The sequence below is a fragment of the Macrotis lagotis genome, chromosome 1 (genome assembly GCF_037893015.1).
Source record: "Macrotis lagotis isolate mMagLag1 chromosome 1, bilby.v1.9.chrom.fasta, whole genome shotgun sequence".
Lineage (NCBI taxonomy): Eukaryota > Metazoa > Chordata > Mammalia > Peramelemorphia > Peramelidae > Macrotis > Macrotis lagotis.
In genome coordinates, this window is record NC_133658.1 from 914,381,804 (window position 1) to 914,499,854 (window position 118,051).

Sequence of the window (118,051 nt, forward strand, 5' to 3'; positions counted from 1 at the left end):
CCCATGGCAAGTACTTAATGCTTACTAATTGGCTGTAAGAAACAACATGATGGTCCATCCCATCTCTACTACAGATAAGGAGATGTGGCAAAAAAGCTGGTAAATTACAACTAGTATTTCTGACAAAAGACTCATTTCTAAAATACAGAGAACGGAGTCAAATTTTCAAAAAAACAAGCCATTCCCCAATTGACAAACAGTGAAAGGATATGCAAAGGCAATTTACAACTGAGGAAATCAAAGTGATCCATAGTCACGAAAAATTGCTCTAAATCATTACTTATTAGAGGAATGCAAATTAAAGCATCTCCGAGGAACTACCTCACACTGGCCAATATGACCAGAAAGTGAAGTACAATGTCATATTTGTGTAATCCTTGTATAGAAGGGCTCCTTGACACCTTTCTGGGCCCAGAGAAACTCCTCAGAAATATAACTTGGGCTAGGTGCCTTTGGGCCTGAAAATGATCTGACAGGACCCAAATGCTTGACCCTGGGGGTCACATACACCATAGATGTGTCTGAGATTCACAAAGAGCCCTTGGTAACCTAATTATCTTGCTGTATCTGTAAAATTGCTGCTTCCTCCCAGGACTGCATCCCCTTCCCCCAGAGGTAGTTGGCACCATAAGATAGTAAATTTTCACTCCCTCAAACCTGTGGGAAGTCCATGAATATGCAACTCCCTCCATTTCAGGAAACCTGTGCAGACATAACACAAAAGACCCTGGCACTTTCCCACTGTGTAGTCCACTGTCTATACTGAACCATGTGTTCACATGTTTGTAGTAGTATAACAGAATATATCTAACTGCTGTCTTTTCTTCTGGATCCTGCTTGCTTTCAGTACCCCACCCCCCTCAAAACACTATAAAAACCCTATCCCCTAAACACTCAGGGACTGTCTTACTTGGGTACTCTTCATCCCCAGGCAGTCCCCCGAAAATAAAGATCTCCAAACTTTTCAACTGGTCTCCCTCTCGCTCTTTAGGTTCAGCAAAAGGACAATGATCCATGTTGGAAGGGTTGTGGGAAATCTGGGACACTTACATCATTGATGGAGCTGTGAACTCATCCCAGGTTTCTGAAGAGAAATTTGGAATTACACCCAAAGGGCAACAAAAATGAGCATACCTTTTGATCCAGCAATACCACTACTGGGTCTATACCTTGAAGAGATGATGATAAAGGGTAAAAACATCACTTGTACAAAAATATTATACCAGCCTTGTTTGTGGTGGCAAAGATTTGGAAATTGTCCTTCAATTGGGGAATGGCTTAGCAAACTGTGGTATATGTACGTCATGGAACACTATTGTTCTATTAGAAACCAGGAGGGATGGGAATTCAGGGAAGCCTGGAAGGATTTGCATGAACTGATGCAGAGAGAGATGAACAGAACCAGAAGAACACTGTACACCCTAACAGCAACATGAGGGTGATGATCAACCCAGATGGACTTGCTCCTTCCATCAGTGCAACAACCAGGGACAGTCTGAGGCTGTCTGCAATGGAGAATACCATCTGCATCCTGATAAAGAGCTGTGGAGTTTGAACAAAGACTAAAGACTATTACCTTTAATTTTTTTTAAAAAAAATGTAATTTTGCTATCTCTTCCATTGCTTGATTTTTTTCTTAGATATTATTCCATCGTATTCAGCTCTTATCTATGCCCTCTTGTCTACTGTATATTCTAATTGCCCTACTAGTTAGTTCTTAGAAGTTACAAGTGTCTTCTTCCCATTAATTTTATTAAATCCCTTATGGTTTCCTTTTCCTATTTACCTTTTATGCTTCTCTTGAGTCTTGTATATGAAAGTAAAATTTTATTGACAGCTCTGGAGGATTTTCACCAGAAATGCTTAAAAGTCCTCTACGTCATTAAATATCCATTTTCCTCCTGAAGGATTATTTCTCAGTTTTGCCTGCATAGATGATTCTTGTTTATAATTCTAACTCCTTTGTCCTCCAGAATTTGACATTCCAAATCCTTCAGTTCTTTATTATAGAAGTTGCTAAATCATATGTTATGCTGACTCTATAATATTTCAGTTTCTTTCTGGCTGCTTACAATATTTTCTCCTTGGCCTGGGATCTCTGGAATTTGGCTATATTTCTGAGAGTTTTCATTTTGGGGTATCTTCCAGGAAATTATCAGTGAATTTCTTCTGTTTTTATTTTAATCTCTGGTTCTACAATATCAGAGCTGTTTTTCTTGATAAGTTCTTGAAAGATGGTGTCTAGGCTCTTTTTTTTTCTTGTTGTCTTCACTAGCCCAGTAATTTTTTTCTAAAGATTTTATTTATTTTGAGTTTTACAATTTTTCCCCTAATCTTACTTCCCTCCCTCCACCCCCCACAGAAGGCAATTTGCCAGACTTCTCATTGTTTCCATTAGTACGGTAATTTTTAAGTTATCTCTTCTTGCTCTATTTTTCAGGTCAGTTTCTTCCTTTGAAATATTTCATATTTTCTCCTATTTTTTCATTCTTTTGTTTTTTTTTTCTTCTTGTTGTTTTTGGTATCTCATTAACTGGCATTTATCCAATTCTAATTTTTATATAACTTTTCTTTAGTGAGTTTTTGCACCTTTTACCATTTGGCAATCCTCCTTTTAAAGGAAGTCTCAATGGATTTTTGTTCTCTTACCATTTGACCTAATCTGATTTTTAAGATGTTATTTTCCTTAGTATTTTTGTTGCCTTCTTTGCCAAGCTTTTTTCCATCATATTCTTGTATCACTGTCATTTCATTTTCCCTATTTTTCCTTTACCTCTCTTACATGATTTTTTAAAACTCTTCTCGAAGTCTTTCAGGAATTCTTTTGGGGTCTGAGAGCAATTAATATTTTTCTTTGAGTGTTGTGACTTTGTTGAAATCTTGAGCTTATGTTTTGATCTTCCTTGTCACCATTTTCTATGGTCAGGTTGTTTTTTTTTTTTATCATGTGCATGTTTTACTGCCCTATCTCTTGATTTTTAACTTTATTCTAAAGTTGGGCTCTCCTTTTGAGATGGAGGTGGGCAATGACCCAAGCTTAAGGCTTTTATTGGGGGGGGGGGGGTTGGAGCAGCCATTTTCAGAGCTAATTCTGGGGTGGAGGGTAGGGCTGTAAGTTTTCAATTCTTCCAAGTTGGCATGATAATTGTGTTTCCTATTCTATTGGCTTGTGCTCCTGTCTGTGAGTGACCTCAAGCACTGTTTCCCATCCTGAAACTCCTCCCTCTACTGTAGTCACAAAGCCCTGGTAGGTTATTGGCCCTCCCTATTCTGGGACTGCCACCCAGGACTGCCACCTGAATCTGAACATGGACAATGTAGCAGAATCCTGTCCCAAGTGCCAACAAAGGGTGCCCTGTAATCCTTTGACCAGTTGGATGAACCCTTACTTTCTGTGGGCCAGGAGCTCCTGAAGCCACTTCTGCAGTTGCCCCCCACAGTCTGCCCTGGTCAGCACTCTCATCCTGTTGTCACAAACCATTCTGCCAACTTCTAGGTTGTCTTGGGCTGGAATATCGTTTCACCCCATACTTTTGTTGGTTCTGCCACTGCAGGATTTTAAAGTTGTTTGAAGCAGAATTGGGGGGAACTTGGGAGAATCCACGATTTTGCTATGTTGGCTTCATCCCCTCACTCTCCCAACAATTTTCTGAAACACAACTCAGTTATTCCCTAATTCGTGACTATGTACTTTAAGAATTTTTCTGGGATTTAAATTCCATTATGAATATTGAGATGGACCATTCACTCTGGCATAGTCCCTAAACTCTCATTCAAAAAACGTATTCATGTAGGGATGACTCAAAATTTGTTTTTTAAGTATCAAAATACCTCTCTTAAAACTCTGTAATAAGAACTCCCTCCATTTTATTCACTTTCAAGAGTAAACTGACATAATTTAGCTCAAGAAAAAAAGCATTTACAGATATGATATAGAATGAATAGTAATAACCAAACATTCTCCCCATAAAACTGGAGTGTACTATCCCACAAAAATATACAGCATGAGAAGAAAAAGCGTACAAACTAGAGATGGACACAGAGAGAACATACTTACTAAAATTATTTACATCTCCAGAGACCTAAAATCTTTTCTCCTGTCTATGTCCTGCTCTCCTTGGTGGCGGTGTCTCTTCTGGGCAAGTTGCTATTGGGCCTCTCTAGGCCTACTTCTCTTTACAACTCATTCTGGAAGACACGTAAGGTAGAAAAAGAATTGCTTCTCATGGCTTGGTCCTTCCACCATAGCTGGCCATCTTGATTTGCAGCATTGTTCTCTCAAATGATTTCCAAGAAGGTCAGCCTGCTTCTCTACATTGTGTGACTGAGTCTCTTAGTCAATCATTAGCTGCTTTTCCTATGGAGTCAATAGCTTCATCCAATGATCACATCCTATGATCCTACTCTAGAAGGATCTTCCCGAGAAAAGTAAAGATGTTGAATTCTTTTTTTTTCCTTTTTGCAAGGCAATGGGGTTAAGTGACTTGCCCAAGGTCACACAGCAAGGCAATTATTGAGTGTGAGGCTGGATTTGAACTCGGGTCCTTCTGACTCCAGGACTGGTTCTTTATCCAACTGGGCCATCTAGCCTCCCCTGTCTAATACTTTACACAGGCCAAGAAAAGCCTGAAAGGTACAACTGTACCCTGTGAAGTTCACTCAGGGTATGAGCAGCCTTAGGTTCTGTATTCTCTACAATCTGTCAGTGGGCTACTTCACACTTTGAACCCTTTTCTGGATTACCCTAAAGGATCATTTAAGGTCTGAAAAGGAGCAAAGATGGAAGGGGCATTGCCTCCTAGAAACCTCTGATCAGTTGGAAAACCAAAAATCATTCCCATACAGTCCCCAGTAGAGAATACAATCTCATTATACTACTATCTCCTGCCTGAGGTGCAGTGTCTATGAAACAGGTATGTACATATGTATGTGTTAGACATAGATAGCCACACTCAGATATATATACACAGAGAAAAATACACATGTTTATATATGCATACACATATGTATATATTTTTATTGCCATTAGTTTATCCCCATTACAGTTAATTGTAATTTTGGGTGCTTCATATTTTTAGGAAACTTCCATTTATTTCTATTCATTTTAGTGTTTATAACAAGAGGTGTGCTCACACATCAAAATTTTAACTCTTTTTTTGGTTTTTGTTTTTTTGCAAGGCAATGGGGTTAAGTGGCTTGCCCAAGGCCACACAGCTAGGTAATTATTAAGTGTCTGAGGTTGGATTTGAACTCAGGTCCTCCTGACTCCAGGGCCGGTGCTCTATCCACTGCACCATTTAGCTGCCCATCTGCCTAGAACAAACAAGGGAATCTGGACAAGGTGTTACCTTAGGGGGAAACAGGTGTGGCGTTTTGGCAATACTGAATTTGAGTTGTTATACCGCATTTGATAGTTTGAGATGTTCAACAAGTGGTTGGTGATTGAAGACTGGTGGAATATATGAACTAAACTAGACACTGAAGAAAGCATCAAAACAATGATGGTTTTGGACAAATTCAAGAATATAAGGTACTGTGGGAAACTCCATTTATTCAATAAGAATTATGGAAGAAAACGTACTGCATAGGTTTAGACCAGCATTTGACACTCTTTAACACAAGGAATCCCAAAGGAATAAACCATAGAAATATAAAAAGGCACTCTATAAAATGTAAAGGGAAAAATAGTAGGCTAGAATTTCCACAAATTATGGCTAGGGAATGAAATTATAAGCATGGAATAAAGACCGTTCTAGAACAGCCCTTTGTATATGCAAAAGCAAATCAACAATAATAACAACAAAAAGATCAATACAGCTAGAATAAAAGCGGATTTGGTGTGGGGAAAATATTTGCACCAAATATCTCTGATAAAGGCTTGACTGGACTTCCATATCGCTAAAGATTTGACACAAGTTCAAAAGCTTAATAAATCATTCCTCACAGGATAGGAAGAGTTCTCAAAGGAAAAAATACTGAATTATCTAGAAGTAAAAACAAAGTTTAAAAATGAATAATAATCAGAAGGCAGCTAGGTGGTGCAGTGGATAGAGCACTGGCCCTGGAGTCGGGAGTCCTTGAGTTCAAATCTGGTCTCAGGCACTTAATAATGACCTAGCTGTGTGGCCCTGGGCAAGTCACTTAACCCCATCGCCTTGCAAAAAAAACCTTAATATAAAAAAAAATTAATAATCATCAGTGAAGTGGAAATTAGAACAATTTTTACACCCATAACAAAAGGAGAAAGACTCAAAATGGAAACTTCAATATTAAAGGGCAAGATAAAGTACATTAAATCTTTTTGTCATTAGACTAGAAAAGCTAATAATATATCTGTATATATCTATATAATATATCCATATATCTATATAATATATCTATAATATATACATATAGTATACCATCAGAAGGCTAGAAATTCAACTACTGGTCTTAAGACCAAGAAAGTCAAAGCTAGTAAAACACAAACTTCTTATGCACAAACATAGTCACAGCAGCATTATTTATAAAAGCAAGAACTTTAGCATAAATAAATATTGAATGTTGTCTAGCTGAAAATGTTCTGTTCACCCTAAACAAACAAAAAACCCAACAAAACCAAAAACTAGCCCTTATAGGTTTCTGCTAATCTAGTCCATAGATGTGAGAGCCCTAATGTTAGAAATCCTTTTTCTTGTACTGATTGATTTCGTTTTGTAGAAATTATTTTTATGTTACCTAAAATTTGGAACCCATAGATCCAAGGATATATATGCACAGTTTTCCCAAAGGTTCCCTGACATCTTCATGTCAGACACCAAACTAAACCAGACAGGAAAGTTAACTAAGAATTTTGACAGGAAGATTAGCCAAAACACTGTATAAACACGGATGAAAGAAAACCAGACCATGCAATATAAAAATACATAAAACACTAACTTGTCTGTAGATCTCTTACTTTGGAGCACAAAAGAGCCAGATTATAATTATATCACCACTTCCAGTTCCCAATTAGGCAAACTCACTGGTTTGTAGTTGAAAAGTTCATAGAGATGAGGACTTGTGAAGGTCAAACCAGCCAGTCTCATCCAAGCTTGCCAAAAATTATGACCTGAATTTTGTTTTTCTTTGGGAGAAGCAATTGAGGTTAAGTGACTTGTCCAGGGTCACCCAGCTAGTAAGGTTCTGAGGTTATATTTGAATTTGAGTCCCCTTGACTCCAGGGCCAGTATTCCATCCACTGAATCACCAAGCTGCCCTTTGAATTTTCTGATTAGTTTGACTGGCTAGTGCCTATAAGCAGATGAATCAGAGAACAGCTTCTGTTTCTCTGTCTCTGTCTCTATCTCTCTCTCTCTCACACACACACGCACACACCAATGCTCCCACCAGTAGTTGAGAAGAATGTGTGTCATCCACAATTTAGCTAATAACATTTATACATGACATGAAACAAAGAAAAGAAAGATGGCTATTCATTAATGTGCAGCTGGTGATACAAAGGAAAAACCATACTAGTTATAGAAAATGTAAATTGGGGAGAATGGCTGTCCTTGTTAGTAGAGCTGGTTTAACCAAATCAAAGGAAACTGTCAGACTAGATAGATAGACATTCCAACAAAGTAAAGACTGACAGATTGCTTTCTGTGGGGGGAGGGAAGTAAGATTGGGGGAAAAATTGTAAAACTCTTTAAAATAAAATAAAAATAAAATAAATCTTTAATAAAAATCTTTAGTAATAAAAAAGACATTCTAGAGACTGTTGAGTCTTTTATTTTTTGCAATTAAATCTTTTTGTAACAATCACAATAAAATATAACATTAAACAGAACCACCTATCACAGCAGGTCCTTCAGTCGTGCAAGGTTTCTATATAGAAAAATGGTCAGTACAGAACAAAATGGAATCAGTTATATTCTCCAAAAACTTCACTTCCAGCAGTTCTCTAATGGTAATTAAAGGGTGATTGGTGCTTTCTTTCTCACATTTATTACACTTATAGACCTTCTCTACAATAATTTTCTAGTATTCTCTAAGATGAGCACCTGGCTGGAAGAGTGTTCCATATATTCATTATACTCATAAGATTTCTCTAAGTTTAAAAATAATACTTTGTCATAATCATTACTTTTATAAATCTTCCCAAGAAAAACATTTGATACTTAGGAAGGGATGTGCTATAGCCAAAAGCTTTCTAACGTTATTAACAATTCCTTCTACAACAAACTATCTGGGGTGGGGGGGGGCAAGAAGTCATTCACTTTATCAAAAATGATGTAAATTTCTCTTCATTGTGCTTTCTCTGGTGGGAAGTGAGCTGTGTTTGAAGAATGGAACCCTTTCCACATTCACCACATCTATAAGGTTTCTCTCTGATATGAATTTTCTGGTGGTAAATAATGGATGAATTGTGTCTAAAAGATTTCCCACATTCATTACATCCATAAGGTTTCTCTCCTGTATGAATTCTCTGGTGGGAAGTAAGGGATATCCTGGAGCTGAAAGCTTTCCCACATTCATTACATGGATAAGGTTTTTCTCCAGTATGAATTCTCTTGTGGACTGTAAGCTGTATGTTCTGATTGAAAGTTTTCCCACATGCATCACATTCATATGGTTTCTCTCCACTGTGAATTCGTTCATGGTAATTAAGCTTTGTGTTTGTTCTGAAGACCTTCGCACATTTGTAACATTTGTAAGGTTTCTCACCAGTATGAATTTTCTGGTGGTAATTCAAGGATGCCTTGCATCTAAAAGTTTTCCCACACACATGACGTTCATAAAGTTTCCTTGCTCTATGAATCCTCTGGTGGGAATTAAGCTGTTTTTGAAGACTGAAAGCTTTTCCACATTCATTACATTTCTGAGGCTTCTCTCCAGGATGAGTTTTGTGATGATATTGAAGGGATGAGCTGAAGCCAAAATTTCTGCCACATTCTTTACGTTCATAAGGTTTCATTCCGGGATAGATTTTCTGATGCTCAGGACGGTGTTTATCCTGGAAGAAGTCTTTTCCAAATTCATGATATCCAAGAGTTTGATTTATGGTATATGTCCTATGAGCCTTAAAAGGATGTGAAGTCATCTTGAAGGATTCCCTACCTTCATCCTCTTTAGAGGGTTGTTCAAACAGCGCAGTTCCATTCTCCCAATGTTGCGCATTGGTGAATCATCTCTCAAGTGTTGTTCTGGGATGATTTGTCCATAACAATTTCAAACTTTGAAAAATATATATTTTCTTGAGGTTCAGTTTTCCAATCTGAAATTAGCAAATTAAATATATTCATTTCCACATCTTTGGTAATGTCAGTTTATAAAGGACTAATATAAACTTTATATAGCAAAAATACTGTAAGCAGAGAGAAAGAATTCAAGGACTGAGGAGTCACAGTCAGGATCAGCCAGAATTTAGCAGCTTCCTTTATAAAAGAGTGGAGAACTTAGAATATGATATTCCAGAAGGCAAGCATATGGTCATACAGTCACCGATAACTTAATCCAGAAAAAAATTATATATTGTTATGGGGGGGGTGGATCTTTAATGCAAAGGAAGAGTTCTAAGCATTCCTAATGGAAAGACCAGAACTGTAATGAAATTTTGATATTCAAACTCAGGAGAGACTGAAACAAGGATAAATTGTTTACCCTCAAATATGGATCTATTATACATGTCCTCTTTGAATTCAATCATAGGATAAAAGAGGGGATTCAAATTGATAAGCCCTGGAAGCATTTCTATTATGTCTAGGTATTCTTAGTTGGTTGCATTCACCCCTAGTATTTTACAACTGGAGAGGAAGAAAGGGAGAAAAATGTGACACTCAAAATCTTACAAAAAGACGAATGCTGAAAATTTTCATTGTATGTAAATGGAAAAAAATAAAATAACATTCAAAAACAAAAGAAGAAATATACTTATTCTGTCTACTTCTGGCAGATAAACTAGCTCCAATTCATGGAAGGACCAGGAAGCCAAGTACAGTGTAGTAAGAATGACCTAGGCCTACACCTTCTTACTTGTTATAGTATCTGGTTTTTGGAGCTAATGTCAGTGCTTTCATCTGCTCAGAAGGAAATTCAGGAGTTGCTCTGCTTTCTTCAGCCTCTCGCACTCTGGTTTCTCTGCATATTTCATATTTCCTACAGTGTGTTAAATTACCCCTCTATTCCAGGATCTACTGAAAACATGGCCCTTCTTGTCAAAAACAATGCTTGAACCTCTTGTCCCCTTGATCCCATGCCGTCTACATCCCTGGCAGATTGCCCTCACATTCTTTGATTTGCCTTTTTTTTTTTTTTTTGCAAGGCAATGGGATTAAATGACTTGCCCAGTTCACAGAGCTAGGTAATTATTAAGTGTCTGAGGCCAGATTTGAACTTAGGTACTCCTGACTCCAGGGCCGGTGATCTATCCACTGCACCACCTAGCTGCCCCTGCCCTCACATTCTTAATTAATCTCTAATTTCTCTCTATTTAAATGCTTGGATCACCAAGTAGCATTCAGGTGGTAATGATGATGTTTGTCCTTCATTCTAAAGAGGACCATGACATCAGGGAGGTGATGCCATGACAAACATATGAATTGGATTTGAAGGGAAAGGGGGGCTGCCAAGTCACCAGCCTCACCTTCTCCTCCATCATCTGGGTCCATTGGCCAATAGGAATCAGAATGACTGGAGATGGCCCTGGATGCAGGGCAGTCAGGGTTGAGTGACTGGCCCAAGGTCACATGGGCTAGAAGAAGTGGAGTGTATGGGGCTGGATTCTAATTCCCATCCTCCTGACTCCAAGGCCAGGGCACTATCCACTGAGCCACCCAGCTGTCAGTGAATAGAGTCCCAAGCCTGCAGTCAGGAATATCTGAATTCAAATTCAGTTATGTGACCTTGGACAAGTCACTTAACCCATTTGCCTCAGATGCTCATCTATAAAATGGGGACACACTGGAGAAGGAAATGGCAAACCAGTCACTCTAGTACCTCTGCCAAGAACACCCCATGGACTGTCCATGGATCACAAAGAGTCGGACATGAATGGACTCCTTCCCTGATGCTCCCAAAGTCTCTCCCTCCCTACATGTCGTCCTACCAGCTCCTCCAGCATAAAGTCCCAGGACAAACTGCCCTTCCTCCTTGCTTCCACTTCCTCTCTTGATCACTTCTCAATCTTTTGCAATGTCTTTCATTCTCATCACTCAACTGAAAACACTCCTCAAAGTTGTGATGACTCTTCTCTTCTCTTGTTGGTGACCTCTGGGCCATGACAAAGCTGAGCGCCCTGATCTTGGGGATGGGGGGTGCTGCTTCTTGTGGATGTCCTCTTCCAGTCCTCAGGGTCAGCCCCCATCACCTTGATATAAGGTGAGGTCATTTAAGGTGAGGACCATCTTGCCCCCTTGACTTTACCTTGCATGTCACCAGGGCCATCAGTAACATCTTAGTCTGCCTGCCACTCCTCCCTTCTCCTAACATGTCCATTCCTAGGCTGCCAGTTCCATTGATTCTGCCTCCACAATATACTGCCCCACTCACCCTCCCTCTGCTCTATTAAGGTCCCCGTCGCTGCTTCCAGTGTCTCCCATCTCCAATCCAGTCAGGACCTTAGTTAACAAGCATTGGTTCAACTCCTATGTTCTAGGAACTGTGGGAAGCACCAGGGAAGCAAAAAGGAAAAACATAGTCCCTGCCCCCCCCCCAGGAGCTCCTGTTCCAAAGGAACAAATATGGATAAACCTGCTAAAGATATGAGACTAGGGAAGGACTAGAATGGGAACAAGGTGGGGTCAGGACAGCCTTCCAGTGACAGAGAAGGGTCTATGCAGCTCTCCAGGGGAGATTCTTCGGGCTGCAAAACCATCCCCTCCTCAGTCACTTCCAGGGCCTCCTGGTTACCTCTGGGCTCTGGATTTCAAGGTTCAACCCCTCATGAACTTGGATGACTGATGGAGCTGTTTGTAGCTGTATGACCCAGCTTCCTACGGTCACCTCTCTAAATAAATCCAGCACATATTACAGATGAGCAAACTGAGGCTCTAGGTCTTATAAGTAATAGTCACTGGAAATGCAATTTGATTGACTTGATTCTAGAACCTGCGGTCTTGCCATGGGCCCACAGTGCCCTTCTGTCCAACACAGACCCCTCAAGATGGTCTTTACTTCAAGTCTCCAGGCCATGGGTCACGCACCCCTGCCAGGCTTTTTACCAATGCTGTTCCCCTTCAGGAATTCCCCAGTCCAACCCAACTGGCCTTCCCGCCACACTTATCATTTCTAGGCTCTGGGTCCCCCCTTAGGTGGCTTCAAAGCTCTGCTAAATGTTCCCCACTCCCCAAAACCAGACCTTCTACTGATGTGCACAGAATTCAATAAACAAGACAGATGCTCCTGGAGGGCAGGGATACTTTTATTTAGGGTTCATAATTACAGTGTCTGCCATCTAGCCAATGCTTAGAAATATTGGTTGGCTAATTAGCTATATGCCCTCCTTGTATGGTCATTTTTCAAATTTCTTTTTTTTGGCTATCACCACGTTGCTATAATCATTATTTTGTTACATGTAGGGTGAGAAAGCAACAATAATTTCTCTTAACAATGCTGTCATAGAGTAATGCCCTTCAGAGAATACTAGGCCTGTATCAGATCACCTTGCCTCAGTAGTTAGAACTTCAGCTCTCTGTGCTAATTACAAATTTAGGAGAACAACAATGAGGAGACCATCCTCCCCGGAAGACACAAGGGAAGAAGTCAGGAAGAGACACAGAGATGAGCATCTTTGTAGATCCGTTTTCGGTAAAGATATTGTGCAAATCCTTGTGGCCAAAAAAGAGGTTGATGATTTTCCCACCTTTTTCAAATGGTGTGAAGAATCCACTCTCCTTCCCGGTTAGGTGTGACCATTTTTCGACACTCTCCAACTATAGGTTTTTTTGGTTGGTAAATCCCAGAGAATAAAACTTCACTTATAATCTATATTTTTCTGTTATGCTATTTTAACTTCATGTTTTTAAGGTTCTTACAATTTTAGGATTCATAGGTTTTGGTGTCATTGCTCAGATCTAGACATATATTTTGAAAGGAAAACAGATTTTTTCCTCCTGGCAACATCACAAGAGGCATCCCTAGGGGACCCTGACAGAATTTTTGAGTCTGCAATGGTCTTATCTGAAGGTGAGGGTTTTTTAATTTTTACTTTTCAACGCAATTGCTCCGAATTGTTGTTTTCTTTGAAACTGAAGTTCTCTGGAAGGTTACCTTTGGTTTTGGCAATTCTCACAGGTTGGTGAGAATTGTGTTGGTTTTAAGCAGCCAGGTGAGTGCTGAGAACTCTTAAGCGTGGCATTTCTTTGGTGAAGTGGCAAAGTGGTTATACCAATGGCCCCTTTGTGGTGAAGAATTTGTCCAGGATCCCTGTCTTATATCCAGTGTCTGTATTAAATGTTTTTTGACTAGTGTTGTGTCTTTTGATGTTTCGTTTTGTGTGTAGATTACTGTTTAATTAGTTATTGTATCTGTTCATGGGACAATCTAAATCTAGGATTAGAGATCCAATAGAAAGGACACCTGACTAAGTATTATGACTCTAATAACCTTGTGTTTTGTCAGCATTAGTATAAACTAACAAGTGATGATCCTAAAATATGTTGATTCAGATGGGGATCGGTTTTTTTTATTTTTATTTTTTAGTTTTTGCAAGGCAGTGGGATTAAGTGGCTTGCCCAAGGCCACACAGCTAGGTCATTATTAAGTGTCTGAGGCTGGAACTCCTGACCCCAGGGCCAGTGTTCTATCCACTGCACCACCTAGCCACCCCTCAAATGGGGGTCGTTTGAAAGAGCTAAATGAACTATCTTAAAACAAAATTAATTTTTAAAAACTAATGGGGGGGCGGCTAGGTGGCGCAGTGGATAGAGTACCGGCCTTGGAGTCAGGAGTACCTGAGTTCATATCCGGCCTCTGACACTTAATAATGACCTAGCCGTGTGGCCTTGGGCAAGCCACTTAACCCCATTGCCTTGAAAAATCTAAAAAAAAACAACCTAATAAGACTCCTAATAATGGGAATGTTTCTATCACTGGTTTGTGAGATGCTACAAAGAGAGCACAAAACAGGAATTTCTTCACTTAAAAAGGTTTTGGCTCTAAATGTTTTTTGGCCCTTCCCTCCGAGAAGCTAGTGGCTTACTCCTCCCACCTCAGCTTCAGACCCTCCCCTACTGAGCCACCACAGACTTTAAAACTTACTCTTCTCCCTTCTCCAAAAGCTCTGCTTATCTTCCCTTTTCAGCTTCTGTTCCCTCCCTTTATTCAGAGCTGTCTACTTCCTAAAGATGCTGGTTTGGGGGGATCCATTCTATCTGCAAACCTGGGCCACAATCTACGTCCCAGTAAAACCTCACTGTTATCTGCTTCCCTCTATCCTGATCTCCCTAGTCCTAAGGAAAATTCTGCCTCTTCTCCTGTTGAATGTCATCCTCACTCACCACCCAGTCTTCTTTCTCCTTTGCTTTCTTCTTTCCCTAATGCTTCTTCTAATTTTCCTCACTTTGACTTTTTCCTCTCCTTGTTCTAATCCCTCATTTTCTCCTCCCTCTGTTTCTCATTTTTATTTTAGTAGCATTCCCTCTTCTCTTTTGTCTCCAATTTCTTTCACTTCCTCTACTGTTTCATCTCCTGATCTTCCAAATATTCATCCCTCCATGACCTTTTCTATTTGTTCTCCAATTTCTTCCCTTTTCTCCAATTTCTTCCCCTTTCTCTATTTCATTTTCTTCTTACCCCCAGCATTAATCCCTCCATGACCTCTTCTCTTTGCTCATTTTCTTTTTCCCCTCCTCTACATTTTCATTTTCTTCTCCGCTTTCTAATATTTCTAGCTCATTTCCTCCTTATATTCCTGCTTTCTCTTCCATCTCACCCCAATTCTTCTCTTCTTTCCTCTCATTCATACCTATTCATCTCTTTTTTCCTACTCTCCTTTTTATCCAATTGTCCCATCCTCTTATTCTTCCATTCAGTCTCCTTTGTCTTCTCTTGACTGGAGAGATCCTATTTCTAATGAGGTTACCCATCTCCAGAAAAGATCCTAAATCCAGATCCTGTTGGGATATTTCCTTTTAAAGTAATTAATAGACCGAGCCCTCAGCATTCCAACTACAGATGGAGGATGGGTTACATTTGATATTAAACTTTATGCTGCCCCACGGCATAAATTCAAGCCATGGGACAGAGGTGAATTACAGGCTTTGAAAAAAAAAAAGATTGGGGCGGCTAGGTGGCGCAGTGGATAGAGTACCAGCCTTGGAGTCAGGAGGACCTGGGTTCAAATCCGGTCTCAGACACTTAATAATTACCTAGCTGTGTGGCCTTGGGCAAGCCACTTAACTCCATTGCCTTGAAAAATCTAAAAAAAAAAGATTTCCCTGACCCCTGTCAAGATCCAGCAGGCTTCAGTGATCAATTTAAAATTCCTCTGCAATCCTATTGCCCTAGGATCCCAGACACTTGTCCGTTAGCAAAGGCTTCAGTTGGTAAAAGGGAAGCTAAGAATTGGTTTAGCAAAGCAAAAATAAAAGCCCCTTTGAGGAATTTGGGGAGACAGTTTGGGTGGCTGATACAGATCAGCAATGGCATGTTATGGATGCAAGATCTCTAGGGAATGCTTTGATAGAGGGAGATATGGGCCACTTACTTTTCCCCAACCAAAATCAAAACTTATTCAAAGACAAGATGAAACAGTATTTCAGCTTTTTGATCATCTAGCAGAGGCTTCTGAGGCAAATTCTGGTAAAGCATGATGAGGAAGGAGGAGTACAGACTGTTTCTCTCTTATTTTGTGGACAATCTTCAAGCTTCTTTGTCATGGAATATTAAACCTACCCGACCAGTTCCCCAGCTCATGGCTGAACCAGCTGCTCAGCTAGCATAGGCCTCAGCAGCTCAGCTGGAGGAGGACCTCAGGGGAGAAGGGGGCTGAGGGCAGGGAAAGACAAGGGATGTATGAGGCAGCTCAAGTTGCTTCCAGCTGCTATCCAAAATCCAGCTGTTACCAGAAGCCAGTCTGAGAATCAAATAAATGGGGTTTGTCATTACTGTAAGGAACCAGGCCAGTGGAAGAAGCAGCACAAACTTTGGGAGAGTAACAAAAAGCAGGAATTAAAGAGCCCTTCCCCACAGCCCTAGGATGCTCCAAGGTAGCTTTGCAGGATCCAGTCTGTCTTTGTCCATCTCCCAACTAGGAAAGGGGCCCATGATAATACAGGGCAAGGCCATCTCTGCAATGGTGGACATGGGCTACCCTACCAGGTCTGGGTCCTGGTAAAATCCCCTTTTCTCTTCCTCGGAGATCAGAAGGCTTATCAGTGGTAGGGCTGTCTCACAAGCCTTTCTGCCCCTTGGGGCCAGGACCATTTTCAGCATCCCTTCCTTCTAGTTCCTAACGCCCCTTGTCACATTCTTGGTCGTGACACTGGATCCTTCTTACCTGCTGTTCTCAGAGCCAGCCCCACGGGTTGTCAGTTAGGGCACTGCTGCCCCCACCCCACCCCCTCCCAGCTCCTGTGGCAGCCCCGACTCTGCTGCCACAGCTGATGGGAGGGAGTCACTGGCTCCTGCCAGGGTCCCATCCTGTTTATGGGCCACAGATCATATGGACATTGAGTGAATTGCTACAGTCATCCCACTAAAGGTTCAGATTGATCCTTCTTCCTTTCCCACGCATTGCTCAGTATCCACTTCCTCCCGCTGCTGTTGAAGATACTAGACCTTTGATTCAAAGTTATTTATTAAAAGGATGAATTATCATGTGCACCTCCCCATGAAATACACCCCTTTTCCTGGTGAGAAAGGCTGGCGATAAGGACCGGGTCATGTATACGCTATACAGGTTGTTAGTGCCATCGTCCTGCCTCGCTCTCCTTGGTACCCAGCCCTCACACCCTGGTATCTCTCATTCCTCCTCCTGCTGTTCCTGTGTTTACTGTGGTTGATCCATGCAGGGTCTATTTCTCCCATTCCTGTTCATCCAAGTTGTCAAAACCTTTGTGCTTTTCTACAATACACATGGATAGTCTTATTGGGGTCTGGAGGATCTTCTTCAGAGTTGTGTGCAGTTTGACATGATAACCTCTCTTCCCTAGTCCTCCACCATGTCCAGGACATCTACTGTGTGGATGATCTATTACTCTACTCCTCTGATTTAACTTCAGGAGAGGAGGATGCTATAGAGCATCCCATATTCTTAGCTTTAAATGCTCATAAAGATTCTCAAGATAAACTGCACTTTTGTCAGGCCCTGTGGGTACCCAGGCTATTCTAACTGCCATGACACAAATCATTTCCAAGTAAACCGCCACCTGGACAATCTCAGGAGCTGGACATTCCGCCCGACACACCAAGGGCACCAGACACAGCTGTGTCTTATCACCTCCTCCCTAATGAACCCCCCATCCTGTAATGCAAGACGCCGCATGTACACACCACTTGCACCCCCAATTCCCTCATTATTCTTTGTTCTACCCCAGAAGACCTAACAGTATATATGTAATAGCTAAGCAGTAATAAAATTGAGCTGGAGGCATAAGGCAGTAGTGGCTTGACTCCTTATTCTCAGCTCCCCTCCTGGAGGGAGGTTACCACTGTGGGCCCCGAGGAAGGAAGCCACAACAAGGCCCCTGTGAAGTTTCTGGACCATCTCCCCCTTCATCCTTCCCAAATCAAGATAATCCATGATTTTCCCATTTCCCTCTTCAAAAAAACAGCTAAGAAGGGGCGGCTAGGTGGCACAGTGGATAGAGCACTGGCCCCTGGAGTCAGGAAGACCTGAGTTCAAATCCAACCTCAGACACTTAATAATGACCTAGCTGTGTGGCTTTGGGCAAGCCACTTAACCCCATTGCCTTGCAAAAACTAAAAAAAAAGACAGCTAAGTGCATTCCTGGGCCTTGCTGGGTTATGTAGGTCTTGGATATCCAGATTTTCTCTGCAATATCAAACTCCGGACTCTCTTTGCCCGTCTGAAGAACAGTGTGAAGCTATCAAGTCTATAAAAACATCTCTCCTTCCGTCTCCCACCCTAGGCCTTCCTAATTACTCTCTTTGCCATGGAAAAGGAAGGAAGTGCAGTAGGAGTTTTAGCACAGAAACACAGGAATAAGTACAGGCAGTGGGTACAACAGTAAAAAACTGGATGCAGTAGCTAGAGGTCTTGCCATCACTGTTATAGCTGAGACTCTTACCCACACACTGAGGACATCACACCGGATGACCCTTCCGGAAGCACCTTTGCATACCCTATTTCTGCCAGTGATTGGAGATCCACTGAGTTGGTAGCACAGCCTCACCCCTGCAAAAACCTAGCTTTCTGAAAATGTTCATGCTGACACTCTGTGTTTCAAGGTACAGTTGATTTTTGCAGTTTCCTTAGAGCTCCATTTTTTCAGGAACCATTGCAGAGTTTGTTACTTTGGTTTCCAACAACCCCCAGGGTGCTATCTTTTCAAAGGTCATCTGGGCCTCCTCTGCTCCCTTAGTTGATTTTTTAGTAAACTACACCTCTGGAATTCCAGTAGGGGACCTTGACCCAGGCCACTGCAATTATACAATCTGGGTTCATCCAGGGAAACTTTTTGCCAGTTGAGTGAAGACACTATCATTTTGGCCTCTGCTAGGATCTTAGGAACTGATAAGACCCAAGGAGATTCCCCTGCCTCTAATTTTTGTGGTCTGCCTGCTGGAGCTGGCTTCACCCCCAGGTACTATTTCTTTTACTTTTTCCCTCACCCTACCATCATCACTAGAGATGTTTTTCATGTGTGACCCATCTCTTTATCAAGCCCTTCCTCCTCGGTGGACAGGACTATGACTGCACCACTACTGTCCAGAGTGCCTAATCATCATTACTAGCCTTGAAATTCAGCCAGACCAGTGACACTGCAAGGCCTGGTGGCTGCAGAACCCTGCTCCTCAGTCATGCCAGTCCTCTGCCAATGTGCATTCCAATTGGTGGAATAGGGGATATAGGGGGCAGTGTCTTGGCTGCTACAGCTATGTAACAAGACGATCCAGTCTTATTACCTCTAATGAGGTTTACAGGGCTGTCTTAAGAGATAGACAACATGAATGACCAGTTGGCCTCTCCCTGGCTGGAGTGGTCTCACAAAGCTAGCAGGTTCTAGATGCAGTCCTAGCAACCAAAGGAAGGACCTGTGTTTTCCTCAATGAAGAATGATGTTTTTTATGTCACTAAGTCTCATCAAATGCATGACAGTAGAGACATGTTTTGATCTCATGCTGCTCAGCTGTGGGAGAAAGGTGCAGAGAAACCATGGTATGATATACTTAGCCCCTACCCTCAGGCATAGGCAGATCAATCAGATCTGTGCTTTTGTCTGCTTTGGGGATACTGGCTGCCCTCGCCCTTATCCTTTGTGGAGCAAGAATGAGGCTGGCTACTTAATAATTACCTAGCTGTGTGACCTTGGGCAACCCCATTTGCCTTGCAAAAACCTAAAAAAAAAAAAAGAATGAGGCTGGCTATTCCCAAAAAATGTTCTCTTGCCCTGGGGAATAAGATGATGACATCTGTGGTCATCTCCCTCAAATGGAAGAAGTGAGTGCCCCCTGGTAAAATGAGGAATATTTTAAAGAGCTTCCTTTCCTGCCCTCTGAAGAAAAATAAAGTGTCAATAGCTTCTCTTTCTTTTGGTCTGCAGGTGGCTTAATGGGCACCTTTTGATTCAAAAGGGAGGATTGGTAGATTTGGTATAAGATGTGGTATGATTTGCGGTATAATTTTGTAACAGTAGTTGTGTATTTTTAAAAAATGGTAGTAGTAACTATGATAGATAATATATTAATATACATATTATAGAAAAGATATGCATATAGATAATAGTAATATATTATATTATAGATAATATACTATTATCTATAACAACCTCTTTCTATAAGTTGGGGTTACTAAATATTTAGAAAAATTTTTACTATACTTAAATTTGTTTTTTGCAAGGCAAATGGGGTTAAGTGGCTAGCCCAAGGCCACACAGCTAGATAATTGTCTGAGGCTGGATTTGAACTCAGGTCCTCCTGACACCAGGGTCGGTGCTCTATTCACTGTGCCACCCAGCTGCCCCCCCAATTTTTTTATTACTCATCTTTTCCTCTCTCTCCATTTCTGAAATAGCTAGTTATTACCCTTGTGCATATTATTTGTTCTATCTGAAATTCAGAATATCTGTAGAAATATGTGTAAATGGTCTAAGAATCAGTTAAAGATGCTATTTTAAAAGGAATCTGGAAGCAGTGGTTTTTGTTTATGTTTTATTTGAACATAAACAATAAGGGAGCATATTAACAAAGAAAATTCTTTTACAAAATTTGTTTCTTTTTTTTCTACCATTTTATTCCTTTATTATCTTCTTGAAAACAATATTTCCAGAAGTTTAAAAAAACTTGGAAAAATACACATCTTTTAAATTATTATTTATATATCACGTGAACGCAAGTTCTAATATTATGAAAACTTGTCTATTTTAGAAACATAGTGCAGAGTCACAAAGTAATCCTTGATCCTTAGGTAGCAAACGGTAATATGTCCTCCCCTATGTTAAGTTTAACTATTCTGTTACTCATTATCCTGACATAAATAATAAATAAACTATTAGGCCAAAGATCTTGGAAGACTAAACACAATATGAATTCCATTATATGTTTGACCTTAGTTTCAAAACACACTGCATTTAATCCCTTTATAATTTAGCTTGTCATTCATATCACCATTCTTAACAAATGACATATCCAGATTAACTGTTACAGATCAGAGAATTGAAAAATAAAATTATTTACCCAAGTTGAATGTAAATTCACATTGAATCTAATTTCCTTCTCTTTCACTGACTTATGTCAGTGCTTTCTTAACAATGAAAATTCTACTTAATGAAACAAGGGAACCTGGATATAGGCTATTTTTCTGGAAATATTTCTTTTAAAAATTAAAAATTGACTAATTTTAATTCCTTTTAAGAAATCTAAGATTAAAAAATACCAAATTATATTTTTATTTAAAAATACATTGGAAAATTCCATATAGGTACAGTACATGATGTAAGCTTAATTTCACTGCACTTGACTTCACTTGGGATGATACTGACATGGTTTATGTTTTGATAAAGTCTTTCCCAAACTAACAAAACAGGGAGAGTCCTGTCGATGACCAGCTGGTTCTGATGTAAATGATGTCTTGCCGCTTCCCAGATAATAATGATGGATGACATTTGTTTGTCTTTTATCACCTGGACTGTTTTCCGACCATAATGATCATGACTGTAGGCTGATGCAGTTGTGGTGAAAGCTGTAAAACACCAAAGTATGTGAAGATCAATGCTGCCAACATAACTGAAAACGGGAGCTGCCGAAGAAGCTGCCGCTAAAATTAACTGAACTGCTGTATTCACCTTACTGACGAGTGCTGGCTTCAACCTAGCAGTGGCATAGCAAGGACCGAAATATCTGGCAAGAGTTGGTGGTGATGGTGGAGTTCTGTATGGGATGTAAGAAACGGCAGCAATCAGTACTACGTCTCTTGCAATAATCGTGTAAGTGAGTGAAACTGGAATAAGGTGGGCACATGCCAAGCTAATATAGAGGGCACTGAGGAGAATTTTATCAGCAAGTGCATCAAGGGCGCTTCCCAATGCTGATTTCTGGTTGGCCCAACTTCTAGCAATAAATCCGTTAGCCCAGCTAAAGCAAAAACTCCTGGTGCAGCATGAAAATCTTCGTCAATAATCAAATAACCCCAAACTGGGGCCAAGGCGCTTCTTGTCATTGACAGTAAATTTGGGATTGTCCGTGGGTTTTGATAGGGGCCGCGCGGGGGCCGCTCCCGCGCCGAGTCCAGCGGCCCGGCCCCGGCCCCGGCCCCCGGCCCCCGGCCCCCGGCCCCCGGCCCCGGCCCCGGCCCCCGGCCCCCGGCCCCAGGCCCCCGGCCCCGGCCCCCGGCCCCGGCCCCCGGCCCCCGGCCCCGGCCCCCGGCCCCGGCCCCGCTCCGGAGCTGTGGCCCCTCCGCCGCACCCCGCCGGCCCGGGGGCAGGGCAGCGGCGCCCCGGGGACCCCCCCCGGGACCCCCGGGACCCCCGGGACCCCCGGCTCAGCCAGGCGGCCAGCACGGCGGCGGAGGCGGCCTCGACAGGGCGGGAGCGAGCGGCTTCACGGCACTTTTACGACAGCGCGCCCGGCGTTCGCGGGGGCCGTTCCCCGCCGCGCGGCGCGGGCACTCGGGGCGCCGCGGCTTCTGTCCGCTGTGCCCGGCCCCGACTGGCAGAGCTCCGGCCCCCTCCCCCCCCGGAGCCGGGGGCACAAAATTGGTTTCTAAGCAGTTTGAGATGAGCGTATGGACACAGATCTTTGGTTGCAAAATCACCAGTGCAACATCATAAAATATTCTGTGCCGTTCTTCCTGCTAGAAGATTATCATCACTAGGAGGCATTTTCTGACCCTTTGGCCCAGGGCCGTCCAACTTTACTTTTAAAAGTTTTGATTGAAACCATTGATAGACAATTTATTTCTATTTGCCATTTTAGTGAGAGTTTTGTGGTAGTTTGGCTTTGTTTATTAAAGCATTTGAGAAATCCACAAGGGGCCACATAAAATCACCCTGAGGATCCCATTTTGGACAGCCCTGCTTTACACTATGAAGTTAGAGCTAAATATCTAATTGTAGGAAATTGCTATGAAAGACTCCATGGAACTGAAAATTGGCCTCCTATCTTGAAACTGAAATGCAGGTATCCAAGGAATGGGGGTGGGAGGGGGAAGCAAGAGTCTATAGAAGCCAGAAATCCAATGGGGGTTGAACACGTTAAGTGACCAGCTTGCTGGGATAAGATTTGAAAGGGCAGCTTTTCAGCGTGATCTGAGGTTAGATGATTTCTGACTCAGTTTCCCAAATGTGACATTGGCAGATTTAAAGTCTGGCTTAATATATTTGGCTACCTACATGGCCTCTGCCTGGCAAGAAACAAACAAGAAATAAAGGAATGTTCCTTTTCTGATATTCCAGGTCTCTATGGTAAATTGCTGTAATCAAGTCAGATGATTAATATTAAAACCAGGTAGAGAAATTTAAGGAATTTCACCCACATTTATACCATGCTCTAATAGCTAGCTAGGTTAGTATGTAGTTTGGCATCTGTTGTCAGCCACATGCTGCTGGGAGTCTAACTTAAAATATTTTAAAAAGAAAATTTAAGTAGAAATAGTATCCTCCAAATAGAGGTATAAATGATTTAAAAGAAATAAGATAATGCCAAAAACAAAATGAGGTTGAATTCTATTTGTAACTGAATGAAAATTATCAAGATCTAGAAAGTTCCAGAGTTTTATTTCCTGGTATAAAAGAAGATCTTTACCAATAAAACTGACTGTATTTGGACAAACCTGATCATTGAAAGAATGAGAGAAAGGGAAGGACTAGGTCTTTATATGGCACTACACAATTCTAGGTCTTCAGACATCTCATCTTACTGGATCCTGACAACTGCCCTTGGAGGAGGGTGCCACTGAGAACCTACTCTACAGACAAGGAAACTGAGGAAGGCAGAGGGGAAGCAAGCTGCCCAGGGTCCAGGTGGATTCAGGTCTTCATGCCTCCGGGCCCAGGGCTGGGTCTGGCACAATACCTCAATGCCAATCAACTTTTCTACACACCACATTACACTGAGGATGCTTGTTGAGCTCACAATCTACTCACACCGCCACATCTTCAAACTGCTGCCTCATCTGGCTTCCTGAACCCTCAACTGGTGACAGTTCTCACTGGACCACCTTTAAGCCTTCACTTGGATCCCTAGTGAACATCCCCTAGTTGAATTCAAGCCAACCCTCTTGCCCATCAGGATCCTGACACCATCATCTGGTAGGCTAGCATCTTCCCCCTCTGCTGTAAATTCTGTCTCTGGCTGGCACAAAAAGGAAAAAGAAAGGGAGAGCAGAGAGAAGAAAAGGAATCCCCCTAGAAAGGAGGAGAGATGAGAAGGTTCACCATGGAAACAGAATTAGGAGGTGGTAGGACGTAAGGTGACTGGGGAACACAGCCTGAAATCTAAATCGAGGCTCTCCTGAGAAAATCCCGACACGAGGCAGTGGCACTGGTCGCCACCTCTCCTGCCTTCAGTTTCCCCCATGGGAAAGTGACTCCAAAGAAATAGGAAAGAGAAAGGACTTCATCTGAGAAAAGAGGCAACATGGAGGACTAGTTCAGGAAAGGGAATGCGTTGAGAAGATGAGGGAATCTGACCTAGACAAATTCAGTCTTTTGCCAAGGCCACTGAACATGGAGGAAGAGTCTCCATCAATGATATCTTAGAGCTTCTTCCTGAATAAAGGACTCAAGGTAAAGCAATGGCCTACCTTCTAGACAGGGCTTTCTGGAGTTTTGTCACCCATCCATGGGGTTTTCCTTTGTTCCAGCTGGGAGATCATCTCTGGCTTGGAAATGGGATACCCTACTCAAGAAAAATGAGAAAGTGCTGAGGAAGGAGAATCATCTCAGAATTTCAACAAAGTCATTCCTTTACCAGGGAAAAAGGTACCATTTTAGGATAACCAGGGGTTACTGCCAAGGTCCTCTGAAGGCTGTTCTACACTGGGGTGCCAGAGGTCAGGATCTATGTTCTATTTGATATTTTTGAGGGGGGGAGAAAGGGGAGTAATCTTTTTTTTATTAAAGATTTTGAGTTTTTGAGTTTTACCATTTTCCCCCCAATCTTACTTCCCTCCCCGCCACCCCTCCACTGAAAGCAATCTGCCAGTCTTTATTTTGTTTCCAGGTCGTACATTGATCCAAATGGAGTGTGATGAGAGAGAAATCGTATCATTAAAGACGAAACATAAAGTACAAGAGACGGCAAGATCAGACAATAAGATATCTGGTTTTTTCTAAATTAAAGGGAATAGTCCTTGGTCTTTGTTCTAACTCCACAATTCTTTCTCTGGATACAGGTGGCATTCTCCACTGCAGACAGCCCCAAATTGTTCCTGATTGTTGCACTGAGGGAATGAGCAATCCATCAAGGTTGAACATCACCCCATGTTGCTGTTAGGGTACGCAGTGTTTCTCTGGTTCTGCTCATCTGACTGATGCTTTATACTATAATTTTAGATCAGGTAGGGCTAAGCCCCAGAAAGGGGAGTAATCTTAAATAAAGAGTGGTGAGCAGGTACAAAGAATGTTTAGCTCCCTCCTAGGCTGAGAGAACCCTTTCACAGCTGCTCGGAGGGAGTGCGCTGTACCTAAGGCCACAACGGATGGGAAAGGCCCGACGCCAAGGGAAGCGGAGTGACGGCTTCCACATCTCCACTTTCCCCACTCCGGTGCCAAGATATCATGGATTGGCTTAAGAAATGATGGGGGGGATTCTGAGGAAGCGGGAACAACAGGTCGGCTAGGGCACCGAGAAGTGCCGCTGCGGCGTACTTTAAGCAGCCTCGGGGTGTTCGCCGCCCCGGCAGCCCGAGGGGAGCACTGTGCTTGCTGACCAGCCCCAAGCCGCGGCCGGGGCGTCTCTGTGCGCTCACACCGGCCCGACGCCCCCTCGGGGCAGAGCCCCTCCCCCTCCCCTCCTCCTCCTCGGGTGCCAGGCACGGGCCGGGGGCATTGCCCTCGACACTCGGGGAGCCCCCGCTCACCAGCCCCTCGGGCCCGAGGCCCCAGCGCTGGGGGCGTCACGTGCCCCGCTGCCCCGCGCCCCCCCCCCACTCCCGGCCCCGGCTCCATCCGGGCTCCGCCTCCTCCGCCACAGGCCCGGCCCCGCCCCGCGCGCCCCCCTCAGGCCGCGGGGGGAACCTCCGGGGGGAGGGGAGGGGAGGGGAGGGGGCGGGGCCGAAGAACAAAGCCGAAGCCGCCCGCCCCGGCGTTCGTGCGAAGGAAACGGAAATCCTGGCTACGCGTGGCCTTATGGGAGTCGTAGTCCAGAGGCCCGACCGCGGCGTTCTGCGCATGTGCCAGGAAGAGGCCCCGGCGGCCCCGGCTCCCGCGGCGGAGGGTCACGTGCTCCGGCTGGCCTGGGCCCCGCGGGCGGGAGGGAGAGCCTGGCTGGGCGGAGCGGGAGGGTCTTCCTGGGGAAATAAGTTGTGTTTCAGATTGGGCAGCGTTTCCACTTTCTAGACTTCTTGCTTCTCCCCTCCCTCCTCCCTCCCCCCTCCACAAAAGCTGGAAACGGAAACACTCAGTAATGGCCTGGCTGGGTGACCTTGGGCAAGTCACTTAACCCCACTGCCTTAAATAAGAAAATCAATCATTTTAACTCCTCCAGGCTGGTGCAGAAATACAACCTCGGGCATACTAGTCCCTCCATGGCCCTGGGGCACCGCCCGGGTCATGGCCGCTGCGTGTGGCCTCTGGGACCCGGGCCCTCTCGGACCGGACAGTCGCTCCCTCCGCCTCCGCGTGTTTGCTACAATGTTGCCGTCCCTTACCCGGCCTGGCCCCGGCCTCCCGCCATTCCTCACACCACGTGTTTATGTTCAGCCATTCGCGGCTCCTCCCTACAAAGCATCTGCCACAGATACAGAGAGGGCGCGGGGGGCCACAAGACTGGGCTCATTTCTCAAGCCACGAGGAAAACCTCGACTAGTATTTCCATGTGGAGAGTCCTACAAATAGTGTCTAATGTACCCCCTTAAATGCAGCCTCGGTTTTACTCCCTACTTCAGATTCCTTAAGTCACCTTCATAATTTCCCCTTCTTTCAAAGATCTCCTCTCTTCTCTCATTCTGCACCTTGGTCCTTTTTACATGGAAGCCAGAAATAGGAATGCCGCCAGATCCAGAGGTCTGCTGCTGGTGGGCAGATCCTAGTCAGCTGGGGTTCTTTTTTGAGTGAAGAAATCGCAAAACTCTTTGATTCAGGGGGTATAAATTGGACAGCTAGGTGGCACAATGGATAGAGCACCTGTTCCAGAGTCAGGAGGACCTGAATTCAAATGTGAACTCAGACACTTAATAATTGCCTAGCTGTGTGACTTTGGACAAGTCACATAACCCCATTGCTTTGCAAAAACAAAAAAAAAAGGTATAAATTTTAATTCACAGATTACACTGAAAAAGTTCACAGGATTACTCAGAGTTCTTTAGCAAGATTTCAAAAAGTGAGTTTTTAAGAAGATAGTAAATTTAAGCAAAGAAGAAATAGCTACAATCTGGACTGAGGAGATCAAAGACCACTAAGAAAGGGAAAAGAAAATAACCAAGAGGCAGGTCGCTGGGCTGGGGTCACATGGATCCAGCATGGAGAAGAGTAGACAGAATCTTTATAGGGAACCCAGTCCATTTCTTATGCAGGGAAGAGTTAGGGTGGCACCAGGAAAGACTATGGAGTAGTTTAATGCAAACATAAAGTTATATTTCTGCATAAGCCTGGAGAAGTTAAAATTATAGATTAACCTTAAATTCTTAAATTAAGACCAAGAATTTATAGCACTGGGGCAGCTAGGTAGCACAGTGGATAAAGTAACGGCCTCAGGAGGCCCTGAGTGCAAGTGTGGTCTCAGACACTTAATAATTACCTAGGTGTTTGTGACCTTGAGCAAGCCACTTAGTCCCTTTGCTTTCCCCTCCAAAAAAAAAGAATTTGTAGTACTTTAGCTGAAGGCATCAGTTTGACTGGGAGTCAACAAATTGACTTTGTTAAAACAAGAAATTTATGATGTGAAACTAGGAGAACCTGTTGAGATAACTTGGAAACAGCAACGGTTTAGATAGGATTACATCATCTACTAGCACACCCTATAATGAAAGTTTAACAGTTTCAAAAGATGGACTATTTTAACAGAGTGTCTGTTTGAAAGATATATTCCTTATTTATATGGCTTTACTGGTATTACATTTGTCTCAATACAAAAAAAGGGGAAAGATTATATTTCTTTCTGTACAGAGTCCCCCTTCAAAAAATTGGTCACTGTGTTCTTGATAACCAATTTTTTTTTATATTAATAAGGTCAGATTGTTCCATGTATTATTATCTTCCCTTCCTAGAAACCCAAAACTCTGCACTCGTGGTTCCTCTTACATAGATCTTTCTACTAACTTGATTCAGTCCAGGGCCTTTTTCTGCTTTTGTTCTCTTCAATTCTCTATCTCTATCATCAAACACATAAAAAAGTTTATAATCATCAAGTTTATAATAGTTTGTAATAATTAAAATAAAATAAATAAAATAAAATAAAGTTTATAATAATTAAAATAGATTGAAATGGAAAACAACTGAGATATCACTTAGGAGGAGTCCTAGGAATTTGCTCTTAAAAAATAATAATTAAATTAAAAGTGTTAACCTTCAGAGTTTGTCCTAAAAAAGGGACAAACATTAACCTCCAGGGTTTTTAAACTTAAAAAAAAAAAAGCACAAAACAGTATTAGCTTAACATGAATTAATATTTCTCTAAGCTTGCTGGTTTTGAAAGTGTAAGAGGGGGCTGAGCCTGGCCAGAAAACCAAAACCCCAAAGGATACAGCTTTGAAAGATTTTTTAAAAACAATTTCACTATCAGAAAGTGGGATCTGAAAAGTTACTTCTGGTTTGTCCATTAAAAGAAGAAAATAGCCTTCAATTTAGGATGGACCTGGATAGGTTAAGGAGGATGGATGAAAAAACATGATTGAATTTGATCATTAAAAAGTCATTCTAAGGGGCAGCTAGGTGGCACAGTGGATAAAGCACCAGCCCTGGAGTCAGGAGTACCTGGGTTCAAATCTGGTGTTTGTGACCTTGAGCAAGCCACTTAATAATAACCTAGCTGTGTGGCCTTGGGTAAGCCACTTGACCCCATTTGCCTTGCAAAGACCTAAAAAAAAAAAAATTAAAAAAAAGATCATTCTAACATAGGGAAGAGCAGTTTCTATTGAATGATGAGGATCAAGGATAGGCAGCAGGAGTCCTCATCTGTGATGCTGCCTTGATACTCTTGATGCTGGTCCTGTTCAGTGTTAACAAGAATGGGAAATTTCTTAGGAGTTACAAGTATCAACTTTTGATGCCGGGATGTTCACAATTCGATCTCATTGCATCTCCTATGATTTCACTTTCCTATTTAGCTTTTATGATTATTTTGAATCTTGCATTTGAAAGTAAAATTTACTGTTCACCTCTGGAGGATTTTCACCAGGAATCCTTGAAAGTCCTCTATTTCCTTAAACATTCATCTTTTCCCATGGAGGATTATACTTGGCTTTGCTAGATAGTTGATTCTTGTTTATAGTCCTCTTTTAACCCTCAGAATAAACTATTCCAAGCCCTTCAAGCCTTTCATAGAGAAGCTACTCTAAATCTGTTGTACTTGTGGCTCCACAATATTTAAATTATTTCTTTCTGACTGCATACAATTTCTCCTTTAATGGGAAGCTCTGTAATTCGGCTAGAATATTTCTGGTAGTTTTTATTTTGGGATCTCTTTGAGGTGATCAGTGGAATCTTTCAATTTCTTTTTTACCCACTGGTTCTAGAATATCAGGGCAGTTTTCTGTGATTACTTCTTGAAAGATAATTTCTAGGGTTTTTTTTTTTTAAACATGATTTTGATATATCTCCAGTAATTCTTAAATTATCTCTTCTTGCTCTATTTTTTTTCAGGTCAGCTTTTCCAGTAAACTATTACATATTTTCTTCTAATTTTTTTCATGCTTTTCATTTAGTTTTATTGCTTCTTGATATCCCATGGAGTTATTAGGTTTTACTTGTCCAATTCTAATTTTTAAGTAATTACTTTCTTCAGTTCATTTTTTTTTTGCCTCTTTTACCCTTTGGCCTATTGTTTTTTTAAGGTGTTGTTTTCAAGATCATTTTTGCTGCCTCCTTTTCAAAGCTATTTTTTATCATTTTCTTCCATCACTATAATTCCTTTCCCCCAAATTTTCCTTTACCTGTCAATTTTTTGGTTTTTACAAGGTAATGGGATTAAGTGACTTGCCCAAGATCACATGGCTAAGTAATTATTAAGTGTCTGAGACCACATTTGAATTCTGGTCCTCACTGTACCACCTGGCTGTGCCCCGCCTAGTCCACTTGATTTTTAAAATCTTTTTGAGCTCTTTCAGAAATTCTTTTGGGGTCTTGGACCAGCTAATGTTTTTCTTTGGATGTAGTTTAGTTTTGTTGAAATCTTCTGAGTTTGTGTTTTGATCTTATCTGTCATCATAATTATTTTCTATTGTCAGGTATTTGCAAAAATTGGTTTTTTTAAATTGATGAGTCTATTTCTTGACTTTTAACTTTATGCTCTCCTCATGGATTCAGGTTTTTTTTGGGGGGGAGGGAGGATTGGTGCAGCTATTTTCAGAGTCAGTTCCTAGAGGGGAGTGTCTGTAAGTTTTCAATTCTTCCAAGATGGGTTATGATGTAATGAGAGGTGTATTTGCTACTCTGGGCCTGTGTTTTTGTCTGTGAGTGATTCAAGCACTACTTTCCTCCCTGGAAAGTTAACCAGGGTCCCCGCTCCACTGTGGCCACAAGCCCTGGTGTTTTCTTGCTCCTCTTTACCCTGAGAATAAGATCCAGGATTGCTACCTGAATCTGAGTATGAGCAATGCAGACCTCTACCTAGTGCCAACAATAGGACCCTCTAATCTTTTGGACAGTTGTGTGACTCCCTTGCTATTGGTGGGTTGAGAGCTCCAAAAACCACTGCTGTTGATTCAGTTGTCCCAATGTAGGCTACTGGCTTACCAGGCTCGGCCTGCCCTGGACAGCACTCTACTCTTACCCAGTTGTCAGACTTCTCCTGCCAAACTTCTAGGGCTGGAATACTGTTTTCCTTCATACTATTATTGGTTCTGCCCCTGCAGAATTCATTTTTGAAGTCTTATTTTAAAGTTGTTTGGAGCAGAGTTTGGGAGATCTTAGGAGAGCCCTTGACTTTCTCTGCCATGTTGGCTCCTTCCCTTTACCTTCCCAACACTCTTCTGGAGCACAGTCCAGTCATTCCCTAATTCATTTGTTTCTACAATTTTTCATTTATTTAAATGAAATTGTGACCACTGAGATGTAACATTCCCTCTGGCATACTCCCTAAACTCTCACTCAAAAATAGTATTCTCAGGGCACAGTCAAGATGGCAACAGGAGAAGAGCCTATCTTAGGTACTCTCTCTCTATAATATTTCAAAACACTTAAAATAAGGACTCTAACTAAATTTTCAAGAGACAGAACCCACAGAGGGATCCAGTGAGGCAATTTTCCAGTCCAAGGTAACCTGGAAAATAGTGGAAAGGCTCCATTCCACGGGGTTAGAGGGGTGGCCCGCCAGAGTGAAGGAACTTCAGCCTCCTGGAGGCAGCACCAGGGCACCTGGGAGCTTTGGCTCACAGCAGCGGGGGCAGTTTCCTGACCTCACCCCAGGGAGCACCAGGCACAACTTGGAAGAACAGCAGTGGAGGGGGGGGCCTCTGCCAGAGCAAGCTGGTGAAGCCTAGCCCTCAGGGTACTCTCAAGCAGAATAGCTGCTGTAGCCCAGATCCAGGAAACAGAAGCTGGCAGAGCCGGTAAGCAGGAGCCCCCAGGCAACTAAACCCTGAGTACTCAGTTTACTAAAGGGAGGGGAGTGGAGAGAGACTTCCAAGATTTGTACTCTATACCTGGAACAGGACTCTGGGGCTCTGAGCACATTCTGATCCTGATCACTGTCCAGGACCCCATGGCAGAGGGGTTTGCTTGTGGTCATTCACAGACCAGGAGGGAAGACAGAGCTTCACACACTAAGATACTTGTGTGTGGGGCTGCCCCAATAATACTCAAAAGCTCAGGAAGCACCCCAAGACCAGGCAGAGGCTGGGAAAATGAGTAAACAGAGAGAAACAAGAGGAATACTATTGAGGAATACATTGTCTAGGATCCCAAGGAGGATCAAAATACTTAGTCTGAAGATGAGGAAGTACAAATTTCTGCATCTAAAGACTAAGAAAAACGGAAAATGGGCTCAGGCTATGACAGAGCTCAAAAAAGATTTTGAAAATCAAGTGAGGGAGATAGAAAAATTGGGAAAAGAAATGAGAGAGATGCAGGAAAAACATGAAAAAGAAATCAGTAGCTTAGTCAAGGAGATCCAAAAAAAATGCTGACGAAAATAACATGCTAAAAGCTAGCTTAGGTAAAATGGATAAAACAGTTCAAAAAGTTATTGAGGAGAAGAATCCTTTAAAAAGCAGAACTGGCCAGAAAGAAAAGAAGATAAGAAAACTCTCTGAGGAAAACAAATCCTTCAGAAGTAGAATGGAACTAAAGGAAGCTGCTGATGTTATGAGAAATCAAGATACAATACTTCAAAACCAAAAGAATGAAAAATTAGAAGAAAATGTGAACCATCTCATTGAAAAAACAACTGATCTGGAAAACAGATTCAGGAAAGAAATTTAAAAATTATTGGGATATCTGAAAGTTATGATCAGGAAAAGAGCTTTAACATCATTTAAAAAAAATTCCTACAGGAAAATTGCCCTGTTATCCTAGAAGCAGAGGGCAAAATGGAAATGGAGAGAACCACAGATCTCCCCGGAAAGAGATCTTAAAAAACCCAATCCCCAGGAATATTATAGCCAAGTTCCAGAACTCCCAAGTCAAAGAGAAACTATTACAAACAGTCAGAAGGACACAATTCAAATATCGTGGAGCTGCAGTCAGGATCACATAAGAATTAGCAGCAACTACATTAAAGGCTCATGGGATTTGGAATATAATATTCCAGAAGGCAATAGAGCTCAAAATGCAACCGAGAATCAACTACCCAGCAAAACTGAACATCCTCTTCCAGACAAAAAGATGGACTTTCAATCAACCAGGGGAATTTCAAATGTCCTGTTAAAATGGCCAGACCTGAACAGAAGGTTTGATCTTCAAATACAGGACTCAGGTGAAGCATAGTGGAGGAAAAGGGTAAAATATGAGGTACTTGATGATCATGAACTACATGCATTCCTGCATGGAATAATGATACTGATAATACTCATATGAATCTTCCCAGTTAATAGAGTAAGTAGCAATTTTTATAGATGAAGCACAGGAGAGAGCTAAATTTGAAGATATAATATATTGTAAAAATGGAGTCAATGGCTAAAAGGGAAATGTAATGGGAGTAAGAGAAAGGAGAGGTGGAATAGGCTAAGATATTTCATGTAATAAGATTTTTTTTATTATAATGAGCTATTGCAATGATGTGGAAGTGGGGAAGGTGAGGGGGAATGAGGGAACTTTTGCTCTCATCAGAGGTGGCTCAGAGAGGAAACAGCATATATATACTCAATGGGGTATAGACATCTAGAGTAAGGAGAGGAGACAGGGAAAGGAGGGGGATGTGAGTGATGGAGGAAAGGGTGGACCATCAGAGAGAGCGGTCAGATATAACACATTGTCTTTTTTACTTCTTGCAAGGGGCTGGGATTAGATGGCCTGTCTGGGACCATGGGGCTGGGTGATTGCTGGGCCTTAGGGGTGATATGTGGGCTCGGGGCCTCTTGGTCCCAGGGCTGGTGATGTCTGCTGTGCCACTCAGCTACCGTACAGCACATTTAAGAAGAGGGACAGAGTGAAAGGAGAGAAAATATAGTATATGGTAATGGGGAAGTACAAATGGAGAGTTGTGATCAGCAATGGCAACGGTGTAAAAATATGGAAGTAGCTTTTGTGATGGACTTATCATAAAGAATGTGATCCACCCATGACAGACCTGGTGGTATTGGAACACAGACTGAAGCACATTTTTATTATGGGGGGAGGGGTTGCAGGGCAAATGGGGTTGGGTGGCTTTCCCAGGGCCACATGGCTTGATTGTTGGGTGTCTGAGGCCAGATTTGGGCCTGGGTGTTCCTGGCTCCAGGGCTGGTGCTCTGTCCACTGTGCCACCTAGCCGCCCCTGTTATTATTTTATTTTGGGGGTGGGTTGCAAGGTAGTGGGGTTGGGGTGGCTTGCCCAGGTTCACACATCTGGGTGATTGTTGGGGGTCTGGGGCTGGATTTGGGCTCAGGTGCTCCTGCCTCCAGGGCCAGTGCTCTACCTAGCTACCCCTATTATTTTTTTTTAATTTTAATTTTTTTCTTCTCTTTATTGCTCATGAGGGTCTATATTTTTGGGGGGAAGGAGATTTATGTTTACTCTTAAACAAGAATATTTTAGTAATGTATAAAAATCATTTCTACAAAAATAAAAATAAATATAATAAAAGATGAAAAATAGTATTCTCTAGGGGATGATTACTACAGGTTCGATGAGCTTTTTTATTTTTATTTTTGAGGTTTTTGCAAGGCAATGGGCTTGTGTCTTGTCCAAGCCCACACATCTAGGTAATTAGTAAGTGTCTTGAAGCCGTATTTGAGCTCAGCTACTCCTGACTCCAGGGCCGGTGCTCTATCCACTGTGCCACCTAGCAGCCTCTCAATGAACTCTTAAAACTATGTAATAAAAAATCCCTCTATTGTATTCACTTCTAAAAAATTTTTTTAAAAATATTTTATTTCTATGATTTTCTTCCCCCTTAAAAAATAAACTTAAAAGGGGGAAACAAAACAAAAGTGTTCTGCAAATACAAAATTTTCAAATTGTTTCTGGATGGATCAAAACCCCCCAACAAATTCACACAAGATTTTTCACTTTTTGTTGAGTAGTATGGTTGAAAAGAGTGACAAAGATTTTCTAGAAAGGACAAATTTTAATATAGTAGAGATATTCTGGGGCAGCTAGGTGGTGCAGTGGATAGAGTGAAGGTCCTGGTCATCAGCAGGACCCGAGTTCAAATCTGGACTCAGACACTAAAAACTGTCTTAGCTGTGTGACCTTGGGCAAGTCACTTAACCTCATTGCCTTGCCAAAAAAAAAGAGAAATATTCTGATACATTTCTCACCAATTTTAAAGTCATAAATAAGAAAGTACTTCACATACTATCTATGACCCTTTTCAGATTTGAAATTTATTATTTTTCTCAAAAGATTGGATTCCATTGAACACACAGTACAGATGTCGACCAAATAACTAGGCAACAGAGGTCTCAAATAGTGGAAGCTAATTAATGCCCAATGAATCCATTTATATATATATGTTCACACCAATAGCTAAACAAGAATTTTATTAAGCTGATCTACATTGTGTCAATACAAGAAGCCCACTTAAAATCACAAGTTTTGAACTCTACTTTGAAATTGTCTGAATTTCATTTGAAACAAATTTTAAGCGTATATATGATGAGAATTTCCTTTTTTGTTTTCTCCCTGAAGACCCACAAATAATTGCTCTTTTGTAGAGTATATGAATTGTACTTGTATAATTTGCTGTTTCAAAAGTTACTGAGAACAATTTGTATCAAATATTTTTAAGAATAATACTAAATGAGTAGATTTTATATAGTTCAATACATGCACATACCAGTTATATATCTTTTAATAAACTGTTTTCTGGATGGATCAAAAAAATTCACATAGTATAAAGTTGTTAAAAAATAATTTGTATGAATCAAGTGATGGATTTTCAACATCTTAAAAAAAACACTTTGAATTTCTGGCAATGAAAATAAATTGTTTCATGATTAAAGGTTGAGAGCCTCATCAATGAACCACAGGAACCATCATTTCACAATCTAATTAGTTCACTTCATCTTTCAAATGTTATTTTTTCTTTAGCAGCAAGTACTGGAATTAAAAGCTTAAGACAGATAAATATTTATATTTCATGGGGAAATACCACAGTAAGCTTTTCTAATAGTTCTTATGTTAACTGTGAGCATCAATAAGAATTCGTGTTTTTTGTAATGGGATCTGAAAAATAATACTTTTCTGGTATGCACATATATAATCTTAGCAATTTCTCTGTCTATGGACTGCATAGCCTGACTTCATAAAATTGGAAAATATAATAAGTTATAGATAAAACTCAATACAAATTAAGTTGACCAGAAAAAAACAAGTATAAAGCATTATTAGATACAAATACAATTTTTACAAATACTTGCATAATATCTAACCATTTTTCTCAAATTAAAAAAAGTTCATTACAGTAATGTTTGCAAGTAAGGATTCAATTTTTTTCCCCCCAAATCATACAGAAAGGAACTTGAGCAATCATTTTCCAAGTTTGCTTTCAACTGTATATAATTGAAATACCTCCTCTGGATCAACAAGTGACATTTACAGAATATCACTGTAGTGGAAGAACAATAAATTAGGTGGATCATTATTCAGATATCAATCTATTCTTGTATTAATAGTTGCATCTTAGTTATAGAGAACAATCTTGGTCTAGTAAACACATATAATTGAGAACAGCAGCCAGGAGTCTGAGTCAAGATACATAGTTGAAAGGGTCAATAATCAATCTTCCCATTGTTTTCTGTAAGCAGGCACCCATAGAAATCTGACAGCAATTAAATTATGGCATTTCCCAGCTAATAATTTTTTTGTTTCTTGACTTTTTTGCAAGGCAAGGGGTTAAGTGACTTGCCCAGTGTCACACAGCTAGGTAGTTATTAAATGCCCAAGGCTGGATTTTTAGTCAGGTGTTCCTGACTTCAGGGCTGGTGCTCTATCTACTGTGACACCTAACTGCCCCATTTTCCAGCTACTAAATGAACAAGATGCTTAAAGCCATTACCAAATAACATATTGCCACATAGGGACTCTTTCATTCACCAATTCTGGCATACTGAAGCCAGGGATCAGAATCAAATCCCAGTACAAAAAAAGATGAGGAGTATACTCTCTATACCCCAGGAACAGAACTCAAACAATAAACATGAGAAAAAAACTAAGAGTGATAACCATAGAAAGTTACTCTCCAGATAGAAGTGATAAAAATGACACCTCAGAAGAAGAAAGCAGTGATAAACTACATACAAGGGCAGGCTCAAAGGAATATATGAACTGGACTCAAATTCAAAACTTGATAGAAGAGCTTAAAAAGAATTTAAAAACCAAAGACGAGAGGAAGAAGAAAAATGGTAAAAAAGAAATGAGAACTGTGAAGGAAAAATAATGAAAAACTGACCAAAGAAATCAACTCCTTTAAAAGTAAAAATAACCAACGGAAAAAGAATGTAACTCTTCAAAAAAATAAAATCAACCAACTGGAAAAGGAATATGACATCTAAAATTCACATTGACCAACTGGAAATGGAATGCAACTCAGCAAAAAAAGTAAAATTAACCTACTGGAAAAGGAAACACAAAAGCTAACTATAGAAAATAAAACTGTAAAATAGAATAGAAACCAACAAATCTATGAGACATAAAAATTCCATCAAAGTCAAAAGGCTGGAAAAAAATGGAAAAAAAAAAACCAAAGTACTTTTTAGGAAAAAGAAACAACCTGGAAAATAGATCCAGAAAAGAGAATTTACAAATTATTGGTCTACCAGAATGCCTAGATCAAAAAAGAGCCTGTCCAAATCTGCTAGATTAAGAAGACAAAATAGCCATTGAAAGAATACACAGAACTCTTCCAGAAATAAATCCTAGGATAAAAACTCCAAGAATTATCATAGCCAAATTCCAGAATTTTCAAATGAAGAACACCAAAAGAAGTAATTTAAATACAAAGGAAGCACAATCAGAATTATGCAGGACTTATCAGCTTCAAACATTAGTAATAATAAAGGAAGTGCAACTTAAAACAATTGAGTATTACACACATAGCAAAATGGGAAAAATTGTAAAAATGGAAAATTCTGTATTGGAGGGGAAGATAGGCACATTAAGTTTTTTCATTATAGAAAAAGTTAATAAATAATATAGCTGATGGCCTAGTAACTATTAGTTTTAAACTCTAAGAAAGTCAATGATACTAAAACACAATCTCTTATATACAAAAATATTCACAGCAGCATTATTGGTAATAGCAAGAACTTTAGCATAAGTAAATATTGAACACTGTCTTAGCTGAAAAGTGTTCTGTTAGTCCTAAAAAACCACAAAAACAAAAAACTCAGCCTTATATTTTTCTGCTAATTTATTCCATAGATGTGAGAACTCCAATATTAGAAATATTTATTCTTGCACTGAAAGATTTATACAGTTTAGTAGAGTTTATATATTGCATAAAGTTTGGAACATACAGACCCAAAAACATCTTAGTGTTAGATACCAGACTAGACCAGACAGGAAACTTAACTAAGAATTTAGATAGGGAGATTGGCCAAGACACCGAGTAAAGGTGAATGAAAGAAAACCAGACCATGCAATATAAAAATATATAAAACACTAAATTGTCTCTGAAGATTTCTTGCTATGAAGCACAAAAGTGTCAAATTATAACTAGATCACCCTTTCCATTCCCTATTTCCAATTCCCAAATTGGCAAACTCACTGTTATGTAGTTGGAAAGTATGTAGAGATAAAGATTTGTGAAGATTAAACTAGCCATTCCCAGCTAGAGTTGTCAAAAATCATGACCTGAATTTTCTTTTTTTGGGGGGATGGGGAGAGGCAATGGGATTAAGTGATTTATCCAGGGTCACACAGTAAGTGTCTGTGGCTGGATTTTAACTCAGACCTTTTACCTCTGTAGTCAGTACTCTATTCACTATATCATCTCATTGTCCCTCTAAAATTTCTTCAGTTTGACTAGCTACTACTGCCAATAAGCCAGGTGAATCAGAGAAATGGGTTCTGTCATACACATAGATAGCAACATACCCCACAAGCAGTTGATAAGAATATGTGTCATCCACAATTCAGTTAATAATATCTATATATTACAAGAAACAAGGAAAAGAAAGGTGACTATTCATTAATGTGCAGCTGATGATACAAAGGACAAAGCATACTTGTTAAGGAAACTATAAATCGGGAGAATAGGTGTCCTGGTTAGTACAGCTAGTTTAACTAAATCAAAGGAAACTGTAAGTCTAGACAACAGAGGAAGACATTCCAAAGATGAGTGAGTCTTTTTTTTTCCCCGTTAAGTCTTTTTGTACCAAGTAGAGGAAAATAAGACTTTAAAGAAAACCACCCATCACAGCTAGTCTTTCAGTTATAAAGAAAAATGGTCAAAACAGAACATGGAGTCAGTTATCTTATCCAAAAAGTTCACTTTCAACAATTCTCTTAATATAAATAAAGAGTGATCGATGTTTAAAGCCTTTCCCATATTAATTACTTTTCTGGTATTCACTAATGTATGCACTTTGCTGGAAGTTTTCTGAATTTAAAAATAATACTTTTGAAAAATCTTTCCAGTGCCAAGGAGAGTGTGTGTTCTGGCTAAAAGTTTTCCAACGTTATTAATACTGCCTTGTACTACAAAGTATCTAGGAGATAAATAAGCAATTCACTGTATCACAAATGATACAAACTTCTCTTCAGTATGTTTTTTCTGGTGGGAAGTAAACTGTGTTCGGAGGATGAAGCCTTTTCCACATTCAGTACATATAAAAGATTTCTCCCCAGTATGAATTTTCTGATGGTAAAGAAAGGATGAATTGTGTCTAAAAGATTTCCCACATTCATTACATTCATAAGGTTTCTCTCCAGTATGAATTCTCCGGTGGGAATTAAGGGATATACTGGAACTAAAAGTTTTTCCACAATCATTACATTCATAAGGCTTCTCTCCAGTATGAATTCTTTGGTGATAAGTAAGATGGGTGCTCTGGGCAAAAGCCTTCCCACATACATTACACTGATAAGGTTTTTCTCCAGTATGAATTCTCTTGTGGAAAGTAAGCTGTGTGCTTCATTTGAAGGTTTAGTCACATTCATCACATTCATAAAGTTTCTCTCCGGTATGAATTCTTTGATGGGAATTCAGCTGTGTGTTCGTCCTGAAGACCATCCCTCACTCCCAACATTTGTAAGGTTTCTCACCAGTATGAATTTTCTGGTGGTAAGTAAAGGATGAGTTGCAGTTAAAAGTCTTTCCACAAACATTACATTTATAAGGCTTCCCCTCATATGGATTCTCTGTTGGGAGTTGAGCTGTTTTCAAAGAATGAAAGCTTTTCCACATTCATTACATTTATGAAGCTTCTCTCCAGTATGAGTTTTGTGATGGTATTGAAGGGATGAGCTGAAGCCAAAAGTTTTGCCACATTCCTTACATTCAAAAGGTTTCTCTCTAGGATGGACTTTTTGATGATCAGGATGGTGTTTACCCTGGATGAAGTGTTTTCCCAACTCATGATACCCATGCCTATGATTTATGTTATATGTCTTATGACCCTTAAAAAGATTTGAAGTACTCTTGAAGGATTCCCTACATTCATTATCCTTAGGTTTCACAATATCATAATTCCTTCTTTCTCCCAATGTAGCATATGGGTGAATATCTTTGATGTATTGTTTTGGGGATGATTTGTTTATAATAATATTAGTCTTTGAAATATGTCTCTTTTCTTCAGACTCAGTTTTCCAATCTGAAATTAATAAATTACATAACATTTATATGTTTAGTAAAGACAGTTTATAAAGAACTTATAAAGAAAAACTATAATAAGAAGAGAGAAAGAATTAAAATACTGAGGAGCCATAGTCAGGATCACACTGGATTTAGCAGCCACCATTATAAAAGAGTGGATAACTTGGAATATGATATTCCAGAAGGCAAGCATATGGTCTTACACCCAAGAATAACTTATCCAGAAAAACCAAGTGTAATTTATGGGGGGGGGGGGGGAAGAATGAATCTTTAATACAAAAGATGACTTCTAAGCATTTCTGATGGAAAGAAAGAAACTATGAAGAAATTTTGATGTTCAAACACAGAAGAGATCTTACATTCAAACTTGGGTATGTATGATACATATGTCCTCTTTGAATTCTATCCTGGGTTAAAAGAGGGAGTTCAATTTGATATGCCCTAGAAGTACTTTTGTTAAGAACCTTTTTTATTTTTTTTGGTTTTTGTTGCAAGGCAGTGGGGTTAAGTGACTTTCCCATGGTCACACAGCTAGGTAATTATTAAGTGTCTGAGGCTGAACTTGAACTCAGGTCCTCCTGACTCCAGGGCCAGTGCTCCGTCCACTGCACTACTTAGATGTCCAATGGCTCAATATTCTTAATAGGTTGCATTTATCCCTAGTGTTTTACTACTGAAGAGGATCTTTCACAGACATTTGCATTTGACCTTCATAACACTGTGAAGTTGGAAGGACTGCTAACACCATCACTAATTTGCAGATGAAGAAATTGGGTCTCAGGAGTTATATGGATTCTACCCAGTCATTATTCCTAGAAGTCAAAAGACGAGCTCAAATTCGTATTTTTGAGGAGAAAGAAAATATTCTTTCTTCTAGAGCTTGCTTCTTCTATCTGCAAGAAGAAATGCACCTGATCTACTACTACGTTGGACTAAGTTTTCTGAAGTTCAAAAAAACCAAGGACAATTCTTTTTTTTTTAGGTTTTTGCAAGGCAAACGGAGTTAAGTGGGTTGCCCAAGGCCACACAGCTAGGTAATTATGTAATTATTAAGTGTCTGAGACCAGATTTGAAGCCAGATACTCCTGACTCCAAAGCCGGTGCTTTATCCACTATGCCACCTAGCTGCCCTACCAAGGATAATTCTAAAAGACTTGCAATGGAAAATGCCATCCATATCCAGAGAGAAACTATGGAGTCTGAATGCAGACCAAAGCATACTACGTTCACTTTTTAAAACTTGTTTTGTTTTTTATTATTTCACAATATGACCAATATGGAAATATGTTAAATGTGACTGTACAAATATTAACCTACATCACTGTCATGGGAAGGGGGGGAAAAAGAAGAGAAGTGAAAAACACATGGAACTCAAAATCTTAAAAACGATGAATGTTCAAAAACTATCTTTGCATGTAACTGGAAAAATAAAATCAAGTAACATTAAAAAAAGGAAAAAATACACTCATTTTTCCTACTTCTAGAGCATAAACTAGATCCAATTTATGGAAGGACCAGGAAGCCAAATTCAGTGTAATAAGAATGGCCTTGGACTATATGATGGTCTACACACTGGGCAAAATTTGTTTCATCATCTATCTTTTGGAGCTAATGATGTCAGTACATTTCATTTAGGTTCAGAAGGAATTGCAGGAATTGCTCTGCTTTCTCAGCACATTCCCTATTTCTCACAACACGATCATACTAAATTATTTCTTTCCTCTAGTCTCTACTGAAAACATGGCCCCTTTTGTCAAGGTCAATGCTTGAACCCTTGTCCCCTTGATCCCATCCCCTCCATCTCTGGCAAATTGCCCTCACCTTCTTAATTAATCTCTAATTTCTCCCTATTGAATTGGGTCACCCAGCTGTCCATTCAGGTGGTGCAGTGAATAGAGCCCCAGACCTGCAGTCAGGAGTATCTGAATTCAAATTCAGCTATGTGACTTTGGGCAAGTCACTTAACCCCATTTGCCTCAGGGCTCATCTATAAAATGAGGACACACTAGAGAAAGAAATAGCAAACCACTCACTCTAGTATCTCTGCCAAGAACACCCCACGGACTGTCTATGAGTCATGAAGAGTCAGACATGACTGGACAACAGCAACTCCTTCCCTGATGCTCCCAAATTATCTCCCTCCCTCCCTACATGTCGTCCTACCAGCTCCTCCAGCATAAAGTTCCAGGACAAGCTGCCCATCCTCCTTGCTTCCACTTTCTCTCTTGATCACTTCTCAATCTTTTGCAATCTGTCTTTCATTCTCATCACTCAACTGAAAACACTCCTCAAAGTCATGATGACTCTTCTCTTCTCCTGTTGGTGACCTCTGGGCCATGACAAAGCTGAGCACCCTGTTCTTGGGGATGGGGGATGCTGCCCCTTGTGGATACCCTCTCCTAGCGCTCACATCACCTCTCTCTCTAAGAACTCAGGAGCCTTCTAGTCTGTCCTGCACCACAAACCCCACAGGGGAGAGTCAGGGAAGGAGGCTCTACTTGTGAGCATTCTTCCTACACTATGGTGACCCCTTCTGAACACAACACTCTAACCGGGCTCTAAGCAGGGTAGACACTGGGACTCCTTTCTTGGAGCTGAGCCTGCTTCCACCAAGTGCCTACATGTGGAAGGCACTAGATGTCACAGGAGCAGCAGATAGGAAGACAAAGGTGAAAACTCCCATCCTCAATACGCTTACATTCTACTAGTGATATACAGCATGTATTAACATTGAAAACAGTCTATGTAGATGCTTGCATAATTGTTTTGTGTGACAAACTTCTGATTACTGGGAGGTCACAAGAAAAACCTCATATTGGGGGTGGCTAGGTGGCACAGTGGATAAAGCACCGGCCCTGGAGTCAGAAGTCCTTGGGTTCAAATCTGGTCTCAGACACTTAATAATGACCTAGCTGTGTGGCCTTGGGCAAGCCACTTAACCCTATTTGCCTTGCAAAAAAAAAAAAAAGAAAAAAGAAAAAAGAAAAACCTCATATTGTACTTTACCAGAAGGTCTTGGAAGGAAGCGAAGAATCTCACAATTCAGTGGCTAAAAGGAAACACTTTAAAGATATGGAAAGTCATGGAGGGAGGAGTTGGCATGGATATACTGGTAAGATGGGCACAGAATTGGATATAGCATCCAGATGGGACATGGTGAGGCAGAGATCAGAGGCCAGAAGGGCAGAAATTACTGACTCAGCCTGGGCCTGCATGAAAGAAGGGAAAGGACTAGGTCTTTATATGACACATATTATAAGATTCTAAGTCTTCAGACATCTCATCACTGGATCCTGACAACCCCCCTTGGAGGAAGGTGCCACTGAGAACCTACTCTACAGACAAGGAAACTGAGGAAGGCAGAGGGGAAGCAAGCCCAGGGTCCAGATGGATTCAGGTCTTCCTGCCTCCAGGCCCAGGGCTGGGTCTGGCACTGCACCTCAATGCCAATCAACTTTTCTACACACCACATTATACTGAGGATTCTTGTTGAGCTCACAATCTACTCACACCGCCACATCTTCAAACTGCTGCCTCATCTAGCTTCCTGAACCCTCAACTGGTGACAGTTCTCACTGGACCACCTTTAAGCCTTCACTTGGATCCCTAGTGAACATCCCCTAGATGAATTCAAGCCAACCCTCTTGCCCATCAGGATCCTGACACCATCAACTGGTAGGCTAACATCTTCCCCCTCTGCTGTAAATTCTGTCTCTGGCTGGCACAAAAAGGAAAAAGAAAGGGAGAGCAGAGAGAAGAAAAGGAATCCCCCCAGAAAGGAGGAGAGATGAGAAGGTTCACCATGGAAACAGAATTAGGAGGTGGTAGGACATAAGGTGACTGGGGAACACAGCCTGAAATCTAAATCGAGGCTCTCCTGAGAAAATCCCGACACGAGACAGGAGCAATGGTCGCCTCACCCCGTCTTCAGTTTCCCCAGGTCTAATCTATTCTCCATAAGAACTTTCCTGCCTCTAGTCACCCCATCACTAGCCTGTTCTACTATCTTTCTACCTGACAAGGAAAAGGGATTCAAAGGACCCAACACATTCTATCTCTTCTGCTCTGAGGTCTCTTTTAAACTATATAGTTCGACTAGACTTCTCACTGCATGACTATCAGCAGGCCATTGTCCTTCCCAATTCTGGGCCCTTCCTCCCACTGGCTAACCAGTCAAAAGGCCTACTCACCCACAGCAGAGACTCCAATTTTCCCATTTGCATTTTCTATCCCTCATTTTTCTAGGGGTATGGGAGATTACCTGTCCACACATGTTTAGATCTTGTCTTTCTAAGGAAATACTAGAGGTATCCCTGCTTTTTCTTATATCTCCATCTTGGCCAAGGGCAATGGTCTAGAGAAATGAGGTAATGATAACCATGGGAAAGTGACTCCAAAGAAATAAGAAAGAGAAAGGACTTCATCTGAGAAAAGAGGCAACATGGAGGACTAGTTCAGGAAAGGGAATGTGTTGAGAAGATGAGGGAATCTGACCTAGACAAATTCAGTCCTTTGCCAAGGCCACTGAACATGGAGGAAGATTTTCCATTATTGGTATCTTAGGGCTTTCTCCTCAATGAAGGACTTGAGGTAAAGCAACAACTGCCATCTGCCTACCTTCTATACACTGACCTGGACAGGGCTTTCTGGAGTCTTCTCTGTCACTCATCCATGGAGTTTTCCTTTGTTCCAGCTGGGAGATCACCTCTGGCTTGGAAACAGGATACCCTACTCGAGGAAAATGAGCAAGTGCTGAGGAAGGAGAATCATCTCAGAATTTCAACAAAGTCCCTCTTTTATCAGGGAAAAGCACCCTTTGAGAATGACCAGGGGCTACTGCCAAGGTCCTCTGAAGGCTGTTCTACAATGGGGTGTCAGAGGTCAGGATCTATGTTCTGTTCTGTATTTGTGAGGGAGAAAGTGGAGTAGTCTTAGCCAAAGAATGGGTGAGCAGGTACAAAGAATGTTTAGCTCACTCCTAAGCTAAAAGAACCCTTTCACATCTGTACAGAGGGAGCAAAGGCACTACCCCAAGGGAAGACACTTATTCCTTCCACATCTCAACTTTCCCCACTCTAGTGTCAATATATCATGGATTGGCTTAAGAAATTATGTGGGGAATTTTGAGGAAGCCCCAGACAGCATGCAAAAACTACAAAATCACCCAGAAAAGTTCAGGGGCTCAGAAATGCATAAAATATATGCATATCATTCTACAATGTCAACCCAAGTTTTATAATAAGGTAAGAGAAAAAGAAAAAATTCAGACTTCTTCTCTGGTACAAAGGGAGAGCCAAATTAATTTACAGGGATTTTCCAGATTTCAGTGTGCTGTACCTATAAACTCCTTGAAGTGGAAGGGATAATTATTCAATGAAAATGAGTCTATTTTAGAAAGCAAAAACTATCCAAAGGGAACAAAACAGTATGTCTTATGAACATCATGGAATAGAGATGTGCTTCCTCCTTGTCAAAAAAGCGCAATTCTTAATGGCCACACAAGTCCTGCCTGCTACGGACTCAGGGGAATCGATTCTCAGACAGTCAAAGGGAGGTCTCCTCACCCAGAGAGACCAGGTTCCTATAGTTCTCCAGCATGACGACTTTGTAAAGCTCCTTCTGAGCAGGGCCCAATAGCCTCCATTCCTCTTGGGTGAAGTTCACAGCCACATCCTGGAAGGTCATGGATTCCTGAAACACAGAAAATATACCCATGCAGGCTTCCTCACTTGGAATGGGAATGTTTTTTCCTTTTCATTTTTAACACCTTAAGCTCCAGTCGTCTCTCAGTCTCCAGCTGCTCCCTCACCCACTTCTCAGAGAATTGTGAAATCATGCAATACATAAGAGAACGTGAAACTGGTACAAAGTTTGGGGAGCAGTTCTGAAGGCAGTCAAGGGGTTGGCACCCCACTTTGTGCTGGACCCAGAATTGTGGGACAGCAACGCTGCTAATGACCAGGCTCTTATTTCTAATGCATTTCTTCACAATTCTATAACATAGTTTGAGAAGCTATAATCCCCTCATTTTTTTAAGATGATACATTTTTTAAAAAATACAAAATCAAATACTTTAATGAAATTAGAGCAGAGGGAACCAAGCAACTCAGATATAGCACTAGAAGTGATGCTGTCTTTTTTTTTTCAATTTTATTTTTCTAGGTCTAGATTTTTTCAAAGCAAATGAGGTTAAGTGACTTGCCCAAGGCCACACAGCTAGGTAATTATTAAGTGTCTGGGGCCAAATTTGAACTCAGGTCCTCCTGACTCCAGGGCCGGTGTTCTATCCACTGCGCCACCTAGCCGCCCCTGTCTTCTGTTTTAAGCAGCAGCAGGACGACAGACTCGGCAGCCCGAGGGGAGCACTGTGCTTGCTGACCAGCCCCAAGCCGCGGGCCGGGGCGTCTCTGTGCGCTCACACCGGCTCAGGTGGCTCAGACCCGACGCCCCCTCGGGGCAGAGCTCCAGCTGGGGCCCCGCGTGGAGTTCCGGGGGGCGGGGGGTCTCTGGGGGCCGCGACACATAGTGTACTGGCTTTTTTTAGGTTTTTGCAAGGCAATGGGGTTAAGTGACTTGCCCAAGGCCACACGGCTAGGCAACTATTAAGTGTCTGGGTCGGACTGGAACTCGGGTCCTCCTGACCCCGGGGCCGGACCCACCGCGCCCCTCGCCGCCCCCAGTGTCTGTGGAACAGGCGCTGCCCAAGCCTGGCAGAGCTTCTCAGCCCCATTTCCGGGGTGGCCCTCCCTGGGGGTCAGTGGGGGCCGAGGGCGACCCCAGTGCCCCCGGCTGCGCCCCTCATGCAGCCCCCTCCGGACCAGGCCCCTCCCCTGGCACCGGCGCGGCCAGTCCCTGGCGGGGGCCCCTTCCCCCGACATCCCGCCTCGCCGGTGACGTCAGTGCAGCCCCCGCCTCGCCCGGGCCCGGGTCTCACCGCAGGGGGCGCGTCTACACGGCCGGCCGCTCTCCTCCCCCCGCGCCCCCCACTCACCAGAGGGGCCCGCGCCCGCCCGCGCCCCCGGAGCAACGCCATCGCGGGCTCCGCCTCCGCCTCCGCAGGCCGCCTCGGGCCCGGCCGGGCGCCCAGCTCAGGCCGCGCGGGGGCCTCCCGGGGCGGGGCGACCCGCAGCTGAGGGACCCGACGCCCCTTCTCGCGGACCAACGGAAGTCGAGGCGGGGGCAGGGGGCGGGGCCGAAAACCAGAGCCAACGCCGCCCGCCCCTGGCATTGGGTGCGAGGGAGGAAACGGAAATTCCCGTGGACGCGTGGCCTTCTGGGAATCGTAGTCCAGCGGCCAGGCTGAGGCATTCTGCGCAAGTGCCCAGCAGAGGCTCGGCTGGCCGGGCTCCCGCTGCGGAGGATCACGTGCTCTGGCTGGCGCAGGGCCCCGAGAGGAGGCAGAGTCCGGTTGGGCTCGGGGGTTTCCATTGTGAAATCGCTTCTTTTAAGCCGATACGTCGCTTCCTTGTTCCAGCAGTTATTTCCTCTCTCCCTTTGCCACCGCTTCCCAAAACAAAAACAAGAAATAGAAATCCCAAACACAAACCCTGGGTTCCTAAAATCCGCCCGGCAGCGGCCCCTGGGTCACCGCCCGGGTCATGGCCGCTGCGTGTGGCCTCTGGGACCCGGCCCCTCTCGGACCGGACAGTCGCTCCCTCCGCCTCCGTGTGTGTTTGCTACAATGTTGCCGTTCCTTACCCGGCCTGGCCCCAGTGTCCCCGGATGTCTCAAAAACCACCCCCAGTCAGGGGGCGGCTAGGTGGCACAGTGGATAGAGCGCCGGCCTTGGAGTCAGAGGATCTGAGTTCAAATGTGGCCTCAGACACTTCATAATTACCTAGCCGTGTGGCCTTGGACAAGCCACTTAACCCCATTGCCTAGCAAAAAAACCCATAGACACAAATGTCAGGGACATCTAGGTGGTGCAGTGGATAGAGCACCAGCCCTGGAGTGAGAGGATCTGAGTTCAAAGCTGATCTCAGACACTTAATAATGACCTAGCTGTGTGGCCTTGGGTGAATCACTTAACCTCCTTGCCTTAAATAAATAAAATTTTTAAAAAATTAAAAAATACACACAAATGTAGTTCCTCCCATTCACATATTTATGTTCAGCTCGTCCACAATTGATGGGGGGGGGGCTCAGTTTTCAGTTCTTTCCCTACAAAAACAACTGCTAAAGATTCATAGAGAACATATGGATGAATAGAGAAAAGGGTCAGAGAAGACACATGTTTTGGATACAACATCAAGAAGATTGGGCTTATTTCTCCAAGCTAGACTAGTATTTAGATCCAGAGAGTCCTACAAATAGTGTCAAATTTGTCCTCTCTAAATTCAACCTCTTTTTTACTCCACTAGTTCAAATCCCTTCAAGTTGCTTTTTTTTTTTTCATTATTTGGTTAACGATCTTTCTTCTCTCATTCTGAACCTTGGTCTTTTTTACAGAGAAGCCAGAAAGAGAAATGCAGCCAGATCCAGAGGTCTGCTGCTGGTGGGCAGATCCTAGAGACGCCTGTGGTTCTTTTAAGTGAAGTCATCACGAAACATTTGTTTCAGGGGGTTAAGAAAAGGTATAAATTTTAATTCACATATTACTGCAAAAAGTTCACAGGTTAATTCACAGAGTTCTCTGAGAAGTAAAGAATTTTTAAGAAGATAGTAAATTTAAGCAAAAAAGGAACAGCTACAACCTGGACTGGTGAGATCAATCACCAATTAGAAAGGGAAAAGAGGAGGTAGAGCCAAAATGGAGGAATGAAGGCAGGAAATTCCAGGAGCTCTCCCCTAGACCACTCCAAATATCCTCAAATAATGACTAATCAAATTCTAGAGTGATTGAACCCACAGAAAGACTGAGTGAAACAATTTTCCAGCCCAAGACAATTTGGAAGATTCCTGGGAAGGGTAGTTTACACCAGGACTAGAAAGGCTCACAGGGAAGCCCTGGCCACACTGTGCCAAAGCAAACCAGCTCCAGCCATCCAGGAAAAACCCTCAGGGTGCCAGGGTACCTGGGGGGGTTGGGGGGGGGCAGTGGGGGCAGTTTCCAGACCTCTCAGTCCAGGGATTACCAAGGACAACTTGGGAAAATTCTGCCACACCAGAGCTGAAAAAAGATTTTGAAAATCAAATAAGGGAGATAGAGGAATAACTGGGAAGAGAAATGAGAGCTATGTGGGAAAATCATGACATCTGAGTCAGCAACTTGATGAAGGAATTAGGAAAAATACTGAAGAAAATAACATCTTAAAAACCAGTTTAGCTCAAATGGAAAAAGCAGTCCACAAGGTCAATGAGGAGAAGAATGCTTTTTAAGCAGAATTGGTCAGTTGCAAAAGGAGATTAAAAAGCTCTCTCTGAAGATGATAATTCCTTCAAATGTAGAATGAAGCTTAAGGGAAGCTGATGACTTTGTGAAAAATCAAGAAATAATAAAGCAAAACCAAAAGAATGTAAAATTAGATGAAAATGTGAAATATCTCATTGGAAAAACAACTGACCTGGAAAACATATCCAAGAGAGATAATTTTAAAGTTATTGGGCTACCTGAAAGTCATGGTCAAGGAAAGAGCCTAGATTTCATTTTTTAAGAAATAATCCAGGAAAATTTCCCCGATATCCTAGAAGCAGAGGTTAAAAATAGAAATTGAGGGAATCCACCAATGACCTCCTGAAAGAGATCCCAAAATAAAAACTGCCAGGACTATTATAGCCAAATTCCACAACTCTCAAGTCCAGGAGAAAATATTACAAGCTGCCAGAACAAAATAATTCAAATTTCTTGGAGCAACAGTCAGGATCACAAAGGATTTAGCAGCTTCTAATTAAGGGCTCATAGGACTTTGAACATGATATTCTGGAAGGCAAAAGACCTTGTATTATGAAAATCAACTACCCAGCAAAACTAAACATCCTCTTTCAGGAAAAGATGGACATTCAATGAAATAGGGGGCTTTGATACTTTCCTGATGAAATGACCAGAGCTGAACAGAAAGTTTGATCTCCAAGTATAGGACTCTTGCAGAGCATAAAGAGGGTGGATGGGGGGGGCAGTTAGGTGGTGTAGTGGATAAAGCACCGGCCCTGGAGTCAGGAGTACCTAGGTTCAAATCTGGTCTCAGACATTTAATAATTACCTGTTGGTGTGGCCTTGGGCAAGCCACTTAACCCCATTTGCCTTGCAAAAACTTAAAAAATAAAAATAAAAATAAAGGGAGGGTGGATGGGAGTGGTAAATGATGAGGGATTTAATGATGTTGAACTGCTTGTGTTTGGGAAGATAATATTGATAACTCATATGGACCTCATTTATCAGGGCAGTTAAAAGGAGCACATATAGATAAGGCACAGGAAAGAGCTGAATATGAAGGCATAATATATTGTAAAGATGAAGTTAATGGGCAAGAAATGAATGTACTGGGAGAAAGGAAAAGGAGAGGTAGAATGAGGTAAGTTATTTTACCTAAAAGAGGCAAAAAAAAGCTTTTGCAATGGAGTGGAAGGGGGGAAAGATAAAGGGGAATGAATGAGCCACTTGGAAGTGGCTCAGAGAGTAAATAACATACAAACTCAATTAGGTATAGAAATTTATCTTACCCTAGAGAAAAATAGGAGAGGAAAGGGATGGAAGAAAGGGTACCGGGGGAAGGGTGGAAGGGTCAGGTGACAGAAGAGAGGGAAGATCCTGGGTGAGGGTAGTTAGCCAATACACTTTTGAGGAGGGACAGGAGAGAGAATAGAATAAATGGTGGTGGGGAGGAATAGGATGGAGGGGAATAAAGCTAGCAACAGCTAAATAGCTAAAGCTAGCAATAGCAACTGTGGAAAAATATTGGAGCAATTTCTCTGGACTTATGGTAAGGAATGCTATCTATCAAAGACAGCTGATGGTATCCAATTATAAACTGAAGCACATTTTTTTTCTTTCTCATTTTATTTTTTTCTTGAGGTTTCTCTTCCTTTGTTGGGGTAGGGGGTGGGTATTATGTGTACTTTTAAAACATGACTTTGGTAGTAATGTGGAAAGAACGAAAGAAAGAAAGAAAGAAAGAAAGAAAGAAAGAAAGAAAGAAAAAGAAAAAAGTCTAATGTTTCTTTACCCAAGATGAGAATAATCTGAAAGGGACACAGTTTTGTATGTCCTGTGAAATTCATTCAGGGTGTGAGGAGGTTCTGTACTCTCTATAATCTGACAGTGGGCTACTTCAAGCTTTGAAACCTTTTCTGTCCAAAACTGGATTACCTGGAGGGACCAATCAAGGTCTGAAAAGGAACAAAGACTGAAGTAGGCATTGCCTCCTGGCAACTTCTGTGTTTGACCAGTAAGGAAATGAGTACCAGATGAAAAATACTAAGAATCATGCCAGTACAGAGTCCCTAGTAGAAAATGCATTCCCATTATCCTATTATTTCCTATCTGAGTCAGAGTGTCTGTAAAACATGTATGTGTGTGGGTATATATAAATATATATCCATACACAGAGATATTTATATATATAAGCGGAGACATACACATAATTTGTATATTATCATTGCCTCTTTTATCTCCATTACTGTTAATTCTTATTCTTGGTACTTCTCGTATTAAGGCAAGGCCCATTTATTCCTTGATTATCTTTGAGAACAAAGAACAAACATTATTATTTATTCCTATGCGATTTAGTGTTTTTAACAAGAACAGGTGTGCTGTCTTGTCAAAACCTTTTTATTGATCTAACATAAATTATTTTTGCTATTATTTTTGCTTGTGGCTTTTGTTTTTTAAATATCAAATCAGCTGTAGCTGGGACATATTTGTAAGTTTTATGAATTTATATTACAATCTATTTTACAGAATTAAATGGCTTGTAATTGGAATTTATAAAGTAGCTTTTCTGTATCTTAAGATGCCCTTTAAAAAACACTCTTCAGGGGTGTTAGATGGTGCAATGGATAGAGCACTGGCCCTGGAGTCAGGAGGACCTGAGTTCAAATCCAGCTTCAGACACTTAAATAATTACCGCTGTTTGGCCTTAGGCAAGTCACTTAACCCCATTGCCTTGCAAAAAAAAAACAAAACAAAAAACAAAGCCAAAAGCACTTCCCAACTAATGACAAGATATTCAAAAAGTATATTTACATCTAAATGGGCCACAATTCAGAGATACTTTAATTTAAGATGAAATATGGGATCCTAACATATTCTAGCTTGCTTGCCTATACTTCCAAAGCATAAATTTCGCCAAGCCCCTGGCCTTGGGGCCTAATTTGTCTCTTCTCTTTAATACTTCCACAGAGCTGCCAAACTGATTTTCTTTTTTTTTTAATGCTTTTTGCAAGGCAATGGGGTTAAGTGGCTTGCCCAAGGCCACACAGCTAGGTAATTATTAAATGTCTGAGACTGGATTTGAACTCATGTCCTCCTGACTCCAGGGCCAGTGCTCTATCCACAGTGCTAAACTGATTTTCTTAAAGCAGTTTTTACAATGTTACTCTCTTCCTTTAGACTCTCCAGTGGCTCCATCTTGACTCTAGAGTTGGTTTTTCCATTGTTATACAATATGGCACCAGACCACCTTTCCAGATTTACTGCTTGTGCTTCTCCTTCATTCTAAGTTCTAGACTGTGATCTATTTTTCTGTTCTCTATACATAAGTGCATTTCCCATCTCTATGGCTTTGCATAGTCCACCCACTATGTTTGGAATACAGGTCTTTCTCACCACCTCATAGAATCATTGCTTTCCTTCCAGACACAAGTAAGAGCCCACCTTTTATAGGGAACCTAGGACCACCACCAACCCTGTTGCTAGCATCTTCCCTTGAGAAATTTCTGCTTGGAATTTAATTTTCAGGGTTAGCTAAGTGATACATTGTTTAGAGTACCAACCCTGGAGTCCGGAGGACCTGAGTTCAAATCCAGTCTCAGACACTTAATACTTCCTTAGCTGTGTGACTTTGGTAAAGTCACTTAACCCCATTGTCTTGTAAAAAACAAAAAAATTAATTTTCAGCTATGTCTTTTATTCCTTTAATAGAATGGAATTTCCTTGAGGATAGGAACTATTAAATTTTTTCCCCCTTTACACCTCTAGCATAAGAACCAGAACCTTTCGTTTTTGAGGTGCATGGGATATTCAAGGAGGACTAGCACCTCTGATGTAAAAACTTGCTGAGCCCTATTTAGGGCTGTTCATCCACCACTGGTGTCTACCTAGTACTTAACTCTCACCTGTGGCTACAAGATGCTGTAGCAGGCACAGTGACCATACCCTGGTAAACTGTCTTGGCAGAGAGCTAAGGCAGGCCAAAGGTAACCAATGGGCCTCAAACCCATTTGTGAGCAAGGGGACTCACATTCTTATGATTTTTTCCAACAGACATGAAGGCAGCTGGAACAGGTGCTATGGAGAATTTAGAGCTGGATCGAACATTGAAGATGCCAACATCATCCTCTGCAACCTGGGGTACTGCCAGTCCTCCTGACTTTTGTCTTGGTACTGGGCTTTGATGACTATGGAAGAGAGAATGAAGTTGATGACTTTGAGCAACAATGCTCCACTTAAATCCAAGATCACACAAGTCAAGATACCACTTCCTGATATCATTAGTTGTCTTTGAACACAAAGGACAGATGACAGTATGTGCTGGTAGAGTCGTCTCTATATAAATTCTTTTGAACAAATGAAGGTCATCATGTCCTGGAACTTTGCCCAATATAATTGTAATCATTTCATTAAATCCCTTCACAAGAAAATGGTAACCAACAGAAGAGTTCCGATTTCCCTCAAACAACAAAAACTTATAGTTTAGGTCCCATGTGGAGACATAGTGAGGCTGGCTTTTCACAGACATGGGATAGCAAAGAGGATACGGACAAGGTCTTCCCTTTATTGGTCTATTGTGGCACATTCTCCATGACTCTGTCGGGGTCTCTAGGGGAGAGCAGGTAGACCACTGTGTGGAACCTCCTAAGAGTCAGGTGTTTAATGAACATTAAGACCTTGCTATTGGCAGGTCTATTGGCAGGCACAGGGCCAAGTGCTGTGTATACAAAAAAAATAAAGTGGGGGATGGAAGCTAGTGCCAGAGTATCCAATTCTGCAACTTGTTTTGTGAAATAGCCTGAATCTTATATGCGCCATTCTGGCAGAAACTCAAACCCTTGAACCAGGTAAAATGATTATTGTCCCAGATCAACTTGAGCCCCGAGACCTTAACAAATCATGCTTTGCTCCATCATTCCCCACCCCTCTCCTATTTTTCAGTCCCTGAAATCTATATAAATCTGTATATTGTTGCTTGAATGAATCTACCTCTTCAAGGGGATTCTCTCCTGCTGGCCAACTTAATAATCTCTGGTTGGTTCAAATTCCATTTCTTGGACAAACTTGTTTCTGGCATCACAATGGAGAAGTTCAGTTGGGGGGGGGGGGAGTTGGGAAATTGGAATAGATAGGATGGCTTAGCATTCAGAGGGAGGAACCTTAGGGGCAGAGAGTACTCATAAGGACTGAAGTAAGCTTACTTCAGAGGTTTCTAGGGCATGATGAGGTCCAAAGTGTGTGGGATAAAAATCTACTTAAAAAAAAAATAGAGAAAGACTCCTCTGAGCAAAAAACAAAGTTTATTTTGACTTTTCTGGAGAAAAGGGCACTCCCAAGTCTCACCAAGGTAGTGAAGAGCAAGGAGCTGCTCCAAGGTGACAGTCAAGCAAGATGATATGGCCGAGCATGATTCCCCCTCCCCAGTCCCCTCTCTTCCAACCTGATTGGTTAGGATTTTCAGAGTTACAGTGTTTATGTGAAACAACCTACCAGTAACAAAGAGAAGAGTAAAAATAGAATATTACCTCACCATCCAGATGGCCAGGGTATCAGGAGATTTCTAATGACCTTTTGTTGTCTTTCTAAATGAATTAATGTCTGAGTATGCAAGGTCTTCTTAGTACTTATCATCAAATAAGAGAAGGCAGTCTACTGTTCTCTCAGTCTATCTTCAAATAGGTGGTTAACGTAAAATGCAAGGTCTCTTTTCTGGAAGTATTCCACTAGTTCCCTCCCTAACAGAATCAGGAGGGCATCTGGCTGGGAATGCAAGGTCTCTCTGGAAACAGTCCACTGTTTCACTCCCTAGCAGAATCGGGAGGGTGTCTGACTGGGAATGCAAGGCCTCTCTCCCTCTTCTAAGAATAGTCTAAGGGTAATAGTCTGTCTTTGTTTTAATGATTTTTAACCCTGAGAGGATTTCACTAGGAATATTAACTCTTAAGAGGGAATATCCCACTCAAAAGGAAGGCAAATGGGTGGGAAATAGCAAAGAAAATAGACAGAGGTGGCTCTTTACTGTTCAGTACTAAAGTTTATTCAAGCAAATACATATAAGTAACAAGTAAAGATATCCCTGATACAGATACATCTAAAGTGACTTTGTGTGGTTTCCAGCAGCTTGCATGAATCAGGGTGACTTGCCCTATCTGGGAAGCTACTGGGGGGATTCTGGTCCAGGAGACGCCTTTGATTTGCATTACTTGTCTCTGCACCAACTCTGGATATAAGATCCTAGTTTTATACATAAATGAATTAAATGACCAGAGTAGGGAAATCATATACAATGGGGAAACATGGCAGACATCTCCTCCTGTAACCCTACCTTTATATGCTTTCAGTATAGAACAAACAAGGAAATCTGGACAAGGTTTTTCTTTAAGGGGAAACAGTTGCTACATTTTGGCAATATTGAGTTTGAGTTGTTATACTGAATTTGATAGCTTGAGATATCCAGCAAGTGGTTGGTGATATAAGACTGGTGGAATATATGGACTAAACAAGACCTCGAAGAAAGCATCAATACCATAATATTTTTTGATAAACCCAAGAATATAAAGTACTATAGGAAACCCAATTTATTCAATTACAGGAGAAAAAAATATTGCAACTGTCAGAATATAGGTTTAGACCAGCACTTAACAATACAAAAAACAAGGAATCCCAAAGGAATAAAACTAGGGTTATCCAAAATACAGTTTTACTGGGGGTTTACTAAATGCCCAGCTTCCACAGAGCTCTCATTAAAATAGCAAATCAAAATATACTATTGTTTCAATAAAAATTTTAAAAGTAAGGTTGGAAAGCTTCTTTATAAAATGAGTAGGGAAGAATACTGCTAAGTTTTCCACATATGTGGATAGGGAATGAATTTACAACCAGCCAAGGAAGAAAGACTATTCTAGAGATGAGAGAATGTTGTATATGCAGAAGCAAATCAATAATAACAATAAAACTTGAGCACATATAGAATCAAGGCAGCTAGAGGAATGGATTTGCTTTGGGGAAAATATTTTCTGATAAACATCTCTGATAAGTCTGATTTCCACATGTCTAAGGAACTGACAGAAGTGCAAAAACTTAAGTCATTCCTCAAAGGAATCATTTTCCTGATTCTATTTACTGTACTACCTAGTTGCCTACAGTTTTTAAAGAAAAAAAAAGGAAATTATCTATAGGTAAATAAAAGTTTAAAAAACTATCTATAGGTAAATAAAATCAATGAAGTACATTGTAAAAATGGAAAATTCAGTATTGGAGGGAAAGATAGGTACACAAAAACTTTTTAATTTGTCAGATGAGTTAATAAATAATATATCAGATGGTCTAGCAATGTAACTATAGATCTTAAACCCTATGAAAGTCAATGATAGTAAAACATAGACTTTAAAGACAATCATCGATTGATTATAGCTGGTCCTTTGGTTATATAGAAAAACAGTCAATTCAGAAAAAAGATTAAATTTCAGTGTTCAAAAACTTCATTTTCAACTACTCTCTTATGGTAATTCAAGAGTGATAGATGTTTAAAGCCTTTCCTATACTAATTATGCCTACAGGACTTCTCTCCAATATTTTTTCAATTATTCACTAATTTGTGCACCTTGCTGAGTTTTCTGTGTTTAAAAATAATGCTTTCCAATAACCATTAATTTTGTAAAATCTTTCCAGTGCCAAGGAGAGTGTGTGTTCTGGCTAAAAGTTTTCCAACGTTATTAATACTGCCTTGTACTACAAAGTATCTAGGAGATAAATAAGCAATTCACTGTATCACAAATGATACAAACTTCTCTTCAGTATGTTTTTTCTGGTGGGAAGTAAACTGTGTTTGGAGGATGAAGCCTTTGCAACATTCAGTACATATAAAAGATTTCTCCCCAGTATGAATTTTCTGATGGTAAAGTAAGGATGAATTGTGTCTAAAAGATTTCCCACAGTATGAATTCTCTGGTGGGAATTAAGGGATATACTGGAACTAAAAGCTTTCCCACAATCATTACATCCATAAGGCTTCTCTCCAGTATGAATTCTTTGGTGATAAGTAAGATGGGTACTCTGGGTGAAAGCCTTCCCACATACATTACATTGATAAGGTTTTTCTCCAGTATGAATTCTCTTGTAGAAAGTAAACCGTGTGCTCCATTTGAAGGTATTCCCACATTCACCACATTCATAAGGTTTCTCTCTGGTATGAATTCTTTGATGGGAATTTAGCTGTGTGTTCATTCTGAAGACCATCCCACATTCATAACATTTGTAAGGTTTCTCTCCAGTATGAATTTTCTGGTGGTAAGTAAAGGATGAGTTGCAGTTAAAAGTTTTTCCACAAACATTACATTCATAAGGTTTCCCCCCCTGTATGAATTCTCTGGTGGGAGTTAAGCTGTTTTCAAAGAATGAAAGCTTTTCCACATTCATTACATTTATGAGGCTTCTCTCCAGTATGAGTTTTGTGATGGTGTTGAAGAGATGAGCTGAAGCCAAAAGTTTTGCCACATTCCTTACATTCCAAAGGTTTCTCTCTAGGATGGATTTTTTGATGATCAGGATGGTGTTTACCCTGGATGAAGTGTTTTCCCAACTCATGATACCCATGTCTGTGATTTATGTTATATGTCTTATGACCCTTTGTAAGGGGATAATAGACAGAGTATGTGGCCATGAGGAGTTCATCCTGAGAGTCATTGAGACCTGGGACAACAGGAAGGTCCATACCAGAGTGCTCTGAACTCAGGAAGGAGCTCTGGCCCTTCTCTCTCTTTGTTCTCCTGCCTTTCATCCTTATCTTGTTGAATATTCTCAGGAAGGACCTTTTGTCCTTACCCCTCTGCCTTTCATCCTCATCTTGTTCAAGTGTCCCAGGAAGGAGTTCTGGTCCTTATCTCTCTACCTTTCATCTTTATCTTGTTGAAGATTCCACATTTTTCCAGGATACAGACCTTCTGTGGCATACCCGTTATACTGCCACAGGCCTGGAGATGAGGGATGCTGATACAAGGGGACTAGGCTTATATATACCCTTATTTCAACTATGTGAGTCAGAGATGTAGCATATACCTGCAATAAACTTCTTGCTTATCTCTCACTGGCTGACTTTCATTATTGAACATGCGGGACATGTCCGGCGGAGCCCCCCGAAGAGTTGTGTGAATTAAACTGAGACCCGGCTGCCCAGAGTGGACCGCAACAAACCTTAAAAAGATCTGAAGTACTCTTGAAGGATTCCCTACATTCATTATCCTTAGGTTTCACAATATCATAATTCCTTCTTTCTCCCAATGTTGCATATGGGTGAATATCTTTGGTGTATTGTTTTGGGGATGATTTGTCCATAACAATATTAGTCTTTGAAAGGTATTTCTTTTCTTCAGGCTCAGTTTTCCAATCTAAAATTAATAAATTAAGTATCAATATTTATATGTGTTTAGAAATGACAGTTTATAAAGGACTACTATAAACTTTATAAAGAAAAAATATCATAAGAAGAGAGAAAGAATTCAAATAGTGAGGAGGCATAGTCAGGATCACACAGGATGTAGCAACCACCATTATAAAAGAGTGGAGAACTTGGAATATGATATTCCAGAAGACAAGCATATGGTCTTACACCTAGTAATAATAATAATTTATCCAGGAAAACAAGTATTATGATATGGGGAAGAGAAAATGGACCTTTAATGCAAAAAAAAGATGTCTAAGCATTCCTGATGGAAAGACCAGAACTATGAGAAATTTAATATTCAAACACAAGAGAGACCCAAATAAGGACACTGCTTACATTCAAACATGTATGTTTGAATACATGTATGATACATATGTCCTCTCTGGATTCTACCCTGGATTTAAAAAGGAGGTTCAATTTGATAAGCCCAGGGAAGTTTTTCCTCCACTGCCTTACCAGCTAAAATGACTTCTTCCCCTCTGCAAAGACTGACACTTCTAGGGATAGTGATTGTGTAGAATCCACATAACTCCTGAGACTCCTCATCTGCAAATTAATGACGGTGTTAGCAGCCCTTCGGACCTCTTAGTGTTATGAAGGTCAAATACAAATGTTTGTGAAAGACCCTCTTCAGTTGTAAAACACTAAGGGTGAATGTAACCTATTAAGAATATTGAGGCACAACAGAAATACTTTTGGACTTCACTCTTCACTGAACACATTCTATTTCTTCTGCTCTGAGGTCTCTATTAAGCTATATAGTCCAATTGGACTTCTCATTGCATGACTATCAGCAGGCCATTGTCCTTCCCAATTCTGGGCCCTTTCTCCTACTGGCTCACTAGCCAAAATGCCTTCTCCCCCACAACAGAGACTCCAATTTTTCCATTTGCATTTTCTGTCCCTCACATTTTCTAGGGGTATGGGAGATTACCTGTCAATGCATGTGTCTAGATCTTGTCTTTGTAAGGAAATACTAGTGGTATCCCTGATTTTTCTTGTGTCTCCATCATGTCTAAGAGTAATGGTCTGGAGAAATGAGGTAATGATAACTATGGGAAAGTGACCCCAAAGAAATGGGAAAGAGAAAGGACTTCATCTGATTAAAGAGGCAACATGGAGGACTAGTTCAGGAAAGGGAATGTGTTGAGAAGATGAGGGAATCTGACTTAGACAAATTCAGTCCTTTGCCAAGGCCACTGAACATTGAAGAAGATTCTCCATCAATGATATCTTAGGGCTTCCTCCTGAATGAAGGACTTGTGATAAAGCAGCAGCTGCCATCTGCCTACTTTCTATACAATGACTTGGACAGGGCTTTCTGGAGTCTTCTCTGTCACCCATCCATGGGATTTTCCTATGTTCCAGTTGGAAGATGACATCTGGTTTGGAAACAGGATACCCTACTCAAGGAAAATGAGAAAGTGCTGAGGAAGGGGAATCATCTCAGAATTTCAACAAAACCCCCCCTTTAAGAGGGAAAAGAACTATTTTAGGGGCTACTGCCAAAGTAGCCAGGGGCCCATATCTGTGTTCTGTTCTGTTTGGTATTGGTGAGGGGGGAGAAAGGGGAGTAGTCTAAGCCAAAGAGTGGGTGAGCAGTCACAAAAAAATGTTTAGCTCCCTCCTAGGCTAAGAGAACCCTTCACATCTGCACTGAGGGAGTGTCCTTTACCCAAGGCCGCAAAGGATGGGAAAGGCCCTACCCCAAGGCAAGTAGAGTTATCCCTTCCACATCTAGACTTAACCTCCCCTGATGTCCATATATCATGGGTCAGCATAAGAAATTAAATGGGGAATTTTGCGGAAGCCCCAGACAACATGCAAAAGTCACCAGACAGACACAGGAAAAATTTAGGAACTCAGAAATGCATAAAATATATGCACAGTATTGTATGATATCAAACCAAATTCTACAGGAAAGTACACCTCATAAAGAAAAAGAAAAACTTCAGACTTCTTCTCTGGTGCAGAGGACCAAAACAATTTACAGGGACTTTCCAGATTCCCAGAACCCTGCACGCCTAACCCTTCTATGTGAATGGGTTAACTATACATTGAAAATGATCGTCTCTAATTTTACAAAGCACAGACTATGAAGAGGGAACAAAAATAGTATCTCTGGCATTAGGGATCTGCTTTTTCCTTGTCAAAAAAGTACAATTAATTCTTAATGGACACACAGGTCCTGCCTGCTATGAACTCAGGGGAATAGCTTCTCAGACAGTCAAAGGGAGAAGGTCTCCTTACCCAGAGAGATCAGGCTCCTATAATTTTCCAGCATGATGACTTTGTGAAGCTCCTTCTGCGCAGGGCCCAATAGCCTCCATTCCTCTTGGGTAAAGTCCACAGCCACATCTTGGAAGGTCATGGATTTCTGAAACAGAAAACATATTTGCCTATTCAGTCTCCCTCACTTGGAATGTGGAGGAAAGAGAATTTTTTTTCATTTTGAGTTTCAGTTCATTTTCTCTATCTCTCTCAGTCTCTCTCTCCCCCCTATCCCCTCTCCTTTTCTCTCTTTGTCCGCTTCTCTCTCACCCACTGAGAAGGCAATATGAAACCTATTACACATGAAATCATGCAAAAACCTATGTGAAAGTGAAACTATCACAAAGTCTGGGGAGCAGTCCTGAAGTCAGCATAAGGCTGGACCCCAAATTGTATGACAGCAACAGCTTCTATTGGCCAAGTTTCTTATTTCCTAATGCATTTCCTCACAAATCTATTAAGCAGAGAGGGAAGCTATTATCCTCACCTTTTCTTTAAGATTTAAAAACTCAAGTACATGATTTAACATTTCAGACAGACACCATTTTGACTGACCAATTACTCTGAAGCCTTAGATTTAAAGGGATCTCTATGAATAGAACCAGAACATTGTACACCCTAACAGCAACTTGGGGGTGGTGATCAACCTTGATGGACTTACTCATTTCATCAGAGCAACAATCAGGGACAATTTTAGGATATCTGTGATGGAGAATACCACCTGTATCCAGAGAAAGATTTGTGGAATTTAAACAATTAAAAAAAGGTATCTTATTATGTAATTTTGCTATCTCTTATATTTTATTATTTCCTTAAGAATATGATTTCTCTCTCAAAATATTCAATTTTGATCAATATATAACATGGAAAAATGTAAAGACTATCAGACTGCCTTTGGGGAAGTGAGATTGGGGGGATAATTGTAAAATTCAAAAAACAATTTAAAAAATTATCAAACAAAAAAATGTAAGCTATACAAAGAATTGGAAATTGAGTGAATGTCCATCAATTGGAGAATGGCTGAACAAATTGTGGCATATGTATGTTATGGAACACTATTATTCTATAAGAAACCAAGAGGGATGGGATTTCAGAGAAGCCTAAAAAGACTTGCATGAACTGATACTGAGAGAGAGATGAGCAGAAACAGAACATTGTACACCATAACAGCAACATGGGGGTGATGATCAACCTTAATGGATCTGCTCATTCCATAAATGCAATAATTGGGACAATTTTAGAGCACCTGCAATGGAGAATACTATTTGCACCCAGAAAAAGAACTGTGGATTTTAAACAAAGACCAAAGTCCATTACCTTCATTTTTTAAGTGAATTACTACATAATTTTGCTACCTCTAATATTTTATTTTCCCCTCAGAGATATGATTTCTCTCTCAACACAATCAATTCCAATCAATGTATAGCACAGAAACAATGTAAAGATTATCAGACTGCCTTCTGTAGGGGTGGGGTGGAGGGAGGGAAGGAGTGGGGGGATTGTAAAATTCAAAACCTAACATAAAATGATAGATAGAAACTACTCTTGTATATAATTGAAAAACAAATAAAATATTTTTTCAAAATAAAAAAATAGGAGTGGCTAGGTGGCACAGTGGATAGAGTACTGGCCCTGAAGTCAGGAGGACCTGAGTTTAAATCTAGACTCAGACACTTAATAATTACCTAGCTGTGTGGCCTTGGGCAAGCCACTTAACCATTTGCCTTGCAAAAACATAAATCAATGAATGAATGAATAAATATAAACAAACAAATAAGTGGATCTCTACTCCTGATTTTGTATCCACACTGCAGCTCTGTCTTCAATGGCTGGAAACAAATGGTCCCCCTGACTTCAGTCAAGACTCAGCTCAAATCCCACTTCCTTCTACCTTTGGCCTACTCTGGCTTTTCCTGCCAATGCCTTCCCTTGTTGGATTCCCTTGGATCCACTTTGATCCAACTACCTCCTATATACCTGATTATTTCCAAGTTGTGTCCCCCTTACTGGAATGTGAGCTCCCTGAGGACAGGGGCTGCCTTTTGTCTTAATTGGTTTCTCCAGTGGTTAACTGAACTTCACACATATGAGATGCTTAAATAAGTACCTGCTGAATTATGACAAACTAAACTGTGATGGTTGGGGGAAATTTAGAGCAACTGGAATATTTGTGTCAGATCACCTCTCCACATACTCCTAATAATAGCAACTGATCCTTAGACAGCTAGAAGGTCTGCAGAGTGGTTTACAGTTATCTGACTTTCAGCAGAGTCTACCCTCAGACAGCTAGATGGGGCAGTGGATAGAGTGCCTGCTCTGAAGTCAGGAAGACCTGAGGTCAAATGTGACCTCAGGTACTTTCTAGCTGTGTGACCCTGGGCAAGTCACTTAACCCTGATTGCCTTACATTCAAGATCATCTCCAGTCATCCTGATCCATGTCTGACCACTAGACCCAGCTGCTCTGGAGGAGAGAGGGAGGCTGATGACTTAGCGCTGCCCCCCTCAATCTCATCCAATCCAGGGATTTGGTGCTTGTCGATGCATCATTTCCTGGATGTCATGGATAAACATCATCACCTCTCTCAGGCAGGAGTAACTAAAACAGATGGAGTGGGATTCAGAATGTGGGCAAATAGACACCCCAATGAGGTTGGGTGACCTTTTTACACTGGCTGGTGTGTGGTTTGATAAAAGGTCTATACATATCATCTCAATCATTCAGTAAATGCTTATTAAGTTATATAGGAATTTATATACAGGATAAATAGGAAATAGGTAAGAAAGAAGAAAATAGAATTGAGAGGGATTGAGGAAACTTTTCTGAAGAAGGTGGGATGTAGTTGGGACTCAAAGGAAGTTAGGGTGGTCAATGGTCAATCTGGAGGACAGAGACAGTTCCATGCATGGTGGGCAGTCAGAGGGATTGCCTGGAACCTAGAGATGGCAGGAGGATCTCCACCTCCTTACCAGCATGTGGGTAGGGGATTTGTACACGCTTGTTAAGCACCTGAGCAAATAACTTGTCTACACTCAAGACTATTCCAGTGCCTGAATAAATGTCTTGATTGATCTTTGTCCTTCATCCATGATGAAGACCACCAAATCAGAGAAGTGATGCCATGACAAGCAAGTGAACCAGATTTAATTGGGTGCTTCACTTATCTGGGTCCAGATACATTTGCCCCCCAATACATTTTCTCCACCTTGCTTATTATACTAATACTGATGAGCAAGAACAGATACTCCCTTCTCTAAGAGTAAAGGACAATAATAGCACAGACTCACATTTCACCTATACAAAGCTATTTAGCCTTTTCTTTTTGTCTTAACTCTCTCCTTCCTATAGACAGGTCGGCAACTCTTGAGTTTCCACAAAGATCAGGCATCCTGGTTTTTGTAATTTATTAAATACAAAAATCAGATACATTAATGAAATGAGGAAGCAGGGAAAGAAACAGCTCAGATATACCACAAAACAGATACGATCTGATTTCTTCTATTTTTGTTTCAATAAGCAATCAGAATGACAAACTACCAATTCTTTTTTTTTAGTTTTTTGCAAGGCAATGGGGTTAAGTGGCTTGCCCAAGGCCACACAGCTAGGTGATTATTAAGCGTCTGAGGCCAGATTTGAACTCAGGTATTCCCGACTCCAGGGCCGGTGCTCTATCAACTGTGCCACCTAGCCACCCCAAAAAACTACTTTCAATATACGTATCTAAATAGTTCACATTTTAAACTAAGAATTTGCTCCCTAAGTTTGAAGTCAAAAGAATTCAAGTTCTGAATTTTCAGTATAATAGCTTATGTTTATTTAGCACATGGATAAAGAGTGAGGATATCTAGTAAGACCATATCCTAATATAGGCAGAGGTTCCAAAAAATCACTTTTCTTGGTTTAATTGAATGTAAATTGAATGTCAGACAGTTTGGGATTAGCCGAAAGCTGCACCATCATTTTAATTTAACATTGGAGCTGGAGGGTGTTGAGTCAGTAGAGGAAGAAGAGGTCCATTCTCCCTCTCCTAGAGGAGGCTGCGGTGCCCACCCCTATGTTCTAGTACTGACACTTGGTACAGGATGGACCTGGTGCCAAGGAGACAGCTGTTGGGGGGGACCAAAATATCTGCCTGAGGTTATCAGGCTCATGTCCATTCTATCACCCTATCTCCTCAAATTCATGTTTAAGAAGACAAGGAACAATCAATTGGGGAATGGCTAAACAAATTGTGGTATATGTGTGTGATGGAATACTACTGTTCTATTAAAAATCAGGAAGGATGAAATTTCAGAGAAGCCTAGAAAGACTTGCATGAATTTGTTATAAATGGCTCGTGAATCCTTAGTCCAGAGTGATTAAAATGGTTTTTATTAAGATATCTTAATAAATGACACACTTCTCCCAAGGTGGGAGAGGGGCCCCCAAACCCTCAAAAGCTAGATGTATTTTCTTTTTTTTAAAATTTTTATTTAAGGCAATGGGGTTTAAGTGACTCGCCCCAGGTCACATAGCTGGGTAATTATTAAGTGTCTGAGACTGAATTTGAACTCAGGTCCTCCTGACTCCAGGGCCGGTACTCTATCCACCGTGCCACCTAGCTGCCCCTGTTATATGCATTTTTCAAAGGCTTTGTTCCTGCCCTTTCTTGCCAATCATAGAATGAGGTCACAAATCTAACAGATACATTTGCCCCCCCCCCATACATTTTCCCCACCTTGCTTATTATATACTAATACTAATGAGCAGGAACAGCTACTTCCTTCTCCAAGAGTAAGGGACAACAGCACAGACTCACATTCAACCTATACAAAGCTATTTAACCTTTTCCTTTTGTCTTAACTCTCCCCTTCCTATAAACAGGTCAGCAACTCTTGAGTTTCCATCCTGGTTTCTGTAATGCATTATCCTCACAGATATTTGTGAGATTCTGCCAATACCCTTCCTCACCCCTGCGAAAGCAAAACACTTGATTCTTTCCCACAAACTGATGCTGAACGAGATGAGCAGAACTAGAAGAACGTTGTACACCCTGACAGCAACATGGGGTGATGATCAACCTTGATGGACTCGCTCCTTCCATCAGTGCAACAATCAGGGCCAATTTGGGGGATCTGTGTTAGAGAATACCATCTGTATCCAGAGAAGGGACTGTGGAGTTTAAACAAAGACCAAAGATCATGACCTTCAATTTTTTTTTTTAAAAAGTCATCTTATGTATTACATGATTATCCTATCTCTAAAATTTTCTTTCTTCCTTAAGGGCATGTTATTTCTCTGAACACATTCAATTTGAACCTCTGCATAACATGGAAACAAATGTAAAGACTATCAGACTGCCTTCTCTTGAGGGGGAGGCAGGAGTGGGGGTGAGAATTGTAAAATTCAAAACCTTGCAAAAAAATGACTATAATTTCTCTCTCATCACATTCAACTTGGATCAATGCATACCATGGAAACAATGGAAAGACTAAGAGATGCCTTCTGTGGGGGTGGGGGGAGGGAAGCAAGGATGGGGGGACAATTGTAAAATTCTAAATAAATAAAATCTTTCTTTTATCAAAAATAGGCTGTAAAACCTACCATTGTATAAAATTGGAAAAAAATATTTATATTAAAAAATAAAATGGGGGTGGCTAGGTGGCACAGTGGATAGAGCACCGGCCCTGGAGTCGGGAGTACCTGGGTTCAAATCCGGTCTCAGATCCTTCATAACGACCTAGCTGTGTGGCCTTGGGCAAGCCATTTAACCCCATTTGCCTTACAAAAACCTAAAAAAAATATATAAAAAAAATAAAAATGTAGACATCCCCCCGCAAAAGAAAAACAAAGTGAGGAACAAACAAGGCAGAGATGAAAGACAAGTTGGTCCAGACCCCCAACTCATCCAGCTCGACGCGGGCTTTAGAGGCCAGGCATTGGGGTAAAGTGACTCGCTCAAGTTCACACAGCTGGGACACCGCAAGTTCAGCGGGCGGACTGGAACTCAGGTCCCCCCGATCCAGGCTGGGTGTCTATCCGCGGCGCCACCCCGTGCCCTGGGGGTGTCCACACTACAGGCCACACCTGTAGGTGGAGGAGGAGCGCGCCTACACCTGGGCACGCAGCAGGGGCTGAGAAAGCGGCCATTCTACAGGTGGGAGGGGGCCCGACTCTCCTCTCCCCCACCCGCCCACCTGCGGGGCGCCCCCGCCGCAGCCCTGGCTCCATCCCCGGCTCCATCCCCCGCTCCATCCCCGGCTCCACCCCGGGCTCCATCCCGGGCTCCATCCCGGGCTCCATCCCGGACTCCATCCCCGGCTCCACCCCGGGCTCCACCCCGGGCTCCACCCCGGGCTCCACCCCGGGCTCCATCCCCGGCTCCATCCCCGGCTCCATCCCCGGGCTCCATCCCGGGCTCCATCCCCGGCTCCAACCCCGGGCTCCACCCCGGGCTCCACCCCGGGCTCCATCCCCGGCTCCAACCCCGGCTCCACCCCGGGCTCCATCCCCGGATCCATCCCCGGGCTCCATCCCCGGCTCCATCCCCGGGCTCCATCCCGGGCTCCATCCCGGGCTCCATCCCCGGCTCCATCCCCGGCTCCATCCCCGGCTCCATCCCCGGCTCCACCCCGGGCTCCATCCCCGGCTCCAACCCCGGCTCCAACCCCGGCTCCATCCCCGGCTCCATCCCCGGCTCCATCCCCGGCTCCATCCCCGGCTCCACCCCGGGCTCCATCCCCGGGCTCCATCCCCGGCTCCATCCCCGGCTCCATCCCCGGGCTCCACCCCGGGCTCCATCCCCGGGCTCCAACCCCGGCTCCAACCCCGGGCTCCATCCCGGGCTCCATCCCGGGCTCCACCCCGGGCTCCATCCCCGGGCTCCATCCCGGGCTCTGCCTCCGTCCGGCGGCTCCCGGGGCGGGAGGGGGCGGGCCGGCTGCGCTCAAACTGGGGAGCGGAGGTAAACCACGGGGCGGGGCGAAGCGCGAGTCGAAGCCGCCGCCCTCGCCATTGGATGAGACGAAGGGAAGGGAATGCGCGCATAGCCTGATGGGAGTCGTAGTCCGGAGGCCAGACCGTGGCCGTGTGCGCATGGGCAAAGCAGCTTGGGAGAGCCTCGGGAGAAGCGCCTGGCGGACAGGCTCGCGTGCTGCGGCTGTCCAGGGTCCTGCGCAGAAGGGGCTAGGGGTTTCCTTTCTGAAATAAGTTTTTAAAATGATACATTGTTGCCACGGTCAAGCATTTCTTTCCTCTCTCCTGCCCTCCCCTCCCGAAAACTACATACACCAAAGCGAGAAACACAAAGACCAAGCACAAAACCCTTGATGTCCTCAAAGCGGAGCCAAGCGAGGCCTTCGCCCCCTCGGGACATGGGTGACTGTCCCGTGAATTCATGCCCACCCTGTGTGGAGGCGACCGTGGCCGTCCGGGATGCTCTGGGATGCTGGCCAGTCATTTACGGTTATGTGTGTGGCTTGAGTCTGGAGGTTCCGAACAGTAACTTAGTCACGGTTACCTGTTGGCTACAATGTGACTGTTCCTTTCCTCAGCGGGCCCTGCTGACCCCTGGCATCAGTTCAACTGAATGTTCCAGATTGCTCAGAAACCTTCTCCTCCACCATTTCTTTTTTCTTTTTTGCAAGGCAATGGGGATTAAGTGGCTTGCCCAAGGCCACACAGCTAGGTAATGAATAAGTGTCTGAGGCTAGATTTGAACTCAGGTCCTCCTGACTCCAGGGCCGGTGCTCTATCCACTGCACCACCTAGCCGCCCCTCCATCATTTCTTAAAAAGCAACATATTCCATCATATTCACATAGATATGTTCAGCTATTCCACAGTTGATGGGGGACTCTTCCCATTTTAGTTCTTTATAAGGTCTGCTATACATTCCTAGGGGACATTTGTTTAAGTGAAGAAAAGGGGATAGAGAAGAAACATATTTTGGGTACAATATCAACAAGATTGAGTTCATTTCTCAGATCACAAGTTAAACCTAGTCTAGTATTTTAGATCTGGAGATTGTTCTGCAAATTGGGCCCAAACTCTCCTACTTACATTCAAGCAGTGCTTTACTTCCCTACTTCAAACTCCTCCAAGTCACCTTATAAAATTTCCTTTTTCTTCTTATTTGGTCAAAGATCTTCTCTTGTGAGAGATGGCCTTCAGTGAAGTTTCCTCATTAAAAAAACAAACAGCACAATTGTGCGAGTGACCTTGGTAAAGCTTCCTCTTGAATACTCTTGCCCCACCTTTTCTTTATTCTTAGAAGCAAAAACTGTCTGATTTCTGTAATTCTTGGAAATGAAGTAATTTCGAGAAAAACTGGACTGGCTCTCTTTCTGATTGCATATCTACAAATGTGGTTAGAGGAAATGCATAATGAGGTTTTTAAAAATCACTTTTAATAGGGTATCGATTACCTATGAATAATTATGGTAATAAGGGATTGAAAACTATAAATTGCTAATAGGATAGAGATTAGCTATGAAAAATTAAGATAATTAGAATTGAGTTTGCTTTCGAAAGGTTGGGTAGTATTAGTAAAAAAAATTTAGAGGTAGGATTATGATTATTATCAAAAGAGGCCTGTGAGCTTCTCTCTTTGATACTTCCTGGCTGATACAACTTTGCAAGGTGGGGCTGTGTCTTTTTTCTTTGAAGAAAAATAAAAGACCCTTTCCTCTCTCTGACTCAGACTCTGAACTCTTGATTCCTGTGGTCATTATCCCACACATCTCTTATCTCATTCTGTGCTTTGGTCCTTTTTTCCACAGAAGCCAGAAAATGGAAGTTAGTCACTATTTTCTTGGTCACCAATTTTTTTAAATTAATAAAGTCAGAGATTTTTTTCTTGTATTGTTATCTCTCCCTCCTGGATACCTAGAGCATTTGCAACTGTGTTGCACAGATCTCCTTCCTATGTACTTCCTTGGTCCAATCCAGGGTCTTTTTCTGTCTTTGTTCTCTTCAGTGAGATTTCTGTATCAACAAACACATGGAATAAATATTAACAATAATTAAACAAAGATTGAAATGGAAATTAAAACAACCAGAATATCACACTGAGGAGTGTTCCTCCAGGAGTTCGGCCTTAAAATTAATAATTAAATTAAATATTTGTTATCCTTTGGAATTTGTCCTAAAAGAAGGACAAACATTAACCTCTATAGTTTAGCCATTAAAAAAAAAAAGAGTAAAACAGTATGTAGTTAACATGCATAGGGGAGTAAGGTAGGTGGGAAAAAACCAAACTCTCATGGATACAGCTTTGAGAGGATTTTGTGTTCTTTTTTTATGCAAATTTACTATCAGAAGTTGGGATCGGAAAAGTTGATGACTTTCATCCTTTGTTCTCAAAGAAGACTATGACATCAGCAAGGTGTTACCATGACAAGTATGTGAATTGGATTTGAGTGAGGGGATGCTGTGCTTAGTCACTAGCCTCACTTTCTTCTCTGGGTTCAGGGACCAGATATGGATCAGGATGACTGGAGATGATGACTGGGGGCAATCAGAGTTAAGTGACCTGCCCAGTCACACAGCTAGTAAGAATCAAGTATATGAGGGGGCAGCTAGGTGGCATAGTGGATAAAGCACGGGCCCTGGAGTCAGGAGTACCTAGGTTCAAATCTGGTCTCAGACACTTAATAATTACCTAGCTGTGTGGCCTTGGGCAAGCCACTTAACCCCATTTGCCTTGCAAAAATCTAAAAAAAAAACAACCTAAAAAGAAAACCAAAAACAATCAAGTATCTGAATCCACTTTTGAACTCAAGGCCTCCTGGCTCTAGGGCTGGTGCTCTATCTACCATACCATCAGAAAAGCTACTTCAGGCTTGTTCATCAAAGGAAGGGAATGGTATTCAACTTAGGATGAGACTGTATATCATACACACCTACTAGGAGGTATGTCCAAGAAGACTTCTTGAAGGGATGGTTCCTCCCAAACCCCAGATCTTTGTGCCTTATTAAGTTATGCCAAGGATTTTCACAAGTATAAAGTGCATCTTTCTTCTCCAAGACATTGGCACACGCAGTGACCCCTGATGCAATGAAATTAGAGACCCTCAAACTTTATACCCATGGGATTTGCAAAGAATAGAGAGGCTGTATGCATGTTAATTGCTGGTGAGTTGTAATTCATAAAACTATTCTATTAAACAAATCCAAATTATTCAAGAAAAGATATTCTTGGCCAGGAGCCCCACTATTGGGTATAAATTCTAAGGGAGAGATTGGTCTCCTTCAATTCATATAAACAAAACCATTTATCACAGTAGGATTTGCAATGAAACAAACTTTGTGCCCAATACCATGATCATAGCATTTATTTTTTTAAGAAAGATTTTATTTATTTTGAATTTTACAATTTTTCCCCCATTCTTGCCCCTCCAAGGCATTCTGTTAGTCTTTACATTGTTTCCATGGTATACATTGATCTCAGCTGAATGTGATGAGAAAGAAATCATATCCTTGAGGAAGGAAAAATAAAATATAAGAGATAGAAAAATTACATAATAAGATAACAGATTTTCTTTTCCTAAATTGAAGGTAATAGTCGTTGGCCTTTGTTCAAACTCCATAATTCTTTCTCTGGATACAGATGGCATTCTCCATTGTAGATAGCCCAAAATTGTCCCTGATGGTTGCACTGAAGGAATGAACAAGTCCAACAAGGTTGATCATCACCCCATGTTGCTCTTAGGGTTTACAATGTTCTTCTGGTTCTGTTCATCTCACTAAGCATCAGTTCATGCATATCCCTCCAGGCTTCCCTGAATTTCCATCCCTCCTGGTTTCTAATAGAACAATAGTGTTCCATCACATACATATACCACAGTTTGTTAAGGATATTCACTTAATTTCCAATTCTTTGCCACCACAAACAAGGCTGCTATGAATATTTTTGTACAAGTGATGTTTTTACCCTTTTCATAATCTCTTCAGGGTATAGACCCAGTAGTGGTATTGCTGGATCAAAGGGTATGCACATTTTTGTTGTCCTTTGGGCATAATTCCAAATTGCTCTACAGAAAGGTGGGATGAGTTCACAGCTCCACCAACAATGTAATAGTGTCCCAGATTTCCCACATTCCTTCCAACATTGATTATTGTCCTTTCTGGTCATATTGGTCAGTCTGAGAGGTGTGAGGTGGTATCTCAGAGATGCTTTAATGTGCATTTCTCTAATAAGTAATGATTTAGAGCAATTTTTCATATGCCTATGGATTGCTTTGATTTCCTAAGCTGTAAATTGTCTTGATCATGACATTTAAATATGAGATTTTATTGTGTAGTAAAGAGTGATGACTATGAAGAATTCAGAGGAGTTTGGGAAGATTTGGATGAGGTGAAATTACAAGAAAACGAGAATAAAAATTATCTGAATTTTCTGTGCATAGTTATATGCTAACAAATTGAGGATACAAGAGGGATGGAGAAAATCCTTCAAAAATATAAAATATAATAGCTAACAGAAGACCAAAGTAAAAACATGTTCTTTCTGTGTGTTAAATAGTAAATTGAAAAATTTGTGCATTTGATTGTAGGAGGATTTGCTAGTCTCCTGTGAAGAACTTTGAACGCCGGGAGTGCTATTGTAAAAAGAAAACACAGATTTATTAAAAAGTCATTATGGGGCAAGGAAGTAGTGCAGTGGATAGTGTATCAGTCCTGGAATTAGGAGGAGCTGATTAACACAGTGAAAATATGCACAGTTCCCTAATCTTATTAATCAAAGTAGGTTAGATATAGTTGTTTATTAACTTCCATGTGAAAATTTTACAAAATGGGCTTTTTACAAGCATTTCCTTAAATCTAACTTTTTCCAAGTATTTCCCCTTTCTTAACTTCTGTAAGGACAAGCATCATAAAAGAACTTGAGACATGGTAGCAAAATAAAATAATAATAACAATCATCATCATCATCATCATCATCATCACTATTACTAAAGTTTCTAAGGAGGGTGAGTTTTCAAAGCCTGAAAAATATGCCTAATTACTCTTTTATAACAAAAATTTACCTTTAAAGTTTACTTAACATTTTTATTTTTAACTATATCACTAGAAATAATCCTACATAGATAAGTCATTTAAATAGCTCTGATGAATTTGCTGTATATCTTCCACCTTAACTTATATAAATATATCCAGAGACAAAGAAGCTTGACAAATATCATTTACACAATTACATCACCATTTTGTGCAAGGATTTCTACTGGAATTCTACAACACTGATACTCTTGTAACAAGATTAGATTTTTTATTACAGTATCCATGTAACTCACTCAAATAAAGTAACCATAATAACTCAATTCAGTAATGAGGAAATTACATATACAGTGATGGGGACATCAATAATCTCTAATTATCAAAGTTTTTTAGAAGGTCCAATTTTCTAAGCCTGTCAGAAACATAGGTTAGACATGAATTTAAATTAAAAAAAAAAAACATAAGATTAAGAGTTAGAATTCTTTAAGGGTTGTGTGGTTTTGGGCACTGAAGTTTAACCAGGAAGGCCGGTGATTGAGTAACTGGAACATTAGAAATCAGAGAAGTGAGGGCAGTAAAAGAGCCAGAAAGCTCCAGTTCCTACTTAAATACATCCTTGGGATCCATGAGAGGGGTGGCATGTCCCAATCTTTTATTGGATAGATTGCTGTAGGAGGTGTGACTATAGGATGAGTCCCTACTTGGTATAATGTGACATATTATTGAGTAACAGACATCAGGCATCTAACTGACCCACTGGTGAGCAAATGACCTGGGTCAAAGTAAAGGTCAAGTGCAGAAAAAGATTACAAAATTGTTTCCAATGACAATATTCTTCTATGCCCATCATTTCTTACATCATATTCCCCCTCAAATTACTGGGGCCCAAATTCATCTAGGGGATTGGAACAGAAGTCAGTCTTCTAACTTCTTCGGAGTTGAAAATGGGATGTTGAGTTGTCCCTACCTATCCTATGGGGACCCATTTGAAGGGGAAATATATTGCACATAGAACTGAACTGAAGAAGCATCCAAAGGATGTGGGCTGTCAGAATCAAATTAAAGACTGATAAGTCACCTGAGGCCACTAGCTGCAGACATGCTATCTCAGTCCTGGAGGAAACAATCATTATCACAAAACTTTGATTTTTTTTTTCTTTTAGGGAGGAAATACTTCGTGGCAGGGATGTTTGAGCATTTGTGAAAATGAAACAAAATTTTTTTTTTAATTCCCTCAACCCCCACCTAACTGCAGAGGGAAATTATAGATAGTGAGATGCCTATATAGTTGTCTTCCATCTAGGTGATCAGTGGATAGAGCGCTGACCTTCAAGTCAGGAGGACAGGAGTGTGAATAGAGCCTCAGACACTAGCTAGCTGTGTGACCTTGGGCAAGTCACTTAGCTTTGTCTCCCATCCAGGGCCATCTCCAATCATCTGATTCATCTGACTATTGGACCCAAATGGCTCTGAAGGAGAAAGTGAGGTTGGTGACTTAGCACAGCACCCTTTCATCCAAATCTAATCCATGTGTTTATCATGGCATCATTTCCCTGATATCATGGTCTTTTTCAAGGCAAAAGAACAAAACATCATCCACCTTGCCTTCCAATAACAATTCAATGATAGTTTGTAAGATCTCTTAAAGATTTTGATTAGTCATTTTTCTATAGTCATTAAACTTATATTTACTCAAACCAAATCCTTCAATACTAAAAAAGGAGCAACCTCAGGCTGAAAGGTTCAAAATTGGAAAAAAAGTTTTTATTTGTCCTGAGAACTGCTGGCCAAATTGATGAGGTCACTGAACCTCAGTGAAGTACCTTACTCCCGGCAAAGACTCAATAGATTCCTGACTCCAGGAACAAGACAAGTACTCATCCACAAGTACTCAATAAAATAATAAATCCCTTCCCTGATTGCCTCCCATCCAGTCTTCCCAATTCTTATCTGGCCACTGGACCAGATAGCTCCAGAGGAGAGAAAATGAAGTTGATGAGAGCACAACATCCCCTTACTCAAATCCAATTCATGTGCATAGCATCATATTACTTTCCTGGTGTCTTGGTCTTTTTTGAGAACAAAAGATAAACATAATCAAATCCCTGCCTTAGCCTGAAATGATTTTTGTCTTTGAGCTACTGCCCCATTACATGTCCTTACTGACCTCATCTTTGTTCTTTGAGCTACTGCACTTATCTATTCCCAATTATCTCATCTCTCTCTCTCTCTCTCTCTCTCTCTCTCTCTCTCTTTCTTTTAGGTTTTTACAAGGCAATGGGGTTAAGTGACTTGCCCAAGGTCACCTAGCTAGGTAATTATTAACTGTCTGAGGCCGCATTTGAACTCAGGGACTCCTGACTCCAGGGCTGGTGCTCTATCCACTGTGCCACATAGCCACCCCATCTCATCTCTTTTTGAAATGGCCTTACATTAACACTGAGCCCAGTTCCATTATCTAAACTATCAAAATTACTTGAGACCCACCAATTCCCTTACTCTATCCCATTGCTCAGGCTTTGTTGACCTTAATGATCCTCTAATATTTCTTCTTTGACTCATATTTCAGAGTCAGTCAAAGTTTATATGTGCAATTCATTCCTGTTATAAATGGCTTGTAAATACTTAGTCCAGAGTGATTAAAATAGGTTTTATTAAGATGTCTTAGGGGAAGCTAGGTGGATAGAGCACCGACCCTGGAGTCAGGAGCACCTGAGTTCAAATCCGGACTCAGACACTTAATAATTGTCTAGCTGTGTGACCTTGGGCAAGTCACTTAACCCCATCGCCTTGCAAAAACCAAAAAAAAAATACATCTTAGTAAAAGGTCCACCTCTCTTAAGGGGAGAGGGGCCCCATATCCCTGAAATGCTATGTCTCATATTCACTTTGAAAGGCTAATTTCTCCCCCTTCACACCAGTCTTTGGCTGGAGTCACAATCTAATTTATACATTCACCCCTTATGTTTTCCCTGTCCTGCTCATTGTACAGGGGAGGGAACAGTAATCAACTTGAGCATGCACAAAAGAGGACACAGACCCTAGATTAGCTCAGAACTAGATGGGGCAGATCTAATCTCAGGTTTTGATCAAGTTGAAGCTAAGTCTTTTGTCTTACACTCATGTGCCTGTCCATGGGCACCAATATAGGTAGACCTCAGTTTTTGTAATGTAAACTACCAATTTCCCTTCACATTCTTGTGGAAGCCAAACACACCCACATATTCTTCACAATTCCCAACTTTCTAAAGAATCCAATATTCTTTCTCACCTTCATCAAAATCAGTTCATGGGTATGCAAACCCCAATATTGCAAATCTCTCCTTCAGCATTGAATATGCTAAATATCTATAGATACAGATATAGATAGAGATATTAATACATATTGTCAAAATATAAGTAGTTTTTCAAAATTATATTCCTGGTCAAAGATTGATTTCTTAGCTATTATGAGGAATGGAATGTGTCCTTTAGACTTAAAAAAGAATACTTGTCCTGCCCCCCTTATATTGTAATCCAGGAAAGAATGTATCTTCCTTTAGACAAGATAGCATTATGTAGGGTTGAGATACTCTTTGGTGAGATTTTGTGCAACTTTATAGAATGGCCTTCAGGGAGGTTTTAATATTTTGTTTATTAAAGGACTCAAAAAGCAGTTGTGTTAATATCTGCTTTAAATATGGTTAATACCTGAACATATTCTACTATAAATTTCTTTGTTTTTTATAAAAGCTGATTCTAGATGCAATTTGGAATTATTGTATTTTTACATCCCAAGTTTTTTTTTCTTATATTTCATTTTTAAGTTTAGTCCTTATGGGCAATAATGAATAGAACGCTTTGTCAGTTTTTCTGCTCAAGATTATAGGTACCACATGGCGTATTTTGATTTTTCAGAGCTAAATTTCTGTCTGATGGTAGGAAATAGCAATTAAAGACTTCACAAGACTGAAAATTGGAATTTATCTGAGACCAGGTATTGAAATTTAGGTTGGACCTATAAGGCTGGCAACCCTATGGGGTTTAGACGTGGATATTTGTGGGTGACATTTGGAAATGTCTCACCTGGTAGATTGAAAACCTAGTTCAAGGCACCTGATGACCTTTATAACCTCTGCCTGGAAACTAACATCAAAATAAATAAAGGAATTTGTCCTTCTTATATATCTGATCTTTAAAGCAAAGTTTTATAATCAAGTTAGGTAAAATTTATCCTTTTTTTTCTTACAACTATCTAAATTCTAATAACCAGCTAGGCTAGTATATAAACTTGTCACTTATTGTTGGCTACATTTTCCTGGGAGAATTAAGTTCCTTGCAGTTTTTCAAAATGTTAAAGGGATATTTAAGCAAATATGATAAAAATTTTGTAACATCAGGATATGCTCCTCTGCTGTAACTATCTTAAGTTTTGTTTTAAGGAAAGGAATGTTAGTCAATTAAGTAAATCTAAGTATTTTTAAAGATAATCTGTGGTCCAGTTTTTTCGTTTTGTTTTTTTTAATTTAAGGCAATGGGGTTAAGTGACTTGCCCAAGGCCACACAGCTAGGTAATTATTAAGTGTCTGAGGCCGGATTTGAACTCAGGTCCTCCTGACTCCAGGGCCGGTGCTCTATCCACTGCGCCACCTAGCTGCCCCTGTGGTCCAGTTTTAAAATTTTTGCTTAGAGAAATCCATTTTGAACTAAAAATTTTTTATTCTCTTTAAATATTTGGGTAAATGTTGAAATTGTTTTACTTGTAAATCATGAACTGGATATATACTGTTATAAAGTGATTACAAATGTATATGTTACAAACTCAAGTTGATTTGGAAAATTTTAATGAATTTATTTTTTGTAGTAGAATCTGCATTATTATGGAAGTTTACATTTGTCAGTTGTTAACCATATTAATTTTCTTAGACTAAAAATGAAATAAGGAAAAGTTAGTTTATCCATGAAGTTTTATTCTCTAGGATCTTATCGAATCCATGGCTGGATGACATCATTAAACATATCAACCAAGAGCTTATTGAAAGAAGCATATTTAGGGGCGGCTAGGTGGCACAGTGGATAGAGCACCGGCCCTGGAGTCAGGAGTAACTGAGTTCAAATCCGGCCTCTGACACTTAATAATTACCTAGCTGTGTGGCCTTGGGCAAGTTACTTAATCCCCATTGCCCTGAAAAAACTGAAAAAAAAAATAAAAGTATTTATAGATATCTCACCAAAAGGGTCATAAAATTTTGGCCATCAACTAGTCAGGTTATTAATATTTGTATTCTCTAACTCATTCATAAGATCTGTACTATGTCAGAATTGACAAAGGTAGACTTTCAATTATTAACTGGACTACTGTCTTCAACTTTGATTTGATATTTTATGTGGTTATCAATTATACTATAGACATATAAAACATTGGGATTTCTCCCTTTCCAAAAATATAAGAATTTATTCAGCAGTTTAATAGAGATAACCAGACTAGTTTCCTGCCTTCTCATGATAGTCTTTGTAAAACTGTGAAAATCTAATTGCAGATGCAATTAATGGGGGGAACCAGGCTGTTTCACACAGACTTCAGATCTGTAATTGGAGAGACACAGACCTTGAGGAGAGCAGAGGTTAAATATCCAGTCTTACAAACCCTGATTTGAGGCTGAGAAACCAATTTTTGATAAAAAAAAATATTGGATTGGGGGCAGCTGGGTGGGGCAGTGGATAGAGCACCAGCCTTGGAGTCAGGAGTCCCTGAGTTCAAATCCAGCCTCAGACACTTAATAATTACCTAGCTGTGTGGCCTTGGGCAAGCCACTTAATCCCATTTGCCTTGCAAAAACCTAAAAAAAAAGAAATACTGGATTAAAGATGTTTTACATAGTGGAACAGCATCCTCCAAATGGGGGAAATGATAATTCCAAGTATAAAACTCAAGTTTAAAATTTGGCTTGTATAAGACTTGTTTGATTTTCATATTTTCTATTTGTAATAAGTTTTTTGTGTGACAATTGACAATAAATTGTAATTTCCACGATCCAAGAGGTTCCAAAATTTTATGTTTGTAACCCGATAAAATTTGTGTTCACATATTTGTTTTGCCAGAAAGGAAAGTATCTACCAGTAATATGAATTTCACATGGAAGAACCTAGAAACATCAAATGTCAACAGAAGAAAAAGAAATGAACCCGAATTTCTTGCTATTCTTTACATTCTCTTTTTTGGGCTTCTTATTTGTCTGTGTTGTTTAATCAAAGGGGACTGCCACTTTTGATCTCTGTAACTTGCCCTTTTGATGCTGTAAATAATGAAACAGTTCTTAGGAGTTACAAGTATCTCAAAATTTAAGTTCTTGATCTGGCTGACATCATCTAAAAAATAGAAATTTTGTCTTTTTTTCCTCTCCAGTAACAAGTATGCATCTTCTCATTCTATCAATGGCCACTGGATGGAGCCAGCTTCCTGGAGGGGGATGATTCACATGCTTTGTGGAGGTCTTTAGCATAACTGATAAGACTCGTTAAGTATAATAAGATTCTCCAAACTATATTCCTGGTAAAAGATTGATTTTTTAAGAGAATACTCTGCCTTCATCTTAGTCACCTTGTCAACTTAGAAAGAAATTAAGATTCCTGACAACGCCCCCATGTTAATCCAAACACCCACCGGGATGCTGGGACTCAATACTTAGTCCTAATGTAACATTTCCAGGACCCCGGTTCAGCTTACCTTTGGGTTATATATCTGATCCCCACTGGTGCCAGGTGCGGAGTTTCACTTTTTAGCAGTCTCGGAGTCTTTCCCTGGTTTCTGTTCCTCTGAGTTCCTCACTTTAGAACTTCCCCCACCCAGCGAGACGTGCCAGTCAAGACCAAGGACTATGGGGGAAATCCCAGTTGGTGCCTGTCTTTAGATTTCGACCTGGAGGGACCACCAGGGAGGGGCATTATCCTGGAAGGGCCCCCCAAAAGTCTGTGTGGGACGGAGGACCACCAACCCAATTAATTAAACAAGAGGCTTCTCAAGGTAGAAACAGAAAGCACTTTTATTCCACTTCTGCCGAAATAGGGCACCTCTACCAGCAAGTCTGCTAAAGTGAGGCAAAATGGAAGAAGCAGGACAGATTTTTATACACTGTGATAAACAAGTTTTGAGCGCATTTCCTCATACCCTCATCCTGTCCCCCTCTACTGTCAGGGACTCACAATCTTGTGATCACCCATCAGGGTCTTTCTGCCCAGGAAATCACAAATCACAGCTGTTGGGACCAGACATAATTCTTTCTTGGCATCCTGTCCAGTTTTTTTTTTTTTTTTGAGACTAGGTAGGGTGATTTTTACAGAAGACTTTTATAATGTCCTCAGGAAGGGGGCAGTTTTACAACATTTCTTGAGACAGTTCAAAGGTCACTTTCCCAAGACCCTGAGAAGTCTTCCCCCAGCAATTTTTTCAGCCCTCTCAATACCGTGCAACCATCACGGCTAGGCCACAAAAGAATTTGGTAATTTTTCCTATTTTCTGTATTTGCAGAAAAGTTCGCCTCTTTGCCAGTTCAGGTGTGGTCATCACCGCAATGGCCACCACCTATAGGTTAGAGGTAAGATCCTGGAGAATGAGATTTAGGATGTCTAACCTCGATCTTCTGCATTTGAATTGGAAGGCTTTTACAATTCCAGGTTTCTCAAGACAGAGGTCCTGCGTTGGGAGGGCGCATTCCTGCAGTGTGATGGGGACCCTTGGGAGGCCAAGCCAGATCCCGCCTCCTGATAATGGCGTTGTACGACTCTGGGGTCCCCCAGGCCTGCGTAATCGGCAAGCCCAGACAGTCCATCAACACGATTATTAATCGCATTCCGGTTGCTCTTTCTTGGGGGCAGCGGGGCGGCCCGCCCCCATTGGGCCAAGCTCTGGAAGGGAGGCCCAGGCTTCGTTTATTTATTTATTTATTTATTAGGGTCAAACTCCGGGAGGTTCCCCCGCGCCCGCGGGCCGTCACCCGCCCAGGAGTCCTCCCTGCCGCCTCGGGGGGCCCCGGAGCCTCGGGCCTGGGCCATGGGGGAGCTTCCGGGGCGCCCCTGCCCGTCCCAGCCGGCGGGCCTCGGCCCGGAGCCGAGCGGGGGTTCCGGCCTCCAAGCCAAGCTCCGGAAGCGCTGCCGGACTCGGGGACGCGAAGGACTTCCTTTCCCAGAATGCCTCGCCAAGGGACGGACACCGCCCCCGCCCCCACCTCGGAGGGACTCGGGAGTACGGAAACCGCCGAGACCTCCGGGGATCACGTGATCCCCGGAGCTCTTCCGGGCTTTGGGTCCCAGGGCTTGTGGGACTTGTAGTTCCCAAGTCCTCGTTGCGCAGGCGCAGTTCTCCAAGGAGTTTGGGGGGGATTTCGATCTTTGATTGCTAGTAGAATTGGGGGGGAGGGGGCGGAGCTCACGAGGAGTGGGGCGGAGGCCTGGGCCGGGGAGGAGGACCGTGCCACAGCCACAGACACCCGCAGGTGAGGCCCTGACAGAACGGGTGAGGGGCCTGGGCGTGGGTGCCAGGGAGGGTGGGGCGAAGAAAACCCGAGCAGCCCCTCCCCCCGGCTGCAGGACCCCGCGAGTGTGAGTGTCAGTGTGCACGCGTGTGCGTGTATCTGTGAGCGTGAGCGTGTGTGCATGCGTGTGCGTGTATCTGTGAGCGTGAGCGTGTGTGTGGATGAGTGTGTGCATGCGTGTGCGTGTATTTGTGAGCGTGAGAGTGTGTGCATGCGTGTGCGTGTATCTGTGAGCGTGAGCGTGTGTGTGGCTGAGTGTGTGCATGCGTGTGCGTGTATCTGTGAGCGTGAGAGTGTGTGTGGATGAGTGTGTGCATGCGTGTGCGTGTATTTGTGAGCGTGAGAGTGTGTGCATGCGTGTGCGTGTATCTGTGAGTGTGAGCGTGTGTGTGGATGAGTGTGTGCATGCGTGTACGTGTATCTGTGAGCGTGAGCGTGTCTGTGGATGGGTGTGGATGGGTGTGTGTGGATGGGTGTGTGCATGCGTGTGCGTGTATCTGTGAGCGTGAGAGTGTGTGCATGTGTGTGCGTGTATCTGTGAGCATGAGTGTGTGCATGTGTGTGCGTGCATCTGTGAGCATGAGAGTGTGTGTGGATGAGTGTGTGCATGTGTGTGCGTGTATCTGTGAGAGTGACTGTATGTGGATGAGTGTGCATGCATGTGTGTATCTGTGAGTGTGAGCATGTGTGTGGATGTGTGTGGATGAGTGTGTGAGTGTGTGCATGCGTGTGCATGTATCTGTGAGTGTGAGCATGTGTGGATGTATGTGGATGAGTGTGTGCATGTGTGTGCATGTAGCTGTGAGCATGAGAGTGTGTGTGGATATGTGTGGATGAGTGTGTGCATGTGTGTGCATGTATCTGTGAGCATGAGAGTGTGTGTGGATGAGTGTGTGCATGCATGTGTGTGTATCTGTGAATGTGAGAGTGTGTGTGGATGTGTGTGGATGAGTGTGAGTGTGCATGTATCTGAGCATGAGTGTGTGTGGATGTATGTGGATGAGTGTGTGTGTGGATGAGTGTGTGCATGTGTGTGCATGTATCTGTGAGCGTGAGCATGTGTGGATGTGTGTGGATGAGTGTGTGCGTGTGTGTGTGTATCTGTGAGCGTGAGTGTGTATGGATGTATGTGGATGAGTGTGTGCATGCATGTGCATGTATCTGTGAGTATGAGAGTGTGTGGATGAGTGTGTGTGGATGAGTGTGTGCATGTGTGTGCATGTATCTGTGAGTATGAGAGTGTGTGTGGATGTGTGTGGATGAGTGTGTGAGTGTGTGCATGCGTGTGTGTATCTGTGTGTGTGGATGAGTGTGTGTGTCTGTGTGTGAGTGTGTGTATGAGTGTGTGTGTCTGTGTGAGAGTATGTGTCTGTGTGTGTGTGGATGAGTGTGTGTATCTGTGTGTGAGTGTGTGTGGATGAGTGTGTCTGAGTATCTGTGAGTGTGTATGTATCTGTGTGTGAGCATGTATCTGTGTGTACAAGTGTGTATGTATCTGAGTGTCTGTATCTGTGAGTGTGAGTGTATCTGTGTGAGTGTATGTGTGCATCTGTGTGTGAGTATGTATCTGTGTGTCTGAGTGTGTGTGGATGAGTGCATGTGTGTATCTGTGAGTATGTGACTGTATATCTGTGAATGAGTGTGTGTATGAGTGTGTGTATCTGAGTGTGCATGTATCTGTGTGAGTGTGAGTATATCTGTGAGTGTGTGTGTATCTGTGTGACTGTGAGTGTGTGTATCCTGTGTGTGTGTGTGGATGAGTGTGTATATCTGTGAGTGTGTATGAGTGTGTATGTATCTGTGTGAGTGTGAGTGTGTGTATCTGTGTGTATGAGTATGTGTATGTATCTGTGAGTGTGTATGAGTGTGTATGTATCTGTGTGAGTGTGAGTGTATCTGTGTGTGTGAGTGTGTATCTGTGTGTGAGTATGTATCTGTGCATGAGTGTGTGTATCTGTGAGTATATATGAGTGTGTATGTATCTGTGTGAGTGTGAGTGTGTGTGTATCTGTGTGTGAGTATGTATCTGTGAGTGTGTGTATGAATGTGTGTATCTGTGTGAGTGTATGTGACTGTGTATCTGTGAGTGTGTGAGAGAGTGTGTGTGAATGTGCATGTATCTCTGTGTGTGTGTGTGTGTGTGTGTGTGTGTGTGTGTGATCACAGGGTTGAGAGGCAGGGGTGGGCTGGAAGGCACCAGAGAGGTCAGGGGTCCAATGTATGAGTGTGTGTAACTGTGACTCTGTGTGTGTGTGTGTGTGTGTGTGTGTGTATGTGTGTGTGTGTTTCCCCCACCCTGGAGCCCAGGCCCTGGGGGGGGTTCCCAGCCCCTAGCTCTCCGCTCCCCCCACACTGAGCTGCCCCCCATCCTGCCCTGCAGCTTCTGAGGCCCAGGGAGGCCCGTGGAGGCCCGCGGGCAGCCAGGACCTGAGCCCCAGGACCATGGAGGCCTTGGACCTCATGCTGGAGGAGCGAGGTGAGGAGCGGGGGCTGTGGGGTGTGGGCGGCCGGCCGGGGCAGCCCACCTGCCCGGAGACCTCCTCTGAGCCCTCCGCCACTCCTCCCTCCTTTCCTCTCTCCTCCCTCCCTCCCTCCCTTCCTCCCTTCCCTCCCTTTCCTCCTTCCTTCCTTCTTTCCTTCCCTCCCTCCCTCCCTCCCTCCCTCCTTCCTTCCTTCCTTCCTTCCTTCCTTCCTTCCTTCCTTCCTTCCTTCCTTCCCTCCCTCCCTCCCTCCCTCCCTCCTTCCTTCCTCCCTCCTTTCTTTCTCTTTTTTTCTCTCCCTTCCTTCCTTCCTTCCTTCCTTCCTTCCTTCCTTCCTTCCTTCCTTCCTTCCTTCCTTCCTTCCCTCCCTCCCTCCCTCCTCCCTCCCTCCCTCCCTCCCTCCCTTCCTTCCTTCCTTCCTTCCTTCCCTCCCTCCCTCCCTCCTTCCTCCCTCCCTCCCTCCCTCCCTCCCTTCCTTCCTTTCTTCCTTCCTTCCTTCTTTCCTTTGCCCCTTCTTCCTCTCTTCCTCTTTTCCCTTTTCGCAGGAGGAGGAAGGTGATTGGGTCCCTGTCCTCTGCCCTTGTCCAGCCTCCTCCAGAATCCTGGGGTTAGTTCTGGTCATCATGCTTCAGGAAGGTCTTGGAGGGGGGTGAGGCCAACCGAGGCAAGACTTCCTAAACACGGGTGCTGCCCGAAAAGGGCAGGAACCACTTCAGGGGAGTGACTTCTCCTTCCCCTCTGGGTGTCCAAGGGGAGACCAGATGCTACTTGGCTGAGAATGTTAGAGGTGGGTCCTTTTCATGGGTGGGATGCTCCAGAGGCCACTGAGGCCCCTTCCAGTCTCCCATGCTATGACGTGGTCCTCACAAAGTGAGTTTTCAAGATAACTTGAAACTCAGAGCAAGTAAAACTCCTGCTGAAAAACATGAATAGATGGACATACCTGCATTTTTCTGACTGCCATGTCTGGGGTTGGGCTTGTGGTCCACTAATACCCCCCCCATCTTTTTTCATGGGTTGTTCTCCTTCAATTGGTCCTTAAAGGAACAAGCCCAACAGACAACTTCATTTATGCAGTTTTGCATTCCTTCTGATTCAGATTCATCTTACTTTGGCCTGTGGCACCAGATTGCTGAAACCTTAGTCAATCTAGGTCCTCTTGTCCAAACTCTATTCTCTGCCAGCTTTGGGCCTTCCAAAGAGTTGATAAGCATCAGGGCCTTTCTCCAACACAGCTGTACCCAAACCTCTTGCACCTGGCAATCCAGGGAAGAAGCATGGGGTACTCTACTGGAGACTGACCTCTTAACCTGGAGTCAGTAAGCTTGTTTTTTTGAGGTACATGGCCTGGCAGCCAGAGAGACTTAAGCTCAAACTCTCAGTATGTGACAGGTCCCTTCACCTCCATCTGCCTCCGGGAGACCTTTCTAAACCACTTTGCAGACTTTGAGGCTCCCTGCAGGCATGTCACATCATTGGTGTCCTTTGTTTAAGAACATTGCTCTGAGGGTCTGTAATTGTCCCCTGGTCTGGGGGGATGTTGATCCATTGAGCTCCATGGTTGGCAGCTGCTTGTCAGTCTGTGCTGTCTGGTCCACAGGACGTCTGGAGCTGGTGGACATGAGGGCTTTGGTCCAGGGCCTTGTTCTGAGCCCATTCTCTGATGTGGGTAGCATGACTCTTCTCCATCTGCTGGGTCATGCCATCCAAAGGGAGTGAAAACTGCTCTGACCTGACAGCCCCATCTCCAAGGTCGCAGGAAGCTGACCCTCTCTTTGCTAGGAATACCTTTTAGCACCCAGCTGAGAAGTGATGAGTCTTCCCCATTCCAGTTTGGGGGCTCTCAGGGCTCTCCACTTATTCTCTCCATGGAGCCCAATGTGGCCTCTGTGCCCCTTCCATGTGGGCATTGTTTCTCCTCCTGCTTTGGGGGTCCAGCAGAACAGTCCCTCTTCTCTGGCATGACCTTTGTAAGTCTCTAAAGAAGAGTGGACCCCTGTGTCCTGCCCACCCCCAAGGTGCCTCTCTTTGCAGGCTGAACAGCCCAAGTCCTTCAGCCACTTCTTGAGGCTCAATAAGGATGTGACACTCGTTTTCTTCAAAGAATTCAGCTGGTTGAACCATTCCCCACTTTTTTATCTAAGCAGCATGGACATTTCTACCCCTTTCAGTGAACCACAGTGGAGCTAACTTCTTGCTCAGGAGGATGGTGCTTCAGGATGCAGGGGAGCCCTTTGCAGGCATTTTCTGTGATGTTTGAGGTGCAGGGGCAGCAACTCATCCCTTTCCATGTCTTGCCTTCCTTTAACCTCCCAGGGAAGTGAGGCATTGATTTAAAATTAATTAGCCAGCAAAAAAGGGACAATTTGTCCTCTAAATGTTGCTCTCCTCCCTCGGTCTTCTATGGGGTCCTGACATGCACAGAAGATTCTAGATTCAGGCATCATTGACCAGTCTGCCAAAAAGGTTAGCAAGGAAAATCTCAGTGGTCAAATTCTGAACTCCTGGTGGGGAGTGGTGGACAACAAATGCTTGGGATTTAAGAAAATGAACAATATGGAGCTTTACAAGTAATAATTTGGGGCTTTTGAACTTACTTTTAAAAATATTTGATCACTATAATTATTTCCTTCATAATCTTAGATATTTTATTGTGTGAATTTATTGTGAATTTGTGAGGGGCCCAGAAAATGGGGTTGGGTCCCTCTCTCTCTCTCTTTTTTTTTTGGCTAGGCAGTGGGGTTACGTAACTTGCCCAAGGCCATACAGCCAGGTAATGATTAAGTGTCTGAGGTCGAATTTGAACTCAGGTCCTCCTGACTCCAGGGCCATTGCTCTATCTACTACTCCACCTAGCTGCCCACATGGTTCCTCTTTTAGAGTCTCCATTCCCCCTTCTAAGGCCAAACAAATTTGCCTAGATCACACTGTGACCAACTTGTCACGTGGTTTATTAACTAGTACAAAATGGCAATGGTATTCCCTCCTTAGAGAACTTCTTCCAATCATCCCCCACCATCCCTCCCCCTAAGTGATTCCTGGCATTATATCTCTAGGAGGGGCAAGGAGAGGAGCAATTCTGAAGCAGTCATCCCACCTCAACTCCACCTGATCCCAGGATCCAAGCCAGGGAGAACCTGGAAAAGGACTAGGGGTAGCCCGGACAGGGATCCAGCTCCCATGTCGGTCTAGTCTCAGTCCTGGCCTCAGATTAGTCTCTATTCAAAGGATGCTGACTGGCAGGCTAAGATGACCACTGCCACTGCCACCCAATATACCAGTCTCCAGCACCATGGGCTGCTGGCTTGTGTAGCAATCCATCATCCTGGGCTTCCTCCAGCAGCCACTGAGAATGAGTCTCAAGGCAACAGAAGAAAAGCAGCTCGTCTTAAAAATAGCATTTATAAACTTGGCCAAATCTTTTATCTACATCTCATTTGGCCTCCACAATCAACTTGGGAGTTTGGTGCTATCATCCTTATTTTACAGAAAAGGAAACTGAGGCAGAGGGCAGATGGTGATTTGCCCAGGGTCACACAGCTTAGTGTGTCTAAGGCAGGACTTGAACTTGGGTCTTCCTGATTCCAAGTCCAGAACTCCATCCAAAGCCTCCCCTAGACCATGGTATAGGTTTCATCATCAGTGACCTTTACCAGTCATTCGCTTTCCTTGCCCTGGGCCCTGGGGACAAAAATAATCATTCAGAGCAGTTAGGGGGAAACAAAGGGGGGCACCAGTTATATTGGTATCTCCCAGAACATAGGGAAAGTTGGGAGTTCAAATTCTTGTTGCTCAGTTGGGTCCAACTCTTCTCCATGACCCCATCTGGGGTTTTCTTGGTAAAGATATTGGAATGGTTTGCAATTTTTTCTCCAGCTCACTTTACAGAAGGGGAAACTGAGGCAATCAGGGCTAAGTGATTTGCTCAGGGTCACCCAGCTTGTGATTGTTGGAAGCTAGATTTGAACTCATGAAGAGGAAGGAGTCTTTCTGATTCCGAGCCTAGTACTTGATGCACTATGACCTCAAGCTGCGCAGAATTCAAGTTACGTGCCCATAGTTCCTGACCAGAATCCTCATGCTTCTAGCCTTCTCTCTGGCCACAGGAACACAATTGGGATCCATGGCCCTAACCCTAATTAAATGAGAAGAGTGCACCCTCCTGGCTCCCCCTAGCCCCCTACTCACTAGGGATCATGCGTTTCCTCTTGAGGCGGCATTCCATGTTGGTAAATTGTGGTGCTAAAGGTAAGTATTGGTTTCCACATAACATCATCTTTCTCTGCTCTCAGCAAGTGGTTCTCGGGATTCTGTGCTTTCCCAAGAAAGGCGGAGAAAGCAGAAGGAGGAAATTGCTTCTGGTCTTCTTAGAGCCAGGTCCCTGGTGAGTTATGTTTTCTTCTCTCCTCTGCCCTAGCCCCCCTTGTCCTCCCTCTCCTTCCCTCTACTGTGTCTTGTCCAGGGACCTGAGCCTTATCCTCCCTCAGAAGACTCTCCTGGAGATGAAGACAAAGGGGTCCTGCATTCCAACCCCTAATGGGACCTCTACAGTGCCTGATGTCCAGCCAGAAAACCTTGCTCTGGTGTAGACATGAGGTCCCAGGTGTCCGCTTGCTCCACCCAGGCTCTTACCATTATATTGTGACTCCTGAGCAGGGATATTCCCCATTGGTTTTGTGTCATCCCTTGGATCCGATCTCCCCCTCTAATCCACCAGGTCTACATTCAAGGTTCATTGATCATTAACATAACCTTAAGCCACACTGAGCCAAAGGTTATAAGACAAATCAAGTGGAAGGAAGGGGGGAAGGAGGAATGGAATGAACATTTATTTTTTATTTTTGTTTATTTCTTTGGTTTTTGCAAGGTAGTGAGGTTAAGTGACTTGCCCAAGGTCACACAGCTAGGCAATTATTAAGTGTCTGAGGGCACATTTGAACTCAGGTCTATCTGACTTCAAGACCGGCGCTCTATCTACTATACCACCTAGCTGCCCCCAAGGAAAAAACATTAATTAAGTGCCTACTGTATGCCAGTGCTAAGCATGGTCATAAATAGTAGTTCAGAAGTAAATTCCCAAGTCTTACTATTGAATGAAGTCATCTCCATCTGAAAGTCATCCTCCTGGAAAGACAAACTATCCATCCCTGCGAGAATAATTATTACTAGAATGAATTAAATGGGGATGAGGGAGAAACCTCACATAGAGGGGGGCTTGAAGGTGGGAAAAGAACTTAGAGGTGCCCAGAAAGGGGTGCAGATGACTGGTTTGAGTGAACAAGGTGAAATGTCACCCCTCCCCTCCTTGTCCTTGGGTGGTGTCCAGAATCCTAGAGGAGGGAGAAAGCCTTAGAAATGCCTAGTCAGAAATGCCTAGAAAGGCCTGGTTGAAAGGTCCAGATCTCTTAGACCAATGCCCTCCCTTCCCACACACACATAGCCTGCAAGCTCATCTGGCCTAGTTTGTGGAATTCCCTGGGACCAGAGAGGGTCAGAGACACCAACAAAATATGTGATTTGATGTTAATATGTGGCAGACCTGGGTTATGTGAGTCCAGTGCTCTATCCACTTGGCAGTGTGCAATGTCCCAAGGAGGGGCTCTGGTGAGGAATGAGATTAACAAAGTGATGGGGTGGGGGTGGGGGTTATGAAGCTTGATGCTCCAACCCGAAAGCCATCATGTCTTGTAGAGAAGGAGAGGTGCTTTCTTGGTCATGATTCACTGTATGAAAAATTCAGTGTGATCCTCCAAATTAAATTAACCTGTTTTAATACTCATTGCACACATGGGCATAGGGGAAGATGTTGATGCAGATGAAAATGAAGAAATATGTTGGAAAGTGTGGTACTAGAGCAATAAACTAGAAAGGTCAAGGCTTAGAGATCCTGCAATGTGACAATTTTCTTTAATCTCCTTATATATCTCTTTGAATTGGACATAGCATGAGCCAACTAACATTGTGAAAACTGGAAAGATTCATATCCATAAGCAGGGAATAGTTGGTTATGGATTTCAAATCTCCTTTCTGATTAGTCAGACTGTTGACTTATTAGAGCAAAGCTCAGAATCTATGCTAAAGGAAAATGAAGAAAAATGAGATGCAGCATGAATTTAAAATGATCCAATACGATCTGTTTTTAAAAACTGTTAATGCAGAAAAAAGGAGGAAAGATCAGACTAATCAGATGTTAGGCTATAACTACTTCTTAAATAAATTTAAATGATGGAAATCAATTCCAGGAGAAGAGACCAACAGGGCCCCAGCCAACAGATGGTAGGGTCTCCATGCTAACTAGGGAGCAGCGGCAGACATTGGTTTGAAGGGTTGAAAGGCAGTTGAAAAATCTTAACCACAATTGCATAGGAGAAGGAATCATTTAATGAAGGTCATCAGAGAAATGCTGACCTGTCTAGAAGAGGGGTTGGTCACGTGAAGAGAGTGAAGGACACCTGAGGGACTACCTGTGTTTGGCTTTCCATGTCAAGAGGTATGGAGGAAGACGCTGTGAAATTAGGGGGACTTCCTGAATGGGATTCATGGGAAGATATGGACAAGGGCCTTGCAGGATGAAATGCCTCAGAGTGCTAAATAAATAGTCCTTATCTGGGGCACCTAGGTGGCATAATGGATAGAGCACCGGCCCTGGAGTCAGGAGCACATGGGTTCAAATCTGGTCTCAGACACTTAATAAATAGCTAGCTGTGTGGCCTTGGACAAGCCACTTAACCCCATTTGCCTTGCAAAAAACTAAAAAAAAAATAGTCCTTATCTGTATCATCTTTATCGTGACTGACAGTTTTTTCCGGATATTCCAAAAATCTTGGTGCATTTTTTTTGGTGTTTTTTTTTTTAGGTTTTTGCAAGGCAAACGGGGTTAAGTGGCTTGCCCAAGGCCCCACAGCTAGGTAATTATTAAGTGTCTGAGGCCAGATTTGAACCCAAGTACTCCTGACTCCAAGGCCTGTGCTTTATCCACTACGCCACCTAGCCACCCCATTATGTGATATTTTTGCTGTCCCTTTTTTGATATTTTTTTGTTTTAATTCAACTTTAGTAGTATTACTGCCACTCCTGTTTTTTTCAAACTTGAAATTTCATAAAAAATTTAAATTATTATCTTATATTTAGTCTATTTCTTTTCATATTAACTGTTTTTCATGTGGATGAGATACATTTCACTATTTCAGACAGGTGTCTCTGATAGCAAACCAAAGTGAAAGGGGGAATGGCAGCTCTCCTAGTGGTGGGGGGAAATGTGTAGGATCCTGCTCCTGGATGACTGGAGATCTGGTTACTGAGGGAAAGAAATGGGTACAGAGGGAGCCAGCCTTGTGGCCAGCCTTGTGTTGGGAGTCCTTGAGATTCTCCTAGTAGGGCTGACATCATGCTGATGGTAGTAAGCCCTAGAATAAAAACAAGGAGCTCTCATGGCTATGTAATCTAAATATGTCATAATAAAATACCAAATGAACAAAAATACACGGTTTAAATACAGACTGGAGTATACATACAGCTAGCTATCTATTCCTTGGAATTGGTACATGTTTATATTTCTGGGAAAGGCAACAAATAGTCAATTAGTTCAACATAAAATTGAATAGTAAGAAAAGAATAAATTGCATTTAGGAAATCATGTGACCATTTTAACATTCTCCAGCTGCTTTCTAATGTAAAAAGTCTTTTTAATATGAGTGTTTACTTGATGTGGTGCGAGAAGGTGAATTTTGTGTCATCCAATCTCTGAAGCATTGAGTTGCAGAGCTCAGTGGGAGCTGTTTCCAACAGTGGTTTAGGTTCAAGGAGCAGTATGACAGATATTGTCGAGAAAATAGATTGTCAGAAAAGGAGGCAGACTGGTAACAAGAGTGAGAGGCTGCAAATCTGGTCTTTGTGTGGAGTATATGAAGATGTGAAGCAAGACCTTCAACCCTTTAGGCAAGTGAATGAGAACTGAGACCCATCAAGTCACCTAAATAGGAAAATTAATGAGTAAACAAAAACTGCTATCAGGGATTGAAAGGCTGACAAGAAAAATAGAATTTGGCCTCAGCTGGCTTGACCCCAGTGGACAGTACCAGGAGAATGCCTTTTCTCCTTTCTTTACTTGGTCAAAGCCCTCACGCTGATGCCAGCAGCATCTTCCCAGTGTGGAGATCTGTTCATGTTGTCTTCTGCCCCAGAGTCCATCAATGGCCCTGTGTTCACGTTGATATTCACCCCATAATTTGGCATGTTCCTTCTTATCTGGCCGACCCCAAAGAGATGGCACACCAAAATAGACTTCACATCATATATCATCAACAACCTACTCTACTGTTCTTTGTGTTCTTCCCTAGACCAGAATGCTCTTCTTGCTCCTAACCTTTCCTCTTGAAAACTCCTTATCCTTCAAGATCCCATCTCCAGAAACTGGATTCTCCTAGGCCACCTTCTTTCTTCTCCTGTCTTTGAGTCAGAGAGGATTTTTCATTTTGAATAGCTAGAGTCAAGGGCAAGAGTCATCCAGACCTCAGAACTTGAGGTGCTCTATCCATTGCTCCCCTAATTACCCTTAGGGATAGATCTTAGGGAGAGATTATCCCTAAGCAAAACAAACTTCAGCTAGGCTTGTAAATTTTTTTTTAGTTTTTTTGCAAGGCAAATGGGGTTAAGTGGCTTGACCAAGGCCACACAGCTAGGTAATTATTAAGTGTCTGAGACCAGATTTGAACCCAGGTACTCCTGACTCCAAGGCCGGTGCTTTATCCACTATGCCACCTAGCCACCCCCTTGTAAATTTTTTAAAACAATTTTTTGAGGTAGCAGAGAATGGGAATGTGAGGTGCCCATAAATTGGGAAATGGATGAACAAGTAATAGCATAGGAATGTGATGGAATACTTACTTTAATAAATGATTTCAGAAAAACCTTGGAAGACTTGTATGAGCTGATGCAGAATGAAATGAGCAGAACAAGAACAGTATATACAATGACAACTATATGGTAAAGAAAAGCAACTTTGAAAAAATTAGAATCTCTTATCAGTATAATGACAGACTATGATTCCAGAAGCCTAATGATGCAACTAATGAATGATGAGCAAATAAAGGAGCTGAAAGGAGCAAATAAAAAATATTTGGTTTTTGGCTACAGACTTTCTATATTTGTTTTCTTTTTTTTTAAATCAAATTGACCAGAGGTTTATCAATTTTATTGTTTTTTTTTTCATAAAATCAACTCTTGGTTTTATTTATTAATTCAATAGTTTTTTTGCTTTTGCTTTTATTAATTTCTCCTTTAATTTTTAGAATTTCTAATTTGGTATTTAATTGGGGATTTTTAATTTGTTCTTTCTTTAATTTTTTTGGTTATATGTTTAGTTCATTGATTTCCTCTTTCTCTAATTTATTCATGTAAGCATTTAAAGATATAATATATCTCCTGACAGCCGCTTTGAGTGAATCCCATAGGTTTTGGTATGTTGTTTCATTATTGTCATTATTCAGGATAAAATAATTAATTCTTTCTATGATTTGTTGTTCGATCCACTCATTCTTTAAAATGAGGTTATTCAGTGTCCAATTAATTCTGGGTCTATATCTCCCTGGCCCAATATCATATATGGTTTTTATTTCATTGTGATCTGAGAAGGATGTATTCACTATTTCTGCCTTTCTTCAGTTGATCATTAGGTTTTTAATGTCCTAGTACATGGTCAATTTTTGTATAAGTGCCATGTACTGCAGAGAAAAAGGTATATTCATTTCTATCCTCATTCAGTTTCCTCTATAAGTCTATCATAAATAGTTTTTCTAACAATCTATTTACCTCCTTAACTCCTTTCTTGTTTATTTTATGATTTGATTTATCTAGATCTGGGAGCAGGAGGTTGAGGTCTCCCACTAGTAGAGTTTTGCTCTCTATGTCTTCCTGTAATTCTTTCAGCTTCTCCTCTAAGAATTTGGATGCTATCCCATTGGGTGCATATATATTCAGGATTGAAATAACTTTATTGTCTATGGTACCTTTTAGGAGGATATAGTTTCCCTCCTTATCTCTTTTAATGAGATCTATTTTTGCAGCTACTTTGTCTGAGATAAGGATTGCTACCCCTGTTTTTTTTTTCACTTCAGCTGAAGCAAAATATATTTTGTTCCAACCTTTTACCTTTACTCTATATGTATCTCTCTGCTTCAAAATGAGTTTCTTGTAAGCAGCATATTGTAGGATTCTGGTTTTTAATCTACTCTGCTTTTTGCTTACGGGTTTTTTTGTTTTTGTTTTTTTAGATTTTCTAAGGCAATGGGGTTAAGTGGCTTGCCCAAGGCCACACGGCTAGGTAATTATTAGTTGTCTGAGGCCAGATTTGAACTCAGGTACTCCTGACTCCAAGGCCAGTACTCTATCTACTGTGCCACCTAGCCACCCTCTGCACTACCTAGCTGCCCCTCACTTATGTTTTAAGGGAGAGTTCATCCCATTCACATCCAAAGTTATAATTACTAACTCTTTATTGCCCTCCATGTTATCTTCCCTCTGTTTGTATTCTTCCCCTTTTTTCCCTTTATCCATATTCCCCACTATTTTTTTTTCTGAATACCACCTCCCAGACTTTATATGTTTGTAAAAGGGAATTTGTTTCCCTTCCTTTCCAAAGTGGGGGGGGGGAAGTGGGAATAAGAGATGTAAATTTCAATTTAAAAATACATTTAATTACACAAAATTTGAAATAGAAGTTAATAGACTCCTAATGTTCTAAAGACCTGTTAACTTTATGGCTCCTTCATGTTGGAAAAAATGTTAAAATGTGTTTTCTAACTCAGGAATCGGTGACATTCCAGGATGTGGCTGTGAGCTTTACCCATGAGGAGTGGGGGCACTTGGAGCCAGCCCAGAAGGACCTGTATAGGGAAGTGATGCTGGAGAACTATCAGAACTTTGTCTCCCTTGGTAAGAATAATTTCTTCAGTGAGATGGCATCTGGTCATTGATCTATCTTATTGTTTCCCTTCTTGAAGACTGTGGTATATCTAAAATGGAGGCAGCTAGGTGGTACAATGGATAGGTGCCCAGGTCTGGAGTCAGAAAGATCTGAGTTCAAATATGGCATCAGACACTTAGTAATTGTGTGACCCTGGACAAGTCACCTAATCTGTTTGCCTCATTTTCCTCATCTGTCAAATAGGGATGATGAGAATAGCACCTACCTCCCTGGGAAGCTGTAAGGATCTAATGAGATAATATTTGTAAAGTGTTTAGCACACTACTTAGCCCTAAATAGACACCTCAGAAATGTTAGTTATTATTAAAATTAATATTGTTATTAATATAGTTTAAGGTGAACTTTTATTTGATGTGCAGAGCTATTCTGAAATGCATGTAATAATGATAATAATTAGCAACAGCAGTAACAACAATTCAGGAACAGATCATTGCCACCTTACAGAAAGCATCCCAGCCTTATTAAATTATACAGATTATGATATTTGGAAATTGTACAACATACCACTGCAGTGATCTACCAGTTACCCAGAAAGACAATGACCAGGTGACTGAATTAATCCCCTAAAATCTTTCTATGCTTCATAAATTAACTGGTAATAAATTTCCATCATATAAATGTAAATCCTTCTTATAGAAAAGGTTTCAGCAAATAAATGGACTGGAAGCAGTGCATCCAGAACAGCCAGAACTGTTGCTTACAACTGGTACATCATAGAGCCATAAAGATGACAGACTTTCACAGTGGGTGCTGTCATGCTAAATAGTCATAATTTCCAATCCACACAGAATGTGAGACCTGGCAGAAGGTAAAACTGTATGAGAACAGGATGCAGTCTATATCCCCAGCTTCCTTTTTGTTCTTGGAATAGTCTGGAAGATTATTGCAGAAAGACTGCAGAATATGAACTTTGCTCTTATTCAACTACAAAAAGAAGTCATCTTATCTATCTGTACGATAGTTTACCGATAATAAAATAGATGAATATTGATTTATTATTAAATTAATTTCTAAATACATTAATTTTATATTAGATAAAAACTAATATTAATAATATATAAAGCAAGATATTTACTCATCCTTAGACTGTTCTCTTGGAACCTCATGAAAAGAGGAGATGAATGATAATTTTGAAATAAAATAATAATGAAAATAATAACCTCAAATTATTCTTGAGACTAATCAATAAACTTTTAAAATTGTTGATTGTAATTGTCAGGATAGAATATTGATCCATAAAAACTTTAAAACAGTGTTATCTGTAGAGTTTGCCATACCCTACACTTAAAATCTCCAAATTACAAATAATGAAAAGTTTTCAAAATGTTCTTGATTCCTGTTCCCAAAAGCCTTTTTTAAAAAAATTATAACTGTATTGTACTGCTTCCAAAGATTTTAACCTCTCTTTGTCTATACATTCAGATTAATGGTTCCCAAATTGTAGACCAGCAGTCCCTGAGGTCCCTAAAATCCTTTCAGAGAGTCCATGAAGTCAAACCATAATTTGCCTTTGCCTTTTATAGTAAAGTACTTTCTTTCCAACATATCTGTGTGAACATTAGAAGCAGGTATGAGAACCCAGTTGTCTTTCATTAAGGCAGACATTAAACTGATTTGCAAAAATGTAAGCCTGTGCCACTTTTCTCACTAATTTTTTTCTTTTGAAAAAAAGTTATTTTTTCAGAAAAATTATGTTCAAATGAAATGGGTTTATTGTTATTTTTTTATTAATTAATAAATATTTTTAAATTATATATGCCTTAATCTCTAATATCAGTAGATATAAACCATACAAACAAAAATATTTTGGGGGTCCTTGCTAAATTTTAAGAGTATAAAAGACCCTTGAAACCAAAAAATTAAAGAACACATTCACTACTAAAATCTCAGTGCAGATGCCTAAAGACGTGAAATGCTCCTTTTTTCATGTCAGTATTAAATGAGCTAATTTCTTTGATCCTATGTCAACTTTCTGATCTTTCCCTCATTCTTTTTAAAAAAATTTTAATTTGTTGATTTTTACAAAGCAATGGGATCAAGTGACTTGTCCAAAGTCACACAGCTAGATAGTTATTAAGTGTCTGAGATCAGATTTGGACTCAGGTCCTCCTAACTCCAGGGCTGCTGCTCTATCTACTGTGCCACCTAGATGCCCTTCATTCTTGAAAATACAACACAATGCATGTTTCAAAGGTCTTTTTTTTTCTGACCACCTTCTGCATACCCTCTTTTCCCTAGAGAAGGAACATATAAGATAAAAGCAAATAATTATCAAAATTATCAAAATAAAACTTGCAAACTATTAAGAACCATGTGAAAGATCATACCACTTTACTAATTAAAATAGAAATGAGAACAAAAACAACTTTGAAGTTTTACACCATAGCTAGAAAATTGGGGGGAAATGTCCAAAGCCTGAAAAAGGAAACATTAGGAGGGGTGTGGGGAGAGAATCTCGCTAATATATCCTTGGTGTGGCCATTCTGGAAAGTAAATTGGGATTATTCTAATCAAGTGACTGACATATCCAGACCCTTTCCCCCAGGGCTCCCATAGGTAAGCATACATTTAAAGGAAGTAAAGATTAGAAAAGCCCTGTGTTGTCTAGAATATTTGTAGCATTAACTTTTGTGTTGGTAAAGAAGTAGAAACAAATCAAGTTTGAGGAATGATTCATTGAATTGTGGTACCAGAATGAAGAAATATTGCTACATTGTAAAGAACAGCTTCTGGGCAGCTAGGGGGCATCATAATGCACAGAATGCCAGGCCTGAAGTCACAAAGACTTCTTCGTGAGTTCAAATCTGGCCTCAGATACTTCCTGGCTGGGTGACCCTGGGCAAGTCACTTCACCCTGTTGTTCTCAGTTTCCTCATTTGTAAAGTGAGTTGGGGAAGGAAGTGGCAAACCACTCCAATATCTCTGTCAAGAAAATCCCAAAAGTGGTCTCCAAGAGTTTGATTTAAAAATGACTGAGCAACAAAAGAACAACAGATTTGAAGAATTCAGAAAAAAAAGGAAGAAGATATACATGAACCAATGCTTCGTGAGGACAGCAGAGGCAACCATGTGATGCATTGGGCCATATCTGTGATGATGTCAACAGAGGACAGGGACCAACCTGTGATTTTGTTAGTGAAGGGAGCTTCCCATGACCCATGCTAGCCTGCATGTTCTCCATACTTGTAGTTTTAGGGTGCAATCTAAAGGACTTAGAGGCTCAGTTACTCACCAAGCTCATGCAGCCTGTGTGTACTAATGGTGAGGCTTCACCTGGGATCTTCCTGGCTTCCAGACCAACTCTCCAGTCACCAAACAGTGTGGCCTCTTTAATGCTTCAGTGAAAATGTTGATAATTCCTGGCCATGGCACGGACCCCTACTCTCTCTAAGTTCCTTTTCTCTGAGCTGGGGTTGATTCATTCACTCTACCTGAACTCACTTCAGTAGGACACTGGCTCCCTAAGAGGGCTACCATGTCCCTGCTGCTCCACATTCTCAGGATCCTGGGATAACACAATGTGGTCATTATTCCTATTAACATTATACCTCAAAGGCTCCCATTGTACTTCCCCTTTAGCAAATGGACCACCAAATCTCAATTTACCTTTACAAAACATTTACTAAAAATACAAACAAACATATAATACATAATATTCCACTCATAAATCTTAATCATATTCCTTTGAATGTGCATAATGCTTGTAGAGAGAATAGTTATATACTTAAATTCCCAGGTAATATAGGGAAAACATGTAGTCAATCTCCGGAGATGTAGGCTTTATAATTCTAATTCCCTCTATCTTCAGAATTGTCCATAAAAATTCCTTGATGAGGGTACCATCTCTGTTGAAAAGAAGCTTCTGATACCAAGTGAAGACCCACACTATGCTTGACCTCACTGGACAAGACTAGGTGACCCACCAGGCTACTTTCCCTGAGGCTTAAACTGTCCTCTGCACAGCTGATCTTATTCCTTAAAAGGCAACTGTGGTATCCATCACTTCAAGCCTCAGACTTAACTAACGATTTTAGCTGAAATTGAGTTAGTTTCTTTTAACAAAAAGCAACACTGTTTATCCCAAAGTTGACAAAAGCCCCTCCAATTCTTCTTCTTTGCAGGATTATTCTTCTCTATGTCTCAGAAACAACAGGAGGCAATGTAGAGAAATATTTTTTGTCCTCTCTTGTCAACAATCTCATAATGGCTAATAAAGCATATTTCCTCTATAGTCTTGTGAAAAGTTGTCCAAGTTATGACAATGCCCATCCTTCACTCTAAACTTGCACCATTCAAAGGATAAAATGAAGAATCTTTATTGGGTTCTATAGTGACTTCTTTGTTTTTGAAAGTTCATGGAATAACAGAGCTTGAAAGTTGTATATGGTTGCCAATTGTAACTCGTGTCCCACCTGAATTACCGTGACTTCATGAAACGTATCTTTAATCCAATTTGACTTGGACTCATCTTGTGGCAGTCATAATGGTAAATAGTCAGTCAACAAACATTTATTAACCATTACTTCTGCCAAACCAAACAGTGGAGATACTTACAAATATAATCAAAAAGACAGTTCTTCTCGAGGAGCTTCACTCTAATGGAGGAGCATAACAAAAAAGGGAGAAGAAAAGCAGGGGGTGTAGGAGCACTTGCCCAGAGACATGGTGGCTAAGGCTCAAGACTGAGGGATGGCTGCTCTGGGCCCTTCCTCAAAATGGAGGCTCTGTTAGAACTCACCAATGGGAGCAGGATAGAGTCTCTTCCTTTCCTTCTTATTCTTTTCAGGTGGCAGTGGCAGTCGAGAGCACTTCAGACTCTCATTGACCAATTAATCTGCCTGGGAACAAAGGATAATTCAGTTAGACTTGTCCAATCTTTCAGCCTCATCACCCAGCAAAAACTTGTCAAAGGTCTCATATAGAATTTAAAATTTATTTATGACTATAATGTAACCCATGTTACCAACGAGTATAATAATAAAACATAATAATGCCACACAAATGGGCTTTGAGGGTACATTCCTATCTCTCTTTGACCCATTTCTGAAATCTCTTCTTTCCTCTCTCTCCTCTTCTCTCCTTATAACCTCTCTTAATTCAGCAGCTGAGTTTCTCTGTAAATAACTTCTTTTTAGCCTAGGATTAGTAACCAAATTCTTACTTTCTACCTATAGATGAGGTAAATAACATTTGCTCCATCACTAAAGGAGAGTTTGACTGTCTATATTTCCCCAGCTGAAAGTTTTCTAATTCTTTGTAGGCATATCACTAAAGCCATCTGTTTACTCCACTTTACTCCACTTTTCTCCACTTTATGCTTGTCAGTGCAAATGAGCTACTGTCATCTCAGAACGGAGTCAGACTTATTTAATAAACTGCTTCTGTGAGGTGTATTTGAACCCCTGAGAAGGGACGTGTCAAGGTAGACTTAACTCATGAACTGCCTCACTCAGAAGCAAACTTGTATCCCAGCCAAGGGCTATCTCTTTACACAAAGAACAACCAGATCAAACTGAAAGTTGAAATTAAAAGGACAAAGCTGAACCTGGCAAAGTACTGAAGAAATGCACTTTGCCTTCCTTTACTGAAGATGAGCAAGATTATGGATGAGAGATATTGTATATATTCTTTATTTTTTAGGGTGTTTTGTTTTTGCAAAGCAATAGGGTTAAGTGGCTTGCCCAAGGCCACACAGCTAGGTAATTATTAAGTATCTGAGGCTGGATTTGAACTCAGGTTCTCCTGACTCCAGGGCTGGTGCTCTATCCACTGTGCCACCTAGCTGCCTCATATTGTATATATTCTTAAAGATGGTTAATATCTTGGTTGATTTTATGGAGCTTTAAAAAAAATCTTATTGGTGAAGGCTTGCTTAAATTGGGAAGGATGGAAGAGTTTATCTCAAAATGACTATCATCTAATGATAAAGGAAAGCAATAAAAATTCAAATGACATGAGAGCAAAGGGAGCTAAAATTGAATTATGAGATAGATTTCTGTTCTCAGCACTTTCCATTTGTTTTCCCCTATGAGCAGGGCTTCCATTTTCCAAACCACATGTGATCTCCCAATTGGAGAGAGGAGAAGCACCATGGATAACAGAGAAAGTTGTCCCAAGAGTCTCTTGTCAAGGTGAGCCAATGGAAGTCATTACCAGCATGTAATTAATAGCTTTGTCCTGTTGGATGGGAAAGCTCTCCATGAGTCCCCAAGACTATAGAGAAGGGGTGAGGTAGTCTAGGCTGAATTTTCTCACTTAGAGACTGGTTCCCTCTCCTTTTCCTGATCCTAACCCCCCCCCCCCATCTTTTCCTGGACTCTGTCCATCTTTCTCTGACCCCTCCCATTCTGGCATTCTGTATGTCCCCTTCACACATCCTCTTTCCTTCCCTTTTCAGACATAATACAAATCTAGCAAATATTTTCACAAATTCCTTGTCCTCTTTCCTATTCTACTTTCATTCATATCATCTTCATTCTTTCGCAGCTGTTCCAACTAAACATATTATCCGTTCCCTGGTCACAATTTGCCTCTTGTCCCCATCCTTTCAGAAAATGCTGCCCTTCCTTCAGTACTTTACACAACCAACCACCCAAGTAGTATCTGTCTATGTCTGTTGTATGCCAGGCAACATATCTGGACTGGGACAAAGACAGAAACATTCTAGTGAGAGAGACAACAGGTACATAAATATAAAAACATTTCTATAAATTGAATAAATCCATGGAAAGGAGTTAAATATAGAGTAGTTTACAAAGGAGAGCAGGAGGACTTTGGGTAATTGGGAAAGACTTCAAATAGAAGAAGGTGCTTCAGGGATCCGCCATTTCCCCTGTGCTAATGTAGATTTTGACCTCTCTCAAAGGGGATCTTCTAGCCAATCTGAGGCTGAGTCTCCCAAGTTAGCCAGGCTGGACCTCCAGCAAAAGACTTTTCCTCCATTGCATCTATGTCATGCCATAGTGCTGGTCTGCAGAGGTTTCATATCCAGCCTCAGACACTTTCTAGTTAAGCAACCCTGGGCAAATGACTTCACCTCCCTCTGTCTCAGTTTCCTCAACTGTACAAAAATGAGGGATGATATGTGCCTGAGTTGTTGTTTTCTTGACAGTAAACTGAAATTTGTCTCTTTGCTTTTGTCCATTGCCCTAAGGTCTTCCTTCTGGGGCCAAGTCAAACGTATAATCCTTCCACATGACAGACCTTAGGAAAGAGAAGATAACTATCATGTATATAGCTCTATTTCCCCAAACTTAACTTGCCTTTTTCATTCAACTTCTGCCTGTGGGCTCTGATCATCAAGCCCTTCACCCTCTTGACCTGGGCCCCTATCTCCTGCTCATGAATCTCCTTCCTCAAAGAGGCGGCAAAAGTTCTTTGAGGGCAGGAACTGGACCGGTTTGCTTATCCTTTGGGTTTTAGACCAGTATGTGTGGCACATAATAAGAGCTGTAATCCAATGAAGTTTAACATCCACTTTGTCCATCCTATTATGTCTTTTGGATCCAGTACTCTATTTTCCATAAATTCTCAGTAATGCAGATTTTACAAATGTCTTCCCTTCAATCTCTTTCTTTAATTCTCCCCTGAAGACATCACCTCCTCTGCAGAACTCTCCCTAGAGTAGAGGTCACTACTTCTCCAGCACTGTCCAACTCAGCAGAGCAAGGGAGAGAATATTGTTGCTCAGCTCTGTCTCATCCAGACCATTCCATAATCCCTGGCCCTCAGTGACATTTTTTTTGTGAGGTCCTCATCCTTGTTATCATTAACCAACCTGCAGATAGTTTAGACTTTTTTTAGGAATTAGTAAAATTAGAGGAGCTAATAGCTGGTTTAAAGTCTTTCCATCCACTTTGGCATCTTCCTTGGGATCTGTATTTATGTTGATTACACTCTCAGTCTTTCCCCTTCCTCAAGTATAATTCTACCATAAACCACATATTCCTGTCCTTCTCCATGTCTTCCTCTCTCTGGCCCTCCTGGCTCTTGTCATCTTCAGCCTATTCACCTTCAGCATGAGCATGGTCTGGCTTTCCTAATCTGGCTTTGCTTGCCTCCATAACTACCCAGGTCAGCTCTGTAGTTTGCCATTTTAATATCTCCCCAGCTACAACCACATTTTTTTGCCTCCCCTTGTAGAATGCCAACTCTCAGGAAATGTGGATAGTTTTTTTTAATTATAAAGATTTTATTTGTTTTGAGTTTTACAATTTTTCCCCCAATCTTACTTCCCTCCCCCCACCCCCCACAGAAGGTAATGTGCCAGTCTTTATGTTGTTTCCACGGTATACATTGATCTAAGTTGAATGTGAGGAGAGAGAAATCATATTGCTAGTTTTATTCTTGGAGATCCTTGTTATCCCTAGCACATAGCACAGTACTAGCTTCATTGAAAGCACTTAATAAAAACACTCTTCAATCAGTAGAACCCTGGGTCCCACTGACATCCTACCATTCTCTACCACTGAATCTCCATCTCTGCTTAACTCCTGCCATCTGATTTTGCTCCTCTGACTTCAGAGCTGTTGAGCATTAGGAGATAAAGTCACAATCAAGCCAATATTACTCCATTCCAATTTATAGTTCATAATCTTAACCACACCCTTATTACTGCTCAATAATCTCTTACTGACCAATTTCATTTCCCATAGAAGCTCTTCCAAACCTTTTTTATTGTAAGTTTTACTATTATAGACATTTCTGAATATAATCTTCTCCCTTGTCCTTCTTTTGTATTAAAAATAAAGGGAATCATTTAAGCAAAGTTAATCCACAGACATCAACTGCATCTGATGAGCTATGTAATATTTCATCCTTGAGTCCCTTGTCACTCTACTAACAGTTTGGGAATAATTCCGTTTCTTTATCTCTCCTGCAGAGAAGAGATTGGTCATCACAGTTATGCAGTGAGAAGTTTTCTATGATTTTTCTTTTTTGTCACCATTACTGTAGTCATTATTCAGATTCTGCTTCTGTCCCAGAATGCCTGTGGGACCCTCAACAAGTCCAATTCATTTCTCAATGATCTATTCAACTCTCCCAAACTTGCAGAATAGATGCTGCATTAATAGAGAAGCTTTTCTCCTTGAGAGTTCCCTTATCTCAATGAAATTAGCAGTCTGGCTTAATAAAGTAAAAAAAACATTAAGTTAAACTGCTTCTAAAGAGCAGCAAAATTCACATTAAAGCAATGGTGGTCCTGCTTTTAACAGTCTAAATTGCTAGATTTAAATTGTTAAATTTTAAAAAGCTCTTTTTTGTTGTTGTTTTTGCAATACAGTGGGATGAAATGACTTGTCCGGGGTCACAAAGCTAGGTAATTATTTAGTGTAAGCTGGATTTGAACTCGTATCCTCCTGACTCCAGGGCTGGTGTTCTATCCTTTAAAAAAAAAAAGCTCTTTTAACAATGAGAAAAGAAAGAACTTTTTAAATTTTGTGAGGTTGCATCTATGCTCAGTTGCAGTCATATTTGTGTTGTTTTACTTAACAGTCTAGAAAGGATTGTACACACTGTCAGGACTACCCTCAGGGTGCGAATAATGTAGAAAAGCAAAATTTGATCTTTAAAAATGTAAAGATAAGGAAACACAGTCTCATCAAATTCAAAACAAAATTGATTAGCATGAAGTTTTATCATCATTGATAAAAATCTTGTACAAATGGCAGTCAAAAATTGAGCCCTTGGGTATAACATTCAAGAATTTCCTCCATATGAACAATGATTTATCATTTAGGAGCATTCATGTTAATGTTATTTAACTGGTAACAAATATACATAGTTATCCCATTACCCATTCTCTTTTCACTATTTTCCTTATAAATTTTTAAACATGGCAAATGTAACTTTAACACATGAGATTAATATAAATATAAATATAAACCAATGCATATTCTCCAAAAACAGTTCATGAAAATAGCAAAAATCTTGATTGCTATTGTACCCTTTGCTAATTTAAAAATGCCTTAAAGAAAAGAAGACCATATCTTTGCAAAGTTCTGCCAGTATTGTTCATTGTATTTTTCCTGTTGTGCTGACCATAATGCCTTCATTTATATTCTGTATTCAGTGTGTAATTCAAGTGTTATCAGTCTTTCAGATCTCCTTCCTTTACTGCCTATCACTTCATACCAGTCAGTCCTTGTTTCATTGGATTCTTCATCTTCAAGTCATGTTCACCAAGTGTAATATTTACAGAAATAGAGATGTAGTCACTGTTCATATACAAATAGGAACGATAATTCATAAAGATGCCATTTCTGCTTTTGTCTACAGATTTAATACTATACCATTAAAAATATGAAAGATACTTTGTAGAGTTGGACAATAATAATAATAATTATCATATTAAGAAAAAAGGTCAAAAACATAAAGCAAAAGTAAAAAGTAGGAAAGAAGGGAGAATGGGACCACTAAATGACAAGTTATATTGAAAACAATAATTATCAAACCTATCACTGGCTAAAAAACAGGCAGTAAACATTAAGTGCTTAATAATAATGTTCTTCATTCTCCAAGAACACCATGACATCAGGGAGGTGATGCCATGACATATACAAGAATTGAATTTGAGTGGGGAGGGGGCTGTGCTGAGCACCAGCCTTACTTTCTCCTCCAGATCCATCTGGCTAACATGGCAGGCATGGATCAAGATGCCTAGAGAAAACTGAATGTGAGGCAATTGGGGTTAAATGACTTGCCCAAGATCACACAGCTAGAAAGTGTCTTAGGCCAGATTTGAACTATGGTCCTCCTGACTTCAGGGCTGGTACATCCAACTGCCCCTTAAAGTGCTTACTGTGTATGTGATGAACCTTGTCCAGCCCAATCTCTGCTCTCAAGGAGCTCACAACCCAATAGACAATTGTACAACAAATGATATAGAAGATAAATTGGGAGTAGTTTCAAAGGGAAAGGATTAAGATTAAGGAGAAAGGTTTCTTATAGTTGGTGAAATGTTAGCTAATTTGTTTTGCTTGAGTATATTTCCCTCAAGGAGTGCTTTTCTGGGAACAGAGGAAGTATTTGGAAGTTCCAATAATGTAAAAATAAAGAGAGTATTAATAAAACATTTAAAAAGAAATAAACAGAAACAATTACACTTTTTCCTGTTCAATCATCATGCTTCTTAATGTAAGAGATAGAATCTAAACTACACCATAGAACAATTTCCTTTCTCCCAACACTGAGAGAAATAAATATTTATATTGTTTTATTTCTTTCAGATTTCTTAATTCAGAAGACAAAATATAGAACCAAGGAGTCAGCTGCAAATAAGAGTATTTCTGTGAGAAATTTATTCAAGAAGAGATTCTCAAAGAATGGCTCTTGGAATTCTGAATTAAAAGAATCCTGGGATTTTGATAGAAGGCTGAAGAGACAGAAGGGCAGTCAGAAGATATGGCCTAGGCAAGATACAATCAATCAAAGAACAACTTCCAAAGAATTGAGCCTTCGTGACTGTGTTACTTTGGGGAGAAAGTTCAAGCTGGGATCACTTCTTACTCCCAAACAGAAAACTACCACAGGAAAATATCTCCATAAATATGATTCTCTTGGAAAGAGCTTTAAATATTTGTCGGATCTATTTAAACTTAATAGAACCCCTTCCGGTAAGAGGTGCTATAAGTATAACAAATGTAAGAAACCCTTCAGTTACCACTCAGACCTTTTTCAATACCGTAAGATACATAGTGGAGAAAAAACTCATAAATGTGATGAATGTGGGAAAACTTTCAGCAATAACTCATGTCTTACTGTGCATTTAAAAATTCATACTGGAGAGAAGCCCTTTGACTGTACTGAATGTGGAAGAGCCTTCAGGCGTAGAGCACATCTCATTCAACATCAGAGAATTCATACTGGAGAGAAACCTTATAAATGTTATGAATGTGGAAAAGCCTTCAGTGTTGACTCTTATCTTATCAAACACCAAAGAATTCACACTGGAGAGAAACCCTATAAATGTAATGATTGTGGGAAGGCTTTCAGACAATTAGGAAACCTTAATCAACATCAGAGAATTCATACTGGAGAGAAACCCTATAAATGTCATGAATGTGGGAAAGCCTTTAGCCAGTGGGGTCACCTTAATCAACATCAGAGAACCCATACTGAAGAAAAACCCTTTGAATGTAATGAATGTGGAAAAGTCTTTAGGCAGCTGGGAAACCTTAATCAGCACCAGAGAGTTCATACAGGAGAAAAACCATATAAATGTAACCAATGTGGGAAAGCTTTTAATAATAATTATCTCCTCATTCAACATGAAAGAATTCATACAGGTGAGAAGCCGTATGTATGTAATGATTGTGGAAAAGCCTTTAGTCGAGGGACATACCTTAAGAAACATAAGAGAATTCACACTGGAGAGATACCCTATAAATGTAATGAATGTGGGAAAGAATTTACTGACAGAGCATCCTTTATTTATCATCAGAGAATTCATACTGGAGAGAAACTTTATGAATGTATTGAATGTGGAAAAACTTTTAGCCAAAAAGCAAATCTTAAAAAACACAAAATGATTCACACTGGAGAAAAACCCTATGAATGTAATGAATGTGGAAAAGCCTTCCGAGAGAGGGGAAGCCTTAGTGTACATAAGAGAATTCACACAGGAGAGAAACCTTTTGAATGTAATGAATGTGGAAAAGCCTTCCGAGAGAGGGGAAGCCTCAGTGCACATCAAGAAAAGCATGCTGAAGAGAAACTTTATAAATGTGATGAATGTGGGAAAACCTTCAGATACAAGGGATATTTTAGTATTCACCAGAGAACTCACACTCAAGAGAAATGCTATAAATGCAAAGAATGTGGGAAGGACTTCAGCCTAAGGGCATCTTATATTATTCATCAGAGAATTCACACTGGAGAAAAACCCTATAAATGTAATATATGTGGGAAAGCTTTCAGTTACAATACATCCCACAGTAGACATCTGAGAACTCATACTGGGGAGAAACCCTTTGCATGCAATGAATGTGGAAAAGCTTTTACTCAAAGGGACTATCTTACTGAACATGAAAGAATTCATACTGGAGAAAAACCCTTTAAATGTAGTGAATGTGGAAGAGCCTTTAGGCAGAAGCAAACTTATAATGCACATAAGAAAATTCATACTCGAGAGAAGGTCTTTAAATATAAATTATATGAGAAAGCTTCGACTGGAAATTGCACCTTACAGAACCACAATTAATACCAGTACAACTCTCCAAAGGTGCAACAAATGTAGGAAAGCCTTCAGCACCAGTGTATAGGAACATCAAATTCATGCTGAAGAAAAACTGTGAAGTTATTATGAGACAACTATAGGATGTGTATTTTATCCCTCAGAGTCTTTATACAGAGCATTAACTTTGAGAATGTAGTGCTGTTCATATAATCTTGTAATTTGTTAACTACTGAGTCCAGATGTCTTTTTTTATGATCTATTATTTGGTGCTATGAGAGAGAAAAATAACGAAATCATCTTTGATGTCCCTTTTCTCTGGAATACACATTGACTTTTAAGTAGCAATGGAGTTGCCTGAGTATAGGATCTTTTAACAATAATTCCATAGAATTATTATATTCCTAAATAATGGTTACATCTTAACTGCTGAGAAAAGAAATAAAAGGTGATAAGTGACCACTGATTGGCAACAATGTTGGGAACATCCTAACAGTATTGAAGAAGAAAGAGAATCAGTTTATAGCAGACACATAGCTTTCTGGGTCCCGGCAGCCAGCCTTATTCCGTTTACAAGTCTTCAACAGAAACAAGTGGAAAAAGCTCAAGTCAAACCTTATGGAACACATTTGTCCTTTCTTCACTTTCTTATAAAATCCCCGCCTTGACTTGTTTACCCTGTTCTGTTTAATTTTATTCTGCCCTATAACACACCAAAATGTTTTTTCTTATTTAGTTCTCATGCCCAAATAAATCTTTTGATCCAATTTTCCTTGTTTTCTTATTGCCTATCCCAAGCAATAGGAAAAGGTTTCTCCCGTTAAAGCAGTAATCAAACTGACTAGTCTGGCCTGCTATTATAGTCTTCCCATTGGCATTGGGTAAGCAGTCCACAAATGAGTAAGACAGATGCATGTAGTTAGACAATGATAATAATAAATGTTTTGTCCTTCAGGGAGGTGATACCATGGTAAGGTGATGGTTGAATGAACATTTGCCAGGTTGTGAAGGTATTCTTGTTCAGGTATGGGTTTCCCTAGATAACCCCTGAGACATTTTTGTGCCCTAAGATTCTATGATGGTTCTTATTGTTAGGATCTGGTTGTATCTTGAAATATTATTTTCAAGTTGTTTCATCATCAGATTAATGCCAGTATTTCCAAGGGTTCCTTCTAGTTCTATGTTCCCTTCTTCCTTTATTACTGTAGCGGGGCAATACTATCCTTCTCATTTTTCAGGCTCACAACCTAGGAGTCATCCTGGATTCCTCCCTCTCACCCCCTGTATTCAATCTGTGGCCAAGGCCAATTGATTTCACCTTTGTAACATCTCTCAAGGCTTCTTTTTTCCCTGACACTGCCCTCACCACCTCATGCTTTTATTTTGATAATAGTCTGCTGGTGGCCTGCCCTCTTCCCTTCTAATCCATCCATTTAGGAACTGAAGTGCTTTTCCTAAAGCACAGGTCTGATCATGTCACCCCACTTCTCCAACCCTATGGGTTCTCTGTCACCTCCAGGAACAAATGCAAAATGTTCTGTTTGGCATTCAAAGTCCTTTTTAACCTGTTCCCTCCTACTTCTCCAGTCATCTTAGACCTCACTTCATAATATGTCGTGTTTGATCCAATAACACTGACCTGGAGGTTCCATGAACAAGGCATGCCATCTCGTGGTTCTGAGCATTCCCTCTTGCTGTCCCTCATGTATGTAGCACTCTCCTTCCTCAATACCACTTGCATATCTTCTTGGCTTCCATGAAGTTCCACCTAAAATCCCATCTTTTCCTGGAAGTCTTCCCCAACCTCTCTTAATTCTAGTGCCTTCCCTCTGCCCCAGCCATCCTGTACATACTTTGCTTTGAACGTATTTGTTTGCATGTTGTCTTTCTCCTTAGATTGTAAACTCCTCGAGTGCAGGGACTGGTTTTTGTCTCTTTGGGAATCTCCAGTGTCAAGCGCAGGGCCTGGTCAGAGTAGGTATTAAATAAATATTGATTGATTGATTGATTGAGAAGAGACACAAAGGAAGAAAGATGATCATCCCTCTGGTCTACTCAGTAATACATACAGAGGTAAACCATAGGAAAGGCTAACTTGGAATAGGACTTTAATTATGCTACTCTAGTTAATTCTCATCCATTTTTATTTTTCAAATTGGTGGGGAAAGTAGATGTTTGGAAGTTAAAAGTGCTCCCTTTATTGTATCTAACCTTCAGTGGGTTTCATGACTTAACTGTAGAACTTTGAAACCAAATTAACATAGTCTTGTTTCTCTATGTTATGCTTCAACTGGCTTTACTTTACATGTCCTTATCGATGTGGGAGAGTCATAGCTCCTTTGGAGCCATTTTTGCAACTGTCTTTCCTACAACTTTATTCTTTATACAGTCACTCAGCTGTGCCTGTATTAGATTGCCCTAATCTTGGACCTCACCAATTTTGGCTAACCACCCATCTCTGTCTGCCTGCAAAATAATATCCTTATTCCTCTGACTAGCCACCATTTCCTTGCCACTTTGCTTTTAAATTCTCCCCTACTTTTCTTCCTTACCCAACTCTTGTATCCCTATCTGACCATTTCAGTTTTCCAATCTTTGTTTCTCAGGGGTTCCTTATTATTCCTTTTATTTCCCCATCATCACTACCGCCTTTTTATTCACAACTCTTCTCTCAAACTTAATTTACTGAATCGATGGCCCTCTTTTCAGCACAATTATGTAATAATAATAATAGGTGGCATTTATATTATGCTTTAAGGTGGGAGCAGCTTGCTCAGTTAGCACTTGGGCTATACAAGGAAGCTTATTTAATTAGAAAAAGTAATGTTATCCACCTGGACTAAAGGTATCCTTTCAGAATGTCCTAATGTTCTATAGAACATTAAATATGAAAGAACAGCAGCAGGATAGTGACTTGTCCTCAGATTATTGCTATCTGAACCCCATCCAAAAGATAAGAAGATAAAATAAAGATGATAATAATTGACACATATAGTCTTTTAAGGTTTCAAAGCCCCTTGGGTCAATGGTGATAGCCTGGATAAAGGATGAGCAAAACAGTAGAAAAGATTTATGACTGAATTGATGATTGATTGATTGAATGAATGAATGAAGCATTTGTTAGACACTATGTGCAAATCACTATTGCTAAGTAGTCACAGATACAAGGTAAGATGGTTCCTGTCCTCAAATTTCACATTCTAATAGGGGAGATACCCATTGTATAATCTTGTGCTACTGTCCCAGTGTGTATGGCAGGATGAGATATATAAAATGATAACTAAATAAATAAACAAATAAAAACAATTCCTAATTAATGAAGAGATTTGGCAAATTAAATCACTGACAAATCCTTGGTAAAGTATAGTACACTTATAGAAGACTTCTGGAGCAAATGACTCTCTGCAGCTGTAGGAACAAATTGAGAGGGAGGTAGATAAGTGTTGCAGATCTGATAGGGAGGGAGTTCCTTTCTGCCATATGGCCTCCATGTTTGAATTAGGTTGGTTTGGGTAGCTCATTCCCTACTATAATTTGGGCTTAGATTCACATATATTATCTAAATTTAGACATTAGGGTTTGAGCCCTAATTTGGTCCAAGCTTGAGATTCAAAACTGTAATTCTAATCTGTTGAGCAAGTCAACCAACAACTTAACTGTGGGCTTAAAAATCACAAATAATCAACCAAAACTTATTTTGAGAAATTAGAACTCATAGCTTATTAAAGTTCACAAAATACCATTCTCAAAAATCTGTAAAGTAGGTAGTGAAAATATGATTCTTCTGTTTTTATGTATAATAAAAGAGATTTCCAAGCATGAGAAATATTTTACCGAGAGAAATTAAAAATCCAATGAGAGGGGAAGGGACAATATTCAGCACTTATTAAGGATGCAGTCAGCATCATGACCTGTGGTAGCATCTAATACAGTCATAGTCTGGGACAATAGTGAATGAGTCACTAAGGATATATTGCTTAGGGCAGATGAAGTAATATATTTTCATTGTTTGTCCTTCTTTCTCATTCTTGAAGAGGTCCATCACATCAGGAAGGTGATGCCATGACATGTAAATGAATTGGATTTAAGTGAGGTTGGACTGGGCAAAGTCACCAGCCTCACCTTTTCCTCCAGATCCATCTGGGTCCAGTGCTCAGATATGATCAGGACAACTGGAGATGGCCCTGGATGGAGTGGGAGACTTTGGTCTATTTAAGCTAAGGTCTTTGACAGGTCTCAGTTTGACTAAATTGGATTAGTACTGCCCATTGTCAGATAAGAAAGAACTGAAGCAAAAAAAAGTCTCTTTTGCATAGTCAAAAGTCTGGGAGAGGAAGACCCTGAGGCAACTGGATCCAGGTGACTCCCGAGGAGAAAATGAGACCAATGACTTTGTACAAGCCTCCTTCTCTTAAATCCAATTCACTTGCATGTCATGGCATCACCTCCTCATGTTCTCTGAGAAAGGACAAACAGCGACCTATGTGAGTAGTCTGAGCTGCCCCACTGATGGCCAGTTGGGTAGCACAGTTCTCTCTCTCTCTGTCTCTCCCTTTGTTCCACACTAGGGCATCACATTCTTACCTGTGGGTGCATTGCCAATATCTTGGGACTTATCTGTCCCAGATCATTCTGGTTCTCATTGGTTGGCCAACAACAGGCCCCAGATCAACCCCATTTGATAATTGTTTTGACCTTGATTGGCTCAGAGTGAATGAATGTAAAAATAGCAATATCTTCAGTGTGATTAGCTCAAATATATAAAAAAAGAAAAGTAGGTGTCATTTTCCAGTGAAGTTGATAGTGTGTTTTTAGTGAAAATGTAAAAGTAAGAATTTTTTAAAACTTTTGGATCTTGGAACAGGTGCAGGGGCATTGATTTGGTGTCTAGGGGTGAAGTTTCCTAGCATTGCATTGGTGTGTCTGGGTCTCTCTTCTGGTGTTTGGGTGAGAGGCAACCAGGGAAGAGTCTGTTTGTATGTTTGTGTGTGTGTGTGTGTGTGTGTGTGTGTGTGTGTGTCTTCCCTTCCCTTCCCTTCCCCATTGTCCAGGGGCATCAATTTTCCAATGAAGAACACCCCTGATGAAATGGCTTTTCAGATCCATCCCTGGTTTTATTTTTTAGGAAGAGTTTGTTTGGAAGTCTCCACCTGATTCTATAAAAGTCTTGCTTGAGCACCCTAATACTTGGCTGCTCCAGCTTCTTGTTAGTTCACCAGATTCTTCCAGCTATCCAGGTTCCCAACACTAACTCTGTAAACTTGAACATTTAAAGCTCTTTACATCTCTCTTTTATCATCCACAGATATTGAAGAGTCATATTTTCACTACCCACTTTGCAGATTTTTCAGAATAGCATTTTGTGAACTTTAAAAAGTTATATCAGGGGGCAGCTAGGTGGCGCAGTGGATAAAGCACCAGCCCTGGAGTCAGGAGTGCCTGGGTTCAAATCAGGTCTCAGATACTTAATAATTACCTAGCTGTGTGGCCTTGGGCAAGCCACTTAACCCCATTTGCCTTGCAAAAACCTAAAAAAAAAAGTTAAATGAGTTCTAATTTCTCAAAATCAGTTTTTGTCGATGTATTTTTTTTTTTTACAATACGAACATTTTCCCCGGTATATTTTCCCTTATCCTTCCTAGAGTCATTCTATATAACACACAGTATTTTTAATTTTTAATTTTATTTTTGGTTTTTGCAAGGCAATGGGGTTAAGTGGCTTGCCCAAGGCCACACAGCTAGGTAATTATTAAGTGTCTGAGGTCAGATTTGAACCCAGGTCCTCCTGACTACAGGGCTGGTGCTCTATCCACTGTGCCACCTAGCCAACCCTATACAGTATTTTTAAAAGACACATTACATCACATTAGAATTTTTAAATAGAAGCAATGTAAAATTCTAGTACATTAGACTTCAAAACTCTGAAAATCTATCTCTGCTTTAGATCCTTCTTTTTAAAAAAGTTTTTTATAGGGCAATGGGGTTAAGTGACTTGTCCAAGGTCACACAGCTACTATCAAGTGTCTGAGGCTGATTTTTTTAGAGTTTTTTTTTTTTTGCAAGGCAATGGGGTTAAAGTGGCTTGCCCATGGCCACACAGCTAGGTCATTACTAAGTGTCTAAGGCTGGATTGGAACGCAGGTCCTCCTGACTCCAAGGCTGGTGCTCTATCCACTGCGCCACCTAGCCGCCCCCTAGATCCTTGTTCTTAAGAATTTTGCAATGTTCACCTTTTTTTGCAGTTCTTTCCATTTCAATTGTTGTCGTTATTGTTTATGTTGTTTTGTGTATTAATGAGGAAATGACACCAATTTCATTTCTTCTCCTTTCACTTGTAAGTTTCTCCCTAACCTATAATTCCTTTACCTGTGTGTCTTCCTTCTCTGAGCCACCGTGCCGCCTGGGATACATCAAGGACATGGGCTATAATCCCGCCTCTACCCAGGTCTCAGTACAGTAATTCTTTGGTTTCTAACACACCAGAAATAATAGCTAGCCTTGCCTTTAAAGTGCAAAACATTGGTAAGGGAACCAGGAAAATAACAAGCATCCTGTGTAGCGTTGGAAAGATAATGTTATTTTTAAATGGATTGACGCTTTTAGAAAGCCTTACCATGAAACACTGTAAGGCGGCTGTTTCCTCTAATCATCCTGGCACTATTTTGGGACAGTATTCAACTAAGTAATCTTTTTATAACTGCTCTGAACTCGGGCTTCATTGTTTCTATATAATTTTTTTTTTTTTTAGTTTTTGCAAGGCAAATGGGGTTAAGTGGCTTGCGGAAGGCCACATAGCTAGGTGGTTATTAAGTGTCTGAGGCTGAATTTGAACCTGGGTCCTCCTGACTCCAGGGCCAGTGCTCTATTCACTATGCCATTTTTAAACAAGTCAGGCATTTTATATATGTCAATGATTCCTGACTTGACCATTAGGGAACTTCATTTGCTAGAACCTCCCAAAGACCACGCCAGTCCTTGGTAATATTACATTTCCTCCCTTTGTTGACACAGTTCATTCCACTGGCTTGGGGTAGTTCTGGTCAGTCAACCAAGGCTACTCCTAGTGGTAGATAGATCATGACCAGTCAAGAGCAGGTACAGTCAGCCACTGTTTATTAAGTGCCGGTTACTGTGCTAAGAGAAGGAAGGAATGGCTGGGTGGAATTCCCCCACTGGCCAAATTGAACTGATTGATTGTTGTCCTTTGTAATCAAAGAAGACCATGACTTCAAGTGTTTGAAGGCACTACAGGCACATTATGTTGATTAAAGTGAGGGGAATGTTGTATAAAGACATGCTTCTCGCTGCCTCTTCCAGAACAGTCTACACCTTGTAGCTTATTAGTATAGGAAAAAGGACTATTGGCGATGTTGAACTGGGTACAGTAGGAGGCCTTGGCCATTTATATGTGGTCCCTCCCATGTAAGAGGGATCACTGTGTTACACTATTGCCAGGCAGTGACAATATGTTACTTTTGTTCACAATTTGCCACATTCCAGCAAGCTAACCTCTTCTGGTCGTCTAAGTTGTCAGTATGGTGTTTGAAGGCAAGTCTGCTACCAGTGGACAAATTGAATTATTGTTAAAAGCATAAAAACTTTGAATATGTCCTGCTGAATTACATGGAAAAATGGGTTTTTATGTAGACTTCATCGCATCAACTTTTTATTTAGGAATTTTTCACTTTTTTGGTGCCATGGACACCCTCCCCCCTCCCCCCTGCCAGTGTATACACATGTAGAGGTTTGGTGAGACTTTTCAAAGATGTTTGATGGAGTGGAGCTTTCCCTATCTTAGCATGGACAGATTTCTTCTGTTGAATCCTATTGGCTTACTGTGTAGTACTGAGACACCCTTTAATTGGCTGCTGAGTGAAGAAATGAGTGTGCAGAAAAAAAAAAAGGCTTAAACAGTTGAAATCTCTCTCTTCCCTAGTGGCGACCCAGACAAAAATGACTGAGAACCTCACCTGAGCTGTGAAAACATGGTGCCAAATGTAGCTTGTTTCTTAAGTGGTTATACTTTCCTGATCTTAGGTGAATGAATATTAGAGATGTGTGAAAGATGATAAATTTAGACCTCTCTTTAGATCCCTGGTTTATTTCCAATTAGTAGTTTTCAGTTTTGTAAGATTTCAGAGAGGCAGAGATTATTTCTGTTATACCTGCTTATTAATATAAATGTCATCAGTTAATCAACTAAAATGAACATAGATTATGTAGCTTGTTTTTAGATATAATTAGATTTGGTTAGATAGATTCTTTCTTAACTTAGGCCCCAAATTTTAAATTATAGTTTGTAAAGTTCACTTGCCTAACCACAAAATGCTGTCTAGAGGATCGCTATCTTTTTGGTCCGCTGAGTATGTGATCAAGGCCAGCAGGGGTGAAGGATCTTTAGACCACGACCTTTTTTGTTTTTTTTGCCTAATCATCATGACCAAACTTGATATGGCAGAGATGATGAGATATGGCAGAGATTACCCTAATGATAGGGTAAGTCTCCCAACTTATTTTTCTACCTCCAAACCATCTTCTCTTCCCAAACATGAGGAGGCATCCATATTGTGATCACTTAAGACAGTTTTGCCTTGTGGCTACCCATATGAGGTATCATTTGGGTTCTCCTGGAGGGTCAAATTCAAAATCTATCAACTGATGAGACTCTATTTTACTTTACCTCTTTTGCATCATCTGGAAATCAGGTACTATAAACTAAAACCCTAGAATAAGGGGCATATATGCTCATGAGAAAGATCTGAGATCCCATTCACTGAAGGGGGAGGTGGGTCTAGTTCCTTTAATAAATGGTTATTGACTCAGAGCTCTGCCTCATTGTCTTTTACTGCAGATTGGACAATTTTAAACCCCACCTGTGGGGTGGCTAGGTGGCGCAGTGGATAAAGCACCAGCCCTGGAAGTCAGGAGTACCTGAGTTCAAATCTGAACTCAGACACTTAATAATTACCTAGCTGGGTGGCCTTGGGCAAGCCACTTCACCCCAGTGCCTTGCAAAAAAAAAACCAAAACAAAACAATAAACCCCAGAGATGGAAAAAACTAGGCTATGACCTTGTGAGTTTGACATATCTTGACAAGCTACCAGAGGTCCAGCAACTGGACTCTGAGAGTGTGGGCTGGTAGCTACAGCAGCTTAGGGATGGTTTACTTACCCCCATCTTAGCTGTGGATTGACTCTTAAGCAGAGACAACAACATGTTTTATAAGTAAGGGAGCAAACTGTCCAACAACTCCACTAAACCCAGAAGTAAATATGGGGGAGTGAATGATTTTAGTCCCTGAATTCATTCTCCTCAGAGCCTGAGGAAGGAAAGGATAAAGGGTCCTTGGTTTTTTGAGGTTTTTCTTCTTGTTTTATCTTCTCAGTAAATATCCCTTTGCAAATTTATGTTTTATTAGTTAATTAATACTGAGGAGAGTACAACCATGCAAAATTATACTGGAGCATTTAGCATTGGTTAGGTGATTAAGGACATGTTGTAAAGTTTGATTGCCAATGGGGGAAATACACCAAATGGGGTGCATCTAGAG

The 118,051-nt window shown here is 41.2% G+C and overlaps 2 protein-coding genes and 1 pseudogene across 2 annotated transcripts; 1 reads left to right on the forward strand and 2 right to left on the reverse strand.

Moving 5' to 3' along the window:
* Nucleotides 1-20,356: 20,356 nt before the first annotated feature.
* On the reverse strand, nt 20,357-47,957 carry LOC141509029 (uncharacterized). The gene is made up of 6 exons (XM_074218221.1): nt 47,946-47,957; nt 47,349-47,798; nt 45,922-46,048; nt 44,990-45,085; nt 21,429-21,513; nt 20,357-21,325 (listed from the first exon to the last, which is right to left on the reverse strand). Exons 1-5 carry the CDS (start codon nt 47,955-47,957, stop codon nt 21,449-21,451), a joined length of 750 nt encoding a protein of 249 aa, XP_074074322.1. The 3' UTR covers nt 20,357-21,325; nt 21,429-21,448.
* A 7,721-nt stretch (nt 47,958-55,678) lies between these two features.
* LOC141509821 (uncharacterized) lies at nt 55,679-67,603 on the reverse strand (annotated as a pseudogene).
* A 16,638-nt stretch (nt 67,604-84,241) lies between these two features.
* LOC141509809 (uncharacterized) lies at nt 84,242-109,255 on the forward strand. The gene is made up of 5 exons (XM_074219598.1): nt 84,242-84,338; nt 88,635-88,726; nt 95,148-95,274; nt 101,362-101,457; nt 106,555-109,255. The coding sequence occupies exons 1-5, from the start codon at nt 84,305-84,307 to the stop codon at nt 108,525-108,527; spliced, it is 2,322 nt and encodes a 773-aa protein (XP_074075699.1). The 5' UTR covers nt 84,242-84,304; the 3' UTR covers nt 108,528-109,255.
* The last annotated feature ends 8,796 nt before the right edge of the window (nt 109,256-118,051 follow it).

What these genes read in the sequence shown, in the direction of transcription:
- LOC141509029 (XM_074218221.1), bottom strand. An exon ending in TAGGAACCTGGTCTCTCTGG is followed by an intron (nt 45,086 to 45,921) that starts GTGAGGAGACCT and finishes TTCCTCGAGTAG; the next exon opens with GGTATCCTGTTTCCAAGCCA. An exon ending in CTCCAGAAAGCCCTGTCCAG is followed by an intron (nt 21,514 to 44,989) that starts GTCAGTGTATAG and finishes CATCCCATACAG; the next exon opens with AACTCCACCATCACCACCAA.
- LOC141509809 (XM_074219598.1), top strand. Translation starts at nt 84,305, where the DNA reads ATGGAGGCCTTGGACCTCATGCTGGAGGAGCGAG. An exon ending in TCAGAACTTTGTCTCCCTTG is followed by an intron (nt 95,275 to 101,361) that starts GTAAGAATAATT and finishes CCCTATGAGCAG; the next exon opens with GGCTTCCATTTTCCAAACCA. An exon ending in CCCAAGAGTCTCTTGTCAAG is followed by an intron (nt 101,458 to 106,554) that starts GTGAGCCAATGG and finishes TATTTCTTTCAG; the next exon opens with ATTTCTTAATTCAGAAGACA.